Raw genomic sequence first — 102,458 nt, forward strand, 5'->3', positions numbered from 1 at the left:
CCTGACAAACCTGTTGGAATTCTTTGAGGAGATTACAAGTAGGAATAATGTAATGGGGATGTAATGGTTATTGTATATTTGGACTCTCAGAAAGCCTTTGACAAGGTGTCATACACAAGCTGCTTACCAAATTAAGAGCCCATGGCATTTCAGGGTAGTTACTGGCATGGTTAGCGCATTGGCTGATTGAATGGTGGACTTGATGGGCCAGATGGTCTAATTCTGCTCCTATGTCCAAAAGATCTTTGATAAGGTGCCACATACAAGTGCCCCAGATGATTTCATGCACTTTGGTAAGGGGAAATCAGTGTGTAAATGGGGAGGGACTATGAGTGAGTGAAGCTCAGAGGGATTGAGGTTTTCTAGTGTCTGAATCACAGAGCTACCAGGCTGGTCCAATGAATGGTTAAGGGGGCAAAGGAGTTGGACTTTAACAATAGGTGGTCTTATTCCAGTTGTACAGGCCGTTAGTAAGACCACCACCTGGAATAATTTGCAATGTTTTGGCCCCATAAGACATAGTAGAATTAGGCCATTCATCCCATTAAGTCTGCTCTGCCATTCAATAATTGATTTACTTTCCTTCAAAACCCTATTCTTCTGCTTTTTCTCTGGAACCTCTGTCACCTGAACCTTTAAATAGGTTTCAATGAGATCCCCCCACCTTCATTCTTCTAAACTCCAGCGATTACAGGCCCAGAGCCATCAAACGCCCCTCATATATTAACTCTTACCCGAAAAGGATACAGAATAAGGGTGGCAGTTTAAAGGAGATTCACCAGAAGCAATTCCTGGGAAGAGGTGGAGGGTGGACAGATTAATCTGTGCTCCGTGAAGTTTAGAAAAGTCTTATTCAAACATAAACATCGTGGTGGTTGTCAGGGTAGATGTTCAGATGTTCTCCCTAGTGGAAGAGTCATCAACAAGGAAACATAACTAAAGGATGTGGGGCTGGTCAGCGACATGTGTAAAAATGTCTTCTCTCAGAGGGTGGTGCAGCTTTGGCATTCTCGTCCCCTGGGAGTGGTGGTGACCAGGCTACCACATTAATTTAAGGTGGTCATAGATACAATTCAAAAGACTGTAAGACATAGGAGCAGAATTAGGCCATTTGGCCCATCAACCCCATTCTGCCCTTCAATCATAGTTGGTTTATTATCCCTCTCAACCCCATAACCCTTTATACCCCAACCAAAAACCTAATAAACCTCTGGGTGGTGATACGTCTGTACCAAAGGAGGTGTAAGACACTCATTCTTCCTGCCAGCCTGCAGACCACCCTTGGGCAAGGTGTAGCATCTGCTAAGTCCCCCGATCAGGGTCACATGAAGCCATGGGAGCAGGTGTTTGGTGGTTGAATGAGCAGCGGATTATGTGACCACTGATGCCAGGCAGACAGCCTCTGAAGAGTATTGATAATGACTGGGATCACCCGTCTTGTAAAGACACTGACCAGAAGGCGGCAATGTCAACCAATTTCTGTAGAAAAATTTGCCAGAAGCAATCATGGTCATGGAGACCATAATCGCCCACGTCATATAATGATGATGAATAAACCTCAGCTTTAAATATACCTGATGACTTGGCCTCCAGGTTGAGGAACCGAGGGCCGTGAGAACTACCAGAGTTGAGGGCAGTATCAATGAGCCACGACCACACTGAATGTAGAGGGTCCGAGTGCCGCCTCCTCCTATCTCCTTGCGGTATTGACTAGACAATGATGAGTAATATGGCATCAGGCTAAGCAAAAGCAAAAATAAGATAATCTTCCAGCCGTGTTCCTTAAGAACCTGCAGTCAAAAAAATATATAACTATCGTACATATATTGCTTACTCATGGAAAAAGGGATCCAAGTAAAATCATATATACAAATTTAAAATGCAATTTATGGTTTAATAAACGTTAATGCTGCCTTTTAATTACACATAAGTTACACAAGGCATCAACAGCATTTTCTGTGCTTAAAACAATGCAGCTTTGCTGCTGTAACAAATACTTTGTAGAATTCTGTATATTGCACATTTGCAAAAATGCATATTCTGTTTTTTTTAAATTCCATATACATATATTCATATAACCATTCATGGCACAGTATTTAAACACCATACAGCATCCCATGGATGTTATGAGAGTCTTACAAAAAAAAAAATCTATTTCAAATTCTGGCAGGAGAGGGGACATTTAGAATAATTTGTTTTGTAACTGATAAACCTAGCCATTGACAATAATTAAGACTTTTAGTGGCATACATGCCAACTCACAATACACTTCACATTTTAGATTGAAATATATATAAAAAAATTGACACAAGTTCTTCACTATTAACCAAGTTGCAGCATAATGCCAAGGCACTACTTCAGATTCAATGAAGCCACAATCCTTTCAGTGACACTTGATGCCAACCCTCCCCAATCCCATCAACACAGGTCTTTGTCACTGGCTCAAGTGGCAATGGAACTTCGCTGAGACGACGTCCGCTAGATCACCTCAAAATGTTCTCCACACAAAGAGCATCACTGAATCCCTTTGAGATGTGCAGCGGGAAAACTCAAGCCAATGACCTGGAATGATTAGTTTGAGACTGGGCCGACTATTAGGGGATTTTGTGATTGTTCTTGGGAATACCCAAACACAATGGCACTGGGTGTGCCAATCCCAGTCACATTCACAAGTACTGTGGGTGGTTCTCCTAACCTTCAATCCCAAAGGGGACTTTATTTTGTCACATTACATACTCAAGATACTGGGATGGCTAATATAAATTCCCCTGGGACCAAGTTTTTCAGTTCCACGGAAGTTTATTGCCATAGTTCAAGAGAAGTGGTTTAACAGTATTTCTACCACTTGTGTCACTAGGATCGTTTTTTGAAAATAAATGATATTACAACAAAAAGTCCAGGTTTTTCACATAGTTTAGTACAGTATTTTTTTGAACAGTTATTTTAAACCTGGTGGAGCTATATTCTGAGGGGGAGGAAGCTCTGGCAACAGAAGAAGCTTCATCGGTCACATAGGTATCTACAGTATGTATAGTTTCTGGCAATTAATTTGTAGGTGGAACCTCGAATGATCTGAAGCCTTTTGAAATTTCACATGGTGTAAATGAATATACAGCAGTCTGAAAGAATTGTAGCTGGTCAGTATCTGCAGTTCATTTGAGCAGTTATGCTTTAACAACACATACAAACATTTATCCTAACATCATTTCAACAGCTTTTGAAAACTTTGTTATGGTTCTTGCTGTATCTCAGGACCATTCCCTGGTGGTACTAGCTAATGTATAGTACTCAGAGAAAAGCTTTGCTGGCAAATACTCACAGTAACCCACCCAGACCTTCAGTGTGAAGAGATCTGGAGAAGGTAGCTGGAAACATGCATCCTTTCAAAGTATTAAGAAAGAGAAACTAAACACATTTAGCTAATGGAACGTGGGGGGGGGGGGGGGGGAGTGAGAAATACCCAAAAGTGCTCAAACAATTAAAAACCTTGAAACTTCATTCTGTGAAATATCAGACCAAGAGAGCCCCCACAAGGGTTTCTTTCCACACTGCAACACTCTAACTGCTGTGATTATGAGACCCTCCAATGTGTCATTAGAGAAAAGACCACAAAGCATTTGTACCCAAAGACCCTTCAAGCAAAACAAGCAACAGGAAGGCGAACTAAAGTCATCATCCCTGGTTGTCCCAGTACTAAGAGGATATTTCTTTAGAAACTAAAAGATGCTGATATGCAGGAGAGGCAGTGTCTCATAAGGGGCCTGAAGTATCTGAAGAGTAAACATATGAAAACTGTGCACTTGGTTGGGTCCTGAAAGTAAATGCTGCCGGTGTGTGGGGATGGGCATTCTCCAGTGAGAAGATCCAGTTGGTAAAGTTCACAAGCAATTCCAACAGGTGAAAGGAGCAGCCCACAGGTTAGGCTGTGGCTGCACTGTTAGGAAAATGGAAGAATTTTAAAAAGAGACCATTATGATGAAGGAAAAGACAAGATGCAAGAGGTGGTGCTGGGTGAGTGCAGCATTTGATAAATGGGTGTACATGACAGCTTCTCCACTAGATGGCCCAGTGAGTCCACTTATGTTTAGGGTACAATTATTCTCCACCCACAGAATGAATAGTTACATCCTACAGGAAAGAAGTTCAGGAACAGACCTACAACACGTTGGCCAACTTGGCCTGTCTCACAGTGCAACAACACTGGAAAAGATGATGTGATGACGAGCTGGGTGCAGTTCCATAGCAGGACGTTTACACTCTGCAGCTCCGGGCCCTGTACAATCCACCTCCTGCAATTGACACCCCAACCTTTCATCTTACTGAACAAAGAAAATTTACAGGAAAAGGAAACCGTGCTCAAGGACAAAGGCACCTGCTCACTCTGAAGCGAGTCACTAACCGTAATATAAACTTCACATTAAAACCACCAACTTTACAATGATTTTTGAGTGCACATAATAATCACCTTATTAGAAAAGACCCACCCACATACCCCCTCCCTCACTACCTGCAGCCCACATTTACATTTGCTGCCAGTCAATTATCTAACAACTAGAAGCTCCACTTCTTACGATGCAGTGATTGTTATCACAAGCATAGCAGGCACTGTTTACTTTCAGGTTGGGAAGCAATGATTCAAGTTAACAAAATTATAGCATTGAACTGTGTCCATAAATTGAAAAATATAACTTGCACAATTCTGTTCCAGCCTTTGGAACTGCTTTGTGGTATCTACTGATGAAAATAACCCAGTGCCTGATCTGAACTGGGTTAGCTGATTGCACTAGGCAGTGTAGAGAGCTCTCAGACCTCTCTCACGGGGTGGGAGAGAATGGATATGAAACTCATTACAGTCTGACTGGTCAGTAGAATGGGCCAGGTAGCCACTTAGTGCCCGACAAGCATGCACGATAGCCAAACACCCGGGCAGACTGTCTAAGTAAGTGACCCACATAGGAGAGAGTAGCTTCAGAGGTGTGAAAAGCTTAAACAAACTACCGTAGCAAACAGTTTTCCTTCCAGAAATTCGACAGTAAAAACCATTCGACAAATAGCCGAGGAATAAATTAAAAACTTGTTAACTGTAATAACAAACTGAAAGATAAGACATGCTGGTTGGGAATATTAAGACGCAGGACCCAAAGAGAGCACAATGGAAAACAAAATCTCGAGCGGGAAGACATCTTAGTGTCCATTATACCTAATTTCAGAGAAACTGACCCTAGTTTTTGTTGCTCTGAATTCACAATTTGGGTAGAAATTAAATACAAAATCAGAAGACAATTCCGTATTTGCAGACTTAAATCTTTTAAAGAATAATGCTCAAAGGCAGCATTCACTTTCATGATGGGTCTCAGAATCAAGACCAATAATATAAATTCTCTCCTCCACACAGGCACTCCCATTATTTTCTGATTTTACATCAGAGTCCAGCATCTATAGTATTTTTTTTGTTTTGGAAATGTATCGCTAACAGGACAAGTTTGTGTTCATGATTGCCTCCCAGTATCTTCCCCCAGCATCACAGGCACATATGGGATGTAACTTAGCTTCCAAGTGCTTGGTCACAACCTGTTCCAGAAAGTCATTAGTTGTCACAACTTCCCCCGTAAGGTATAACCAGCAGATTATCATCCTGATTGACAAACCAAGATGTTCTCCTTTGCAGCAAGGTTTGTAAACCTCACATTTTGGCCATCAGTATGCAGAGCTAATGTTGTGTACAAAGAAATGCTCAGCATCCTGCCTGCTGCCTTTGTCTGCCTGGAAAAACACACTTCCATGGTTATGTAACCCCCACTACTATCACATAATGTTTCTGGGCAAGTTAGGGACATTGAAAACCATCAATACTGAGGTCTGGTTTCCAAAGTATTCGGGTGAAAAGAAAAATGCCTTGGGTTTAGAGCAGTACTGCAGTACAACTCGCTCTGCCACAGATGCCATTAGGAAACAAAACCTTCAAGCTGCAGATAAATGGTGCACGGTGTCCACAGGGTCTACAGACGGCTAATTGCTGCAAGGCTGTAACTTCACACAGAAGACAGAGACACAGCACTACAGTAATACAAAAGTAAGGAACTGCCTGACCTCTTCAAAGAGATTTGAACAAAATCAATTCATATTTTCTCAGCTAATGTCACTGGAAAGACTACTGTATATCTGAAACAAGGAGGCTTGAAATTTAGTTCAATTCTGACCCATTCAAGCTCAGATTGGAAAAATTATCCCCAGTTCAAATTGAAATTATTAACATTCACATTAATTTCTCAGTTTTAATACTGCAATGATATCTTTAAAAAAAATCTGCATACAGGCACTCAAAATCTTTTACATTCTGTACAGTGATTGTTATTAGAACTGCAACTTAGGAATGTTTATGGAAGGAAGAGTAACATTTTTAAGATTGCGAGAAATATTTGTGGAGTGCAAGGAGAAAGGGCCAGTGGTGATCTCCAAATGGTCACAGTGAAAGGACAAGAGATAGTAACGCATATGTCCAACTGACCAGCACACACAGACACATGGGTATAGGAAGTACTACTTCCATTTACAAAATCATAAATATATCTTCCAGGCAAACGCAGATCCAATGAAGAAATGTCACACTAATTAGGTGTGAAAGTTAAGTAACAGGATTTAGGACAGAGGGGTCGGCACGTTGATTTGATTTAATGTACACTGGTCAGTGTTGTCTAACTGAACCATCTGGGCGATTCGCCTATCTAGCTTTTCTCTCTCCTGCCTCTGCCATCATTCCCCCCAATAACAGTAATTTTGATTTGCCAAGGAATGATTATTGGCATTGAAAATATTCCCCTTTGACCCAGACCTCAGGTCAGCTCCACAGTAACAGTGCTGGCATCTGCTCTCCCACAGGCTGGTCCATTGGGACAGTGACGCTTTCACTACTTTGATAGTCTGCTGATGACGCGGATCAGCGCTGCGTTTTCATCCTTAAGTCTCTGATTGTCGGCTCTTAAATCTGTTAAAATCTATGAGTAGAGGGGAGGAAGGAAAAGGAGTTAAGTATCATACAAATTGGCACTCAGTACTTCTTCAAACGTAATGGATGGAGATAAAACGCAGAACATTACAGCACAGCACAGGCCCTTCGGCCCACGATGTAGTGCCGACCTTTTAATCCACTCAAAGATCAATCCAGCCCTTCCCTTCCCCATAGCCCTCCATTTTGACATATTTTACTGTATGTTTCGATGTACATGTGATAAGTAAATATGAATCTTGAATCTTGCTATATACATAAATGGCCACTATGGTTCCTACTGTACAACCATGGTTACATTTCCAGAAGACTGGAATGCAAGGAGCTCAGAGATGGCCTAGAAGGAGCAAACAAACCACTTACAGAAATGTTTGAAACAATAGTGCACGCAGAAAGAACTGCAAAAACACATGAAGGAGATGATTTGCAAATAGGCAGAAAATCTATTTTTAGTCACCGCTTCTTTCACTGGCTGCATGAAATGTGACTGGGTGTTTGTGGTGTAAGGTTAGAGTGGCTTGGACCAGCAGATCTGACGATGGCTTCAGAGTCAGAGACGCATAGCAGGGAAACAGGCCCTTCGGACCATCTCACCCATGCAAACTGTGTTGCCCCGTGAGCTAATCCCATCTACCCACACTTGGCCATCTCCCTCCAAACCTCTCTTATACACGTACTTAGCTAGATGACTTTTAAATGTTGTGAACGTGCCACCTCAGCTACTATACCGGGCAACACCTCCAAAATGCTGCAGGAACTCAACAGGCCAGGCAGCATCTGTGGAAAAGAGTACAGTCAACGTTTCAGGCTGAGACCCTTCAGCAGGACTGGAGAAAAAAATCAAGGTGGGGGGAGGGGAGGAAGAAACACAAGGTGATAGGTGAAACTGGGAAGGGAAGGGGTGAAGTAAAGAGCTGGGAAGTTGATTAGTGAAAGAGATACAGGGCTGGAGAATGGGAAATCTAATAGGAGAGGACAGAAACCGTGGAAGAAAGAAAAAGGGGGAGGAGCACCAGAGGGAGGCGATGAGCAGGCAAGGAGATAAGGTGTACTTTTTTCCACAGATGCTGCCTGGCCTGCTGAGTGCCTCCAGCATGTTGTGTGTGTTCATTGGATTTCTAGCATCTGCAGATTTTCTCTTCTTCACTATACCTAGCAGCTAAATACACACCACCCTTTGTATGAAAAATCTGCCCCCAAAGTCCTTTTAATTCTCTTGTCACTGACCTTAAACCTCTGCCCTCCTGTTTTTAGCAACCCCCTCGCAGGGAAAAAGGCTATGTGCTCTAACCCTGCCTATGCCCCTCATGATCCTATATACCTCCTCGATCTCCTACGTTCCAGGGAGTAAATTCCTAGTCTCCTTATAACACAGCACCCCTCTCCCCATCCCGGTGTGGAGCAGCATGGCAGTGGAGTGGTTAGTGGAAAGCAATTACAGCACCAGCTATCAGGTTTAAATTTCGCCACTGTCTGCAAGGAGTTTGTACGTTTTCCCTGTGGGTTTCCTCTGGGTGCTCCAGTTTCCTCCCACATTCCAAAGACTATAGTGGGGGAGTCTGGGACCAGAGGGCACAGCCTCAGAATAGAAGGATGTATCCAAAGGTAGCAGTGTTTTTAGGTTGAAAGGTCACATGGGTGCAACTGGGCACGTGGGCTCACTGGGCCGGAAGTGTCTGTTACAATGCTATATCTCTAAATAATAAATCTTTCCTACAATTTTTCTATTTTAGTCACATTTTCCCTCTAAAAGTGGTGACCAAAACTGGACACAGTGCCCCTAGTGCAACCTTACCAATTAGCTGCTGCCTCAATTGAAGAGGCAAAAGGGTGACAACTTACCAACTGACTTCAAATTTACTTTCTAAAATACTGTATCACATGAATGCAGAAGTCACTGGCAAGGTTGGAATTTATTCTTCACTCCGCAATACCTTCAGCACTGAGGGACTTTGTTAACAGAGTATTACTGAGAACTTTCTGTAACGTACACCCACAACAACCATGATGGTGATGATGTTGTCTTCAAATTTCTCAATTACCTGTAGCCTCTCTTCCAGTTCAGCTGTCTTTCTTTCAAATGCCCTTCGTTCCTGGTTTATAAAGAGACAGGTACTCATCAATATTATCCTCACTGGCAAACCATATATAAAAACAAAAATGACAGTTGTAATGTAAATTATCATCCGAATCCCGACTCTTTATAGAATAAGATCACACAGAGGTTGGGCATTTGAAGTACTAGGCAGGTATTCGCTCTTCTGAAGAGCATCATTGCATTTCTTTCTGCCATATTTCATTCAACACCCCAAATCTTCCAAAAATGCAACCAAATACAAGGAACTATACAGCATCAACCAGGCCCCTCAGCCTATCTTGCCCATACTAACCAAGGATGAATCCAACCAAATCTCATTTACTAGCATTCAGCCAATGATCTGAAGGAGAACATCGATGGAAGTTTTATCAATGAAGGGGAAATAGTAATCACTGTTCACATGCCCACCATACACAACGATCACCCATCTAAAGTAACAACTAAAATGCACTGATAAGCATGAGATTCTGGAAATCCAGAGCAATATGGAGAGGAATGAAGGTTTCAGGCCGAGACCCTTCATCAGGACTGGAAACAAAAGAAGAATAAATAGTTGGGTGGGGGTGGGGGGGGGGAGGGTAAGGAGTACAAGCGGGCAGGTGAAAGGTGAGACCAAGTGAGGGGGAAAGTGGGTGGACAGCGAAGGAGGATCAAGTGAGAAGTTGGGAGGTGATGTGGAAGAGCTAAAAGGTTGTAGAAGAAGGAATCTGATAGGAGAGGACAGAGGACAATCAGAGAAAGGGAAGGAGGAGGGGAATCAGAGGGAGGAGATGGGCATTGAGTCTATATGCTCACTTTGGAGATATTTTATTTGAAGGAACGAACACTTTCTGGAATTGCATTATAGGCAGCTTGATGTCAGTGTCCACGCTTTCAAGGACAGTTTAGTTCTAATTTTGTTGAAAAGACAAACTGCCACCCCAAAACCAGGAAAAGTTGAGATTGTGAACTTACGAATCTCTCCAGCTCTAATTGTGCAGGCTGATCTCCACGATGCTCCTGTCTCTGAAAGTGGGTAAAACGTAAGCACCAGTTAAAAATAACAAAGTGTTATATACATCTCATCGCATCTCAAAATGTACAGCGAGTCATTTAATACACCCATTATTACAATGGCAGCACAATCACTGACTGTTTGGCATGAAGTTCCATAAGTAGCAGTAATAGACCACGTCACAGAGGGGTTTGCTGTGGGATGTTAAGATATCAGTGTTGAGGTAACACTGTTTATCAAAAGGTGCAACAGCACAGTGGACTGGCGTCTCACTGCGGACTGTGGACTAGCGTCTCACTGTAGGCATTGTGGACAGTGGACTAGTGTCTCACTGCGGACTACAGTCTCACTGCAGACTGGCATCTCACTGAGGATTAGAGTCTCCCACAGGTACTGAGGACTGTGAACCCAAGCAATGTCTCACGAAGGACAGCAAGTCCTTCAATGCTGTACTCCCAAAACTGCACTCAACAACAACTCTCATCCTGTCTCGCAACCTTTTAAGAAGCCAAGTGCTGAGAACATAGAATAGTTCAGGCTTTTCAGCACACAATGTGCTGACCTCTTATCCTACTCAAAGATCAATCCAAACCTTTTCCGTGTAACTCTCTGTTTTTCCTTCATCCATGTGTTTATTTAAGTGCCTGTTAAATACCCCTAACGTATCTGCCTCTACTACCGCCACTGGCAGTACGTTCCATGCACCCACCTCTGTGTAACAAAACCTACTTCTGGCACCCTCCCTTTACTTTCTTCCAATCACATTAAAATTATTCCCCCTCTTATTAGCTATGTCTGCCCAAGTACAAAGTCTCTGGCCGTTTACTTGATCTGTGCCTCTCATCATCTTGTACACCTCTATCAAGTCTAGTGAGATTACGGAATACAGAGATGGTAAACAAAAGTCAACATTACAGTGACAGTAAACGCCTGCTGCAGTATCTGCTCAAGGCAATTCAAGATCCCAGCCACCGACTAGGAATGCAGTGAAGCATGAGGAGGTCAGGCTGATTACTGGGCTAGTTATCGTTACTGCAAAAGGCATGGTAGTAAATTGTAAGAGGATATAAACAGGCTGGCAGAACGGGCAAACACACTGCGAAAGATAATGTCGAGAAATGCGAGGTGGCACACTTTGCTAAAAGGAATGTGGAGAGGAAATGAAAGATATTGTTCCAAAGGGACTGCAGGAGCAGGAGGCTCTGGGAACAAGGGTGCACAAGTTGTTGGAAGTGATAAAATGATAAAGATGGTTAAAGTAAATTGGATATTATTTCACATGTACTGAGATACTGTGGAAGAACTTAGGAACATGCTATCCATACAGATCACGTCATTATACAAGTACAAGGTAGTACAAGGGAAAACAACAACATAACGCAGAGCAGAGTGTTACAGTTATGGAGAAAGTGCAGTGCAGACAGACAATAAGGAGCAAAGTTGCTAAGTAGATTGCAAGGACAACGGTCAATCTCACCGTACTAGGGGACTGTTCAATAGTCTTATAACAGTGGGACTGAAGCTGTTTGTGAGCCTGGTGGTGCATGCTTTCGGGCTGCTGTATCTACTACCAATGGGAAGGGGGAGAACGGAGGATGTCCGGGGTGGGTGGAGTCGTTGATTACGCTGGCCACTTTGTCTAGGCAGCGAGAAGTAGTGGGTCCATGGAGGGCAGGTTGGTTTCTGTGATGTGCTGAGTTGTCTCCACAACTTTGTTAATAAGACACATATTAATTGGACACATGCATTTTGAGCTTTACCAATGGTTCAAAGTTCAGAGAATGTATACAGTATATGGCCTGAAATTCTTACTCTTTGCAGAAACAGAAGAACACCTCAAGGAACCAAAATACTGACGGAGTTTAAAAGGGAAGTCAGGCAAAACCTCAGGAAATACACCGGCCTAGTGTCAGCTGGAGCATTGAATTCAATTCTGGTTGCCCATAACAAGGAGAATGTGAAGGCATTAAAGTCTAGAAAGGATTTAAGTCAACAGTTCCAGGGATGACAGATGACAGTTGCAAGGACTGATCAGAGGAGCTCTGTTTTCTTTACAGTGGCTGAGGGGGAGAACCAATAGAAATACACAAAATGACATGGCGTTTGGATAGAGCACATCATGGGAAGCTCTTCATGTCAGTGGAGAAGTTGAGAACTAGAGGTCACAGGGAGTTTTCACCCAGAGAGTGGTGGATGTATGGAATGCTCTGCCCCAGAAGGCTGTGGAGGCCAAGTCTCTGGATGCTTTCAAGAAAGAGATGGATAGAGCTCTTAAAGATAGCGGAATCAAAGGTTATGGGGATAAGGCAGGAACTGGATACTGACTGTGGATGATCAGCCATGATCACAGTGAATGGCGGTGCTGGCTCGAAGGGCTGAATGGCCTACACCTGCATCTATTGTCTATTGTGTAAAGGGGAAGCAAATTAATAAGCCACGTGTGGTTGGAACCCAGAAAGTGACGCCTGCAGATGTGCTGTGCAGTCTTTAACAGGAAACCGTTGCAAGCCTGAAAGGAAGGGGCCAGGGATGGAATGAGAGAGTTGCTCTCGTAAAAAGTTTGCAAAGGCTTGAATGGCCCCCTCTTGTGCAAAAACCTGAGGCAGATCGAAAGTGAACACTCATCACCTATGAAGTGTTTTATTCTGTTGGCCATTAAAGTTGTTATAATGTGTTAAGGTTTATGATCAAAGAACAGAAAACAGGCAGTTAATAACGTGTGCACCAGATTCAGGGACAATGACAGTAACAGCTGCAAGGCTTGCAAACAAATCAACGTACAACCCAGTTAAGAGCAGACTCAGTTTCTTACCTTCATTACCCTCTCCAACTCATGATTAGCCTGTGAGAGGTAATGCTGTGCATCTCGTAACTGCTCCTTGAGTTTCACATTCTCTGCCAAGACCATCTCATACATCTGAATGGAACAAAAGACCTTGTGGGCATGCAAAGAACTCACACAGCACATTATCTCCACATTACTTCAAAGGAATATCTCAAACCTCCTCACAAAATACACCAACTTTCAATGTGCTAATGCAAAAGTAAATGCAATAGCCACTGTAACTCAGAAACTCCTAAACATCGACCACTTTTTTCTGAAACCGACCATTTTGAAATGAAGAAGCACTCCTTTAAATCTCCTGCACTGGGCTTTGTGTCTGTGAGCTCTACGATGTTTTGCTCCGCTGTGTGATGAACTGAGGCCGAGGCTGTAGGCCTGCTCTGGGCTTCGTGTCTATAGACTCACTTTCCTTCTGAATACTGTTGCTTGCTTTTATTGTTTGCAGGACTTGTGTATTCATTTCCCTCTCTGTGCATTGCGTGCTATTGTTTTTTTTAAAGTGGGCTCTTTTGGGTTTCTTGTTTTGTAGCTGCCTCTAAGGATACATACTTTGATAACAAATGTACTTTGAATCTTGAAACACAGTCAAACGACCTAACTTCCATTAATTTTTCTCCCTTCCTATTCTCCTTTTCCATTCCCTATTTTGGTTCCCCTCTCACCTGCTCATCACCTCTCTCAGGTTCCCCTCCTCCTTTCCTTTCTTCTATGGTCCACTGTCATCTCCTATCAGATTTGTCCTTTACCTTTTCCACCTGTCACTCCCAGTTTCTCACTTCATTCCCCGTCACCTGGTCTCACCCATCAGCTTGTACTCCTTCCCCACCCTCTGGCTTCTGTCCCCTTCCTTTCCAGCCCAGATGAAGGGTCTCGGCCCAAAAAGTCAATTGCTTATTCCTCTCCATAGCTGCTGCCTGATCTGCTGAGTTTCTCCAGCACGTCATGAGATCATTAACATCCACCTAATGATGTGCTAAAAAAGAGATCAATCTCTCTCATAACTGCAATGGTGGACCAACTAAGGATGTACACTTGCATCTTGAATAGTGGGCTTGAATCTTTGATCTTCTGACCCACTGGGCAGAGACTTTCAACAGAGTTAAACCAACACTTTTACCATAATCACTTTTACATAACTATATGTTATAATTATGTGGTTTTGTCAGTTTTAGTCTTGGTTTGTCCTGTGTTTTCTTGTGATATTATTCTGGAGGAATGTTGTATCATTTTTTTAATGCATGCATTTCTAAATGACAATAAACGAGGACTAAGTGTCCTCATAATCTAATTATTCTTGGGTTGATTGCATTGTTTTTAAAGTAAGTGGTTAGCTTAGTTTGAATCCCATTGGACACAGTAACCATAATTTGAACTGGGTTTCAGCAGTCTGCAGTCAAGCCACTTGGTCCCATGATTAGAGCTTGTATAGATGTCCATCTGTGCCCAAATGAGAAACTCTGCTTCCCCGATGTCAACACGATTTATTTTACAGTGATCTTGCTCTTCTTCGTATCACCATTTGTTGAACCTTCTTGGCCGTGCATTTCTTGTGACCAACACTGAGGCAGTTCTAAAGTAAACACCAGTCTCCAGTGTTTATGATCAAATTCTGTGAACTTCATTCTATGTGAACGTTGTACAGGACTGCAACCAGCATCAATGTCTTACATTGCTTCAACAATTTTCTCTTAATTGTATTTAAAAATTGAAATTCTTTATGTATAATTTTTCATAACGTCTATTGTAACCTCTTATTTTCCTGTAAATGTCTGCAAGAAAGTAGTTTATGGTAACATATATTGTACATACTTTGATTAAAGTTACCTGTTCAGATTGTGATTGCGCTAATCATCTTTGGCAACTGTACAATCAATGTTCACCCAGACTGAAATGCTCAATATAACACATTCACACAATGATCCAAACCCTTCGCCCATTATTACCTTCCTGAAGTCACCATTACTGTCTGTCACTACGCCTGCACTGCGATGAGTGGAAGTTCCAATTCTGTCCCGAGTCCAATCACTTATTTGGTCGGCCGGACTTGAACTAGATCTGTCACCAACCAAGAGGAGATTACTTTAGTTTTCATCGGTCGCCACCAGAAATAAGCTCTAACCTACTATTTATAGCAGGATCAAACATATATCTAAGACTTAGAACATCAGAAAAAAACAGATAAACACAGAATTGAACCAAAATTCAAGTCCCGTTGTTCTAGGCTAGAACTTCAGCCATGAATGGGAATGGGAAAGGATCTGCAAGTTGATTTCAGTGCAACTCAGCTGTTGTGGAATGTTCTCTCTGTCACAGAAAAGCTGCTGAAGTTGATTTTGGAGCAGTTACCATTCCATGACAGAATGGAAATGCAATATGACTGCCCAGCTAACTTAGACCACACTTTGTAATTTTTTGTCAGATTACTGTTAGGTTGTTTTCCAAATGAAGTACAATTTTGAAGGCATCAGGTGCTTTCAAACACATATCTAAATGGTTGTAAATCATGCATGAACAGTGACTTATTCTTGGTAGTTTGGTTAGTTATAGGAGGTCACTATAGATGTCCTCACATAGCTATATGTTAGATTTCCAGCAAAAAGACAATGAGAAGTTAGACCTTTGTTGGATTTTCCCTTGTCAGATGCTGACTAAAGATTAGCTTTACGTGTCACATGTACATGAAACATACAGTGGAATGTGTCATTTGAGGAAGCATGCTTACAAATTACCAACCCTAATCCATAAGTCTTTGGAATGTGGGAGGAAAGCCATGTGGTCAAGGGGAGAATAAATACAAATTCCTTACAACAGCAGCAGAAACTGAACCCTGATTTTACAGCTGGCACTGTAAAGCATCACACTATCTGCTATGTTATTGCGCCACCCAGATTTTCTCAACTGTGGCAAAACCAGCATAGTCATAGGAACAATAGGTTACTTAGCCCTTCAAACTTAGTCCTCACTCAAGTGTACCTGTATCTCACCGTCCTATCCTTCAATCCACATGACCACCAGAACTTCAGAGTCTAGGAAGCCCTAGTCGTCCTGGTATTCACAACAATTTGAAGACAGTAGAACATACAAGAGGACAGCATAGGAACAAACCATTCGGCCAACAATGTTGCACCGAACCAGCAAAAAGCCAAATCAAAAACATCCAAACATTAATCTCTCCTACCTACACCATGTGCATATCCCACCATCTTCCTTACATCTATGTGCCCATCCAAAAGTCTTTTTAAAGTCTCTATAAAGTATTTGTCTCTACCACCATATCAGGCAGCACATTCCGGGCATCCATTACTTTCTGAGTAACACATTTATTTAAAATATTTCTGATTTCTGTCTCATAATTTGGCCAGACAATGTTAGAATGGCAATGTAAGATTTAGCCCATTTCAGAGTCTTGTAGGTAAGAAATGAGGGCTTGCAGGTAAAGACATTTGACATTGTGGTACCTGGCTTCTCTTTTTGTTTTAAGGTTTAATCATGAAGCACAGGACCCCGCTGGATGAGTTTCTGCAGATACCTTATGAACAGGAACCGTTCAATCAAAGCCATGTTATTATTGTGTAACACACACAAAATGCTGGAGGAACTCAACAGGTCAGGCAGCATCTATGGAGGGAAATAAAAAGTCGGCGTTTCGGGCTGAGACTCTTCATCAGGATTCGGAAGGAAGATGGAAGAACCCAGAATAAGAAGGTGGGTGGGTGAGGAAGGAATACAAGTTGGCAGGCGATGTGAGACCAGGTGAGGGGGAAGGTGAAGGGTGAGGGATGAAGTAAGAAGCTGGGAGGTGACAGGTAAAAATGGAAAGCACTGACGGTGGAGGAATCTGATAGGAGAGGAAAGTGGACCATGGGAAGCAGAAGGAGCGTTAGAGTGAGGCAATGGACAGGTGGGGGGGGGGGAAGAATGGGGAATGGTAAAAGAGAGAAGGGGGAGGGGGGAGAAATTGCCAGAAGTTAGAGAAATCAATGTTTATGCCTTCAGGTTAGAGGCTAGCCAGATGAGGTGTTGCTCCTCCAACCTGAGAGTGGCCTCAACCTGGCAGTACTTTGTGTGTGTTGCTCAAGATTTACAGCATCTGCAGAATCTCCATGTGCTTATGTCATTATTGCAAATTGGATCGAACAAATTAAAGAAACAGAAAAGAGTGGAGATAATGGAATGATAATGCATATGGACAACCTGTGGTTCTTCAGAACCACTTACTCCCTTTCATCGCTGCCTTGAAAGATTCCCCTCTGGCATGTATCCAATTCTCTGTCAGAAACTCTAACTCATATCTCTCCAAGGTGCAGTAACATGAGACTCTCGTCAATCGTATAATCATAGAGCACTACAGCACAGTAACAGGCCATTTAGTCTGTGACAACCTGTTTTTCTTCCTAGCCCATCGATCTGCACCTGGATATTAGCCCTCCGTATCCCTCCCATTCACATACCTATCCAAACTTGTCTTAAAAACAATACAATTAAACCTGCATCCACCACTTCAGCTGGCAGCTCATCCCACTCTTGCACCACCCTCTGAGTGAAGATGTTCAAGCAATGCCCATTTCAGCGATTCTTTTTTGCCCCTTCCATCACATGTAAAGGACATCACTTGTAGAGGATAGTATCCAGAAATACTCCCCATGCTCCAGTTGGGCTCATATGCATGACTCACAATGTAAATTCCCTGGGATGAATTCTGACCAACATGTGCGAAGAATTCAGCTCTATAAATTCGAGCTTTATTTTATCCCAATCTCCAGCATTATTTAGATTTTGTTAATCCTAGTACAGCACGGGACTGTATAGGTAGCATCGTGATTAGTGTGATGCTGTTACAGCTCGGGTCATCGGAGTTCGGAGTTCAGTTGGGCTAGGGTTAAATAGATGGGTTTCTGGGCGGTGTGGCTCGTTGGATGGAAGGGACTATTCGGCACCGTATCTCTAAAAGAAATGGAATACAGTGTTGGGAAATGTATGGTTATGCACTTTGGGAGAAGGAATAAAAGCATATTTTCTAAATGGGGAGAAAATTCAAAAATCCAGGGACTTGGAAGTCCTCATAGTTAATTTGCAGGTTGAGTCGGTGGTGAGGAAGGCAGATGCAATGTTAGCATTCATTTTGAGAGTACTAGAATATAAAAGCAAGGATGAAATGCTACAGCTTCATAAGGTACTGGTGAGGCCTCACTTGGGGAGTACTGTGAACAGTACCTCTCCAATGTGCTGACATTGGAGAGGGCTCAGAGGAGGTTTACAAGAATGATTCCACGAATGAAAGGCTTATCGTATGAGGAGCTATTTATGATAGCCTTTACTTGCTGGAATTTAGAAGAATACTGGGGTGGGGGGGGGGGCGGGGGGGAGGAGATCTCATTGAAACCCATTGACTGTTAAAAGGCCTGGATAGAATGGATGTGGAGAGGATGTTTTCGAAAGTGGATGAGTCTAGGGCAAGAGAGCACAGCCCCAGAATAAAGGGATGTCCATTTAGAATGGAGATGAGGAGGGATTTCTTTAGCCAGAGGGTGGCAAATCTGTAGAATTCATTGCCACAGGTGGCTGTGGAGGCCAGGTCATTGGGTGTACTTAGGGCAAAGGTTCATAGGTTCTTGATTGGTGATAGTGTGAAAGGTTACGGGGAGAAGGCATGAGAATGGGATTGAGGGAGAAATGGATCAACCATAATGAAATCAATCAAATGGCCTAATTCTGCTCCTATGTGTTATGGTCTTATGGTCAAAATAAATAAAGAGCATAAAGCTGTTTAAACCACACCTTTACCATTGCCATGAAATCTGAACAAACTGTAAACTTAGATCAGCGAGGAAAACATACAGGATCTGATCTGTACAGGTTCAACCTTTGCAGCAAGCTGGGGAAATTACTATCAAAAAATAGTTAGGGCAACTACAGAGAGTTCCAAAGAGGAGGCACAATGGAGGACAGGACAAACAGTTGTTTGTTGCTACAGGACCAGGGGGTAAACAGACATGACTGAAGCTGGAAACCAGGGGAACTGATCACCTTTAAGCATTTAATTGGGACAGATTGTTTAATTTGTTGTGCAGCACAGATAAAATCTATTAGGCTGTGCGAATCATTTAAATCTGTTCTGTCAATGAGTTAAATAGTCTTGCCTGTCTGCTGAAGTATCCACACTGTTCATCTGCTCTGTGCTGTCTTCCTGAAACACAGCAACACAGAAAACATCGTATTAAATAGACAAACCCAACAGTCTGCTCTCTTGTGTTTCTACACAATGAGTGACGATAATATTGTGCTCTCTTAGCACAGGGAAACCCTTCTTTGCTCATTTTAAATAATATATTGTTTAATAGAGCAAAGGCCTTACAAGCAACACTCTCAGAAAGCAGTAGACATGTATAACAACAGGAAATTAACTTTCAATAGTCTGGGGATTGGGTTCAAGCGCCATGAGGTAATGTTCCAGCAATGTAAAACCATAGTTAGACCACACTTGGAATACTGTGTTCTGTTTTGATCACCTCATTATAGGAAGGATGTGGAAGCTTTAGAGAGGGTGCTGAGAAGATTTACCAGCATGCTGCCTGGATTAGAAAGCACGTCTATGAGCAAGCTAAAGCTTTTCTCTTTGGAGAGAAGGAGGATGAGAGGTAACTTGACAGAGATGTACAAGATGTTAAGAGGTATAGATCGAGTGGATAGCCACAGACTTTTTCCCAGAGTGGAAATGGCTAATAAAAGAGGTGATTGGAGGAAAGCATGGGGTTAGGGAAAGTTGAGTTAGGCTCTGTTCACAGAAATTGTGTGTGCATGGAATGCCCAGCCAGGGGCGGTGGTAGAGACAGATATATTAGAGACATTCAAAAAAACTCTTAGATAGGCACATGAATGAAAGAAAAGTAGAGGGCTATGTAGGAGGGAAGCTTAGATTGATCGTAGAGCAGGTTAAAAGGTTGGCACAACATTGAGGTCTGAAGGGTCTATACTGTTCTTTAAGAAAATGATAATCTGATTGATGGGCCCAAATCTTACCACATTTGTTAAGTAAGGATGCAATTGGTGAGGCAACAATCAAGATTAGTCAGAAGAGATTCTGCAGATGCTGGAAATCCAGCGCAACACACACAAAATGGCATCTTCCCCCTTCCTTTCCAGTCCTAATAAGGGTCTTGACCCAAAATATCAACTGTTTATTCATTGTAATAGATGCTGCCTGACCTGCTGAGTCCTCCAGTATTTTGTGTGTGTATTAATCAGGTTCAATTTACATCACATCAAGTCGTAAATGAATGGAAGATAAAGGCTAAAGGAATAAGCAGTCTTAACAGCAAATGATACAAGTTCTCTCATTCACCCATTATTCTTATAGAAAACATATGAAAGCTATCCAGAAGGAGGTAACAATATAGTACAGCTATGATGTACCAAAGTACTTGCTGCTAGGAAATTATCTTGACAAGCAGGGATTTGCCAAACCCTGCCATTCAATCCAAACAACTAAAGTAGTGTTAAGTCCCAATGAAGGGTTTCGGTCTGAAACTTTGACCGCTTATTCTCCTCCAATTATGCCTAACTAGTCAAGTTCCTCCAGCATTCTGTGTGTGTTGCTCTGAATTTCAGCATCTGCAGTCTCTTGTGTTTAAGTAGTGACAACACAAGTGAACTGAATTTGTCCCTCAGGAAAAAAATATTAATGTAAATTATATTACATTAAAAAAAAGGATAAACCTTCTTTCACCAAAGTAAACAGACTACTACTCAGTCAGGCAAATGTTCTCTGCTCAGTGTACAAAAGCAATACTAAGAGTCTTGTACATAAAACCAAACCTTCTCAGTTCTAACTTCAGCCCCAACCATACAAGGCAGCCCTCCCATCTACTCTATGAGAACAAGTCAGGGCAAGTGGTGTCATTGTCGAGGAACAAAATATTCAGGCAGATATCATGGCTTCCAATGATTTGGACATGTTGGATCATGAAATTTCAGGAATCTGGCCCAGGAGGGGCCTGATCACTTTTGTTCTTTTTTTCTGCGAGAAGAGGAATTTGGGGGTCGATGTGCCTGATCCATTTTGTGTGTTTTTTGTGTGGGAGGAGGGATTTGGGGGTTGATATGCCTGTTCCGTTTCTGTTTGTTGTTTTTTTAATGGGGAGGAGGGATTTGGGGGTTGATATGCCTGTTCCGTTTCTGTTTGTTGTTTTTTTAATGGGGAGGAGGGATTTGGGGGTTGATATGCCTGTTCCGTTTCTGTTTGTTGTTTTTTTTAATGGGGAGGAGGGATTTGGGGGTCGATATGCCTGTTCCGTTTCTGTTTGTTGTTTTTTTAATGGGGAGGAGGGATTTGGGGGTTGATATGCCTGTTCCGTTTCTGTTTGTTGTTTTTTTAATGGGGAGGAGGGATTTGGGGGTTGATATGCCTGTTCCGTTTCTGTTTGTTGTTTTTTTAATGGGGAGGAGGGATTTGGGGGTTGATATGCCTGTTCCGTTTCTGTTTGTTGTTTTTTTAATGGGGAGGAGGGATTTGGGGGTTGATATGCCTGTTCCGTTTCTGTTTGTTGTTTTTTTTAATGGGGAGGAGGGATTTGGGGGTCGATATGCCTGTTCCGTTTCTGTTTGTTGTTTTTTTAATGGGGAGGAGGGATTTGGGGGTTGATATGCCTGTTCCGTTTCTGTTTGTTGTTTTTTTAATGGGGAGGAGGGATTTGGGGGTTGATATGCCTGTTCCGTTTCTGTTTGTTGTTTTTTTAATGGGGAGGAGGGATTTGGGGGTTGATGATCGGCGGCTTTTCTTTTCTTTCTTGGTTTCATGGCTACCCAGAGAATTGAAGAATTTCAGAGTTGTGTACATTGAATAAAATGAAACTGTGAACCTTTGAAAGTAGCTGTGCCTTGAACTGACACCAAAGTTTTGTGAAAAATCTAGTGACATTCATGCACTGAGAATGACAGAAACAAACACTCCTTAAACTAAAGGCATGGACAGGAACCATTACAACAGAAACTTGCTCTAGTAACCAGACAGGTTTTGTGGGCAGAATTAAATGACAATCTTTTTTTTGGTGGTGAAGTGATTCTTTAAATTAATGCCAACAGGTGACACAATAGGTGACCAAGACTAATCTTGCAATTGAGAGATTCTGCAGATGGTGGAAACCCAGAGTAACACATACAAAATCCTGGAAGAACTCAGCAAGTCAGGCAGCATCTATGGAGGGGAATAAATAGACATATTTTCGAATTGAGCGAAGAAGTCAGAATAAGATGGGTGGAGAGGAAGGAGTACAAGCTAGAAGGTGATAGGTGAAGCCAGGTGAGGGGAGAATGAAGTGAGAAGGTGGGAAGTGAGAGCATTTGTTCCTTCCCATAGATGCTGCCCAACCCACTGAGGTCCTCCAGCATTTTGTATGTGTTACTCTTGCAATTAGGTAAAAGGTAGTAGCAAGAGACAGTAAAATATCTGTAGGACGGGCCATTTCCATGCATTTCAATACCACAACTTACCACTGTCTCTGCAACTAGACAAGAAGTCACGGGCCAACATAAAATAGATCTATGTTTGCAGGAACTGGAGACGATTGCAATCACCAAAGAACTGCTGCTGAGCAAGGTGCTAAAACAAAGGACACTGGTGCAAATAAGAGCTGATGTTGTAGGAGGTGGGTATAAGATTGCCTAGCTGGTAGGGAGGTTTATTATATACATACACACATACATAACAAGTACTCCCCCCCCCCCCACTTAAAGCAGGAGACTGAAGGGTGATCTTATATATTTGTATAATATCATGAGGGGCATAGATTTTATACAAGATTAGCTTGATTTGTCACATATACATTGAAACATACAGTGAAATGTGTCATTTGCATCAACAATCAACACAGTCCAAGGATGTGCTGGGAGCAGTCTGCAAATGTCGCCACACTTTTGCCACCAGCACAGCATGCCGACAACTTCCTAATCCTAACCCGCAAATCTTTGGAATGCGGGAGGAAACCCATGCAGTCACAGGGTGAATGTACAAATGCCTTACAGACAGTGGCGGGAATTGAACCCCAATCTCTAGTTGGCACAACTAGCCAATATGCTAATGTCCTGTGTGTACTTCCAGGGTTGGGGAATCTAGAACGAGGGGAAAGATTTGATAGAAACTTGAACAGAAACCCTTTTTAAAACAATACACAGAGGGTGGTATGGAATGATCTGCCTGAGGAAGTGGTTGACGCACATATAATTAACATTTAAAAGACAGTTGGGCAGGTAAGGTCCAAGGATATTTGCCATGGGCAGCCAAATAGGACAAGCTAAGATGGGCATCTTAGTTGGCATGGAGCAGAGGGCTGAAGGCTAGTGCCTGTGCTGTGTGACGAAGATTCTACAAAAGGGTCTTTCCCTAGTTGGCCAATATCTTTACCAGTTTATAGAATTGATGGGATGATAGCACTTCAACTGTGCATGATTGCTGTTACTGTTGACACCGAGTCAAAAAGCAATCTGGGAAGATGCAAGCAGGAGGTAGATGAGTTGGTGGACAGATAACTGGCAACAGGAGACCAATGTGGGCAATGCAAAACTTTCCATTGTGGTACGGTACAAAAAAAAACACAAATGCTAGACTGTGATGTGCTAGCAAATGATTTGCTACAGACCAGCATCCAAGTGCAGAACATAATTAGGAAAGATAACAGGGTGTCACTGGTTATTGCTGGAGGAAATGAACAGACTAGTAGGGCATTAATGCTTTGGTTACAGAATCACTCGGTGAGATCACACCTGGAGTACCACCGCTGGTCTCTTTTGTCAAGGAAGAATGGTAATGCATTGGAGATACTTCAGAGAAGGTTTACTTACATAATACCCTAGTTTGTATAGACTACGCTTGTTTCCTGCTGGAACTTAGATGAATGAGGAGACTTGTGGAAGAGTGGGCATGCGTTTAAGGTGAGAGGGGATAAGTTCATCAGAAACACGCAAGATTTTCTTTTAAAATGCAGAGAGTGGTGGGTGCCTGCAGTGCAATGCCTGGGTTGGTGGTGAAGGCAGATCTGATAGAGGTGTTCATAGTTAAGCACATGAATGTGAGGAAAAAGGAAGGATATGGACACCATGTTTGGTTGGGCATTTGATTACTAATTTAATTGGCTCGATGGAACACTGTGGGCCAAAAGTCCTGTTCCCATGCTGTACTCCGCTATCTTTTAATCTGAAATTAAGTGTGACCGCTTAAAAAGAGTCGCCCATTTAAAACCGGAGCAAGTCAGAGTCAGAAGCAGAAGCAGGGCCTTCAGCCCATCCAGTCTGTGCCAAACTGCTTTGAGTCTTTGGATCTTTCTTCCTGAAAGGATAGTGGAAATGGACTGAATACTTCTAAGGCACAGATGTGAAATACTTAATAGGCAGGGGGAAGAAAGGTTATCATGGGCAAACACTAATGCAGATCAGTCACTATCAATGGAGGAGCAGGACTGAGGGTTGATTGGTCTCCTCTTGTTCCCAATCATGCATGTTGACATGTGGATTTCCTGCCGTGCAAGGTACATGGGAACACCATGGGTATCAAATTGCAATAACATGGAGCTGATGTGCAACCATTGTTACTAAGGAGACAAATGCATTAAACAATTGATACACTCCTGTTTAACGGCTGCCTTTGCTATTAAATCCCATTAGGCAACACAGAGAGCCAGCATATTAACATGGAAGATGTGCTGGAACTTCCCCATGTACATATGATCTAACTGCTGACTTGTATGGATCAAACAGCCACAGACTGCCAGGGTCCATCAAGTGCAAGGACATTAATCCAACCAAGCTTTCAGCTTCAAAGTGGGGAGAGAACAGTGAAGTTAGGATTTACCATCAGAGACAGGTTGAATGAATATACAACATACAGGCAAGATAAACAAGTGCTGAACTTCTACATTTTTAAAGGATCAAGGATCACTTTTATTTGCCATATACATCTATGTGTTTTAGGGATTTGCTGTCATGTGTTGGTCAGGGTGCGATATGAAATAAATAATATTCAAAAATTATTAAGAATAAACAATTATATAAAAAAGAAAGTTGGAGGTTAAAGGATGGATGTGGGATAAAATCAGCATGTATTTACAAAGTAAACAAAATTATAAAAAGTTGGTTTAAAGTATGCAGTGACAGGGAGTAATAGAAAGAAGCGTGGGGGCAACTAGAATGGTTGAACAGATTAATTGCTTAGAAACAGTTTGTATAAACCTACTAGCCCTGGGAACAACAACCTCTTCTGGTTTCTTCCACTGCACAGAGGGTTATAATTTATGTACCCACAACAATTCAGAATCAAGAATTACAGGTAAGTAGAAAGCAAATATTTTGGAAGTAGCTTCCAACCACTGTACACAGCAAACTTGGTCTCCCAAGCCAGTGTTGCCCAGCTAAGCATGCTCCGTAATTCAGCGCGCTCTCTGATTAGCCCTTTAGAGTTACTCCTCCCTGGTACTCACCTCTTCTGTGGAATCTGTTTTGCCAGTGAACCGGCGTTCTTTCCTGGCTTTCCGCCGATCTCGCACAGATATCCGATTCCGACTGTTATTGTCGCCATCCCCTCCTTCCCTTTTGCTGCTTTCCGACTCCTCGCCTGGAAGAGAAAGAAACTGTCTACGTGGTGTAACCCCTCTCAAAATAAATAAAAGCTTCAAGAGAAACTAGTTATTTGCAAAATTGTTATAGTGTTGCTCCTAAATGGTGTATGAGGAACCAAAGAAATCAGTGAAAGTAAATATCAGTCATAAAGCCATTTTGGAAACAGGCCATTTGGCCCACCAGATCCATGGAGACCTCTGGGTTGATTGGTCTCCTCTTGTATTGATCAGCACTCGGTCAATAGCCTTCTATGCCAAGGCGATTGAAATGCTCGCCTTGGCCCTACTTAAAACACTGTCAGCGCCTCATCACTCCCTCATGCAGCGCACCCCAGGTATGGGCCACTCTCAGGATGAAAATAGTTCCCTCTAAATTTCTTACCCCTTAGCTTAATTTTATGCCCTCCAGTCTCATCTTCCTCCAATGTGGGGAGAAATTCTGTGCCGTCTACCTGATCTATAGTCCTCAATTTTACATGTCTTATGTTCCTGACTACCTCCTTGGCTCCATTTTGGGAAATGAACCCAGTCTCTCCTCTCTCTCCTCAGAAATGGAATCTGCTTCCCAAACAATATCCCAGCAAATCTCCTCCACACCCTCTCTGGTGTTGTTATATGCTTCCTATTGCTTGGTGACCAGAACTACACACAGTTGAAATATGTGCAAAATTTGAATGCTGGAGCATAACCTCCCTCCCTATTTAAAAGAGAGAAATAACTTCTATCTACTTGCAGTAAGTCGACATCTACACAATGGGAAACAATGAGAAGAATTTATAAAAGTTATTGCCTTGTTAAGTGTTTTGCTACTGTGCAAATGTCATCTGCTGCGAGTAGATACACCCGTAAGCTATCTTTGCCAGACCTCCTTTAGATTAAGATCTTCATTGTTATGTGCTGTATTGTATGACATAAGCAATCATGGTCCCACACCATGATCATCCATGGCAGAATTTTCTACAGAAGTGGCTTGCCATTGCCTCCTTCTGAGCAGTGTCTTTACAAGATGGGTGACTTCAGTCATTATCAATACTGTTCAGAGATTGCCTGGCGTCAGAAGTCACATAACCAGGACTTATGATATTCACCAGCTGCTCACACGACCAACCACCATCTGCTCTCATGGTTTCATGTGACTCTGATCGGGGGTGGGGGATGGAATAAGACAGTGCTACACCTTGCCCAAGGGTGATCTGTAGGCTAGCGGAGGGAAGGAGTGGCATACACCTCCTTCGGTAGACATATATCCACCTTGCCACCCCGCTACATTAGGCTTCTCCAAATTCAAGTCCTTGCTGGTCCATCCTTACCCTTTTCCATAACCACTTAAAAATATATGGAATTTTTGTCACTATGTCCAAAAAGTTCCCTCACTGACACTCCCTCTACATGATCTACATTCCCCAACATTCAATAATACTCCTTCCCCCTTTCTTCTATCTACAAGCTGTGCCAAAAAAGATCTCCTCGGCACCTCAACCCCACCCCCCCCAACTGAGCCTTTCACACTAATATTTTTGAAAATGAAATCCTCCAGTATGATAACTTTGTATTGTACATCTCTGGTATCTGGCTACACACCTGTTCCTCTAACACCTGCTGGCTCATGGGAGTTTCTAATTACACTCTCAGCAACATAACAGCAAGTTCTGATCCCTACCCATCTGGTCTCAACTGAGACCCTTCAGGGATATCCTCCCTCAGTAGAAAGAGGATTAGCTTTATTTGTCACGTGTACATCGAAGCATACAGTGAAATGTGTCATTCCTATCACTGACCAACACAGTCTGAGGATGCTCTGGGGTCAGCCCACGATTGTCACCACGCTTCTGACGCCAACACAGCATGTTCACAACTTACGAACCCTAACCCATATATCTTTAGAATGTGGGAGGAAACCCACACGGTCACAGGGAGAATGTTCAAACGCCTTACAGATAACAGCAGTGAATGAATCCAGATTGCTGGTGCTGTAAAGCGTTAAGCTAACTGCTACGCTACTGTGTCACCCCCTAAATAATGTAGCAATGCAATTTTTGCCTAACAGTGCATTACCTCTTCCGCTTTTACCTTCTCCCACACTCCCGTCTCAAGTGAAATTCTATACACTAAGATAGAGTTGTCAGTCTTGTCCATTCACCAATTATGTCCCAGTGATGGCAACAACATCACGTACCCGTGTTAAAGCTCCGAGTTATTTACTTTACTAAGTGATACTCCTTGTGTTCAAATAGATGCACTTTAGCTTGAACCCCCTTGACATTCACTAACTTGTCTGCCTACTGGACACACTGACTTTTGCACCTCTCCATCAGAATGACTACCCCAAGTTAGGACTGCACGCCTTCCACTCAAGAGATATATTGGGGTGCATTTTAATACTGCGCTCTGTATCACCATTACTCTGCCAAATATCTAACTTGTTGGTTGAGTGAGGGATTTTTGGTTTGGAGCAGAGAATAAGAGATAACTCGATAGATGTGTACACGATGCTAGGAGGCAGAGATTGAGTGGGCAGCCAGGGACTATTTCCCAGGATGTAAGTGGCTAATACAAGAGGATATATTTTTAAAGTGAGTGGAGAAACGTATGGGGGAGGGGTGGAAATGTCAAAGGTAGGTTTTTAAAAAAAGTTTTTTTACACAGTGAGTGGTGCGAGAGGATACACAACCAAAGGTGGTGGCAGAGGCTGGATATTTAGCAGACTTCAAAAAGCAAGTGGATGAAAGAAAAATGGATGGCTACTCAGGAGAGAAGGGGCAAATTGATCTTGGAGTAGGTTAAAAGGTCGGCACAACTTTGTGGGCCGAAGGGCCTGTACTGTACTGTACTGTAATGTTCTGTGTTCTTTACTCATAGCACAGATGGGTTGTCTGTCACACAGTGGAAACTTTCTTCATGACAGCAATTCATTGGGAGTTACATTACATTACAAACTAAGTTCCCCAGTGACATCTTTGCAAGCTAATTACAACGGTGGTCACTCTAAAAACACATGGAAAACTAAAGCCCCTGTGGTTTGTTCCTGTGTATGGTTCATACAAGCTGGGAAGAGAACATTTCCTGTTGTAAAACAAACATTAGCCTGATTTCATTTTACCTTTATCAGAGCCCTGAGAAGCTGCAGGAACAGAATATCTGGAATACGCAGAAGTGAGTGAGGAGGCAGAGTTAACAGTGTCCGTGGCCAGGGGTCTCAGTCGACTAGCCACATCCTGTAGGGGTAGCACAGAAAACACTGGCTTGGTTTGAGAGCAGAACAAAAATAAACGCCATTCTTTAGAGATAACAGGAAGTAATCAGAACTGTCAGCACACCAGCAATTAGCGGTCCAAGAATCTATCAATATTAAACAATAGAACTTAAAAAATATTTTGATTCATTTATCAGAAATCACGGCAATGTATTTTAATTCCTATAAAACACACTGGTTGTCAGCACACTCAGATGTTGGCGTGAGCTGTTTCCAATCAGATCTCCACCTCGGCACCCACCAAACGTGCAGTGCAGGAGTGATAGTTACTCTTTAAACCCGAGTATGTTAGACCATTAGACAAGGGAGCAGAATTAATGCCATTCAGCCCATCTTGTCTGCTCTACCACTCCATCATGGCTGATTTATTCTCTCTCAACCCCATCTCCTGCCTTCTCCCCATAACTTTTGACTCCTTGACTAATAAAGAACCTATCAAACTCCACCATAAATATACCCAAATAACTTGTTCTCCACAGCCACCTGTGGCCATGAATTTTACAACTAAATTTAAAGGCTGAACAAATTCCTTATCTCTGTTCTAAAGGGACATCCTTTAATTCAGAGGCTGTGCCCTCTGGTCCTAGACTCTCCCATTATCGGAAACATCCTCTCCATGTCCACACTTGCGGAAGTTCAGTATCTGGTAGGTATCAGTGGACCAGTTCCACCAGTTGATGGCTGATTTGAATCTAAATCTCAATACCCACTTTTGTTTCATATATTTTAACACTGGTATAAGAATCTATCAATTTTCATCCACAAATTTTCAATTCCATACTCTTTCATCAAGTTTTTCCTTTGCTTGTGTAACTGTTTCCCATTGGTCTTGTTTTAAATAATGTGCCTTGGAATTGCCCTGAAGTTTTAAACTGATGCACCTTGTTTGAGACTCCCTGCGTCAGAGGCACTTGTTTCCGTCTTCCCCGCCAGCTCTGAGCCACCTCAATTTTTCATACCTTGTCATCACTGACTGAACTCCTTTCTCTCCTGCCATCGTTCTCTTTCACTTCTTCCCTCCTTTCCAGCTGCTCCTGGGGCTTCTTCTCAGTGGCAATACCGAGGGTCTTCTCTGCCTCCTTAAGATCAGTGAGAGTAACACCCTGCGAACAAAAAGATACGGAGATCTAGAACAAACGTTTCTTCCCTGAAATACATTCATCTGAAATTTGATCTATTCCAAACACAACGAGTAGGGATTCAGGGAGAAGGGCTTGTACCTTATTGGGAAATAATCTGTCAGCAATGCCTTGCACTCCCCCTACCCCCAACCCACAAGGGCAAACAGTGAAAATAAAATCAGGGTATGGTCCATTTCTTAAACTAGACCAAAATTTACTTCTGGACAGTGTACTCAAAATGTGCAAAAGCATTTGTTTCACATTTTCTTTAACTAAATCTGTTAATTTTTTTCTCCAGTTAAACATGAGGCAATATTGGGGATTAAGATGGTGTCCTGAATGGAGTAACTGTGTACAAGCAACTATAACTTAGCAATAAAGATACATGGTCATATTTGAGGCAATTAAACAACCTATCTTGTCAAGACAAGTTAACACCGACCTGCGTTGAACGCCTGGACTGTCGAGCGTGCCGTGATCGTGCCTTTCTTTGGGATTCCGATTCATCGTCACGTACAGGGGTAAGATACAATCTACAGAAAGTGAGGCGAAGGATTTAATAAATCGGTATACCTTGAGGAAAAGAAACAATAGTTTCACAGTTCAAGGTCATGAAGGAACGTCTGCAGGTAAAAGAGGGAACATTGTACATGTACAAGTACACTGGCCCATCCTGCATTGGCAAGATAGGCAATGATTTATAAAATCACCTTCACTGGGAATAGCTTCCATGAGGAGGCTAGTATACAGAATAATTCCTCCCTCACCCCATTTTACTAAACCATCTGCTATGTAACTCAACTCGATTAACAATGACTAGAAGGTTTAGTTACATTTTATGAAACATTTTATCCAGAGGAGGTTCATGAGAAGTTGTCCTTCAAGCCACACACAATCCTGAATTGGAAATAAATCACCGACCATCGCTGGAACATTCCATCGCTCACAGCACAGTGGCTGTACTTACACCTCAAGGATTGCAGTGGTTCAAGGCGACAGCTTACCACCACCTTCTCAATGGCAACTAGTGAAGGGTAATTAAATGCTGGCTCAGGCTGCAAAGCCCACACCCATTGTAAGAATGCATAAAAGAAATCCAGGAATAAGGATGTTGCAATGATAATGTGATCACCGATGAGGGAGAAATAATCATTCTTAGATCAGGTGGTTATCAACGTGGGCCATGTGGCCTCACAAGGGACCATGCTGGATTTCACAGGGGCCACAATTAAAAACAAAGAAACTGGGGGCCACCAGTTTCTGAATGGGCCACAATAAGTTTACTATTTTAATGAAAAATTACTAAAATAGAAAAATAAAAAAATTAATATATGTAATTTAATTGGAACCGTAAAAGAAATGAATGGGAAAATATGCTAGATGATGCAAGAGTGTCCGTGTGTCCGTGTGTGTGTGCGTGTCACCATGCTGCTTCACCATGCACAACTCACCATTCACACCCTGCAGGGAGTCCCGCTGAGCCCCGCTCCACATCCACCACCAAATCACAGACTGCAGCAAGGCTAATCAGCGAGTATGCAGCAGGAGGCCGCTTCTGTTTGCCTTCCACTAACCCACGTGTGTTATAGTACTTCTAAGTCGTGACATGAAGGCTGCAGTTATTGCAGTGGGGTCATTTGCACGAAACAGCTAAACTACAGAGACAAGAATAATGTACATGAAGTCTACCACTGCATCACTATCTTCCATTACCACTACAACTTCCGTTAAATCCTCCATACTTCCCATATTTTGAAAGGAAGTTAAATTCACTTTTCTTGGTGAGTACATGCTCTTAATTGCCACACAGAATTTTTAAATATATAATCGCATTTACAAATATTAAATTATTTAAAAAATACTGCCTAAAAAGCTAGTTTTATTTTCAGGTCGCCCTGCTATGAAGAGGAAAGGCCTGCTGCTGGGCCCGGATAGAGTTACCCAGGTTTTCTGCATTTTGGATGTGGACTTGGACTACAGGCATTTTTTTCAGTCTTATAGTTTTTTTATATTCTGTGCTTTTCACCCAATTTTTCTTTCTTTTGTTTTGTGTGTCGGGGAGGGAGATTTGGGGGTTGACGTGCCTGCTCCATTTTTGTGCGGGGAGCAGCAGGGATTTGGGAGTTGATGATTGTGCCACAGTTTTTTTTTCTTTCTTGGTTTGTGGCTATCAGAAGAATTTCAGAGTTCTATACTTTGATAATAAAATGAACCTTTGAACCTTTATTTTAAACTTTAATAACTAACGGCAACTATGGAGAGTGGGGCCATAGAGGTAAATGAAAGTCACAAGTGGGCCATAAGCGGAAAAAAGGTTGAGAACCACGGCCCTAGATGATACCATTCTCTCAGTCACTGAGGTTAATTAGAGAGTGTCACCCCAGCAACCTTCCCAATCCAAAAAGCTTCTGGTCAAACACCCTCCCAGCTCCACCAAGCAGCTCCTAATCACCAAAATACTAGTCGGGTTATTTTCACTGGCTTCCTTTCACATTCAAGTTTAGGCATCAACAGAATGATAATGTCTATATGCAAAAATATTTGCATAAGTATTTTGAGCAGGCAGAAACATAGGTCATCAACAGTTAAACTACTTTCTAGGCATTGATAGTGAAACAAGTAGCCAATGTGGAACCACCAGGTTCAAGAACAGTTACCAGCCAACAACCATCAGGCACTTGAATAAAAGGGGACAACAACTACACTCACTTACCCATCCACTGCGATGTTCCCACAACCAATTATCTTACTTTAAAGACTTAATATCTTATTTCATGTTCTTGTTATTTATTGCTATTTATTTATATTTGCACTTGCACAGTTTGCTGTCTCCTGCACTCTGGTTGATCTTTCATTGATCCTGTTATAGTTACTATTCTATAGATTTGCAAATTATGCTTGCAGGAAAATGAATCTCAGGGTTGTATTTGGTGACATGCATGTACTCTGATAATAAAATTTACTTTGAACTTTTATGCAATTATGTCATCTTTCAATTATCTTAATTAATAGAAATCTTTCAATGTCAGATTTAAAATGAACAAGATTCAATCAATCTCAGTTAAAAAGAAATAATTCCGGAAAATCATTGAGCAAAAGCATGAACCTTTCTTTCATTATGAGAGGGGATTTCTATCCTGGGCACAACTGTTCTCAACATTGAGGAGATCTTCAAGAGGTGATGCCTCAAGAAGGTAGAATCCATCACTAAGGACCCTCACTATCTGGGACCTGCCTTCTTTGGGGAGGAGGTACAGGAGCCTGAAGACCCATTCTCCATGATTCAGAAATAGCCCCCTCTCCCTTTGATCAGATTTCTGAACCCATGAACCACCACCTTGTTATTTGGTTTTTTTACACTATTTATTTTTGTAACTTATAGCAATTTTTGTCTTGTCCTGTACTGTTGCTGCAGAACAACACATTTCACGATACATTAATGACAATAAACTTTATTCTGATCGTGCCAAAAATAATGTGCCTGGGTTCCATATTTCAAAGTGATGCTGAGCCCTCCTCAAGATCGATACATCTCTTGAGTGGGCTGGTCAGCCATGATCACACGTAATGGTGGGACAGACTGAACTGGTCACGCTTGCTCCCATTTTCTGTTACTCCATATTCAGTATTCCAGCCAGATCATTGAATAGCTGTTCTCTGGGATACCTTTCCATAACAAAGGCAGCATTCCACATGACGTATTGATAATTTTCTGCACCACTGTTGACACTTCAATCATCTCTGAACACAGACAAACCTTTCACAATAATAAAATGCTAAAGAACTGTCCATTTTAGGATACTCTTTCCATAAAGAAACTTTAGGAACTCAGAATTTCTTAACTACACAAGCAGATACCATTGTACCCACATTTTCTGATAATTTGTACGACACTTAGAACCCACAATCACTCAATGCATACACACTTTTTGACCCAAGGAAACTGCTCCAACATATAACTATAAACAAAAGAAAAGCACAGAATTGCTAGTAGAGAACAACACAATTTCATATGTGCAGTTTTACAGAAATCTTTTCAGATACACACAATCTTAACCTTTCCCACTAACTCTCCATCCTAGTCAGAGCTGTCCTCACTCATCAAAACTGAAGTTCAGTGCCTTTCTCACATGAATCTCACCCCCCGCCCCCACCCACCCTCAGCAACACATATAACTGCAATTGCACATGGTCTGGGTGAGAATGGATCAACAGTATTTTATACAGTTTACATTTCCTTAATTTAAAACAAGATACTTGCCATAGTTTCATCAGTGTGGGGGCAAGGATATTGTTAGTTTGCCATACAAGGAGAGATGGAGTGAACTAGTTCTGCAAATTCTCTGGAGTTAGGTCATCTTGACACTTGCAACATTCTCCCAGGGCTCAGCCTGGTAGATACAGAGAGGATGCTTCCCAGTCTGAAGACCAAAAGTCAAAGTACGAGTACAAGAGGTAGACTATTTCAGATTCAGGCCAAGAGAAATTGTTTCATTTAGAGCAGGGGTGGCCAACCTTTTACATTCCATGCGTCAATTTTTTCACGCATGAGTTCTATATTAACACATTTTTACAAGACTTGAATGGGGGTACAAGAGTTGTATGGCGCATCTAAACTCGTGAGTGAAAAAATTGACGCATGGAATGTAAAAGGTTGGCCACCCCTGATTTAGAGAATTGAGTGTCGAGATTTTCTCTAGGGGGAAGCAAGGTTCTTGCTTGCTTCCCTTACTTACAGTAAAGTGAGTTGGTTACAGTTAGAGTTAGTTACCTGTTGCAGTGTTTTGACTATTATCTTTCTTAAGAAACTCTAATAAAATAGCTGTAACCAAAAGATTTGAGCCTCATTCTTGACTTCTAAAGAACTTCCTGGGCAACCTCACCTCCAGATGCTCTTCATCCTTATGTCCATATAACTTTAGAAGTCAATCACTGGAATATTCTGTAGTCATTTTACAATTCTCTTGCACCTTGACACTACCCGCTGGTCAGCTGTCCCCTCTTCCTCTGTCATACACCTTGTTATTTTGTTTTTTCCTCTCTCTACCAAACACCCAGCTACAGCTCCGATTTGTGCTTGGTGAAAAGCTGCAAACCTTGATAGCTCAGTTCCAAAGGCCAATCTCAACGCTCTTGATTTCCATGCACGTTACCTGATCGGTGCTTCTGGGGAACAGTTTTCACATTTTTGATCCATGTGTTCTTGGCAGCTGGTGCTATAGTGATTCTTACCTGCGCCTCTCTTTAAAGTCTATACTGCTTGTTGGAACAGTGGTTTCCCCTTGTTGAGTGACAGGCAAATCCTTTGGAATCTGAGAGCTTGGTTCTTTACCCTGCTGGTACGTAGAGCTGGAAGTAAACAATTAAACTTCTTCCTTAGGAGTTTGCGAAGATTCAGCATGACATCTAAAACTCTGACAAATTTCTACAGATGTGTAGTGGAGAGTATATTGGCTGGCTGCATCAAGGCCCGGTATGGAAACACTAATGCCCTTGAATGGAGTATTGTACAAGAAGTACTGGATGGCCCAGTCCATCATGGATAAAGCCCTCCCCAACATTGAGCATATCCACACGGATCATTGTTGCAGGAAAGTGGCATCCATCATCAAAGACCCCCACCATCCAGGTCATGTTCTCTTCTCACTGTTGCCACCAGGAAGAAGGTACAGGAGCCTCAAGACTCACACCACCAGATTCAGGAACAGTTATTACCCCTCAATCATCAGGCTCTCGAACCAGAGAGGATAACTTCACACGACTTCACCTACCCCGTCACTGGAATGTTCCCACAACTTATGGACTCACTTTCAAGGACTCATTATCTCAAGTTCTTCATACTTATTGCTTATTTATTTATTTTTCTTGCTTTTAGTATTTGCACAGTTTGTTGTCTTTTGCACACTGGTTCTCCACTTTGTTGGTGCGGTCTTTCATTGATTCTATTATGGTTAATGGATTTATTGAGCATGCCCGCAAGAAAATGAATCTCACGGTTGTACAGTACATGGTGACACATATGCACTTCCTTAATAAATTTACTTTGAACTTTGAAATGTTTCAGAAAATAGGTGCACTTGTCATAAATGCAGTGAAACATTCTCGAATCTACCAACAGGCAAGGCAGCATCTGCAGAGAGTGAAATAGGGTAATGCTTCTAGTAAATGATTTTTCATCTAAACTTTGGAAAAGTTAGGAATCATGAATGTTTAACACTGTGAAAAGCAAGGGAAAAGGATGGAGAAAACACGAGGGAATGCCAAATGATTTACAAGGATTCTGCCAAGACTTGAAGGACCACGTTACAGCGAGGGGTTAGACAGGCTGGGTCTTTATGCCCTGTAACATAGGATAACTTCACTCGCCTCAACAATGAACTGATTCCAGAACCTACGGACTCACTTTCAAGGACTCTACAACTCATGTTCTTAGTATTATTTATTTTTTTATTATTATCATTTGATTTTTATTTACACAGTTTGTCTTCTTTTGCATATTGGTTGTTTGCCAGTCTTTGTGTCTAGTTTTTCACTGATTCTATTGTATGTTTGTTCTACTGTGAATGCCTGCAAGATCATGAATCTCAGGGTGACATAAACACACTTTGATAATGAATTTATTTTGAACTTTGACTTGACTGAAGGGCGATCACATGGAGGTCATTTTCAGATCGAATGCTACAACACACATCTGTGGATAAGTGTTTTCTTCACTCAACCTTCAATACTAAAAGTTAGTTATTAGGGAGAGTTTACTAAATTTACTAAAAAGTTAGGAAAAATCTCTGCTTACAGTGGTGAGGTTAAGAGTTGGGAGCGAAAAACAAGAGATGCACAGAAGGGGAAGTGTATGCTAACAGAGTGAGAAGAGAAGGGGCAGGATGAAGATGGCACCAGTAGATAATGAGGTTTAATATTTTAACAAAAGAGATGAAAAAAATCTAAAACTGCAGTGAAAGGGAAGCCAGATCAACATTAGAGGAATATGCTGATAGGATGGGAGTGAAATGAAGTGAAGGGAAGTTCGTGTGGCAGATGAACAATAACACAAGACTTAAGTCACAGAGCACTACAGCACAGAAACAGGCCCTTCAGCCCTTCTAGTCCATACCAAACTGTTCTGCCTAGTCCCATCAACCTGCACCTGGACCATAGTCTTCCATGCCCCTCCCATCCATGTATCTATCCAAACTTCTCTTAAAAGTTGCAAACAAGTCCATATCCACGATTTCTGCTGGCAGCTCATCCCACACTTGCTCTGAGGAAAGAAGATCCCCCTCATGTTCTCCTTAAAGATTTCAATTTTCATCCTTAACCTATAACCTCTAGTTCTAGGATCGCCCAATCTCAGTGGAAGATCCCTGTTTACATTTACCCTATTTATACCCCTAATAATTTTGTACATCTCTTATCAAATCTCCCCTCATTCTCCTTCACTGCAGGGAATAAAGTCCTATCTATTCAACTAATCCCTATAACTCAGCTCCTCAAGCCCTGGCAAAATGCTTGTAAATTTTCTCTGTGCCCTTTCAATCTTACTGATACCTTTCTTGTAGGTAGGTGACCAGAATTGCACACAAAGGCCTCACTAACATCTTATACAACTTCAACATAACATCTCAACTCTTGTATTTAAGTTCAAGCTCAATTGTCATTCAACAATATACATGTAAACAACTAAACAATAAAGGGTTCTTACAGGGCCAAAGTGCAAAACACAGCACACTCAGTCACACACAACACATAGCAATGATAGCACAATACTCAATACATTGATTTACGATTGGCCAAAGAGCCTACTTAAGCATTGAAAGGACTGGATGACAGAACTTTAACACCATGAGATCTGCCCACCTTACAGAGTCCAAATTGAAACCTACACCTGGTTGTGCTCCAGAACCTCTTCTTGAATAGCTATCTGGAACATTACATTATAGGAAACTAACTAATTTGGTTCCGGTCCCGACTCACCTTACTGAGCGTTCAACGCCGGTCTCGGGCACACTCAATGACCTTCCAATTGGAGTTGGAGGCACTCTAGCCAGTCGGGCTTCTGGCACCTCTTTGCCCTGTGAATTGGAATTAAAAATGTCAGATCATTTGAAACTCACGCTTTGTAACAGATGTTGGTATTGGGCAGACTGCAGCTGAGATACGGTGAGCAGTTTTGGGCCCCTTATCTAAGAAAGGTTGTGCTGGCACTTGAGGGTCCAGCAGAGGCTCATGACAATGATTCCAGCATGAGGAGTGTCTGATGATTCTGCTGGGACCATACTTGCTGGAGTTTAGAAGAATGAAGGGGAGGGGAGGATCTCATTAAGAATTTGAACCTGGATCGCTGTAACAGTGTTATGTTAACTATTATGCTTCTGTACCACCCACGTTGTCCAAAAAGAGATCTTTTAACAGACCAATTATATTTTGCATTTAGAAATGCTTGTAGAGGTACAAGGGAAACCTAAACACTTTATGATGCTGTAACACCCCAATAGTCAGGAGTATCTTTAAAAGATAAAGTAGGTGCTCTGCTGTACTGTGCTTTAGTGGCACAGTCTGACTTCAGGGTGGGATTTGCTTGCGATGCCTTACTCCCTCCCAGATCTGCCTGCAATCTGCAACCCCAGCTTCCACAGAAAACCATGTAGTATTACAGCACTAGAGCAAGGTGTTGGAACAATCTGATGCTTACTCCTCACAAAACGTGCTTCACACCTCACCAACAGATTATAGCCAGCAGCTATTTCTCATTAGGAGTTTGACAGATTTGCTATGTCACTTAAGAAATTTGCTAGGGTTACCAAGGAGAGCACTCTGACTGATTTCATCACCGTCTGGTATGGAGGTTCCAAATACACAGGAAGCAAAGGCAGCAACCGTCATGAAGGATCCTCACAACTCAGGACATGTCCTCTTCATTGCTACCACCAGAGAGGAATGTACAGGAGCTGCAGGCACACGTTTAACAGCTTCTTCCCCTTGGTTATCAGATTCCAGAATGGACAATGAACCAATGAACACTACCTCACTATTTTTGCACTATGTATTTTATATATGTAGATAGATTTCTTATTGTAATATATAGCATATTTTGTGTCTTGCACTGTACTGCTCATGTTCAAAGTTAATTTACATATATTTTGACGGCAAGATGACGCCAGCAATGTCCTGCTGAAGTTCACAAAACAACTTCTCCTTTTAAATATACTTCTAACATTAATCTTTGTGTGACTGGAACTGCAATTTACGTTTTGATGTGTTTTTGGTCTGACTGAGCAACCTGGTGTTTTTAGTATCTCAGAGGGAATTTAGTGTGGTTGAGAATGGAATATGTGGCCCAATGGTGGAGCGTGAACCCATGACTGGCCCCATTACTCGCTGATTAAGGCGTTCAGCAAGACTGATATCAATGAGGATGAGAATGGAAGGCGAGCATGTGTTCAGTGCTGCCTGCCTGTGTTTGACTGGTCTCCCTCTCCCTCCCTGATGCCGGAGGGTGGCGCAGGAGTCTTGGGTCTTGGGCAAGGTTTGATCAGCGCAGTTTGTGGATTGGACTATTTTTCAGAGGACTCTGCAGCTCATACTACAAGTGTTTCTGATTACTTCTTTTGAAATTGCTATTCTGCATGATTTTGATCGGGGCAGAGTGGCTCTGCAGCCTGCAGTTAACGAACTACACATTGCTAAATTGAACTGAAATGAACATTCTTAGACAGCTTCAAGGACTCTGCCGTTTGATCTTTAATATCCTGTGCATTATTCACTTGTTATTTTTGCCATTTGGGCGATTTGTTCTTTTTTTATATATAGTGCTGGGTGTTTGATATTTTCTTTGAGTGGGCTCCATGGTGTTTTTTTGTTCATGGCTGTCTGTGGGAAGATAAATCTCAGGGTTGCATACTGCATACATACCTTGATAATAAATGCACTTTGAATCTTTGAGTAGTCACCTTATACAACCCTGAGATTCATTTTCTTGTGGGCATACTCAATAAATCTATAACAGAATAACCCACCACAAAAAAAAACAAATTTCACATACATGTTAATGGTAATAAACCTGATTCTGAGCAGACCTTTTTAGATCTGCTCATCTAATATAATATCCTCTTAATGGGATTACCCTTTCATTCAGCTTAATTTTTTTCCCATCAACATTATCTTTGTTACATTTCTTTCAAATGCTTTGCTGCATTTCTCAGTACATGGAAACCAGTCAGACAGCGCCATAAACACATCTCTCAGCAGCTTTTTTCATGTTTGTTCAGCTACCGAACAAACACTTTGATATAACCATGATATGCAGTTATAGTCTGTCCAAAGTACCAAAGCCACACCTACAGAATGTGAAATAACCTGAAGTCTGTTATCTGAACAGCCTGCTTCCTCTTTCTTGATTGACTGATGGCCTGCAGCCCAGTCTCCCGCCCACTTCCTCCCTTTCTCTCGGATTTACCAACACCTAAAGCAAGGCCATAATCAGATTGCAAAACTCACTGTCCAACAGTCCAATTCTGAGGGGAAAGAAAGACATTGACTGTTTAGTGGGTGGTTCCTTTTCAAACAATACAGCTCTCTCATGCACTGGGAATCTTACCATTGTAAGCCGGTTTTCACATCATTTTTACAGCAGTTTCAAACATTTATAACCCCACACACTGATCCTGAGGTACAACCTTAATCTTCCATTGTCTCGTAACAACACAAATGACACATAGCAGGCAGCACAGTTGTGTAATTGCTTTACAGCACTAGCGATAACCGATGGGTTGAATTCTCGCCACTGTATGTAAGGATCTTGGACGTTCTCCCCATGACTGTGTGCGTTTCCTCTGGGTGCTCTGGTTCGCTCCCACATTCCAAAGATGTTAGGGTAAATTGTGGGCATGCTACGATGGTGCAAGAGGCATGGTGACACTTGCAGGCTGTCTCAACACATCCTCATAACTGTCATTGTTGGTCATTGACACAAACGATGCATTTTACTGTACAATACTGTGCAAGGGTCTTAAGACACATACATATATAGCTAGGGTGCAAAGTCTTTTGCACAGTACTGTATATTGGTTAAAATAGGAAGGTGATTGAGAAACAAAAATAAGAGTACTTAGCTTTGTATTAGCTCAGTAGTATTAAGCGTTATTTGGTAACTGGAAAGACATACTGTGCAAATTCCCACCGCTGTCTGTAAGGAGTTTGTACATTCTGCCCGTGAACACATGGGTTTCCTCCAGCTGCTCTGGTTTCCTCCCACAGTCCAAAGAGGTACCAGTCGGTAGGTTAATTGCTGATTGTAAATTGTCCCATAGGCTAGGATTAAATTGGGGGATTGTCGGCCAGATGACTCGAAGGGCTGGAAGGGCCTAATGGAGGCATGCCACTTTAAAAAGAGATACACATGGTATTATGCAAGAATCTTAGGCACCCTAGTTCTACATATGTGCCTAAGATTTTTGCACAGTACTGTATATTTCAATGTACATGTAACAAATAAAGCTAACTTTTACTCTCTTTTTAAAGTGGCATGCCTCCATTTTCCCTCACTCATGAAACGACACTGCCTTTCCCACTTTTGTAGTGCTCCACATCATTTAAGATCAATGCAGATTGAATCATACAAAAGTGGGATACTACATGAACTATCCCCATATATCTGCAAGTATTTTGAGAATTTCCATTGGGCAGTCAGCATAGTGACTCAGCTGGGAGAGCCAATGTGTTACTGTGAGAGTGACCCAGGCTCAGTCCTGACCTCAGATGTTGTGTCAAGTTTCCATATTCTCCCTGTAGTATGGGGGTTTCTTCCCACATCTCCAAGAGGTATAAAATAGTAGGATGGTAGGCTCACTGACTGCTAAATTGTCCCTCGTGTATTGATGAGAGCTGGAACTTGGGCTGATGGGAATGTAAATAGAATAAAATAAAAACTGGATCACAGCTGAAAAAGGATCTAGTGCTTTCCTGGTGTATATGACGAATGAACACTTCTCGGGCTTCCAGCCAGATACAATTATCGATTATAACTGACCTTTCGATAACAAACCCTGCCATCTGCTTCAGCGAAGATGCTGGGGCATGTCTCGTCTGTGGTATTTATACCACCGTAGTCCATCCCCCGATTGGATAGTCCTCAATCAGGTTTTCCATTCTCCCACCTCGTTTACAATCTAATTCCAGTTCTTACTTAGAGCGAGATCTTCATCTTTGTTAAAGTTCTTTTCCTCTAGTTTTATTTCAATGGCTTTCTTCACCAAGCGGTCCCAAAAGTCATTGGAATTTGATTGTAAACAAGGTGGGAGAGTGGAAACCTAATAGGATGAGGATTAACCAATCAGGAGGGATGGACCACGGGAGTATAAATACCACCAGACTAGACATGCTGAGGCATTTTCCCCGATGAAGATGGCAGAGTTTATCATCGAAACTTCAGTTATAATTGGTACTTGTACCTGGCTGGAAGCCCGAGAAGACTTTATTCAGGATCATAGTTGTTTGATGGTCAGCACAGACTCAGTGGACTGAAGGACCTGTTTCAATGTTGTATCTCTCCTCAACTCCAAAGCAAAAAAGCTCCTGCTGTTGACCAGAACATCACTGGCAAATCCACATTACTCTAGCTGCCACAGCTCAGCTGACATTTCAGTGGAGATCTTGGGGAGTGCTGCAGTGTCAAAGCTGCCAACTTTCAGATGGGATGTCAAATGGAGACAGGTATTCAGGTGAATCATTGCTGGTTATGAGCACTAACAATAGAATACATATCCTAGGCTCACCACTGGCATCGTAGTGCATTTGTAAGAGGGTCACTGGCTTGTTAAGTGCAGACACACACAGAGATAGATCCGGTGCCTAAGACTTTTGCACAGTACTGTATTTGTCAACATGGAGCGGACAGTGTGTTTGCAAATCTGACAGAAACAAAGGATGTTGAGAATGGCGAAGGTGGAGTGCTGTGGGAGGGATGTGTGACAGGTAGCAGAGAAGGAGTGCCAGGGGTGGGTGGTGGCGCAGAAACACTCCCCAGCCCTGAGACACCAAAATCCATATACATCAGAATCAGGTTCATCATCACTCACGTATGTCATGAAATTTGTATTTTTTTTGCAGCAGCAGTACAATGCAATACATAAACTTACTACAGTACTGTGCAAAAGGCTTAGGCATTCTAGCTATATATATATATATATATATATATATATATATATATATATATATGTGCCTTTCACATTACTGTATTAGAGCTGTTTTGGCCAGATGTGCTGCCTGGACAACCCTCTAGTCCCTAGTGATCAAAATTCTTGAGTTTCTCAAGGAATCAAGCCCTTCTATACAACAGCAAACATTCAAGGGAGGGCGTTTCCCTGAATCATCGGCCGGTTCAGTGACGTTTGATAGCTCAGAAATCCTAATGGGTGGACATCTGGCACATTTTATTAGCCTTGCATGTGAACTAGGGCCAGCATTAACATCATCTGGGGTCAGGGCTGTAGGTAGGTTTATAGTCCTTTCAATTCACTGACCTTCAGCTTCTCACTCCCTTTAAACTCAGTTGGATCACTGGAAAAATTATGTATCATGTTCTAATAAAGTGAAATAAACACACCTAAATAGTAATACTCAACAGTATGGAAAATCTGATGTCTTGTGCCAAAATCTCAGGAATATCGGATTTGTGGAGCTCCCTGTGGATACACCTTCCAAACAGTGATGAAAAATATTCATCTTTAATTCTCCACATTCTAGAATACTTTTACAGAAATGCGGAGCCAAATCTTTGCTGTATTAATATCATCAGTCAGTTCAAGACAGAATTACATGGTCAATTAGATGTTTATACACATCTGTAAAGCACAATTACAAAGAAAATCCATTCAGGGTTGGGGTTGGGGTTGATGAACTTCCTTCGATACTTCAGATAACACTAATGGAATGTTGGGATAGAGATCAGTTCAATTACCTGTAAACAATCAATCAATCCTCTTGCTAAATAGGTCTGGTCACACTAAGATCATTCTCATAAAGTGACAGCGTTTCTGAAGGGGGGCAGGGGTTCCCACAAATCAGAACTAATGCACAAAATTAACTAACCTTCTTATCTGAACCTAGCCGTGGAGTGGAAACAGAGCGCTTGATACTGGTCAACAAAGTCTTTTCAGAGATGATCTCTGCATCCTGTAACGTGGCGTAACTACTTGTTTTCCGAAGATCTGTGTACCTAGGAGGGGCTTCTTGTTTGACAGCTGGCTTTGTAGATGGATCAGTATACTGCAGAGGACAAAGGAGAGAACATAAAGCATTCAACTACATCTTTAGTAACTTTCTCAATGTACTGCTTGGAGAGTAGATAATGCACAAATGATAATATGGGGAGCTTACAAATGCAGTGAAATCCACACAGTTGTATTTGTGTTAGCTATATAGAATATAGAAATTTACAGCACATTACAGGGCCTTTGTCCCACAGTGTTATGCCAACCATGTAACCTATTCTAGAGATTGCCTAGAATTTCCATAGTGCATTGCCCTTTATTTTTCCATGTACCATGTGCTCTTAAAAGACCCTCAGTATGGCACTGAGGTATTTTCTCAGCCAGAAGAAAAGGTACAAGGATTAGTAGTCAGCCATTTAAAAGGAGGAGGAATTTCATACTCATATTTCAAGGAATATTGTGAATCTTTGAAATTCTCTATCACATGATTATGAATGCCTGTTGACCGAGAATGTTCAGGGATCAGTATGTTACTTGTGGATATGAAAGTGGTGCAGGAATGCTGAAACACAAGCTCACATAAGTCTGGATCAGAGACTGTAAGCTTCACCCCAGCTCAGGCAAACAGCATCGCTGGATCTTCTGCATTCACCTGAAGGGGCAGGTAAGGCTTTAATTCACTGTCTCATCTAAGAGGATGTAAACCAACACTTTTCATGCCTTCATTGCCTTTGAATTGTACTTTGCAATTAATCACATTGGTGGGGATCAGAGATCACACTGCCCAAACCAGGCAATGATGAGATTCCTTTCTGTAGATATTTGTGACACCACACATAATCTCACTATTGATAACCATTTTCCAGTTTGAGATTTGGTGAATTAGTTAACTGAAATGCTTCATTTGGCAATGGTAGGTAATTACGATAATAGAACATAGAACAATATAGTACAGGCCAAGATGTTAAACACCTATGTACACCACCTCCACAAAATTAATGTTAAATAAAGACTTCGCACACTCAAATCTCATATAGTGAGGTAATAAACTGTGTTCAGACAATTGCAGTCAAACACTTTCCTACAAATGAAAATTAGGTTCAATGGGATTCCTCTATGTCAACACAATGGAAACCAAAGGTGACAACTGAATACTTAACAAGTGCTGTGTGTGAAACCATGCTCTGAACCAGCACAGTTGCCAACTCTAAGTTACAGGGCTAAAAATAACCACGCCAGCAAGGCAGTGTTACTTTGCAAAACACTTTCATATCTAAGTTAGTTTCATGCAACATAGGAGTCAGCCTGCAGCCACCTACTGCAACAACAGAAATTGTTCATGCTTTTCCAGCTGCCTACAATTCAGATGCTAATTGGCTTGGTTTGGAGATCAGAGCTGCCAACAACACTGGCACTTCCCACAACATTTCCTGCTCCTTGCATCTACTGTTAGGGAGTATTCTGGAGTAATGTGAATTTAGCAGATATTAATTCAAACAAGAACTAATCTTTAGTTTTCATTGTAAATTGCAAGCAGTAAACTGAAGTTAAAGGCCTACAGACTAAGGCTATGTCCACAATAGACCGGATAAATCCATAACCAAAGATTTTTCTCTTTGTTTTGACCCTCCATCCACACTGAAATGGCATTTTCCTCCCCCGAAAACGGAGCTTTTCTAAAGTGCTCTCCAGAGTGTGTAAATCTCAAAACGCCAGTTGGGTGGTGTAGTGTGTACGGGGTAACCGGTGCTTTTTAAAAACGCTGTCATGGCGTGCCAGAACAGATGGTGGCTGCAGCGCGGCACTTCATTGTTTTCTTGAACGCAACCTCCAACACCGTAACTCGTAGAAGCAGCTTGACTTCACCGTCTGTCCAAACGAAGAAGTCCGGTCTGCTTTTTCCAGCAGAAGTTTTCTTTGTATTCCTCGAAGACATTGTTGAAAACCTCCTTTCGCTGTTGGTGTACGTACTCCAGTTTTTGACCAATGGAAATAGCACAATGCCGCCGTGGAAACGGAAACAGTATACCGTTACTGCTTTGCTTGTTTGTTTTCTGTAGATGTGTCCTGTGCATGCCCAGTAGGAGATTCGCCCAAATACCCGTTTTAATGTGGACGGAGGTATTTTCAAAAACGCCTGGTGTGGACGCCTATTGTCTTTATGCGAAACCGATGTTTTCAAAATTATCCGGTCTAGTGTGGATGTAGCCCAAGAGATAGGGTTTGCAAAATGATGACCATATAGTACTTACATATGCATGAGTCAAATGTCAAGACACAATGGGTTTGTGTTGATTGGTCTGCATCTAACCATGGAACACAGACAAATGCTGGAGGAACTCCGCAGGCCAGGCAGCATCTAAGAAACTCTGAGTTCACCCAGCATTTTGTGAGAGTTGCTCGGATTTCTAGCATCTGCAGATTTTTTCTTGTTTGTGATCAAAGTAGGCAACGTGGTCTAAGTTATTTGCAACATGGGCTAAGTTATTTGCACCATTGTGACTTGAGCTCAAGCTGGCAGACCAGACTGACGTTACTTAGCATATCAAATATGGTCACAGGTATAGGAAATCTATAGTTTATTTGTGTACTCAGAGACAGTCCCGACAACATTAATTTTTTGTGCCTGGCTCTCTGTCTTCAGAAACGTATAGACCACTTGTTTGAATTACTCTGACAAAGGTGATGAACATTCAGAGGTGTCTCCTGCTGTAGACGCGTAATTCAAAGGAAGCACTGTCAACCTAAAATATGGAAGTGAACGATGTCATTGTAACTACTGAAATTGTGCTCAATCACCTTTGATCTGAAGGGTATAAAAATATAACGTACTTTTGGGTTTGTGAGCACCTACTGAGAATGTCTCCAGAATGATGTCTGCTTATTATGATAAATGAAGACTTCTATATCACCAGTTTCAGTGTCCCTCTGGTGACTTTGATCACAATCACAACATCCACCACCTTCAAATTCATGTTCCTGCTTGCATACAAGTCTTTTAGACAGTTATGTTTGTTGAGACATGCATTCATTATTATTAATAATGAGACTGACAGACACACACAAATAGTATACTTCCAATTGTGACTATTTACTGTAACATGACTAGGTAGCTTTTTGTATCCTGTCGAAACACAAGAGATTCTGTAGCAATAGGAAAAGCAAGATAGTGACTCATTTGTTGTTTCAATTACTACCTCAAGCACGTTAAACAAATACATCACTGTATTCTCCAGAGGAACTCAGCAGGTTGGGCAACATCTGTGGAGGGAAAGGGATGGCTGATGTTTCGGGCCAAGACGCAGCACCGAGTAACAGAGGTATTAACTCGAAGTTTCAGATTTCCATTTTCATCCACAGATGTTGCCTGATCCACCAAATTCTTCTGGCAGTTTTTAGCTCCATTCTGGAAAAAATATGCATCACTCATCTGTGTTCTTGATGCTGTCATTTACAGTGAAATCCTTGTACCCAGCCCCAACCCTGTTCCCTGAAATCACTGAAGTACAGACTGCAAGGTACATAGCCAACTATTCTTCACCAGAAAAAGCATCACATTTACTGTCAGTTTCCAGGCTGCTCTCACATGCACATGCTCCACCTCTGACACCTTCCTTCCAACCAGCTCAGGGAATAAACTAATGCTCAAGGGCCAGTCGAAAATACTTCGAAAACCTTGCACTGTTAGGAAGTCCAAGTGTGCTTTACATGGGGTTCTAACGCCATGAATATTATTTGACTCTCAACCCCCCTACGCAACCATCCCATGTCAAATAATTCCACAGATATTTACTGTAACTTCTCCGCAAAAATACAGCAAACCAAACATTTAATTTCCAAACACAAGAGTTTCTGCAGATGCTGGAAATCCAAACCTCTAAAATTCCTTTATGATATGTCATACTCTTAATTATGTGGACAATCTTTAATTTTTTTAAAATTGTCATTTATAAGTGTCTTATGTTTTAAAAAAATTCCTGGCATATTGCCTGTACAAATTCTTTCCAAATCACCATCACAGCTCTGGGACATGGGGAAACCACATCAAACTGATGTAACGGAAAGTTCCTGAGGGATTGGAAAATCATTTTGCTGAGCTTTCAAGATCAGCTGCCCACGAACTATAAATCAGCCACCCAGCTGAGTAGCCTTACCTTTGGGGTTGTTGGAGCTAGTGTCACAGGAGGTACGAGTGGTAAATTCTCAGTGCCGTTTACATTACTGGCATCATTGAGGACAGGTTGCTTCTTCCTTTTCGCTTAGAATGGAAAGAAATGGGATGGAAAACAGAAGGGAATTGACAGAATATTTCAAGAGTAAGAAACCTGATTTCAAGATTAAGTCTCACTCCACATAAAATACTACTTTAGTTGGCACCCTCAACATCCAACACTCATTTAGATCCGACGGTAGAACAAGGAGAGAAAATGCAAATGCTTGACACATGCACACCGCACCCACACGTCGAATCTGCATGCTTCCCATTATAGCCAGTGTGCTTTTATATAAATGTTTAAACCATGTTTTATCTTTATTCAAAGAAAAGCAAGATATAATACTTAGTCACAGAGCACTACAGCAAAGCAAAAGGCCCTTCAGCCCATTTAGTCTGTGCTAAACTATTATTCAGCCTAGTCCCATTTACCTCCATATGCTTCCCATCCATGCACTCAATCAAACTTCTCTTAAATGTTGAGCTTGAGCCCACATCCACCATTTCCACTGGCAGCTCATTCCACACTCTCACCATCCTCTGGGTGAAGTAGTTCCCCAAGGTTCCCCTTAAATATTTCACCTTTAACCCTTAACTCATGAACTCTAGTTCTAGTCTCACCTAATCTCAGTAGAAAAAGCCTGCTTGCATTTACCCTATCTATATTCTTTTTAATTTCCCTACGTTTCACAGAATAAAGTCCTAACTTATTTAACATTTCCCTATAGCTCAGGTCCTCAAGTCCCAAAAATATCCTTGTAAATAGATTATTAATCTAAATGTATCCTGACATACCGGTTTCACACTCGGAGTCAGACTCCGAGGCTTCTTCTGTCTCTGAACTTGAACTGCTGGACTCCTCTTTCTTGTTTTCATCCAGGGGCAATGTCTCCAGGGTTTTGCGCTCCTTTGACAGATCCTGCACTGAAATCTTCTCCTTACTGCTCATCCGACACACGGAGCTCCTGATAAAACAAAAGCTGAAATAGCAGCAGGACCAAAGCCAATAAAAAAACATAAAACCTCAAGATACCGGAGCAGAATTAGATCATTTGGTCTGCGGTGTCTGCTCCGCTGTTCGATCATGACTGATTTATTTTCCCTTTCACTCATTCCTTCTTCCTTAACCTTTAACTAATCAAGAAATATATCAATCTCTGCCTTAAATATACCCAATGACTTTGCCTCCACAGCCATCTCCGGCAATGAATTACAAGCTTCACCACCCTCTGTCTGAAGAAATTCCTTCTCAGCGCTGTTCTAAAGGAACGTCCTTGTATCCTGAGGCTATGCCATCTAGCTCTAGACTCTTCCACGAAACAAACTCCTCAACTGATATTACAAACCCATGATGGAAACATACCTATCGAAAAGAAAGGATCACACGAATAAAACTGTGTAATTTTATTGTGTAACTGTGTAATGCTGGTGAACGCAGCAAGCCAGGCAGCATTTTTTGTGTGTGTTGCATAAATTTCCAGCATCTGCAGATTTCCTCACGTCTGCATTTTTAACTTGACATCAAACACTTTGCTGAACATAATTGGAAATATAATCAACTCAATGGATTTATCTGTTCATTGGGGCTAAGTATATAGGTACCAGGCAGTAGCATTCTAACCTCTAAATCAGCAATTCCCAGGCTCAGGTTATTCATACAAGTCATGATGACCTGCTGATGCTGCACAGAAGGACAGATGCACTGTCAGAATACCAGCTTTCAGATGAGGGGAATAAATATTGAGTTGTTCTCCTCTCTCAAGTGGGTGTCAAGCATCCTCAGTAGAATTCCGGAGAGTTCAGTACTTATTAACATTTATTGCTTAACTGACATTTCCCAAACACATTCACTCTCATTAACAAACTAATGCTTGCACAGGCTTGCTGTGCATCAGTTTAATTCCTACATTACGTTATTGACTGTCAAACACTGGGCTATTATGAGATGGATGTGAAAGGCACCAGGGAAACACGTCTCTGATTCTGATCTAATGAACTGAGATCCATTCTTTGACAATCAGCACAATTCTGGTTTAAACCATGGCAAGTGTTCTCATCTCAACTGCCAGGACTAATCCCAATGCTAATACACCTCACCATACCTGCCAGGACTGATCCCAATGGTAATACATCTGACCACACCTGTCAGGACTGATCCCAATGCTAATACACCTGACCATACCTGTCAGGACTGATCCTAATGCTAATACATCTCACCACACCTGCCTGGACTGATCCCAATGGTAATACATCTGACCACACCTGCCAGGACTGATCCCAATGGCAATACATTTTACCACACCTGTCAGGACTGATCCCAATGGTAATACACCTCACCACACCTGTCAGGACTGATCCCAATGCTAATACATCTTACCACACCTGCCAGGACTGATCCCAATGCTAATACATCTGACCACACCTGTCAAGACTGATCCCAATGCTAATACATCTCACCACACCTGCCAGGACTGATCCCGCGCTAACATGGTTAGTTAACACGAAGGAATCATCCCTGTGACACGGTAACATAGTAGCAACATTACAATAATGAACCAAATTAGTGGCATGGTAGTATAGCAGTTAGCCTAATACAATTACAGCACCATCCTGTTTCAATTTTGTCCTTGTTTGTAAGGAGTATTCCTGTAACAGCGTGGTCTCTGCTGTGTGCTCCAGTTTCCTCACACATTTCCAGGGGCGTACAGTTGTGGGCGTGGTGTAACGGCGACATTAGTGGACTTCCACCAGCACATCCTCAAACGATGTTTGCCGTTGATGGAAACAATGCTTTTCACTGTGTTTCTATGTACACTTGGCAAATAAAACTAATCTTTATAAAATATACTGTAGATCTTTACTGAGTATACTGTATAGGGCTACTTTATGTAAATAGCACTGGTGTTTACCAGGAACTGTAACTGGAAACCACTCAAAAGGCGACTGAAAGGGCTTGGACACACAAAGGCCAATTGAACATTAACAAAGCGTTATTTACCCATGTTTTTTTCTGCATAAAGGCACCTAACATAGGCCAAAGCAGCAGCACTTAAGAAATAAGCCTGAAAATAAACCTAATGCCTACATGATAAATGATTACCTTACCTGTCAATATCAGCAAGCTTACAAACATGTACATCTTTAATACAGTATATCATACGCTTCCTTAACGCTAATTCTCAAACTTAAATCTAACCCCTCATTCTCCAACAGTCCTGAATTTTAACGCTCTACATGTAAAAATTATATTTGACTCCATTTAGCATGAGCCTTTCATTTTGTTTTTCCAGCTCATGCTCTCGTCCTCAAGGTGCTAGTTTGATGGATCTAGCCTCTGGAGTGTGCAGTGAAGGTTTATGATAACAACCGCATGAGTATCAGTATTAAGATCAGACTGGAGAGGCTGGAGGAAGCAGATACAGGATCAACCCTTGGCTTATTTATGATTTCCCAAGCAAATCTCCCATTGCACTTTCTCTACTGCACAGACAAGGAAACAAGTCTTTGTACATAAATTGCTTAATCACCTTTACCATCCGAGTTCCTTATGAGGCAATATACAGAAATTAGCTTTGTTTGTCACGTACATCAAATCACACAGTGTTTTGAATCAAACACCAAAACAGAATGAGGATTGTGATGTAGGGACCCCGCAAGTGCCACCACACTTCTGGTGCCAACATAGTATATTGGTAACTCACTAACCCAAACTGCAAGTCTTTGGAGTGCAGGAGGAAACTGGATCTGGGAGAACGTACAACTTTCAGACAGTGGCAGTAATCAAACCCCACTCGGTGATCACTGGCACTGCGATGTAACTGCGCTAACTGCTATGCTGGCATGTCGCCTGATATTATAACTAATCTGCAATAAATCCAGCTACACTTACTTGTTCAGTTGCACTAACTTTGTTTCTTCATCCTGTTAGTCTCAATGACAAAATGTTGGTGACAGGTGCACGAGTGCAGGTTAGTACTGGAAAAGAATACTCCCTCTAGTCTGTAATGAATTGCGGCACTTTGCATAGGACTGACCTTACTAAGATTACTAAAAAGAAAGCTACCTCTCCCCTAATATGAATCAAAACTGGCTTTCAGTAATATGCTGCTTATTCTGTCATTTTTAACTGGTGCTTTGCTGGAATTAAAAGGCAAGCGAAATCTTCCTTTCCCTTTGAAATGTGCACTTTAAATACAAGCACAAAGATTATAAAGCAATAAATTAGCAATGTTAAAACTGCAGCCCTGTCGGTTTACACCTTCAAATCAGACTGCATTTTGTGCAGGAGTTTCTTACTTCCTGGGTTTGGTCGACTGTTGCTGCTGCTGTGTGGATGTTTCGATGATGGCACGCTTCATCTTTTCTTCCTTCTCGGTCCTCAACTGTGTTAACACAAGAACATGCAAATCCAACACAAATTAGTCAAAATCCCAACATTGTTTTGTAGTCTATTGTAGGAAACAGACTTGTGCCAATTCTGTTTTGTCCACAGATGTTTCCTGGTCTCTATTAGCTTACAAAGTAGCACTTCAGGCAACCTGCTACTGTGGGCATCACAGTTGAGTCCTAATCCTGTCTCTGTGTCAATGCAATTTCAGTGTAAATGCACCTAATTGAGGTTATGAACAAAACCTGATTTCTTCCCACCTCACCACCCCCCCCAATCAGAATTGCAAAGGATCAGGATCCTCTGAAAGTGGGTACTGATACTTTTTAGATAATGGCTGCTTGTTTCAAATAGTTAATCTCCCATAACACTGGCATATCACGAAAGATCAAGCACAATGTTCTGATCCAATGCTGTTATGACACTGGAGACTGGCACAAAGACAGAATCAAGTAATCTTAAAACTGACTCCACATTCATAAATGGGAACTGTTGGAGGATTTAATTAAAACCCCGTTAGCCCACACCAATTTGTTTGGAAATCCTGATGTTTCAACTCCAGGCACTCATTAGTAACACACTAAGGATGTTCCAGCATTTTGTGTGAGTTACTCTAGATTTCCAGCATCTCAGAATCTCAAGTTTATGATCAGGCACTCACTAGAAGGGGTCAGAAATACAAGGGGCCAGGAACGTAGGTACGTTTGCTGCTGAACTGCTGCATGCTTCAGATCATTTTGGCAAGTGAAAATAAAAACACAATTCACCAGGTTCCATTCCCTACACCCTCTAAAGTCAATGGTTTTAGAACGGACACGAGGAGAAATTTCTTCAGCCAAAGGGTGGTGAACCTGTGGAATTCATTGCCACAGACAGCTGTGGAGGTCAAGTTATTGGGTATATTTCAAGTGGAGATTGATAGGTTCTTGATTAGTAAGAGCATCAAAGGTTACAGGAAAAAGGCAGGGGAACGTGGTTGAGAGGGATAATAAATCAGCCGTGAAGGAACAGCAGAGCAGACTTGTGGGCCGACTGGCCTAATCTTGCTCCTATGTTGTACGGTCACTAGAAAATTCATCATACCATTGTGTAACATGAAAGAAAGTGAAATAAAAACATATAGGGTATCAATGAGTAAATGTTAATAGCTCAGAAAAACTACTAGGATGGCACCTTCAATATCCTCAGCAACCACATTATGGGGTATTTACTGTAGTCTAAGGATTATTGGAAAAGGGAATGCAAGCAGGGTTTAAGTTCTCTACCTCCTCCAGCTGACCTGCTGTGTCTCTGCACACTTATACTAAAGTTATACAGTATGTGGTTTTTGCTGTTCCTCTTTCAACCTTTCTTCATGGTTCCCCTCATCACATTTCAGATATTACTCTTTCCTCATCCGTGTCCCTGATAACTTCCTCATGGTAAGTAATGGAAGTTGTGACCTGAAAACGTGTCAAAAGCAGGTGACATTTTATTTGTGGGTGAAGTGTGTTGAATCCAGACTGCGCCAGAACACACCCCAGGTAACTAGTTGTTGGAGCTACAGAGAGATCCAAATTGGTGAGACATTCTTGCACAACTCCATCGACCAAATACATTGCTCGACATTCTCTCAAACACTTCTTGGAAACTAAACAAAGGCCTCAGTAGAACATGGGAAGACTTCACAGTCAGATTTCTCTCTCCAAAACACATGCTGACAACCTCCCCTTTGAAACTGAAACCATTAAAATTGAAAGCTGCTCTTTACCAATTTTAAAAAATAGATTCATGATTGTTATATTAGATAGAAAATACAGCAGTGGACTAGATTGAACTACGTGTTAAGCATAAATGTGCATAATCCAGAATCAGTTCAGATGGCTAACTGGACAAACACTGCAAAAAGGTTGGCACTAGCACTTGCTGCACAAGAGCTAAGGCTGCATATTATATTCTGTTCCTGAAATTTGGTTTTGGAAGTAGAAAGAAAATGTACAGACAATATCACACTACTTGTTACGGATTAGTGATGGACGATATTTCTGGGCAATCATAACCGAGGCCCTCCATTGGTCAGGGTCAACCACGGATGTTGTGTCCCAGCTGTCTATGTGATATGTAAACCAATACGGAAGCCAGGTCTGTACAATGTGGAGAGCAAGCTATTGCCTATTTAGCAGGCTGCCCCTCTCCATACAACTGATGAATCCAAAGGAATGGCAGTGACTGATACAATTTGGCATCAATGGTGTTGCAAAGATTGCCAGTCAGTGTTGAACTCAACGTGGGACTGGCTTAGGGACTCCAGCTTTGGATTTTTCCTTGGGGCTGGCCCCCGGAACTTTCCCCATGAGTGGGTATAGCCACAAGACAGCAGAGGTTTGAGATCAGAGTTTTCCTTTTCCTAGGTGAGCTGCCAACCATGGCTGACGAGCCCCATCTGCCCGAAGTGACTGTTTTTAAGGTCACAGTAACCCACCTTTGCCCCCTTGCCTGTCAGTAGGGATGGTTCCAATGGGCATAGTGAAGGCCAGGAACTATATTTGGTGTCAGAGGCTATCTGAGATGCACCCAATTGGGAACACAAAAGGTAGTCCATACCAGTTATCCCCACTACCACTCCCAGTTATAATAACCAGTCGTCACAGCAATCATTACCAAGTATACATTTTGAATGGGTTTAACCTTGCTTTATGTTATTATAAAGGGTAACATAAGTGGTACATTCAAAATATTATTATTTTATGTCTAATTTATTTATTTTTATTTAGAGATACAACACGGTAACAGGCCCACAATATTTAAGAGAGATTTTAATTGGTTTAAAAGATACTTTGGGCATTAAAAGAACAGAGTGTATACCTACAAAACTAGGTGATTTGGTAACCTACTGGTCAAGTTCTGTAGAATATGATCCCACGCAAGCCAAAAAAATTACAAATGGATAGAAGGGTTACTCAGAAAAGCTATTAATAGTAACTCTTCACAATATTAATAATAGACAATATCCTTACGTAAAGTGGCTTGTGATAGAATGGACAGCCAGACTTTTTCCCCCAATGTGGAAATGGCTAATGCAAAGGGGCATAATTTTAAAATGACTGAAGGAAAGCAATGGAGTGGGAGCATAGAATGCACTGCCGGGGGCGGGGGGGGGGGGGGGCATTCTGGAGGCAGATACATCAGGGATATTTAAGAAACTCTTAGATAGACACATGGATGACAGAAAAATGGAGAGCTATGTAGGATGGAAAGATTAAGTTGATCATAGAGCAGGTTAAAAGGTCAGCACAACATCACGAAGGGCCTGTACAGTACTGTAGTGTACTATGTTCTATGTTGTGCACACTTGAATACACCCAGGTACAGATTAATCAAATATACAATTTAAATTGATATCTTACATCATCCTGTTTCTTCTGCAGATCCTCAAGTAATCCCAAAATATCTTCGTCTGCAACATCAAATGGTGTCTGACCCTACAATAAAAGACTTTGATGTTAACCGCTATTAACAAATTTGTGGCTTAGTTGAAAGTTCAAACTTTAAAGTAAATTTATTATCGAAGTACATACGTGCCACCAAGTACTACCCTGAGATTCATTTTCTTGCGCGCATTCACAGTAGAACAAAGTAGTACAATAGAATCAATGAAAAACTACACACAATGACTGGCAAACTACAATACAAAAAGAAACAAATAATAAATAAATAATACTGAGAACATGAGTTGTAGAGTCCTTCAAAGTGAGTCCATAGGTCATGCTCCACAATCAGTTCAGTGTTATGGTGAGTAAAGTTATCCACATTGGTTCAGGATAATAACTATTCCTGAACCTGATGGTATGGGACCCAAGGCTCCTGTACCTCCTTTCTTGATGGAAGCAGTGAGAAGAGAGCATGGTCTGGATGGTCCTTGATGATGCATGTTGCTTTCTTGGCAGTATAATCTTCAGATCAGGCAAAGATTCATTTCTTACATATAGTATTGTGAAAATGATTAGACTAACTTCAAGTTTTCAATAAACTCTTCTCTCCCAGATGTTTGAAGGCACACACTCAATGGATACAAGGGCTGCATGCTGGATCCTGCAACTTTGATAGTGCAGAATTTCAGAAAACTCCACAAAGCCACGATTATACTGCTTATTGAGCATGTGATAGAGTGTATTTCTGGGTAATCTGGGTCAAGCCTAAAACACCCAACTAAAGAAATGCTTCCAAAGAAGGAAGGACTTTGAAAAGCAATGAAATAATGGTTGGTAATCTCCATGATGACCAAATCAGATGAGGAGAAACTGAACCAATTACTTTCTGATCTTATCTCGGTGCTGAATCAGTTGGACCACCGACAATGTTACTGGATCACCACCAGAATCCATAATTCCTTGATGCACAATGTTTGAGCTTTGAGTAAGAGAGCAACCTCGGAACCTCCCGAGATCTGCTCATGGTGTCTGAAAGCTAAAATCCGTCACCGTGGACTTGGGCACACTGAAGAACTGCCCATCGTACACTGTTTCTAATTATCATCAACAAAATGACACAATAAACTCTTAGTCTATTCCAGCCAACATCTCCACCCACCAAATGCAACAGGTGGATGTGCTCCAAATCTGTCAAACTAGCAGATTACACAATGCCACCTCTACTCTTAAACTCTGATGATGAACTCTGAGTAGTAGTCCAAGTTCGCATAGTAAGCAGTTGATAGTACTGGCTGCACTCCTCAATAAATGGACTTCAGAAAAGACACAATTAAATATCATCTTCGCTCTTTGTAGATAATTTTAAGATGCAAAGTAAAAATCTTCTGAACTTAAAAACTGACAGCTAGAAAGATTTGTTCCTTTAACTATGCTGCGGCCACATAACGTGGAGGTGGGTACTTCCAAGCAGTGAGGCACTAATGGTGAGTGGATGGTAGCTAAATTGAATTCAACCCCATTGCAACAGTAAAATGGGTTACTTCTGTTGAAGAACTGATTTAAAATATTTTGGCTAGGTGCTCCAAAATCCTGAGAGTAAAAACCACAATTGAAAGAAACACAAATAATCCCATTTATGTAAATAAAATGTACCGAATTATTTAATGCTTCCATGTCACAGAAATGCTCCACGAGAAGTTTGCAAGAGTCCTCCATCCCCCAGTGCGCAGCAGCATGCAGTGGGGTCCAGCCATCCTTGTCCCGTGCAGCGATACTGAACCCTGCCTGAAGGAGTAACCTGCAATGCAATTTCACCGGTTAACAAATAAGGAGATCACCACAGTTGATAAGTAGCTATTCCCTGAATAGTGATGAAAGACAACAACTTTCTTCAGTCAATACGTCTAACAGAGAAGGAAGCCCATTGGGCTACCGTGATGTACTGATTCAAATGCTTAACAGTCAGTTTTATTTCCCCAATTCCAGTCTCCCTATCTTGTTTATTAGAGCACTTCATAACATGAACTCTTGTATCTGCATTTAAGATCTCTAAAGGAGAACAAACCTGGAACACTATATTGAACTAAGCTAGCAGTTTTTTTCCCCTCGTCTGTTTATTGGTAGCGCAGGAGCAGTCATGTAAATAGACACCAGATGTCAACTATCCCCCCCTCAGGATACACAGAAAAGATTGCTCACATCTCATTATAGAGATATATAAACCATGCAGAATCTTTTACCGGATCTGACCGGCAGTTTTTATTACATAGAATACAGAACACTCTAGCACAGTACAAGCTCTTTGGCTCAAGGTGTTGTGCTGTCCTTTCAACCTACTCTAAAATTAATCTTAACCCTTCCTACATCAACTTTCAGTTATTTTTTTCATCCATATGTCCACCTAAAGAGTCTCCTAGATGTCTGTAATGTACCTGCTCCTCCCACCATCCCTGATGGGGTACTCCATGCACTCACCCCTCTGTAAAAAAAATTTATCTCTGGCATCCCCCCACTATACTTTCCTCCAATTACCTTAAAATTGCACTCCCTCGCATTAGCCATTGCCGCCCTGAGGAAAAGAAGTCTCTGGCTGTCCACTCGGTTTATGCCTATTCACGATATGACTTTCAGCAAAAATACCAAGAAAGCCCCTTGGTACCCCAAGGTATTTGGTCTAGCCTCCTCCTATACCAAAGGGGGGGGGGGGGGGGAGAGCGGGGAGGGGCAGAGATCACAGCTCCTACTCATACAATTGATATGCCCAGAATTAGCTGGCTAGACATGTATCTGAGACACAGAATGGAGGAAATCATACTGACCTCATCACCTCGATGTAGCCTTTAGCTGCAGCAACGTGGAGGGCATTAGCACCAGTTTTCGGGTGAGATACATCTTCAATCTTGCCACTATTTAGCCACTGCCTGGCATGCTGCAGCATCAAGTCTTCCTCCTCACGCCTCGCAGACTCCACATCAATCCCTGCCGGAATAGGAGCAGGCAATTTCTGTACAAGGAAGTTTAATGTACCTTAACAACACACTCCCTACCCACCAACGTCTATCCAAAATTTTCTAGGAGCTACAGTCTTGAATCACTGTCATGGGGGCATCTTCAAGGCACAAATAACAACTGCCCAAGTGAGCTCACCACCACTTCTCAGGGACAACCGATGCTGCACTTCACTATAGATCATTGATGTAATCTGATTTAACTCAATGTTGGCTGAATGCCAGGATCCCTACTCTCCAAAATTGTCCCAGGTCGTCTTTTAGGTGCCACCTGAAAGGGTTGACAGGGATATAATTCAAAGCCTCGCTCAAGGCAAGATAAGGACAGAGATTTAATTCAATGTCTCACACACAGTAAGAAACCCTCAGAGTGCACATTCCTGGAACTGTTAAACTCCCAACTCCAGGGATGAGCCACTGACATGAAACGTATTAGCAATTTGCATGCTGCCCTCTCAGCACGGTAACTTGTGAATGTACCTTGCTTAGTAATCTCAGCCTGCAGCAAGCTCTCCATGTAGTCCTCCTCAGCAAGGTCAATTGGCAACTGGCCATCACTGTTCACAGCAGCAATGTTGGCACCATGGTTAATTAAACATCTGCAAAGCATTGAAAGTTATTAGAGATTCAAATGGAAATAAATCATTATTGAGACACAGAGATAATGGAGAAGGAGACAATCAGGATTTTAAACCAGTTGGAATATGTATAAAGGGCACAGCCTCAGAACAGAAGGATTTCCCTTTAGAATTGAGATGAGGAGGAATTTCTTTAGCCAGAGGGTGATGAATCTATGAAATTCATTGCCACAGGTGGCTTTGGGACAAAGTCATTTAAAGTAGAGGTTGATAGATTTTTGATTAGTAAAGGTGTCAAAGGTTATGGGGAGAAGGCAGAACAGTTGGACTGAAAGGGATAATAAATCAGCCATAATTGAATGGCAAAATAGACACGATGGGCCGAGTGGCCTAATTCTGCTCCTAAGTTTTATGGAAGCAATTAGGCAACACAAAGATTAGAATTTATAATGTGCGAAAACTGCTTCCCATGGTGCAAAGGGAGAGTGAGGGGTGACCTATCACAGGCTGATAAAATCACAAGGGGCAGACAGAAGGTGGATGGTCATGGATGGAAGTCTAAAACTAGAAGGAGTAGGTTTAAGGTGGGAGGGGAAAGATTTAAAGGGAACGCAAGGGGCAGTTTCCCATTCCATGCCCCCCCACCCTCCCAGAGGGTGGTGGGTATGTGTAACAAGCTGCCAGAGGACGTTGTGCAGGTGGGTGCAATAACAATCTTTATCAGGTAAACACTTAAACGGATATGGGGCAAGTGGGATCAGAAAGTCAGTATGAGGGCCTGTTTGCATGCTGTTTAACTCTATGACTGGATAGCATGTGGAAATGGAACTAGTCAATGGTCATTCAAACAAATAAACCATGCACTATGCCCAGTCCACATGAATGTCTACTCAGTACTAATTAACACCCCTTCTCTATCATCCTCCATAATGTGTGATTAATCTGTACCCCTGCATTTTAAGATGAAGTGTCTGCTAAAATTAACATTTACTATACAGAATTTATGCAAAAAGAATAGAATGTATCAACAAATAAATACAACCTATCGCCAACATAAGACTTGGAGAAGAGTGAACATCAGGTTCAATCAAAATTGCTAACTTTGATACCCTTTCACCTGTGGTTATCTGGTACGTTACAGCCGGAACTTGGGAAACACTTGAAGGAATTGACAGCAATGTACAAAAGGGAAGAATAAAAATAATTCAAAGTTCAATGTGAGAATTTGGATTTCTGAGAAGACCTGCATTCAATGCGTCTTTCACAATCTCTGGACCCATATCCTTTATGGCCAAGTAACTGCTCTAATGTGTAGTCACTGTCATAATGTAGAAAATACAGGAGCCAATTTGCACACAACCTCTGTTGGATCCGACTGTTTTATTCTTAGTTTACACTGTTTAATTGTTATTTTCCTTGCAGTTTAACAATTAATTATATGCTTGTATTTTATATAATTACTTATATACATGTAACTGCCTAGTATGCTTCCTAGCGTTAATAATATGTACAGTAGATTCTGGTTAATTAGGACACATCGGAACCAATACATTTTGGTCCAATTAAGTGGCTACCCCAATAAGCCAAAGTTTCACAGAAATTAAAAGATATATAAGAAGATAAACTATTGTTTAGCTGAGTACCAAATTATGTATTTAAATGAAAAACAGAGAAATTTAGAACGCGATCATTACTGCTACGGAGGCTGGTTAGAAACTGTTCAGCAAGCCTCCTGCTCTAATTAAGTGGCAAAGTATCCCAAATAAATGAAAGGAATTGGCTATTTTCTTGATTAGCTTTTGGTCTTTAAGAGTTGGCCCAAAGAAGTGGCTGCCCTGATTAACTGATGGCCCACTGTATATGCAAGTTTAATATGCCTTCAGTGGTTATACAAAGTACAATTCTGGAAAGCTCTGGAAACTTCTGTATTCTGTATTATTTGAGTAAGAGCTATCTCATTGGTTAACACTTAGCTATAGATCTGAATGGAATTTTCCATTATCTCTGCAGTATAAAGGTAGCTGACCATAGCATCAGTGTCAGCTTCTTAGTCTTGGCTTCTTAATTTAACTTTCCCTTCACTTTTCATACCTCCATCACTGTTTGTTTCAATTTCTTTTTGTCCTATCAACACTTAATAAAACGATCATGAAGCAACAAGTTTTTGAGTCTCTTTTGTAACTCCTGAAAGCATCTTGGATTAAAACATCAGAATCTGACGCCTCCTTCAAACAACTTTTTAAGAATTTTTAAGAGAAATATATTCTGACCTGCAGACTGTAGACAACTACACTGCTCTTTGAAACAATCAGGCATGTACTTGATTTAAGTTTACTCCTAACTTAAATTACTAACTAAAGTAGAACTCAATGAGTCACAGTTAATACCATGGCCAAAAAGCTAAAATTTAGGATGGCTCATCCAAGGAACTGAACAGAAAGTTATTTTTCACAATGGACAATTTAGGAGGCAGGCATGGGAAGAAAATACAAGAGCAGAGTTCCCTTTCTTCATATTTTGTCCCCATTTCCTCGAAATAGAAACATGACAAGTTATGACAGGAGGAATTTAAATTTAAATCCAATGAGGCAAGAGGCTGAAAATCACTCGCAGAAAAGAGGAAAATTGGTCATTTATGTTTCAAACTATTTGACGTTGGTTCAGGCTGTCAGATGTTTAGCCTAAATATGTCTATAGAACACAGTACAGCCCTTTGGCCCACAAAATTGTGATGATTTATGTAAACTTATTCCACAATCAATTTAACCCTTCCCTCCTACACAGCCATAACACTCCATTTTTCTTACATTTCTCCATGTGCATATCTAAGTCTCTTAGTTGGTCCTAATGTATCCTCGGCAGCGTGCTCTTGCACCCACCATGTTTTGTAAAAAAAAACGTACCACTGATATCTCCCTATTCATTCACCTTACACTGATGCACTTTGGTATTGGTCATTGTCACCCTGGAAAAAAATGTACAAATGTCTATGTCTCACTTAATCCTATACATCTCACTAATAGCTATAATGTCATAATTCTGCATGCTGATCCATGCTCCAAGCTCATCTACCTTACTACAATACTCCTGGCATTGAAACCGACTTAACTCAGAACCTTAGTGTTACAATACTCCTTGCGTTGAAACTGACTTAATTCATGAGTTATGAGGGACTTAGGTATGGCCCTTGTGGCTAAAGGGATCGGGGGTATGGAGAGAAGGCAGGTACAGGGTTCTGAGTTGGGTGATCAGTCATGTTCATACGGAATGGCGGTGCAGGCTGGAAGGGCCGAATGGCCTACTCTTGCACCTATTTTCTATGTTTCTATGTCTCAGCATCCTCCTCTCCAAAGAGAAAAGCCCTAGGTTGCTCAACCTATGCTCACTAGACCTGCTCTCAAATCCAGGCAGCATCCTGGTAAATCTCCTCTGCATCCTCTCTAAAGTTTCCACATGTTGGACAGTCTGCATCTGAACTGGAGGGGAACTAATGATGCTCTGGGTTGGGGTGGGGGAGTGGGGAAAGAGGGGTTTAAATTAGACTTGCAGAGGAATGGGAGCCAGAATCCCAGGGCAGATAGTGGTGTGGTTATGGGCAAAGAAGATGTTATGCCTGTATACAAAGACAGGAACCGAAAGGTTGAGCATTGTCACACTAAGGTTCTGAGTTAAGTCGGTTTCAATGCCAGGAGTATTGTAGTAAGGTAGATGAGCTTGGAGCATGGATCAGCATGCGGAATTATGACATTATAGCTATTAGTGAGACTTGGTTGCTAAACAGCCAAGACTGGCAGCTCAATGTTCTGGAGTTCTGGTGTTTCAGACATGATAGAGAGCTAGGGATGGCATTACCAGCCAAGAAAAATGTCATGGCCGTGCTCAGACAGGGCAGCCTGGATGGCTCATCTACTCAAGCTGTATGGGTGGAACTGTGGAATAAAACAAGGGATGACCACATTAGTGGGATTATATTATAAACCACCCAGTATTCAGTAGGATGTAGAGATAGCAAGAAAAATAAGGTTGTGAAATTAGGCAATTCTTACTTTCATATAGTGACTGGGGACTCTCATACTGTAAAGGATTGGATGGGATAGGGCTTGTCAAATGGGTTCAGGAAAGTTCCCTTAATCAATATTGACAGATCCCAACTAGAGATTAAACAGGTATAGCAATGCCGTGATTTTCACAGAGAATGAGAGAATGAAGCACCGAGAGGCCAAATGGACTGATACAGGTTCCAATAGGCCCTGAGCCTGAGCCACTTGTTGAAACAGTGAAATCCAAAACTTATCAGCAAGGCTTCTTGGTACTAATCATTGGCTGAAATAATAGGTAATTTTATTTAAAGCTGGACCACAGAACGAGTGATGTGATATTCTATTTCCTGCCCCTTCAAAGGTCAAACATATTGTTACTGCTCCTTATCAAACCTCTTACAGGTTTTCTGATGCATACAGATCTTCAGGTTGAATAAAGGTCAGGCTGGCATTATACTTTAAAAAAAAGACTTCTTTTTTTAATTAGAAACCTCTCTATCGGTGAAATGTTCTGTGAACTCAAAGCAAGGCCACTTATATTTTTACATCAGTCTTTACCACAGACCACAGCTTGAAGAGATTAGCCTTATCACATGTACATCGAAACATACAGTGAAGTTTTTTTGTTTGCATCAACGACCAACACAGTCTAAGAATGTGCCCACAAGTGTCAAAGTTCAAAGCAAATATATTTCACCATATACAACCCTGATATTTATTTACTTGCAGGCATACTCAATAAATCCATTATAGAATAATAATCATAATAATCAATGAAAGACCGCACCAACTTGGAGGTTCAACCAGTGCAAAAGACAATAAACTGTGCAAATACAAAAAGAAAGAAAGAATAATAATAATAATAAATAAATAAGCAATAAATATCAAGAATATGAAATGAAGATTCCTTGAGAGTGAGTCCATAGGTTGCCGGAACAGCTCAATAATGGGGCAAGTGAAGTTATCACTTTTGGTTCAAGACCCTGATGGTTGAGGGGTAATAACTATTTCTGAAACTGGTGGAGTGAGTCCTGAGGCTCCTGTACCTATTTCCTGATGGCAGCAGCAAAAGAGAACATGTCCGAGGTGGTGGGGGTCCATGATGATGGATGCTGCTTTCCTGCAACAACGCTTCATGTAGACGTGCTCAATGGTGGGAAGGGCTTTACCCGTGATGGACTGGGCTACATCCACTACCTTTTGTAGGATTTTCCGCTCAAGGGCATACCAGATTATGGTGCAGCCACTCAATATACTCTCCACTACACATCTACAAAGTTGTCAATGTTTTAGATGTCATACTGAAACTTAGCAAACTCTTAAGGAAGTAGTGGTGTTGCCGTCCTTACTTTGTAATTGTATTTATGCCCCAGGACGGGTCCTCCGAAACACTGAGGAATTTAAATTTGGTGTCCCTCTCCACCTCTGATCCTTTGATGAGGACTGGCTCATGGACCTCTGGTTTCCTCCTTCTGAAGTTAATAATCAGTTCCTTGGTCTTTTTGATATAGAGTAAGAGGTTTTTGTTATGGCACCACCCAGACAGATTTTCAGTCTCCCTCCTCTATGCTGATTCGTCACCACTTTTGATTCATTGTACAACAGTGGTGTTTGTCAGCAAGCTTGAATATGGCATTGGAGCTGTGCTTACTGTAAAGTGAGTAGAGCAGGGAGCTAAGCACGCAGCTCTTTGGTGCACCTGTACTGATGGCAATCGTGGAGGAGAGGTTGTTGCTAATCCGAACTGACTGAAAGTGAGGAAATTGAGGATCCACTTGCATCAACGTAGCATGTCCACAACTTGCTAACCCTAACCCATACATTATTGGAATGTCAGAGAAAACAAGAGCACCAGGATGAAACCCCTGAGGTCACGAGGAGAACGTACAAACTCCTTACAGACAGCAGCAGGAATTGAACCCTTGATCGGTAATCACTGGCTGGCACTGTAAAGTGATTGTGCTAACCGCTATCGTACTGCCCCTTCATCCAATGCACAGAGTGTTCGAGAGCAATGATCTCCAAACTCTGGACACAGGATCACATACCATAACTATGGAAGAGAACTGTGAACAGGACCAACTATATTTTACATCTTACATGCTGCGAGGGCAATCTAGCAATTGCTTCTTAATCTCAGCAGACTTCAAGAAACACAAAGCAAACCAAACAAGCTCCATTAAATTGCTGCAACACACATCAAAGTTGCTGGTGAACGCAGCAGGCCAAGCAGCATCTGTAGGAAGAGGTGCAGTCGACGTTTCAGGCCGAGACCCTTCGTCAGGACTAACTGAAGGAAGAGTGAGTAAGGGATTTGAATGTTGGAGGGGGAGGGGGAGATCCAAAATGATAGGAGAAGACAGGAGGGGGAGGGATAGAGCCAAGAGCTGGACAGGTGATAGGCAAAAGGGGATATGAGAGGATCATGGGACAGGAGGTCCGGGAAGAAAGACAAGGGAGGGGGGGGGGACCCAGAGGATGGGCAAGAGGTATATTCAGAGGGACAGAGGAAGAAAAAGGAGAGTGAGAGAAAGAATGTGTGCATAAAAATGAGTAACAGATGGGGTACGAGGGGGAGGTGGGGCCTTAGCGGAAGTTAGAGAAGTCGATGTTCATGCCATCAGGTTGGAGGCTACCCAGACGGAATATAAGGTGTTGTTCCTCCAACCTGAGTGTGGCTTCATCTTTACAGTAGAGGAGGCCGTGGATAGACATGTCAGAATGGGAATGGGATGTGGAATTAAAATGTGTGGCCACTGGGAGATCCTGCTTTCTCTGGCGGACAGAGCGTAGATGTTCAGCAAAGCGATCTCCCAGTCTGCGTCGGGTCTCGCCAATATATAAAAGGCCGCATCGGGAGCACCGGACGCAGTATATCACCCCAGTCGACTCACAGGTGAAGTGTTGCCTCACCTGGAAGGACTGTTTGGGGCCCTGAATGGTGGTAAGGGAGGAAGTGTAAGGGCATGTGTAGCACTTGTTCCGCTTACACGGATAAGTGCCAGGAGGGAGATCAGTGGGGAGGGATGGGGGGGGGACGAATGGACAAGGGAATTGTGTAGGGAGCGATCCCTGCAGAATGCAGGGGGGGGGGGGGAGGGAAAGATGTGCTTAGTGGTGGGATCCCGTTGGAGGTGGCGGAAGTTACGGAGAATATGTTGGACCCGGAGGCTGGTGGGGTGGTAGGTGAGGACCAGGGGAACCTTATTCCTAGTGGGGTGGCGGGAGGATGGAATGAGAGCAGATGTACCTGAAATGGGGGAGATGCGTTTAAGAGCAGAGTTGATAGTGGAGGAAGGGAAGCCCCTTTCTTTAAAAAAGGAAGACATCTCCCTCGTCCTAGAATGAAAAGCTTCATCCTGAAAGCAGATGCGGCGGAGACAGAGGAATTGCGAGAAGGGGATGGCGTTTTTGCAAGAGACAGGGTGAGAAGAGGAATAGTCCAGATAGCTGTGAGAGTCAGTAGGCTTATAGTAGACATCAGTGGATAAGCTGTCTCCAGAGACAGAGACAGAAAGATCTAGAAAGGGGAGGGAGGTGTCGGAAATGGACCAGGTAAACTTGAGGGCAGGGTGAAAGTTGGAGGCAAAGTTAATAAAGTCAACGAGTTCTGCATGCGTGCAGGAAGCAGCGCCAATGCAGTCGTCGATGTAGCGAAGGAAAAGTGGGGGACAGATACCAGAATAGGCACGGAACATAGATCGTTCCACAAACCCAACAAAAAGGCAGGCATAGCTAGGACCCATACGGGTGCCCATAGCTACACCTTTAGTTTGGAGGAAGTGGGAGGAGCCAAAGGAGAAATTATTAAGAGTAAGGCCTAATTCCGCTAGACGGAGCGGAGTGGTGGTAGAGGGGAACTGATTAGGTCTGGAATCCAAAAAGAAGCGTAGAGCTTTGAGACCTTCCTGATGGGGGATGGAAGTATATAAGGACTGGACATCCATGGTGAAAATAAAGCGGTGGGGGCCAGGGAACTTAAAATCATCGAAAAGTTTACTGGCGTGAGAAGTGTCACGAACATAGGTCGGAAGGGATTGAACAAGGGGTGATAAAACAGTGTCGAGGTATGCAGAAATGAGTTCGGTGGGGCAGGAGCAAGCTGAGACAATAGGTCGGCCAGGACAGGCAGAATTTTCACCATGGATGTCCAGTCCTTATATACTTCCATCCCCCATCAGGAAGGTCTCAAAGCTCTACGCTTCTTTTTGGATTCCAGACCTGATCAGTTCCCCTCTACCACCACTCTGCATGCAGAACTCGTTGACTTTATTAACTTTGCCTCCAACTTTCACCCTGCCCTCAAGTTTACCTGGTCCATTTCCGACACCTCCCTCCCCTTTCTAGATCTTTCTGTCTCTGTCTCTGGAGACAGCTTATCCACTGATGTCTACTATAAGCCTACTGACTCTCACAGCTATCTGGACTATTCCTCTTCTCACCCTGTCTCTTGCAAAAACGCCATCCCCTTTTTGCAATTCCTCCGTCTCCGCCGCATCTGCTCTCAGGATGAGGCTTTTCATTCTAGGACGAGGGAGATGTCTTCCTTTTTTAAAGAAAGGGGCTTCCCTTCCTCCACTATCAACTCTGCTCTTAAACGCATCTCCCCCATTTCAGGTACATCTGCTCTCATTCCATCCTCCCGCCACCCCACTAGGAATAGGGTTCCCCTGGTCCTCACCTACCACCCCACCAGCCTCCGGGTCCAACATATTATTCTCCGTAACTTCCACCACCTCCAACGGGATCCCACCACTAAGAACATCTTTCCCTCCCCCTCCCCCCCCCCCCCGCATTCTGCAGGGATCGCTCCTTACACAACTCCCTTGTCCATTCGTCCCCCCCATCCCTCCCCACTGATCTCCCTCCTGGCACTTATCCGTGTAAGCGGAACAAGTGCTACACATGCCCTTACACTTCCTCCCTTACTACCATTCAGGGCCCCAAACAGTCCTTCCAGGTGAGGCAAAACTTCACCTGTGAGTCGACTGGGGTGATATACTGCGTCCGGTGCTCCCGATGTGGCCTTATATATATTGGCGAGACCCGATGCAGACTGGGAGACCGCTTTGCTGAACATCTACGCTCTGTCCGCCAGAGAAAGCAGGACCTCCCAGTGGCCACACATTTTAATTCCACATCCCATTCCCATTCTGACATGTCTATCCACGGCCTCCTCTACTGTAAAGATGAAGCCACACTCAGGTTGGAGGAACAACACCTTATATTCCGTCTGGGTAGCCTCCAACCTGATGGCATGAACATCGACTTCTCTAACTTCCGCTAAGGCCCCACCTCCCCCTCGTACCCCATCTGTTACTCATTTTTATGCACACATTCTTTCTCACTCTCCTTTTTCTCCCTCTGTCCCTCTGAATATACCTCTTGCCCATCCTCTGGGTCCCCCCCCAGCCTTGTCTTTCTTCCCGGACCTCCTGTCCCATGATCCTCTCGTATCCCTTTTGCCAATCACCTGTCCAGCTCTTGGCTCTATCCCTCCCCCTCCTGTCTTTTCCTATCATTTAGGATCTCCCCCTCCCCCTCCAACTTTCAAATCCCTTACTCACTCTTCCTTCAGTTAGTCCTGACGAAGGGTCTCGGCCTGAAACGTCGACTGCACCTTTTCCTACAGATGCTACTTGGCCTGCTGCGTTCACCAGCAACTTTGATGTGTGTTGATTGAATTTCCAGCATCTGCAGAATTCCTGTTGTTTCCATTAAATTGCTGGCTGGTTACAACCTATTCAGTATCTTTCCTTCAGTTGTGTCCAGACTGCACTATCCAGACCTCCACTTGTTTTTTTTTTAATGATCATCACTGAATCTGCAAATCAACTGATGGTAAATTCAATTCACCATTAAAACAAGTGTTTGGTAATAGAACAAGATGCAAAAAAAAATATTAATTCCTTTACTGTCTCCTTAATGACATGTTTTACAGCATTACAAGATTATTGTTCAAAAAATTCATAGATGCCTTATATGTTGTTGAGAAGAAATACTGAATACAACAATGTAACATTTAATGTATGTTTAGACAAGATTGAGACTAGAATTTACTGCATGTGAAAACATGCTTGAATCATACAAGGCTCTGCCTCTAAAGCAGTCCTTTAAAAAGAATTAGAAAGTTAAAATACTGAAGAAATTATGCATTTCCAACTCTTAATTCAGAAGCACCTGTTTACAACAGCTTGTGTTGTCTTTCATATTCTTCTCAGTAGATCCAAATACATCTTACTGCCATTGCGAAACGCTGCGATGTAGAAACCAGCAGGAATGACACAACAAGCTGCATTTGCAAGTTAAAGGATGCATATGCTCTGTAGATGGTGACGATAAGTGGCGACTCTTTGTGTGTAGCTCTGATGGGAATCATCAAATACTCCCTTTTAGGATTACTACAACTGAAATTCAGTCACATCCATGGGTGCTTCAGTAAGCAACATCGTTTTAAGATGTTTAAAAAAATCTATTGATCCTTAAAACTGGTGGACCCTGGACAGCAGAACTCAGATCGCAAGTGCAATTTCTCTTTAAGAAAAAGAAAGCGTGGAGAGCAGGCTGATCTGCAGGTATGACTGAAATGCAGGTGTTTAGACCCCACTCCTGCTGGCAAATGTAGTCTTGAGAAAATAAAACTGTAGACTTATGAGCAAGATTCAGTACCTGAGGGACATCAGAGACTGCTGCATACCTTGCCTCATGGAAAAATGGGTCACCCCCACAGTTTTGGATGCAGAACTGCAGCCTGAGGGCTTCACCATTCACCGCAAAGACAGGACTGCTCAGCCTCCTAAAGGTAGAGGAGCTGGAGTATGCTTCATGATTAACTATTCGTGGTGCATAGATATGGCAGTTCTGTCTGAATCCTGCTCACCCAACCTGGAACATTTAGTGGTCAAATGTCGTCCACTTTACCTGGCAAGTTTTCCATAGTCATCCTGGTAGTGGTGTACATTCCACCTCTGACCAATGTCAAGCAGGCACTGGAGGAAATGAGCACTGTAATCAGCAATCAAAAAACAACACACCCTGATGACTTCCTTATCACTGAGGGGGATTTCAACCAGGCCAGCTTGAAGAAGTTTCTGAACAACTACCACCAATATATCACCTGTGGAACCAGAGGAGGCAACACACTTGACCACTGCTATACCACCATCCTACGCCCACACCTTGAAAAGTCTGATTTGGCCTTACTTCTACTTCCAGCATAGAGGCAGAGATTAAAGACTAAATGAATCTCAGGGTTGTTTATGGTGACATATATGTAGTTTGATAATACATTTACTTTGAACTTTTGAATTTTGACCATGGCACCAGTGATGTGGACCAAGAACGCATGGTTAAGAGAGGCAGAGGAGTGCTTACAAGACTGCTTTAAGTCAGCGGACTGGACAATATTCATGAATTTATTTTTGAATCTGAACGAATTTTCCACAGATTTTGCTGACTTCAAGAGTGTGCACCTTCGAGAATATACCGGACATACCCAAACCAAAAGCCGTAGATGAACGAGGAGATTCATAATCTGCTGAGGGCTAGATCTGTGGCATTCAAGACTGGTGATCCAGAACTATACAAGAAATCCAGGTATGACCTACGGAGGGCTATTTTAAGAGTGATAAAATTCTGATTGAAGTTAGAGATGGAATTGGATGTACGTCAGCTCTGTCAGGGTTTGCAGGCCAAGAAGAGCAGGGTGAGGTGCCTCAATGAGTATGGCCTAGTTGCACACACATCAACTGTGAAGAAGTGCTTTGATAGGTTGGCCATGGCCAGAGTCAACTTCTGCCTAAGCAAGAATCTGGACATGCAATTTGCCTATCACTACAACAGAGCTACAGCAGATGCAATCTCACTGGCAATCCTCTTGGCCTTGGATCACATGGTCAACAGCAATACCTACATAAGGCTGTTTATTGCTTATAGCTCAGCGTTCAACAGCATCATACCTTTAATACTAATCGATACCCAAAACCTGGGTGCTTGACTGCCTCATCGGCAGGGCCCAGCCAGCGGGGATGGGAAATATCATCTCCTCCTCACTGGCCATCAACACTGGCACATCTCAAGGATGTGTGCTCAGCCTACTTCACTACTTTTTCTATAGCCATGGCTGTGTGGCTAGGCACAACTCAAACATCATCTATAAATTTGCGATTTCATAAGATGATGAGGAGGCATACAGTGAGAGACAGATCAGCTGGTTAAGTGGTGTTGCTGCAACAACAACCTTACACTCCAAGTCAGTAAGACCAAGGAATTGATTATGGATTTGAGACAGAGGAAGTTGAGGGAACACACGCCAGTCCTCATCAAGGGATCAGCAGAGGAAAGGGTGAGCAGTTTCAAATTCCTGGGTGTCAACATTTATGAAGGCCCAATGTATTGATGCAATTATAAAGTAAGCATGGCAATGGCTATATTTCATTAGGAGTTTGAGGAGACTTGGTACGTCACCAAAGACTCTCGCAAGTTGCTACAGATGTACCTTTGGAGAGCATTCTAACTGGCTGCATCACACTCTGGTATGGATGGGCCACTGTCCAGGATCAGAAAGAGCTGCGTAAACTTGCAAACTCAGTCATGAGTTCCCAGCATCCAGGTCATTTTCAAAAGGTGATGCCTCAAAAAGGCTGTATCCATCATTAAAGACCCCCCCCCCCCCCCACCACCTTCACTCAGGACATGCCCTCTTCTCATTGCTACCATCGAGGAGGCCTGAAGACGCACACTCAACATTTTTAGGAACAGCCTTTTCCCCTCTGCCATCAGATTTATTAATCAGGAATGAACCGATGTACTCCTCACAACATTTTTCTCTTTTTCTCTCTTCTTGAACTACCTACTTCATTTATTTTTTATTATATATTTCTTATTATAATTTATGGTTTTAAAAATTATCTATGCCAATGTACTGCTGCCGCAAAACAACAAATTTGCCCGGATATTAAACCTGATAGTGAATCTGACTGAGGGATGGATATTGGCCAGAAATTAGGACATTTCCAAACTATGTTTCAAAATACAGCGTTCTACATCCACCCGAGAGGGCAGATAATGGCTTGACTTAATGGCAATACAGCACAGAATTTTTCACTTAAATCTTTGGATTACATTTGAATTGATAACTTCTGTAATAAACCTGTTCCCGATTCTGGTCACCTTTAGTTCAGCAGACACACATTATAAGGCATTTCCAGGAACATTACTCAGGAGACAGGCACAGAGTCTAAAGAAGTGAGGCAAAGCAGCATCAACCCAGAGGAGGAGATGGTTGTTGTCCTGAGGCAATAAATCCCCAAGGCCTGACAAGATTACCCTCAGACCCTACGGGAGGCAAGTGCAGGAATTGCAGGGGCCCTAGCAGAGCTATTTAAATCATCCTGAGTGACAGAGGATTGGAGGATAGCCAAAGTTGTTCTGCTGTTCAATAAAGGCTCTAAAATTAAACCAGGAAATTATAGGCTAGTGAGCCCGACATCAGTAGTGGGAAACTTATTGGAAGGTATTCTGAGGGACTGGATATATAAATATTTGAATAGACATGGACTGATTAAGATAGTCAGCATGGCTTCATGCATGGTACGTCATGTCTAACCAATCTTAGAGTTTTTCGAGGAAGTTACCAGGAAAGTTGATGAAGGCATGGCAGTGAATATTGTCCACACGGACTTCAGCAAGGCATTTGACAAGGCCCCATATGGAAGGTGGTTCAATTGCTTGGCATTCAAGGTAGTAAACTGGATTAGGCATTGGCTTTGTGGGAGAAACCAGAGAGTGGTAGTAGATAGCTACTTCTCTGATTAGAGGCCTGTGACTAGTGGAGTGCCGCAGGGATCGGTGCTGGGACTGTTGTTGTTTGTCATCTACATCAACAATCTGGATGATAAAGTGATTAACTAGATCAGCAAATTTGTAGATGACACCAAGACTGAGAGCGGAGTGGACAGCGAAGAAGTCTAGCATGGCTTGCACCTGGATCTGCATCAGCTAAAAAAAAAAGGCAAATGGAATTTAATGCAGAAGTATGAGGTGTTGCACTTTGGTAGCACCAACCAAGGCAGATCTTACACAGTGAACAGTAGGGTACAGGGAAGTATGGTAGAACAAAGGGATCTGAATATATAGGTCCATAATTCATTGAAAGTGGCGTCACAGGATGATAGGTTTGAACTAGATGGGCCAAAGGGCCTGTTTTGCGCAGTACTTTTCCATGATTCTTTGAGGCACTCTAAGGAGTGTAACCAAGAAAAGTGACACCAAGCGACATCAGATGAAGTGACCAAAATGTTCCCTACTTTTCCAATTATTTCCTAATGAACAACAGTGTTGCCATTATTTACTTTGCATGTAAAATCTATTACAGCAACACTCGCAGAAAAAAGAAATTTAAATTAAGTTGATAACTTTCTACGATGCTCTTAATTTGTCAGTGAGAGACCCGAAACCTTCTGCACTTCAAACAAGTATCTCAGTACAAAAAGCTGCTTTGAGCCCGTTGTCAAGATGACAGCATTGAATCCATAACTACACCAAGTACTGTTTTCACAGCTCATACAAATATAGTAACAGTTCACACCAAGCAGGAATATTGAGAAAAAAAACAAGACTGAACTCATGAAACACCCACCCATACATCGCCAAACTGAGAACCCTTCACTGATCGACCAGCAACAGGGAACATGGCAAGACCCCACTCAGGCTCCCCATTGAGGATTACAGCCACCATATCAACCAGGCACCTCAGCAATCTTGCTGAAGGACCACAGAACAACTTTATTCGCCATACACATTTACATGTATTTGGAATTTACTGTGGTGTGTTGGTGAGACGTGCCACAAAAAAAAACATTTAATGAGAATTAATTATATAAAATATAAAGTTAGAGGTTAAAATACAGATATGGAATAAAATATGCATAAAAACCAGCATGCATTTACAGTATAAACTTTTACATATGCAATCTTTTATTTATAGCACAAGGCATTACATACGAATGAAAATTGTCAAGGTCTCTCCAAAGCCTGTCTGATTAGTAGAATTGATGTCAAAACTTACTCAACAATTTCGGAATAACCGCAAGATACAGCCACGTGGAGTGGTGTCCATCCTTCATTGTCTGACTGGTCAACGTTGGCATTCTGTGCCAGCAGGAACTCTACCATTTCCAGGTTTTCATCAATGCAAGCCTGCGAAAGAAAGTACATTGGTTAAAATGTATATACATCTTTATACTTGTGACTGTGTGGCTAAGTACAGTTCCAATGCTATACTTAAGTTTGCTGATGACACCACTTTTATTGGCAGAATCAAATGTGATGACGAATCGACATATAGAAGGGAGATTGAAAACCTGGTTGAGTGGTGCCACAGCAAGAACCTCTCACTCAATGTCAGCAAAACCAAAAAGAGCTGATTATTGAGAACAGGAGGAGGAGAGCGTACGTCCACAAGCCAACTCTCATCAGGGGATCAGAGGTGGAGAGGGTCAGCAACTTTAAATTCCTTGCTGTTAACATTTCAGAGGATCTGTCCTGAATCTAGCACAAAAATGCCATTAAAAAGAAGGCATGGCAGCTCCTCTACTTTCTTTGCAGTTTGCAAAGATACAGAATATCTTCTTAAACTTCTACAGGTGCACAGTGGAGAGTGTACTGACTGGTTGCATCACAGCTTGGTATGGAAATACCAACACGCTTGAAAGGAAAATTCTACAAAAAGTAGTGAACACAGGGGCCTCAGGACCCATACCACCAGGTTCAGGAATAGTTATTACCCTTCAACCATCAAGCTTTTGAACCAGAGAGGATAACTCACTCCAACACTGAACTGATTCCATAACCTGTGGTCTCAGTTTCAAGCACTCTTACAACTCATGCTCTCATTATTTATTATTTTGTGTTTCTTTTTGTATTTGCACAATTTGTTGTCTTTTGCACATTGAGTTTTGTTTATGTACAGATTTTCATTGATTCTATTGTGTTTCTTTGTATCTACTCTGAAAGCCAACAAGAAAATGAACCTCAGGGTTGGATATGGTGACATACATGTAACTTTGCCAATAAATTTACTTTGAACTTTGATGAGACTGAATATGATTGAAAGAATAAAGACTATTTTCTAAGTGGGGAGAAAATGGAAAAATCAGAGGTGCAGGGTCCTTATAGGTTAACTTCAGACTGAGTTGGTGGTGAGGAAGGCAAATGCAATGTTAGCATTCACTTTAAAAGGACTAAAATATAAAAGCAAGGATATAATGCTGAGGCTTTGTAACACATTGGTCAGACCACAGATGCAACATTGTGAGCAGTTTTGGCTCCCTTATCTAAGAAAAGATGAGTTGGCATTGGAGAGGGTCCAGAGGTGGTTCGTGACAATGATCCTGGGGAAGAAAGGGTTAATGTAAGAGGAGCATTTGGTGGCTATGGGCCTGTACTCACTGGTGTTTTGAAGAATGAGTGGTGATCTCATTGAAAATTGAAAAGCATAGATTGAGACAATGTTTCCTATAGTGGGGGGGGGGAATAGAGGGACATCCATTTAGAACAGAGATAAGGAGGAATTTCTTTAGTCAGAGGGTAGTGAATCTGTGGAATTCACTGCCAGAGATGGCCGTGGAGGCCTAGTCATTTGAGTATATTTAAAGCAGAGGTTTGATAGTTTCTTGATTAGTAAGGGTGGCAAGAGGTTACAGAGAGAAGGCAGGATAATGGGGTTGAGCCACGATGGAGTGGCACAGCAGACTCAATGGTCTAATTCTGATCTTTTGTCTTATGGTCTAATGCAACATCCACCCTGCAGCATTCTGATCTACAGCAGACACCAATTCAAACTAAGGTAACTTATGGACCCTTAGAGCATTCTGATAGCCGACCTCCTTCATAAATCCACGCTGCCACGAAGTCCACAACTCCCTTCAATCATTTTGAATAAAGCTTCACATGCTTGATTTTTTTCATAATGTCATACATTGTATTTGGAAACAAAAATTTCCTTTTATTATTACAGATGGTATATTCCAGACTATAATTTATTCCATAAATTACTCCCAATTTATACTAATTTCACTTTATGCTAGTTTTACCATTTTACCCGGCTGCCAAAAAATGCAATGGCTTTTGTCACTTTAAATCCCTCTACAGCCTCCTGCTTACCAAACCTTTCACCATTTTAGAATTCTCCAAAACCTCCATGGTACTTCACTCCTGCCTAATTATCTGCTATCTCTCATTAGTAACAACTTCCAAGCTGTCAGGGCCCCAAGTTATGAACATATTCCCTAAGTTTGTCACTTCTCTCCCTATCTTAATTTCCTTCTAGCGCTCTGCGAAATTTGAAACAAAAGCTTCAGAAAGGGCGAAAGGGCTTGAGTCCTTTTGTATGCAAGATTATAGAGTGGGGGTGCATCTGGGCCACACAGGGAAGCATTTCTCATTACCAGATGGTTTAGGGAACAGGGGATTCAGAACATGTTAGTGTAGCAGTCACTGTAACACTACTTACAGTGCCAGCAACCTGGGTTTAATTCCCGCTGCTGTCAATAAAGAGTTTGTATGTTCTCGCTGTGACCACGTGGGTTTCCTTTGTCTGCTCCAGTTTCCTTCCACATTCTAAAGATATACGGGTTAGTCGGTTAATTGGACACATGGGTGTAGCTGGGCTTTTGGGCTGGAAGGGCCTGTAACCATGCTCTCTCTCTAAAATAAAGTGACACTGCCCCGCTCATCCCCTTGAACCCACCCCTCGTCATCTTCAATGCATACCCTCCGGTATTAGACATTTCAACCCTGGGAAACAGATACTCTCTGTCCACTCCATCTATGCCTCTCATAATCTTGGAAAGCTCTATCAGATCACCCCTCAGCCTCTGGCACTCCAGAGAAAACAACTCAAGTTCATCTAGCCCCTCGAGATAGCACATGCCCTCTAAACCAGACAGCATTCTGCACCCTTCCTACAGTGGGGTGACCAGAACTGTATGCAATACTCCAGATGTGGCCTAACCAAATTGTTATAAAGTTGCAGCCTAACCTCTCGACTTTTCAACTCAATGCCTTGATTAATAAAAACAAGCATTCCCAAAGTCTTCTTAAAACCACTATATTGACCTGAAGACACATGTTCCTTTCCAAAAATGTCCAGATAAGCACTCGGTTGATTCAGATGATATTAAAAATACAATGGTCGGCAGATATGGTAGGTGGAAGAGCCTATTTCTGAAGTGTACTCTGTAGCTCTTTGGCAGGTTGAAGACAGGAGAGGGAGAAGTGAGAAAAGGATTTCTTGACCTTTAAAACTGCGATGATCTTAAGGTTACTACCAGTGTAGGGGGTGCTAAGAGTCATCCAGGGCTTTCAAACTCCATAGGAACTTGAGCTATGAAAATTTTCAGGGCTACAGGGAGAGAACAGAAGGAATAGAATTGATTGGAATGGTCAGCAATGAGCAAGCACTGAACTTCATGAACCACATGTGTACATAGGAAGGTTGTTACTTTACAACTTTGATTCTGAGTAATTTATTTCAGTAACTGATGGGCAGCACATATAATACTGCATTCGACACCAAAAAGCATCCCAAACCAATGTTGTTCCCACATACTCCAGCAACAGGTCACAGAAACACACACTTTTTCGAGCTGGACAGAAACTATATACAAATTCCTGGCTGAGTTCCTCCACTCAATACAACACCTCATCAACTACCTCAAGCTCCACCCAAGTTTTCAATCAGCTGTACACGGAAGGTTGAGGGCTGAACTTTGCAAGAATTGAGAGCTATCATTACAAAAATCAGCCCATTTGACCTATCGAGTCTGCTCTACCATTCGATCGGGGTACTTTTTTTAAACTCTCAACCCTATTCTCCTACCTTCTCCTCAAAACCTCTGCCGACCTCAATAATCAAGAACCTATCAACCTCTGCTTTAAATATACCCAACGATCAACCTCCTCCAACCACCAGAGCTTAAACTGTTGTTTTACACCTCAGCTACTTGTCAAATTGTTCCTTAATTCATCTTTCAACTACTTCACCACTCACTTGCTTAAAAACCTGCTCCTGAATCTCTGTTCGGCCATTTAATACTCAAAGCCCTCTTTGAATCTGCTACCGAAGGAAGTACTTTGCTCTATCTTGCAGATAATAATTCTCAACTCTAACAACCTCGTGTATGACTTGGTGGAGTAGTTGTTAAATTACTGAATTATTTCTCTGATATGGACCAATAAATTAATGATATGAATTAAAATCCCACCATAATAATAAAAAAAACAAAAAACATATCATTAATGACAACCAAAATCCTATTTGTCGCAAGGAGACAAATCTAGATTTCCCAATTGACAATTATCATTAACGGTTTCAAGTGCCAGTCTACATCAGTTTGAACATCCAATTTGCTCTATGCTTGCAGACACAAGCCCTCATGTCTAGGAACACTTCTGCAGTAAAGTTCTTGTCTCTCATTTTCAAAATGTCTGACTGTCATCTTTCCCTGCCCTACATATCTGATATGTGATTTTTATAAATGACCTGGATGAGGAAGTGGAGGAATGGGTTAGTAAATTTGCTGATGACACAATGGTTGGGGGTGCTGTGGATAGTCAGAGGTTACAGCCGGACATTGACAGGATGCAAAACTGGGCTGAGAAGTGGCACATGGAGTTCAACCCAGATAAGTGTGAGGTGGTTCATTTTGGTAGGTCAAATATGATGGCAGAATATAGTATTAATGGTAAGACTCTTAGCAGTGTGGAGGATCAGAGGGATCATGGGGTCCAAGTCCATAGGACATTCAAAGCAGCTGCGCAGGTTGACTCTGTGGTTAAGAAGGCATACGGTGCATTGGCCTTCATCAACTGTGGGATTGAGGTTAAGAGCCGAGAGCTAATATTACAGCTATATAGGACCTTGGTCAGGCCCCACTTGGGGTACTGTGCTCAGTTCTGGTCACCTCACTCCAGGAAAGATGTGGAAACTATAGAAAGGGTGCACAGGAAATTTACAAGGATGTTGCCTGGATTGGGCAGCATGCATTATGAGAATAGGTTAACTGAACTCTGCCTTTTCTCCTTGGAGCAATGGAGGATGAGAGGTGACCTGATAGAAGTATACAAGATGATGAGACGAAGTGATGGTGTGGATAGTCAGAGGCTTTTTCCCAGGGCTGAAATGGCTAACACGAGAGGCTACAGTTTTAAGGTGCTTGTAAGTAGGCACAGAGGAGATGTCAGGGCTAAGGTTTTTTTTAAAACGCAGAGAGTGGTGAGTGTCTGGAATGGGCTGCCGACGATGGTGGTGGAGATGGATACGATAGGTTCTTTTAAGAGACTCCTGGATAGGTACATGGAGCTTAGAAAAATAGAAGGCTATGGGTAACCCTAGGTAATTTCTAAAGTAAGTACACGTTCGGCACAGCATTGTGGGCCGAAGGGCCTGTATTGTGCTGTAGGTTTTCTATGTTTCTGTACCTCCTGAGATCGCTAATTCTGGTCAATCTGTGACTCAAATACAAAAATAAAGGGACAGCACAAAAAAAAGAGTTGATGTAGATGAACTATGATGTTCTGCCTGCAAGGCTTGCTTTTGCTTCTAGTATGTATAACACCCTGGGAAGGTTTCACTCTTTCTGTAGAAGCAGTGTATGGGTTATGGTTAGAGATAATGTGAGCTAGGTCTTTTGTTCGGCGTGAGAGGAAGAGAGAAGATGCTGGAGAGAACCGGTCGTAGGAGATGAGGGGAGATCGTGATTTGATGGAGCCAGGCTGCAAGATCAACTGAGGATCAGTGATTTGAGCTCCAGCTGGTTCACATTAATTACAAGGGTCTTCGTTTTTAATTTCTTTTCTTTACTCATCCTTTAGCTAAGATTCACAAATATAATTCCTTTAATTGTATGTAGTGTGCTGTCTGTTTTTTCTTGGCACTGAGTTGTAACAAGGTTGCAAATTACACAGCATCCACACAAACCGGGGTTTGGGATGGGACAGCCACCTCAATCTCACCGGTCTGGCCAGACCGGAGGGTGCCTTCCCTAGATTTACGCAGCCAAGGAAACCAACGGGATTTCATACATATCCACAGAAAGTGTGCCTTTGAGAGAATTTCGAAGTTTGGGAACCGGGAAGCCAAACAGCATGAGCATTACAGTGGAGCAACTCAGATGGGGAAAGAGCAAGAGATGAGCAGTGGAGATCTCAGAGTATGTAGGACAGGGGAAGACCAGTCAGGTGTTTTGAAAATAAGAAATAAGAACTTTACAGCAGAAGTGTTTCTGGACCTGAGGGCTCGTGTCCGTAAGCATAGAGACTGCTGAGCGAAGGGGTACATTAAATAGGATGTTCAAACTGGACCAGGCTGGGAGCTGAAACCATAAATGATGATTACCAAATGGGAGAGTGATGTTGTCAGTATGTCATGTTAAAGCAAATGTTAAATAGAAAAATGGGAGGGTGTGTGTTCTTAGTACGTCAGGTTAAAGCAATGTTTTACTATGACTTCATCCAGTTCAGAAAGGCTCATCCAGAAACACTCGACCGGACCGAGTGGCTTCGTCCAGGAGCACTCGGCCCCACCGAGCGGCTTCGTCCAGGAGCACTCGGCCCCACCGAGCGGCTTCGTCCAGGAGCACTCGGCCCCACCGAGCGGCTTCGTCCAGGAGCACTCGGCCCCACCGAGCGGCTTCGTCCAGGAGCACTCGGCCCCACCGAGCGGCTTCGTCCAGGAGCACTCGGCCCCACCGAGCGGCTTCGTCCAGGAGCACTCGGCCCCACCGAGCGGCTTCGTCCAGGAGCACTCGGCCCCACCGAGCGGCTTCGTCCAGGAGCACTCGGCCCCACCGAGCGGCTTCGTCCAGGACCACTCGGCCCCACCGAGCGGCTTCGTCCAGGACCACTCGGCCCCACCGAGCGGCTTCGTCCAGGAGCACTCGGCCCCACCGAGCGGCTTCGTCCAGGAGCACTCGACCCCACCGAGCGGCTTCGTCCAGAAACACTCGACTGGACCGAGCGGCTTCGTCCAGAAACACTCCAGCAGACAGAGTGGATGCAAATGATTGTGGAAAACGCAGATGAGTCAGCCTTTGCAAGGAAAAGATATTGCATTCATCCAGCACCTGATCTTATCCTTAGGACCTCAGTGCCTATTACTTATGTGCAACCATTGGCATCAACAGCTCACCTTAACATCTCTAAACCTGCTGTCTCGCAAGGACATAGTCAGACAGAAACTAAAGGAAATGACATGAGAGATAACCAAGATTTAGTGCCGAGGTTCCCAAACTCTTTTACGCCATGGACCAAACCATTAAGCAAGGGGCCTGTGGACCTAGATTGGGAACCCCTGATCTCGTGAGAATTAGTACAGGACAACAAAAACCAAACTATTTAGCTGAACAATCAGAAGATAAATAGAAATATGGACACATTTAACCTGTGTTCATAAATATTTCAACACAGCAAAGTTCTCCACAGGAGTACAATTCAACAAAACATCGCCGTGCGGTTCAGCAGTGGTTGTAGGCAGGTGCTCGAAGACAGTTTAAAGCCAGAGCTCGGCAGCTGAAGTGATGGCCTCCTGACAGTCCAGGTTAGAAGGATGTATACTTGGGGGGGGGGGGGGTGAAGGTCAGTAAAGTTATATATTTAAGAGGGGCAAGGCCAGGATAGACAGGCAAACTGGGGATATCTCTTGTCTGGGAATCAATAACCGTCAACAAGGACATGGCAGATGGGCCGGTAAGATGATGCAAGCCAGGGCAAGGGTCAGGGATAGAGACAGGAATCAGCTGGAGGCAAAGAGGATAATGGTTTCAGCAGCAGGTGTGCCAAAGCAGGGTGAGAAATGAGCACTCCCTTTGAGGTGCCAGAACATGGTCTCAGACACAACGGCAGAGGCATAACCCACCATTCTAGAGATATCAAATTAGATCAATATATTAATTTCAGGGACATAGCTGAAGGACGGCTTCCCTATGAGAACATTTCAAAGTGAAACATGTCAATTAACAACTACTTTACAAATCGCACCTTTTACATCCAATTCTCATTTATTTGAAGTTGGGCCAAGCAGATCACAGCTGCAGAATTACGACTGAAACATTAAAACCGCACAGAGAGCTGAGAACACTAATTGCAATATACTTTTAAATATCTTTGGCTTTTCTTTACAAACTACACATCGAAACAAATGCTACACCCTTCAATGAGTTATCGTAAGCCACTAGGATTGCTTGTGTCTTTGTACAGTGAACCCTGGCCTTCTTCCACATTAACAAAAGCAATGATGCAACCTACTTAAAACATTTAAAAAAGGTTTCTGGGCATAGGAAAATACTGGAAATAAGAAATAGGTCAGGCAGCTCTCGTGGTCATTGGAAAAGAAACAGAATTAGTATCTCAGACTACAAATTAAGGTGGAAATGTGGAATAAAAACACATTCCAGTCCTGGTGAAGGGTCTGGACCCAAAATATCGACTGTTTATTCCTCCCCAAATAAGCAGCTTGACCTGCTGAGTTCCTCCAGCTTTTTGTGTGTGTTGCTCTGGTTTCCAGCATCTGCGGAATCTCTTGTGTAATAGAAACACATTAATTGAGACAAACAGTGGGTTAAACTACACTTGTGAAACAGAAATAATGTTTCAGGTTGAAGTGTTTGTCATTCCACAGATGCTAAGCATTTCAGAATCAGATTTCATATCACTGCCCCACAATTTGTTGTTTTGTGGCAGTACAGTGCAATACATAGTAAACAACTATAATTACAATAAGAAATATTGTCCTTTGAGGTGAGAGTACATGGTGTCAGATACAAGTGCTGACACACAATCCATTACAAACTCCTCCAAAAGGGCTACAACCTCGTCCTTGGGGTTGGAGGTTTACGTGCCTCAATGACCACGAGAGCTACGTTGGCTGGAGTCAAGGCTTTATGCTTTGACTCTCGGTAGGGTCACCCATGCCAAACAGGTCAAAGGGTAGAGGCCGGACTAAGAGTGGTCCACCGGTCCTCCAGGTTCAGGGCTAACAATCCTGGCTGGGCAAACAAAATTGTTATGGAAACAGCAATGAAGAATCCTTCTAGACTTGACTCAATTCCTGAGTCTCCACCCGGAACATACGTGACTGCCAGTAGTGAAAACCGAGAGGGAGCTACACTGACATGATGAAGGAAGCCCTGAACACCGCCAGAGGTGCAGGACCTTCATTGCTGCCCTAAATGCCAGCGGCGTAATGGTCAGAAATAAATATATAAATTGATATATACAACTTAACTAAACAGTGCAGAAACAGAGCAAAATAAAGAGGTATTGTACATGGGCTCATTCTCCATTCAGAAATCTGACGGCAGAGAGAAGTGTTCCTAAAACGTTGCAAGTGTCACACTGAGTTAGTTTTTCATTTTCAATGCAATCTTTTTGCTCCATCAGCACGGGGGGTGGGGAATGATACACATTGTGGAAAGAACGCCAACTTTGGAAGCAACTGATTCCTGTTCACATCAGATGCACCTTTGAAATTCACAACCACCTCCAGCAATGTGCCGTTTCTCCAAACCCAGCTCCTATCACAAGGCAATATTCCAACAGCAAGTCGATAGAAATATTCACTCTGGACACGGGAAGGAGCCCCGATTTTAAACAGGGAGGCACTGGCTTTAGCACCTCAACTGCGTGAGGCATCTAAACAGCAGATATATAGTTCCAGCAACAGACACAGAGAAACTTAAACTACATTTCCCAGAGAACAGCGCGACAGATTGAATGATACACATGCGCACACGGAGGGCGCCGGTATCTCCACGCATGCGCAGCAAGAGGTGCCAACGCTGCGCAAGCGCAATCTCACCTGGTGCAGAGCGCTGATGCCGTCCGCGTTGGCGCAGTTGACGCCAGCCCCGCCCCGCAGCATCTCGGCCGCGTCCCGCGCGTCCCCGCTCGCACAGGCCGCCAGGAACTCAGCCGCCGCCTCAAACCGCACCCGCCGCGGGCTACTCCCCGCACCGGACCGTGCCCGCCACCGCGGCTCGCTCGCCTCCAGGTCGGTACACGAGCCCCTCCAGCGCTGCAACTGCAGCTTCCGCTTCTCACTGGCGGCCACGGCGGCGGCAGCGGCCACCCCTCTGCCCGGCCGCTCCGACATTTTGCACCGCTGCCGCCCTCTTTCCGCGGGTATGCCCTACGCGCTGACATAGTTCCGGTGCGTGGGCCGGTTTGGCATCCTGGGAAATGTAGTCTGCGGTGGTTGGGGCTGATGGGAACTGTAGTTCAGTTTAGTGGGGCACTGGAGGGTGTGAGGGATCTTGGAGTTGTACTCCGCCTGCGGCTGGGCTTTGGGTCTTGAAATATTTGGACAGGTAAATTAAACTCTAGTCATATTGGTGCTCTTGCTACGTCTTTTGAAGGAATAAAGCCTGTGGCAATTTGTTGATGATAGCAGGTTAAGTCAATAAACACTGATACCAGATATGTTAGGATAACATTATTAGGAAAGGGTGAACAGACTGGGTTGAAGGGTATCAAAGACATGCCTTCAAAACTAAGAAAGGTTTTAAAGGAACACACACAAAATGCTGGAGGAACTCAAAAGGCCTGGAAGCATCAATGGTAAACAGTAACTGTCAACATTTCAGGCTAAGACCCTTCATCAGGACTGGGAAAAAAAGAGACGAGAAGGCAGGGTAAGAAGGTGGGGGAAGGTGAGGAAAAAGTACAAGGTGTGGGTGATAGGTGGAACAGGGGAAGGGGAGAAGTAAAGAGCTGGGAAGTCAGTTGGTGAAAGAGATAAAGGGCTGGAGAAGGGGGGATCTGATAGGAGAGGACAGAAGGCCATGGAAAAAAGGGAAGAGGGAGCTGATGGGTAGGTAAGGAGATAATGTGAGAGAGTGAAATGGGACTGGGGAATGGTGAAGGGGTTGGAGCAATTACTAGAAGTTTGAGAAGTCGATGTTGATACCATCATGTTGGAGGCTACCCAGATGGAATGGAGAAGAGGTGTTGCTCCTCCAACTTGAGTGTGGCTTCATCGCCACAGTAGAGGAGGTAATGGACTGATGTGTCGGAATGGGAGTAAGGTTAAAATGTGCTGTTTTAAAGGACTGTATACGGAGAAAATGTTTCCGCTTACTGCGTTCGACACAGAAGGAGGCTTTTGGGTCTGTATCTGTATGCAGAGCATTACTTCTGTTCCCCCTTCCTCATTTCTCTAGAGACTACAACTTCGCATCCCACAAAATTCCGTTTTCCCACTTACCTGTGCTGAGTAGAATTAGAATCAGGTTCTCATCAATGAGATAGATCACGGAATTCGTTGTTTTGCTGCAGCAGTACAGTGTAATACATGTTAAAAATTGATATAAGTTCCATTAAAGAATATAGAAAACAATTAAATTGTGCAAATAGCAAAATACTGAGTTAGTGTTCATGGACCATTCAGATATCTGATGGGAGAGGGGAAGAGTTGTTCTTGAAATGGGTGTGTGTGTCTTCAGGTATGGTAGAAGAGGGTATGTTGTCGGACGTGAGGGGTCACGACAGATGGTGACTCTAGACACACCATCTTTTGAAAATGTCCTTAATGGCAGGGAGGTTAGTGCCCATGATCTACCTGGCTGAGTGGACAGCCCTCTGCAGCTTTTTTTGCTTTATGATCCTGTGTGTTGGAGTTCATACAGCCGTAGTTAGTGTATCAGCTGGTCCTGGGAATGTGGGAGGAAAGTGAAACAGCCAGCTGAAACCATTATTAAGTGGGTGTGTCACCCTTAACTTGACACCCTCCTTATAGGAGTCACCAAGGCATCGAAAGGGAATTCTGGATAATCGTCTTAACCCCAAAGGGAATCATATTGTGGAACTCATGGCCATGGGTTAAAATGAATGACGTAGATCCACTATTCGTTCCTAATTACGAACTTGGGAGCAGTTATTGACCACTTGGCTCTTCAGCGTCAGTCAGATCAAAGCTGATGTGACTGTAGCCTGTAATACAAAATGAACTTTATTGTCTCGTTCATAAACAGGAGGGAGACCCCTAGTTCTAAATTCTTCCACAAGGAGAAAAGCCCCATCCATATCCACCCTCCTTCGAACTGAGCAACACATTTACATCCTTATAGGCATAAGCTCCCTATGGCCTCACAATAAATGGCAACAAAGGTTCTTTGTGTAACTCATGGTTTTCAATCCATGTCAACAACATAATTCTATTTTAATTAATTACAAATTTTACATTTTATTTATACGATACAGTGTGGAGCCACACCACCCCAGCAACCCCCGACAAACCCGACTAGCCCTAACCTAATCACGGGATAACTTACAATGACCAATTAACCCACCTGGTACCTCTTTGGACTGTGGGAAGAAATCAGAGCACCCGGGGAAAACCCCACACATTCCCCAGGGAGGACGTAGAGAGACTCCTTACAGATGGCGCCAGATTTGAACTCTGAACTCCGGAATGCCCCGAGCTGTAACAGCATCGCGCTAACCACTACGCTACCGTGGCGCCCTTTTGAGCATTTTTGTGAAGCTTGTGCATTGGTCTTTACCCACACATCGTTGTAAACCAAAAAGTGCCCATGAATATATTTATCTTATTACTGTCTGTGATTAACCCTAGCATAATCACCAAATAATTTACAATGACCAATTAACCTACCCAGTACGTGACAGTGCCTGCATTTCACCCCTTTCCCCACTGCAAAGTAAAGAAAAGATGTTCTTTACTTGTCACGTTCAGTGAAATGCGCCGTTTGTGTCAACGACCACCACGGTCCAAAGACGTGCTGGGTGCAGCCCGCAAGCATCACCACGCTTCTGGCGCCAACATGGCACGCCCACAACTTACGAACCCTAACCCGTCTGTCTTTGGAATGTGGAAACTCTCACAGTCATGAGGAGAACGTACAAACTCCTTATAGGCAGCCAGCGGGAATCGAACCCCGGTTGTGATTGCTGGTGCTGTAACTGCTGTTCTCCCTTGCCGCCCAGTAGTTTGAGAAATTCCACTTCCATCCAAGACCATATAATCTAAGTGTTGCTTTATTATAAATATGAAAGCAAAGTACATTGGATTCTGGTTAATTAGGGAACCTGCTTATTTGGGACAACTGCTTGTTTATTTGTTTAGTTAGTGGCCTTTCGAGCCATGCCACTTCAGCAACCCCACAACCTTGGTTAATCGTGGGACAAATTACAATGACCAATTAACATGTCTGGACTTTGGAGGAGAAACCGGACAGCTTGGGGACAACCCTGACATTCCACAGGGAGGACGTACCTTACAGAATGGCTCTGGAATCGAACACTGAATTCCAGAATGCGCTGAGCTATAATAACATCGCCCTCCCCCCAGCCATAAAAAAAGATTAAAACATTAAAGAATAAAAAACTAATTGAAAAAATAGTCTGGAGCCCTTCATTTATTTGGGACACTATGCTGCTTAATTGGGACAGGAGACTGTTGTCGAAGGTTCTCACTAGTGTCAGTCGCATGCACTCGTGTGGCTGTTAAACACTACACCGTGCTTAGAACAAACAGTTTTTAAACAGATTTAGTTGCATGCACTTGTGTTTAAAAAGCAGTGATTTATGCCACTGATGGTGAGAAATAAGCAGTAAGACAATTCAGAACTGTTTTGCTCACTGCGGCTTCAAGCATTCAGGCTCAGAGATGCCAGAAATGGTCGGGAGTGAAAAGGAAATGACTTCACAACTTCAACAAGTTTGGAACTATGAAGAATTTCAAAGTATAAACTACATTTATTATTAAAGTATGTATACATAGTACAACCTTGAGATTTGTCTCATGAGAAGCAGCCACAAAACAAGAAACCCGAAAGAACCCATGAGGAAAAATCTAACCAACACCCAGTATCTAGAGAAAAAAAAAACAAATTGTGCAAACAACAGAAGCAAGCAAATGGCACTCAGAATGAAAGTGAGTCCGTAGACATGAAGCCCGGAGCAGGCCATGGCCTTATCCTCAGATGAGCACATGGTGGACTCAACGTTGCTGAGCCTTCAGCCTTGTCTTCAGTTCAGCAAGTAGCAGAGTAAATGTCATGGAGCCCACAGACAGAAAGCCTGGAGCAGACCCACAGCCTAAGCCTCAGTGCAGTGAAGGGCAGAGCAGACGTTGTGAAGCAGCGAGCAGAACCGACTCGAACCTCACCTCCGGTCTCGACACCCAGCCTTTTCAATCCATCCTGCCCAGTGTTTAAATTGTCCAGACACTGAGTTGTTCCTCACACTAGGACACAGGCCCTATCACGTCGATACACTCTGGGCCTGGACTCCTCTGCCACGTTCCAGTCCACGCTTGATCTTTCCAAATCAGTCTGGATGCTTATATTGATCAAACCTTGCTCTCGGTTTAAGTGGAGAGGCTGCAAAACCCCTCCACTTCGACCTTCCTCTGCTTCGCTCGCTCCAACTCCATCTCAAACATGCCTCGCCCTCGCTCTGACCAATTCTCAAATGTGCCTTGACCTTGCTTGCATCCGTACTCCTCGACCCTCAAGTCAGCCTCACCTTTGCTCACCTCTTCATTGTTTACGATGATTGTTTATCATAATTTTTTTTTACAGGAAAAGTGTTATTAATGAAGAATTTAGTTGTATTTCTTGCTTTGAGAACCACTAGTAAGTTGTCACCAGCCTTCAGCAGCACCATCTTAAACCAGAAGGTATTGGCAATAATTTTGAATGTTACAATGAAAATGAAGATTTGGAGGATACAATCATCAAAAGTATTATATGAAGGCAGCCCATTATCGGCAGGAGGAGTCTGCACTGATTTCCTCATTCACAGTCAATCAATAGAAATCCTTCGTCAATTACTATTATGAACTACAGTTTTATAGTAGTGCATTACTAGTGTTCTAATTTATTCTGCATTTCATTTAAATACATAATTTGTCACTAAGTTAAATGGTAGTTTGTCTTTTTTATACATTTCTTAACTATTTCCATAAGACTTCAACTAATTGGGGCAGCCACTAAATTGAGGCAAAATGCACTGGTCCTCAATTAACCAGAATCCATTGTATATAAAAAGGAAAAAAATACAAGTTTAAAGTGGTATACACTCAAAATGCTGAATGGACTTGATAAGTCAGGCAGCATCTATGGAAATGAATAAACGGTTGATGTTCTGGGCCAAGACTCTATAAACAAAAAGACCTTCAAGACTGGAAAGGAAGGGGGAAGAAGCCAGAATAAGAGTGTGGGGGGAGGGGGAGGGAGAGGAAAGAAGTACAAGCTAGAAGGAGATAGGTGGAGAAATTGATGTTCATGCCATCTTGGTTGGAGGCTATCCAGACAGAATATGAGTCGTTGCTCCTCCAGCTCTGAGAGTGGCCTCATAAGACCATAAGATATAGGAGCCTTTTGGCCCATTGAGTTAGCTCCGCCATTTCATCGTGGTTGTTCCGTTTTCCCTCTCAGCCCCAACCTCCTGCTTTCTCCCTGTATCCTTTCATGCCCTATCAAGAATCTATCAAACTCTGCTTTAACTATACCGTTGGCCTCCACAGCTGCCTGTGACAACAAATTCCACAGATTCACCACCCTTTTGCTGAAGAAATTACTCCTCATCTCTATTCTAAAAGGACGCTCCTCTATTCTGAGGCTGTGTCCTCTGGTCTTAGACTCATCCCCATAGGAAACAGCCGCTCTATCAAGGACTTTCAATGTTTGAAAGGTTTTGTTAAGGAAGCCCCTCATTCATCTGAATTGCAGTACGTAGAGACCCAGAGCCATCAAATGCTCCTCATATGACAAGCCTTTCAATCCCAGAATCATTTTCATGAACCTCCTCTGAACCCTCTCCAATGTCAGCACATCCTTCCTTAAATAAGGGGCCCAAAACTGCTCACAATACTCTATAAGGCCTCACCAGTGCTTGAGAAAGCCTCAGCATTACATCTTGTCTTTATATTCTAATCCTCTTGAAATGAATGCTAACGTTGCATTTGCCTTCCTAACCATTGACTCAACCTGCAAATTAACTCTTAGAGAATCCTGCATGATGACTCCCAAGTCCCTTTGCACCTCAGATTTTTGAATTTTCTCTCCCTTTAGAAAATATCTGTGCTTTTATTTCTTCTACCAAAGTGCATGACCATACACTTCCTGCCACTGTTTTCCATTTCTTTGCCCATTCACCTAGTCTGTCAAAGTCCTTCTATAGCCTCCACACTTCCCCAAAACTCCCTGCCCCTCCACCTATCTTCATATCATCTGCAGACTTGGCTACAATACCATCAATTCCATCATCCAAATAATTAACAGATTCAAAGAAGCAATCCCTGCACAGACCCCCTGTGGAACACCAGTAGCTCCTTTATTCCCACTCTTTGCCTCCTGCTAATTGGCCAGTATTCTATCCATGCTAGTATCTTTCCTGTAATATAATACCATGGGTTTTTAATTTGTTAAGTAGCCACATGTGAGGCACCTTGTCAAAGGCCTTCTGAAAATCCAAGTACATAACATCCACCAATTCTCCTTTGACTATCCTGCTTGTTATTTCTTCAAAGAATTCCAACAGATTTGTCAAGCAAGATTTTCCATTAAGGAAACAATGCTGAATACGGCCCATTTTATCATGAGCCTCCCAGTACTCTGAAACAACATCCTTACCTATCGACTCCAACATTGTCCCAACCATAAAGTCAGGCTAACTGGCCTATCATTTCTTCTTCTGCCTCTCTCCCTTCTTGAAGAGTGGAGTGACATTTGCAATTTTCCAGTCCTCTGGATCCATGCCAGAATCAATTGATTCTTGAAAGGTCATTGCTAATGCCTCCACAATATCTTCAACCATCTCTTTCAGAACCCTGGGGTGTATACAGTCTGGTCCAGGTGACTTATTTACCGTCAGATCTTTCAGTTTCCTAAGAGCCTTCACACACTTCTGTCCCCTGACACTTTTGAACTTATGGCATACTACAAGTGTCTTCCACAGTGATGACTGTTGCAAAATACTTATTCAATTCATCCGCTATTTCCTTGTCCCCCACTACTATCTCACCAGTATAATTTTCCAATAATCCGATATCTACTCTCACCTCTCTCTTATGCTTTATATATCTGAAGAAACTTTTGGTATCCTTTTTAGTATTATTGGTTAGCTTACCTTTGTATTCCATCTTTTCCTCCTTTATGTCTTTTTTAGTTGCCTTCTGTTGGTTTTTAAAAGCTTCCCAATCCTCTAATTTCCCACTAATTTTTGTTCTATTATATGCCCTCTCTTTGGCTTTGATGTTGGCCTTGACTTCTCTTGTCAGCTATGGTTGTGTCATCCTGCTGTTAGAATACTTCTTCCCCTTTGGGATATATATACCCTGCATCTTCCGAATTGCTCTCAGAAATTCCAGGCATTGCTGTTCTGCTGTCACCCCTGCCAGTGTTCCTTTCCAATCAATTTCGGCCAGCTGCTTTCTCATGCCTCTGTAATTGCCTTTACTCCACTGTAATACTGATACATCTGACTTTAGCTTCTTCTTCTCAAATTACGTGTTGAATTCTACCATATTATGACCACTTGCCATTAAGGGTTCCTTTACCTTAAGCTCTCTAATCAATTCCAGTTCATTGCACAATGCCCAATCCAGAATTGCTAATCCCCTCTTGGGCTCAACCTCAAGCTGCTCTAAACAGCCAACTCATAGGCATGAAAGAAATTCCCTCTCTTGGGATCCAGCACCAATATGATTTTCCCAATCTTCCTGCATATTGAAATCTTCCATGTCTATTATAACATTGTCCTTTTGGGATGCACTTTCTATCTCCTGTTGTAATTTATAGATTATCTTTACTATTGTTTGGGGGTCTGTGCGTAACTCCCGTCAGGGTCTTTTTACCCTTGCAGTTCCTTAGATCTATCCATAACGATTGAACAACTTCTGATCCTCTGTCATTTGTTTCTAATGATTTGATTTAACATTTTTCCAACACAGCAATCTTGCTCCCTCTTCCTTCCTGCCTGTCCTTTTGATATAATATGTGTCCTTGGATGTTAAGCTCCCAGTTATAATAATTTTTCAACTACGATTCAGTGATGCCTACAATGTCGTATATATCAATCTGTAACTGCTACAAGTTCAGCTACATTATTCCGTATACTGTGTGCATTCAAATATGACACCTTCAGTCCTGTATTCACTCTTTTCTATCTTGTCTGCCTTTTACGTTGCATTTTATCCTGTCAACTACAATTTTGTCCAATCATCAGCCTCTCCTTGCTAGCTGTCTCACTACGCTCTGCCTTTGTGAGCCAACTTTCTCAACCTTAGCACTATCACCCTCGGTTCCCATCCCCCCTGCCAAATTAGTTTTAACCCTCCCGAACAGCTCTAGCAAATCTGCCTGCAGAGATATTGGCCCCACTCGGGTTCGGGTGTAACCTGTCCCTTTTGTACAGGTTGTACCTTCCCCAGAAGAGATCCCAATGACCCATAACTAAGAACCCCTGCCCTCTGCACCAGTTCCTCAATCACACATTCATCTGCCAAATCATTCTATTCTTACCCTCACTGGTACGTGGCACAGGCCGTAGTTCAGACACTACTACCCTGGAGGTCCTGTTTTTCAGCTTTCCATCTAACTCCCTAAAATCTCTCTTCAGGACTTCCTCATCTTTCCTACTTATATCATTGGTGCCAATATGTACCAAGACTTCTGGCATCTCGTTCTCCCCCTTTAGAATGCTGTGGACCTGATCTGAGACATCCCTGACCCTGGCACCTGTGAGGCAACACACCATCCAGATGTCTCTATAGCACCCACAGAATCTCATGTCTGTTCCTCAGACTATGGAGTCTCCTATCACCACTGCAATCCTGTTCACCTCTCTCCTCTTCTATGCCACAGCACCAGATTCAATGCCAGAGACCTGGTCACTGTAGCTCTCTCCTGGTAGGCTGTCCTCTTCAACAATATCCAAAGTGGTACACTTATTATTGAGGAGAACGGCCACAGAGGTACTCTGCATTGGCTGTCAATTTCCCTTCCTTCTTCTGACAGTCACCCGGTTACTTGCCTCCTACAACCTAGGGGTGACTTCCTCCCTAGTAAAAGAGGCAATGGACCGATGTATCGGAGTGAGAATGGAGATTTGAACTAAAATGGTTGGCCACGGGAAACCTTCCTTCTGGTGGATGAAGTGACCACCCCCCCTAGTCTATGGTGGGTCCCTTCAATGTGGAGGAGGCTGTATCGGAAGCATTGGATACAATAGACGACCCCAACAGATCCGCAGGTGAAGTGTTGCCTCACCTGGAAGGACTGATTGGGGCCATGAATGGAGGTGAAGGAGGAGGCGAATGGACAAGTGTAGCACTTCTTCCTCTTGCAGAGATACGGTGCCAGGAGGAAGATGAATGGACAAGGGAATCACGGAGGGAGTGATCTCTGCGCAAAGTGGGCTGGGGGAAGGTAAAGATGTGTTTGGCACTAGGATCCAGTTGAAGATGGTGGCCCAATTTCTCCAACTTCCAGTAATTTTCCTCCTCCCCTTTCCCTCTTTCTAATTCCCCAGTCTGCCTCCCCCATTTACCTCTTCTTCTCACCTGCCTATCATCCTCCCCTGGTGCCCCTTCTTCCCTTTCTCCCAGGGTCCACTCTTCTCTCCTATCAGATTCCTTCTTTTCCAGCCCTTTACATTTTCTTCCTATCACCTCTCAGCTTTTTACCTCATCTCATCCCTCCTCCAGCCATGTGGCTTCACCTATCACCTTCTAGCTTGTACTCTTTCCCCTCCTCCACCTTCTTATTCTGGCTTCTTCCCCTTTCCTTTCCAGTCCTGATGAGGGGACACACCCTGAAACATTGACTGTTTATTCATTTCCGTAGGTGCCGCCTGACCTGCTGGGTTCCTCCAGCATTTTGTGTAGGTTGCTCTGGATGTCCAGCTTCTGCAAAATCTCTTGTGTTTAAAGTGGGAACTGATTCATGTTCAATAAAGGCTAACCTGTATGTCTTTGGAATGTGGGAGGAAACCGGAGCACCCAGAGGAAATATACAGGGTCACGGCAAGAAAGTACAAACTCCTTAGAGACAGTGGCAGGGGTTGAACCTGGGTTACTGGCACTGTATTAATGTCATGCAGTGTCCTCAGTATTTACCCTGAAAGTATTGACACCTTACGTGAACAATCACTTGTAATATTGCCACTGTAGAACATTCTCAGTGGTGGCACTGTAGAACTAATTGCTAAATCCTTCTGTAATTCTGATGGAAGATCTTCAACCTGAAATGTTAACCTCACTTCCATTTCCATAGCAAGAGGGCATTTGTTAGACCACATGTGGGGTGCTATGTGCAATTTTGATCTCTCCATTAAATATATCCCTCACTAATTGGTTGAGAACAGTTCAGAGGAAATTCACTATGTTGACTGTATTGACCAAGTAATTGAGGACAGCCCAGAGGAGGTTCACCATGTTGACTACATTAACCAAGTGGATGAGGACAGTTCAGAGGTGCACTGCACTCACTACCATCACTGAATGGACTGAGGGCACTTTGGAGGAGGTTGACTATGTTCACTGGGTGGATGAGGACAATTCACTGCACTGATTTTTGAGATGAAGGAGTTTGGAAGGGAAGTTTGCACAGACTGACTTCTAACAGTTTGGAAAAGGGCAAGGTGATCTTATTGAATCACATGAAGTTTTGAACTGGATTGATGTTGAAATGATGTTTTCCTTTATGGAGGAATCAAGAACCAAAAAAAGGAATCGCCCACTTAAGGTGAAGATGGGAAGGTATTTCTTCTCTTATGATGCATAAGTTGCTGGGATCCAAAACTGGACAGGCATATTTATTGAATATATTCAAGGTCAAGTCAACTAGAGATTTGGCTTTTATGGGTGGCAGGGGTACAGGAAGACAGGAAAGTAAAATGGAAGCTGAAATCAGAACAGCCACAATCTCACTGAATGGTGACTGCCTTGTGAAGCCATAAAGCTTTCTGCTGCTCCCTTTCGTTAGGTGTTTAGATACTGCCTGACCTACTGAAGGATTTCCAGCTTTCTTTAAATTACATTCAGAATTTCAGTATCCGCAATATTGGTTTCACATGGTTCTCAAACTCTCATCACATTCTGTAGACATTTATGCTTAGCAATAAATCTCAACCCCGTCACAGAACAACACACAAAACACTGGAGGAACTCAGTAAGTCAGGCAGCATCTATGGAGGGAAATGGAAATGGATGAGACCCTACATCTGGACATGGCACAGGGCAATTTATTACTGTATATTGTATGGCTAACATTGCATCAAATTATAACACACGATCATCGATAAAGGCATAGTCTCTCTCTACTGCCCATTAGGTTGCTGGTGTTTAGGGCAGCAATGTAGGTTCTCCATCTCTGATGCTATTCAGGGCTTCCTTCTTCATGAAAAAAGAATCTTAGGGTTGTATGTGGTAACATGTATGTACTCTGATAATGGATTTTATTTTGAACTTTGGAGACTCAGGAAAACTGTCGCGCTCAGATGTAGAAGGATTTTTCATGAATGTTTACAGTCAGGATTGTTAGCCCTGAGCTGAACCGCTGAACCTGGAGGACTGGTGGTCCACTCTTGGTCTGTACTCTACCCTTTGACCTGTTTGGCATGGATGACCCTACCAAGAGCCAAAGCATAAAGCCTTGACTCCAGCCAATGTAGCCCTCCGGGTCATTGATGCATGCAAACCTCCAAACCATGACAAATCCTCTTGGAGGAAAGGCGCAGTAAAGGAAACAAAAATACTCTGACGAATCAAATTCAGAATTGTTGGAGTTGTATATTTGTACAAACACCATTTGTCTAGCTGCCTCAATCTGTGTTTGAAACCAGTATTTACTTTGGAAAAATTAGACCTCAATTAGACCTTGTTACCTTAAAAACTGGACAATGAACTATTCTACACATGGGGTAGACATGGAACTATGCTACACACGGGATGGACATGGATCTATTCTACACATGGGAAAACATGGAACTATTCTACACATGGGATGGACATGGAACTATTCTACACATGGAATAGACACGAAACTATTCTACACATGGGATAGACATGGATCTATTCTACACATGGGATAGACATGGAACTATTCTACACATGGGATGGACATGGAACTATTCTACACATAGGATAGACATGGAACTATTCTACACATGGGATAGACAATGAACTATTCTACACATGGGGTAGACAATGAACTATTCTACACATGGGGTAGGCAATGATTTATTCTACACATGGGATAGACATGGAAATATTCTACACATGGGATAGACATAGAACTATTCTACACATAGGATAGACACGAATCTATTCTACACATGGGATAGACATGGATCTATTCTACATATAAGATAGACACGAATCTATTCTACATATGGGATAAATGTGGATCTATTCTACACATGGGATAAACACGGAGCTATTCTACACATGGGGTGGACACAGATCTATTCTACACATGGGATAGATATGGATCTATTCTACCCATAGGATAGACACGAATCTATTCTACACATGGGATAAACATGGAGCTATTCTACACGTGGGGTAGACACGGATCTGTTCTATGCATGGGATAGACATGGATCTATTCTACACATAGGATAGACACGAATCCATTCTACACATGGGATAAACATGGAGCTATTCTACACATGGGATAAACATGGATCTATTCTACACATGGGGTAGACGGATCTATTCTACACATAAGATAGACGGATCTATTCTACACATGGGGTAGACGGATCTATTCTACACATGGGATAGACATGGATCTATTCTACACATGGGATAGACATGGATCTGTTCTACACATAGGATAGACATGGATCTATTCTACACATGGGATAGACACGGAACTATTCTACACATGTGACGACTCTTTGGAATACAATGCAATGCAACTTAATTCTGCACCACACCCTTTTACTTGCAGCAATCACATGGGAAATGTGGTGTTTATTGAGAAAACTGTAAAGGAACTTTCCTGCTTCCAGGTCACCTACCACTGCATCTGCCAAACAATATTTTCTGCACTAACCAGAAATAAATTAGTTGATTCCCACAGTTTTTCCTCCCCTGGCTTTCCATGGCATGGTGGCGGTGTAGTGATTTAATTATCCAAAGAGTAATGTGGAAGCTTGGATACAAATCACCCAGTAAAATGGTTCAAATCCAATCACAGTAACATGGAATCTAAGTTCAGTTAATATCCTGGATCTTGTAATAACTACTCTCAGTAATCCTGACCACAAAAACTGCCATATTGGTGTAAAAACCCCTCAGGTTCAGGTAGGAAATTGTCACCTTTATCTGTCCGTGTATCAAAATGGCTTCTTGATGGGCAATTATTCCTTTAATAACATGTTTCATTTATTCCTTTCTCAGAATCTGTACATTGTTTTATAATATAAAAAAGGATAATATCAAAGAGGATAGCAAAAATGTTTTCTTTCTTGTAGGGTGCAAAGGTTGGGAAGTTAACCTTGAAAACAACAGAGATGGAGACAATCTTTGATTTGGGAATGAAAATGAAAGAGAACGTGCACGTTCAGTGAGTATTGACGGTGGGTGTAGCCAGCAGTAGGAAAGTGCATTTTATTCAGTAGATTTTAAAAACCAACATAAGGCAACTCAAAAAGAAAAATAAAAGGAAAGAAAAGATAAAATATTAAGGTAAGCTAGCCAAAATATCAAAGAGGATACCAAATGATTTTTCAGATGTATTGTATAAAGAGTAAAAGAGTGGTGAAAGTGGATATTGGAAAATGACATTGGAGAGATAGTAATAGAGGACAAAGAAGTGGTGGACAAACTTAGTAAGTGTTTTGCATCAGTCTTTACTGTGGAAGACACTTGCAGTATGCCAGAAATTCGGAAGTGTCAGGGGGCAGAAGTAAGTGTAATTGATATCACTAAGGAATAGGTGCTTGGAAAGCTAAAAAGTCTAAAGGTAGATAAGTCACCTGGACCAGACGGACTACACCCCAGAGTTCTGAAGGAGGTGGCTGGTGAGATGGTGGAGGCATTAGTAATGATCTTTCAAGAATCTCTTGACTCTGGTATGGTTCTGGGTGACTGGAAAATTGCAACTGTCACTCCACTCTTTAAGAAGGGAGGGAGGCAGAAGAAAGGAAATTATAGGCCAGTTAGCCTGACTCTGTGATTGGCAAGATGTTGCAGTCCATTGTTAAGGATAAGGTTTTGGGCTACTTGAGGGCACGTGATAAAGTAGGCCAAAATCAGAATGGTTTTCTTAAGGAGAAATCTTGCCTGACAAATCTGTTGGAATTCTTTGATGAAGTAACAGGCAGAACAGACAAAGGAGTGTCAGTGGATGTTGTGTACTTGTATTTTCAGAAGGCTTTTGACAAGGTGTACAAATAAGACTGGTTAACAAGATAAGAGCCCATAACATTACAGGAAAGATGCTAGCATGGATAGAAGGTTTGCTGACAGGCAGAAGGCAAAGAGTGGGAAGAAAGAGAGTTTACTCTGGATGGCTGCCAGTAACTAGGGTTGCTCCACAGGTTTCAGTTAAATGTCAACGATTTGGATGACAGGATTGATGGCTTTGTGGCCAAGATAGCAGACAATGCAAAAATAGGTAGATGAGTAGGTAGTGTTGGGGAAGCAGGAGTCTACAGAAGGACTTAGACAGATTAGGAGAATGGGCAAAGAAGTAGCAAATGGAAGATAGTGTAGGAAAGTGTATGTTCATGCACTTTGGTGGAAGGAATAAATGGAGAGATTTTTCTAAATTAGGAGAAAATTCAAAAATCAGAAGTGCAAAGGGACTTAGGAGTCCTTGCGCAGGATTCCGTAAAGGTTAGCTTACTGGTTGAGTTGGTGGTAAGGAACGTAAATACAATGTTAGCATTCATTTAGAGAGGACTAAAATATAAGAACAAGGATGTGATGCTGAGGCTTTATAAGGCATTGGTCGGACCGCACTTGGAGTATTGCGAGTAGTTTTGGGCCTCTTGTCTATGAAAGGATGTGCTGACATTGGAGAGCATCCAGAGGAGGTTCACAAAAATGATTCCAGGAATGTAAGTGTTAATGTATGAGGAGTGTTTGATGACTGTACTCGCTGGAGTTTAGAAGAATGTTTGGGGGGTGGGAGGGGATCTCATTGAAACCGATTGAATATTGAAAGACCAAGAGAGAGTGGATGTGGGGGGAGGGGATGTTTCTTTCGTGGGTGAGTCTAAGACCAAAGGACACAACTTCAGAACAGAACAAAGACAAGGAGGAAATCCTTTAGCCAGAAGCTGGTGAATCTGTGGAATTCCTTGCCACAGACGGCCACAGAGGCCAAATTATTGAGTGTATTTAAAACTGAGGTTGATAGGATCTTGATCAGGCAGGTTGTCAAAGGTTATGGAGAGAAAGGCAAGAATGGGGTTGGGAGGGATAAATCAGCCATGATGGAATGGCGGAGCAGATACGAGGGGCCAAGTGGCCTAATTCTGCTCTTATGTCTTATGGGCTTATTTACATTAAAGGTGAGGGACAGTGCAAACTATTGGTGTCTTTGGTATCAGAGGAAGCCTGATTTGCCAGTCCATCAAAGGTAATGTCCTATTTAGCACTGCCTCAAGAAAGCAGCATCCATTATCAAGACCCCCACCATCCAGGCCAGGCTCTCTTTTTACTGCGGCCATTGGGAAGAAGGTTCAGGAGACTTAGATCCCACACCACCAAGTTCAGGAACACATTGACCTACAACCATCAGGCTCCTGAACCAGCGTGTATGTTTCAATCACCACAACTCTAAACTGATTCCACAACCTCTTTCAAGGACTCTACAACTCATTTTCTCGGTGTTATTTATATTTTTTATTTGCACAATTTGTCTTCTTTTGCACATTGGTTGTTTGTCAGTCTTTGTTTATGTGTGGTTTTTCATGAATTCTATTGTATTTATATATTATAAATGCCCTCAAGGAAATAAATCTCAAAGGAATATATATGGTAACACATGCATACTTTGATAATAAATTTTACTCTGACTTGGCAAAAGGAGCAGAACTGTAGAATCAGAAGTCTACTCAGTCCATCGAGCTGCTGCTAGCTCTTTTTAGAGCCGCCACTCGGTACCACTACCTCAGTGATCCCCCAAAATCCTGATAATTATTTTCCCGACTGATCTTAAAACATGCCAGATTTGACACATTCCGACCTTCTCCACATCACCCTAAAAATTAATTGCCTTCCAGCTGTGGGTCAGCAGGTTAACGTTGCGGTTAGTGTAATGTTAGTATGACACCAGCAACTCGGGGTCAATTCCTGCCTCCGTAAGGAGTTTGCACGTTCTCCCCATGACCATGTGGTATCCTGGCACTCTGGTTTTCTCCCACATTCCAAAGACGTACGGGTCAGTAGGTTAATTGGTCACACGAGGGTAAGTGGATGGTGTGGGATAAGTGTGCTGGAAGGGCTGGTTACCGTGCTGTATCTCTGAATAAATAAATTAATTAATTAACAGACAGGTACAGACGTTGATTTCTATCGTACCTTATTAATTTATTGCCATACTGCACGGAATAAGCCTTTCCAGCCCTTCAAGCCGTGTGGCCCAGCAACCCCTGATTTAATCCCAGCCCAACCACAGACCACTTACAATGACAGCTTCTTCCCCTCAGCCATCCGATTTCTGAGTGGACATTGAACCCATGAACATGACCACACTACTTTTAAAGTTTTTTTTTGCACTACTTTCATGACATATGCTGGTGATATTAAACCTGATTCTGATTCTGAAACCTATCAACTGATACGTCCTTGGACGGTGGGAGAAAACCAGAGCATCCAAAGGACACCCAGGCAGTCTCGGGGAGAGCGTACAAACTCCTTGCAGACAGAGGCGGGAATTGAACCCAGGCTGCTGGTACTGTAAAACGTTGTGCTAACACGTAATGAGACAACGCAGAGTCACAGACACGCACAGCACGGAAACAGGCCCTTTGGTCAAAAGTCTGTGCTGAACATCAGCACCCAGTTATGTTCATCCTTATTCTTTAAATTAGTGTGGCGCGCGGCCAAGTGGTTAAGGCATTGGACTGGCGATCTGAAGGTCGCATGTTCGAGCCCCAGCTGAGGAAGCGTGTTGTGTCCTTGAGCAAGGCACTTAACCACACACTGCTCCAGTCCACCCAGCTGAAAATGGGTACCAGCAAATGCCGGGGGTTAACCTCGCAATAGACCGGCGTCCTATCCGGGGGGCGGGGTTAGGGTGTCTCGTACTCTCAGTCACTTCACGCCACGGAAACTGGCATAAGCACCGGCCTGATGAGCCTATAAGGCTCGGGACGGACTTTTTATTCTTCAAATTATTCTTTCTACCTTCCCATCAGCCCCTCCCTTCTACCACCCACCCGCACATTAGGGTCAATTATAGTGGCGATAATTATTGACCCACACATCTTTGGGGAGAGAGAAGAAACTGGAGCACCTGGGAGAAACTCACATGGTCACAGAGAGAACTTGCAAACTCCACACGGACAGTGCCTAGGCCTCTGGAACTGTGGGCAGAGGCTCTACCCACCGCTCCACTTGTTGGTCACTGAGGTAAAGGGGGTGTGGCAGACCACGTGTGACAATGGCTGGGTAACCGTGTTTCAGTACTGTGGAGAGGTAAACAGGAGTG

The 102,458-nt window shown here is 42.6% G+C and overlaps 1 protein-coding gene across 2 annotated transcripts; it reads right to left on the reverse strand.

Annotated features, from left to right (window-relative positions):
* Positions 1–1,873: 1,873 nt before the first annotated feature.
* Positions 1,874–84,949, reverse strand: LOC140204948 (protein phosphatase 1 regulatory subunit 12C-like). Of its 2 annotated transcripts, XM_072271941.1 has the most exons (22): positions 84,623–84,949; positions 74,834–74,964; positions 59,628–59,746; positions 58,959–59,118; positions 57,793–57,937; positions 56,116–56,190; positions 52,639–52,724; positions 49,138–49,307; positions 48,284–48,387; positions 44,008–44,184; positions 37,894–37,991; positions 35,155–35,271; positions 30,365–30,455; positions 29,761–29,904; positions 28,649–28,763; positions 25,411–25,544; positions 19,084–19,130; positions 14,887–14,998; positions 12,911–13,015; positions 10,059–10,109; positions 9,049–9,099; positions 1,874–6,995 (listed from the first exon to the last, which is right to left on the reverse strand). In XM_072271941.1, exons 1-22 carry the CDS (start codon positions 84,914–84,916, stop codon positions 6,909–6,911), a joined length of 2,613 nt encoding a protein of 870 aa, XP_072128042.1. In that variant the 5' UTR covers positions 84,917–84,949; the 3' UTR covers positions 1,874–6,908. The 2 variants fall into 2 exon arrangements, with proteins under 2 accessions (XP_072128042.1, XP_072128043.1); XM_072271942.1 differs by lacking the exon at positions 35,155–35,271.
* Between the last annotated feature and the right edge of the window lie 17,509 nt (positions 84,950–102,458).

This window comes from Mobula birostris, chromosome 11 (genome assembly GCF_030028105.1).
Source record: "Mobula birostris isolate sMobBir1 chromosome 11, sMobBir1.hap1, whole genome shotgun sequence".
Lineage (NCBI taxonomy): Eukaryota > Metazoa > Chordata > Chondrichthyes > Myliobatiformes > Myliobatidae > Mobula > Mobula birostris.

Coding starts and splice junctions, on each gene's coding strand:
- LOC140204948 (XM_072271941.1), bottom strand. CDS start 84,916: ATGTCGGAGCGGCCGGGCAGAGGGGTGGCCGCTGCCGCCGCCGTGGCC. Junction 74,965..84,622: donor GCATCAGCGCTCTGCACCAG/GTGAGATTGCGC, acceptor TTTCTTTCGCAG/GCTTGCATTGATGAAAACCT. Junction 48,388..49,137: donor TGACTCCGAGTGTGAAACCG/GTATGTCAGGAT, acceptor TTCCATTCTAAG/CGAAAAGGAAGAAGCAACCT.